General features: G+C 42.3%; 1 long non-coding RNA gene across 1 annotated transcript; it reads left to right on the top strand.

Moving 5' to 3' along the window:
• Positions 1–69,114: 69,114 nt before the first annotated feature.
• On the top strand, positions 69,115–139,882 carry LOC124719106. Its single transcript, XR_007005985.1, has 3 exons — positions 69,115–69,306; positions 70,319–70,462; positions 139,597–139,882. It is a non-coding gene; the product is annotated as an uncharacterized LOC124719106 (long non-coding RNA).
• Positions 139,883–144,179: the final 4,297 nt, after the last annotated feature.

Genomic DNA, 144,179 nt, shown 5'->3' with positions numbered 1-144,179 from the left:
CAGGAGAACCAGAACTAGAAACTGTACCTTTTCTTTTGAAAGATTCGGCCGCAGAGCGACCTGATACGTGTTGACGTTTCATCTGCGAAACGTGCGCCCTGGTACCACCCACTCCGACCAGGGGCTCTCCCCACGGGCGCCACCCAGCTTCAGCAAGGGCCACCTGGCAGGATGACTGTTGCCGGCAGTCCTGATGCCCCAAGGAGACGGGCATCTACTCCTTGGCCGACGTGGGGAGGGTGCAGCTCAGGTATCGGCAGTACAATCCCTGTGTTGTCAGGGGGCTACAACCTAGAGGGTACATGACCCCACCACAACGGGCTGGCTACCGTGCTGGATTTCTGGTGCCATGGAAAGTCCATCATGATCGCTGGTGCAGATGGGGACGCACTATGGGCGTAACTTGTACAACCCATCATCAGGCGTTTAGGTCCAATTTGAGGAATAGTGGGTATGGTTACAACGCCGGTACAATGCTGCGTGCCAAGGTCTTAGTGCACTTAGGACCAGTGGTACACCACGTAAGGTGTCCTTCCCCAAAAGGCTCGTACTTCTGTAGAATTTTGAAAAATGGAGGTCAAACCCCAAGGGGGACCATCACATGGAAGGCCGAAACGGTTGAAACTCCTTTTAGTCGCCTCTTACGACAAGCAGGAATACCTGGGGCCTTTTCTTACCCCGGACCCGCAGGGGGAAACGCTCGTCTCAAATGACACTGAAAACAATGGATTTATGCCAGCGGTAGGCTACTGGCGAGCCGCGGTCCCAGTAAGGACCGCGAAAGTTAAAAAGATGGCCCGCCAAAAATATTTAGACAATATAAATTACTTAAATTATTTTTAAAAAAATATTTTTCTACTGGCAACAGTTCGATTGAGCGCCACCCTTCTGGTTTTTTTGTACGAGTGTACAATTAACTGCTGAATAATTAGAATTCTTAATGGTTACTAATCCCTGTATTTGAATATGGGTGCCTATACGAATTTTTTTGGCGCTTTAGTGTATATGTTAACAGGCAGAATACGGTGCTGCGGTCGGCAACTCCCATATGAGACAAGTGTCTGGCGCAGTTGTTACATCGGTTACTGCTGCTGCAATGGCGGATTATCAAGATGGCAAACAGCATCTCTGAGGTAGCGATGAAATCGGCATTTTCCGTCCGACCATTTCACGAGTGTACCGTGAATATCACGAATCCGGTAAAATATCAAATCTCCGTAATCGCTGCGCCCGGAGAAAGATCGTGCAAGAACGGGACCAACGGCAAATTTCTCCAGATTTCAATGTTTGTCCATAAACAAGTGCAGCGTGCCAACCATTCAACGAAACATCGATATGAGTAAGGACCACTCGTATACCCTTGACTGCACGACACAAAGCTTTTCGTCTGGCCTGGGTCCGTCAACACAGACACTGGATTTTTGATGACTGGAAACATCTTGCCTGGTCCGACTTCTCACATTTTATCGAGCGGATGGACCTGTACGGGTATGCAGACATCCTCATGAATCCATGGACCCTGCATGTCAGGAGGGGACTGTTCAAGTTGGTGGAGGCTCTGTAACGGTGTGGGGCGTGTGCAGTTTGAATGATATGGGACCCCTGATACATCTAGATAGACTGACAGGCCACACGTAGGTAAGGATCCTGTCCGATCACCTGCAACCATTCATGTCCATTGTGCACTGTGGATTCTTGGCCAATTCCAGCTGCGCAGTGTGACATCCCAGATGTCCAGAATTGCTACAGATTGACTCTAGGAACGCTCAGTTTAAACACCCGCTGACCACAAAACTCCCCAGACGTGAAAATTATTTTATGTATCTGGGATGCCTTGCAACGTGCTCTTCAGAACATATCTCCACCCCTCGTACTCTTACGGATTAATGGACAGCCCTCCAGTACTACTTCAGGCATTAGTCGAATCCATGCCACGTCCTGTTCAGGCACCTCTGCGTGCTCGTGGGGGCCCTACACGTTATTAAGCAGGTGTACGAGTTTCTGTAGCTCTTCAATGTAGGTAGTTTAAATACGTAGTTGCTATGCTGCGCAGCGCAGGGGAGTCCGCTGAGGAGCGAGGCAAGCTGACCGGCCGACACAAACAGAAGCTCTAAACACACGAATGCAACAAGCATTTTATTTTGTGAACAAGGAATTACTGTGAATCGGTTTCATACTCTAACAACCACTGAAACCTCTATTAAAACGTAGAAGGCATAATCATTTGAACTTTTTTGTTCGCTAGGCGGCGGCGATCTTTGACAAGGAAGCGCCTCCTTTGCCGTACGGCAGCGCACACTTCAGCTCCCAGTTGTAGGATAGTTACAAGATTTTCGGGTAAAACCTCGGCCGGTGGTTACTTTAGACAGTTTTATGAAATGGAGGATTTTTCTGGGTAATTGATTATCTTTACACCAACCATTTTTGTTCATATTGTTATTGGTCTGTAACTTTTTCAAAATGTATCTGCAGACGCTGAATGATATCAGAACTGTAATTTTCTCTGCTCTTGCTTCTGCTGTTTGAATTGGTATGGGCCTGAACTCATAAGCCTACTACACAACTTTTTCTTATTTTAGTATCTCACAGTTTTACTAATTTCGGCTTTGTTAATGTGAAAATTCGAAAGACAGCGTGTTATAGTAAAATGCGACACGACTTAACGTAAAAACAAAAATTCTGCAACGACATTCTTCAAAATTATTTAGGTCATTTGAACAATGAGAACCTAAAACGTATTTCAGCTTCAAGAATCAGACCCCTAGACATCAAGAATTGGAGCCAACAGTGCAAGAAAGGGCAAGTAAAAAGTTTATTGTAAATATTACTCCTCTAGAATCTAGAGGAAAGACTATCATGATGGTCAGTAGCAACAACGAAGAAGGAGGGGGCTTGATTACAAGCGGTAGTACAGTCATTATATGATAGTGCTTTTATTTCACTAAAATTGATTAGTTGCGTATGCAAATGTTAGTGCGAAATCTATAGACAATCTGCACGCCCTACTAAATTTCCTGCCTCCCCTAATTCACACTGAAGTCCCAATTTAGAAGGTGAGCTTACTGGAAAGGACCATAACGCTACCTCTACCTGAACATCGTCCGCAGCACGTAGACTCGCGGTAGCGTTCTCGCTTCCCGAACACGGAGTCCCGGGTTCGATTCCCGGCGGGGTCAAGGATTTTCACCTGCCTCGAGATGACTGGGTGTGTTTTGTCGTCTATATCTTCATTCTTCATTCTCATTACGGTCAGAGTAAGGCAATGGCAAACCACCTCCGCTACGACCACGCCTAGTAGGCGGTGCGGGTCTCCCGCATCGTCCCTTACGCTCTGCTAAGGAGTATGGGATCATCATCATCATCATCATCATCATCATCATCATCATCATCATCATCATCATCATCATCATCATCATCATCATCAGAACATCGTATTCTTAGAATGGGGATGCAAATAAATCCAAAACAGATCTGGTTAACCGTGCCTGAGTGCACTGGTTGGCTACGTAAGAGGGACGGGCGTTACTGGCGTACAGCAAGTTATGTGGTGAGTGTTTCAACAGGCACACGAAGTCTTTCAAACATACCAAATCAAAGCTGTTGCATCTACTTCTAACTTATCTTCACTGATAAATAGCAATGCCGACGAGGTAAAATGAGCAGACATTAAATTAACAGCACTTGTCTCTGCCAATTATTTATGAATCACCGCCTTGGATATGTTGATTCTTGTGGACTGTCTTCTGAGTCAACAATCGCTCATAAGATTACTTTAAGGCGTACGAAATCTTCAAGTGTTATTAAGAATGTGTTAGGGAAGTCATCTTGAGAGTCCTATGATAAATACGACTCCGAAAATGTCAGGGGGAGACACCGGCGTTGGGATCACAGGTTCTCTTAAAACTTCGTTGCTTATAACGGCCTATTGAAAGTGCACAATGTGCAAGTAGTAAGGTGTACTACTCTGGCAATTCTGAGAAAAAGTTTTACGCGTCTATTGTGTAACATTTATCTGTGCGTACATTCTGGGTGGCAAAGAGTTCATGGTGGCCAAGCAGCTAGCGTTCGAGCTACATAGAACGAACTTTAATGAGGCGACGTTTCGACTCCCGCTCGAACTTAACTGTTCATCTATATTTTTCAGCACTGGTCGCATTATTTAATTTATATGGTATTTCAGATGTAATACAACTAAAAAACTACGTGCATTTGCATGAAGTTTTAATGAATGTCATGTTATTTGACTGCTTACTATTTTTTAATTAAAATTGATCATTAGGACAAACATATTTGTTACTATCGAGAAGTAAACGAAGAAACGCATGGAGTTATTTGTTAAAACTCATGTTTGTCGTGATTTGCGACATCTCTTATACCTGCAACCTGGTAAGATATCCGGAACTCCATGGCACCTCGACGCTACGAGCTGCATACTCAGAGGGAGGACCTATCTGGCTGTTAACCTGCGCAGCGGTGAGACGTTGCTAACATAGCGGAAGGAACAGTGTAGGTACAAATTTTTGGAGTATCACGGAATTTACACTTTTAGTAGAAAAATGAAGATTTCAGCGGGAGTCGAACCCTAACCACTTGAGCACCATGAACTGGAACTGCCCTACGCTGACTTGCTCGAAATGGGTGTAATGTTACGGGTATACAAAGCACGCATTGAACTTCAAAATCAATTTCCTCTAAAATTAAGGCCCGTGGATAAAAAAAAGTATAGCCTGGCACTCAGGGTAAGTGCCTCTACAAAATATTCGAAGCGCATCAAAATCCGTGATTTACAGTATGGAGGGTCCCCTTGTAAGACGGCAGTGTTATATGGAACGATGTCACTGGGACAGGAATGGCATCAGATTTTTTCAGATGAATCCAGGTTCTCTTTGAAAATGGTGGCCGCATTTTGGTTGGTCGCAGACAGGGAGCGGAGGGGAGGGGGGGGGGGGGGAGATAGGGACGGATGTCGGGCGGCACCACAGAATCTGCATTCGCACAAAGCATCCTCTTGCCCTGGCCCGCCGGATTTCCGAACTTCTGGCCAACGGATAATGTGTGGAATATAATGAAACGAGTGTGCAGTGCCATAACCCAGCGCTAACCACCCCATATGAACTTCGGAACCAGGTGGTTGCAGCATGGATGTTGTAACACAGGAGACCATTCGCACCTTACACTTGTCGGTGCCATCGCGCGTGGAACAATGTTCAGGGCCGACGGCGGACCCTGTGCCCACTTGGCAACAGGACACAAGCTGAAACGAGTTCACAAATGCTGATGATTTCTGCGGAATAAACTAATGTACGTGTATTGCGAATACGAGCGTCCTATCTGCAGTCGTTGAAGGTGTTCTCTTTTTCTGAACGAAGTTTAGTTTCCAGCACGTTCTCGTAGTCTTGGAAACATGTTCCATTTTCTAGTCAGTCACGGTACTCTGTTGACAACAATAATGGCCACTTTACTCTTCGTCCTCAAGCTTACATTCAGCACTGTTCAATTCTGTCTGGGGTTTGCTTTTTCAGCATCGTCGACTTTACCTTAGCGGTAATACATAATAGCACTGTCGATCGGTTTACTGATGAGAGAGATGGCCGATATGGCGGGGGGGTGGGGGGGGGGGGTGGCGAGTAATTTAAGAGCGGCATGAAGACTCCGGTGCCAACCTGTTACCGCAGCGGCATTTTCACGTACAACGGTGACTGCGGTGACAAACCGAATAAATTATAACGACAGTATTACATTCAAAAGAGCCACCAAAGACCCTGTGCTTCCAACCAAAATGCTCGGAATCATACGAAGGTGCAGCAGGACACCTATAATAAAACGTATGCGATTGTATCAGATCAGATAAAAGGTGTTCTACTATCCTATCAGAAGGAACTATTCAGCAGGAAGTGAAGAACACATCAAATGTATTCGCAGTTGCGAGTATGGACAACTGTAGCATGGAATGACTAAGATTGTGCCGGGCCGGGCCTCGAACCCGGAGTTCCCGCTCGTCGCGAGCCGTTGCCTTGCCATCTGGCTAACCGTGCACGCCTCACGACCAGACTCAAACCTAGATATGCCATCAACCATGTGTCTACAACCCGCACTCATTAATCCATTATGTGTAGTCCCGCACAGAGGAGATATTTTTTGAAAATTGATAATCGCTTCCCCGGTGTCGACGAGTAAATACGGTAATGCAGTGCCTGTGTTAGTATGAATTACGATACAAACTCCCTTAGGACATGCACTCACTCCGCATTGTAATTCAGAATAACACAGGCACTGAAATATCTGACATATCGGCAGTTTTTCAAACCTTGCCAATGTTAGTTTTAGTTCCAGTGAAACTGACAACAGAAAGGCTTTACTTATAGCAGTGAATGAAAATCGTCACAGTACAATACGAATAACTGGACACAAAATTTGCAGCACATTGAGCAAAGCTTCCACTCTGAACAACACAGCGAAATTTCCAAAACAATCTACTACGAACCGACTCACCTATACGATGACAATAAACAGACAAAACTCTGAACCCTTGCACGATATAAATAAAAAAATAAAAAATAACGACGCTACGATTTTAATACTACACAAGGGAAACATCTTAATAACGTACAAACAGAAATATCAATAAAAACTTAAATTTTGAAGAAGGAAGGAACATTACACTTTTCCAAAAATCCAACAATCCGATTTCAAGCACTGTTAATCATTAAACAACGGATTCTCTTACGCGAAAGGACTGAAAATTTACGATGTAAAATATAGCATTACACTAGTGGCCATTAAAATTGATACACCACGAAGATGACGTGCTGCAGACGCGAAATTTAACAGACAGGAAGAAGATGCTGTGATATGCAAATGAATAGCTTTCCAGAGCATTCACACGTACAACGTGCTGACATGAGAAAAGCTGCCAACCGATTTCTCATACACAAACAGCAGTTGACCGGCGTTGCCTGGTGAAACGTTTTGATGTCTCGTGTAAGGAGGAGAAATGCGTACCATCACGTTTCCGACTTTGATAAAGATCGGATTGTAGCCTATCGCGATTTCGGTTTATCGTATCGCGACACTGCTGCTCGCGTTGGTCGAGATCCAATTACTGTTAGCAGAATATGGAATCGGTGGGTTCAGGTTCACGAGGGTAATACGGAACGCCGTGCTGGATCCCAGCGGCATCGTATCACTAGCAGTCGAGATGACAGGCATCTTATACGCATGGCTGTAACGGATCGTGCAGCCACGTCTCGATCCCTGAGTCAACAGATGGGGACGTTTGCCAGACAACAACCATCTGCACGAACAGACGAACGACGTTTGCAGCAGCATGGGCTATCAGCTCGGAGAGCGTGGCTGCGGTTACCCTTGACGCTGCATCACAGACAGGAGCGCCTGCGATGGTGTACTCAACGACGAACCTGGGTGCACGAATGGCAAACGTCATTTTTTCGGATGAATCCAGGTTCTGTTTACAGCATCATGGCGGTCGCATTCGTGTTTGGCGACATCGCAGTGAACGCACATTGGAAGCGTGTATTCGTCATCGCCATACTGGCTTATCACCCGGCGTGATGGTATGCGGTGCCATTATTTACACGTCTCGATGACTCCTTGTTCGCATTGACGGCACTTTCAATAGTGGACGTTACATTTCAGATGTGTTTTGACCCGTGGCTCTACCCCTCATTCGATCCCTGCGAAACCCTACATTTCATCATCAGGATAATGCACGACCGCATGTTGCAGGTCCTGTACGGGCCTTTCTGGATACAGAAAATGTTCGACTACTGCCCTGGCCAGCACATTCTCCAGATCTCTCACCAATTGAAAAGTCTGGTCAATGGTTGCCGAGCAACTGGCTCGTCACAATACGCTAGTCACTACTGTTGTTGAACTGTGGTATCGTGTTGAAGCTGCATGGGCAGCTGTACCTGTACACGTCATCCAAGCTCTGTTTGACTCAATGCCCAGTCGTATCAAGGCCGTTATTACGGCCAGAGGTGGTTGTTCTGGGTACTGATTTCTCAGGATCTATTCACCCAAACTGGGTGAATATGTAATCACATGTCAGTTCTAGTGTAATATATTTGTCCAATGAATACCCGTTTATCATATGCATTTCTTCTTGGTGTAGCAATTTTAATGGCCGGTAGTGTAGCTCCCAAGTTACGAGCAGAACTTAAGATACGCAAAATACAGCAATCAGACATAGTGAATTGCATGAGCAGTTCTGCTTACCATGCAAGCAAGAAACAGTGACATTCTCAATAAAAATTACGTTTATTACAATATAAAATAGAAATTTTTAACGAACTATTTGGTAAAGAAATTACTTTTACATCATTTGTGAGTCAGCTTCATGATGAAGTGCCTATCATTTAGTTAATGGTCGTAGTTATGTTTTGTACTTAACACTACATGCAATTAAAATGAAATGCAATCAGAAATTAGGGTCGCTGTAATTTTGCGTTTGATGCACTTTAGACCACATATTGCTCCGTATGACATTTACCAAAGATAATTAATTTTTCTTGAAACTTGAGAGGAAATCAGTAACTCCAATCCAGAAAAAACATAGCACGTTTACTTGCGCCTGCGCACCTGCGAGAACGGAATACAACGTACCTCGTATCTCAAATCGTTCGAGATACAGAAACGAGATTTTGGCAAATGGTAGCATGCATAGAGGGGAGTATTTTCCATATGGTAAACATGCGGAATTTCCTTATGTACCGCGGGATAGGAGTAACTGCACACTTTTGCAATGGAATGATTTAATTTAGAGTTATTGACAGCTGGTTAGAAGATAATTGCTGTGGCTTTGCAACAAGATAGGTGAGTGAATGACACATTCATTTATATACCGCGAAGGTGATTTTTCAGAAGCTTTTAAGTTCCTCCTCTAGTAAGCCAGTCTCTATATTCTATCGCAATTGCAACTGCTTTAGGATATGCGTTTTCAACTTTTTGCGGCATAATGAATGGTCCATTGAATTTCAGGCATGCACCCGCGCAAATAAAATTTCTTCCGCTGAAATTTCGATCACATATCGTCCGGCATAGTTCGGTGTAGCAAAACAAATGGTGCCAGGCGCGGCCTTATTTGCTCCACCGCGGCGGTACGCGACTGGTCGTATGTGAAGTATGCTAGCGGCAAGAAACAATGCCTTCTCTGCGCGATAGGAATTGAGATACTTTCGAAACAACTGCCAACGTGAGCAAAGTAGAAGTAAATATCCTAGGAGTAGTGCAGCAACTTGAATCACTTAACAAAAGCAACTCTTCTGGTCCAGATTGTATACTGATTAGATTCCTTTCAGTGTATGCTGATGCATTAAGTCCATACTTAATCATATACAACCGTTCGCACGACGAAAGATCCGTACCCTAAGACTGGAAAGTTGCGCAGGTACACCAATATTCAAGAAAGGTAGCAGGAGTAGCCCACTTTATTACAGGAACACATCATTAACGTCGATGTACAGCAGGATTCTGGAACATGTATTCGAACGTTATGAATTACTTCGAAGAAAACTGTCTATTGACAGTCAACATGGGTTTAGAAAACATCGTTCTTGTGGAACACAACTAGCTCTTTATTCACATGAAGTGCTGACTGCTACTGACAAGGAATTTCAGATCGATTCCGTATTTATGGATTTCCGGAATGCTTGACACTGTACCATACAAGCAGCTTGTAGTGAAATTGCGTGCTTATGGAATATTGTCTCGTCCCTGGATATGTGATTCATGTCAGAGGTCACAGTTCGTAGTAATTGACGTAAAGTCATCGACTAAGACACACAGACAGACGGACGGACAGACCAACCTTGTCACGTGAACTCTTATTCGACATTCATGAATTTGACAGGTAAGGATCTGGACGAAGCTACGTTATCTGTCTGAAGTGCTAAATTTTGCCCCTACTCCAAAGACTTTGCCGATATAATCTTTCATCAATGCCATTGAAGAAGCTGTCCGACCTCTATCAGCTGAAGAAATCAGACGTGGAAAGATGTGTAAGAGTTACGAAACATCGTAAACAAAGAAGTAATGTTTCCAAGGAAGATAGTTGCGATATGAAAGCTGCGTGAGGATACTGACACAGTCGTCCTGTGTGTTGATAAAAGTAATGCCACCGTCCTTTTGTCTCAGGAAATCAAGGAGTAGATGTGGTTTACTTGGTTCTGATGTATACCGGAACATCGACAAAGATCCTACCAAGGTGACAATAAGGACTGCTGCCTTGCTGAGCGCATCATCACTACCAAAAGAAGTCTTAAGTATTTTAGAAGTGAGAGGTACAGTACCAACGAGATTTTATGGGCTTTCTGAAGTTCACAAGATGGATAAGGACAAGTGTTTGGAGGGTCTATGAGACCTACAACGAGCACTATTGGTTCACCAACGTATTTGTCTGCCAAATATTTAGCTTCCTTTTTAAAACCATTGTAGGAAAATGTAGTCACCACATTCGTAATTCTACGGATTTTATTCAGACACTCAGCAATGTCAAGCAAAATACTATGGATGTGGTCGATAGTTTTGACCTGGTACCATTACATACCAAGTTACATTTAAAGGACTTACCTCTCATCGGCCAACATTTTGAAAAGGGAATCACAGCCTTATTTTGTAAGTAGGCTGTTTATGTTTTCTGTATGTAAGTAGGCTGTTTATGTTTTCTCTATGTAAGTAGGCTGTTTATGTTTTCTTATTGGCAACGTTACGTAGCGCTCAATATGAAAATCACTGGCTGTGCTGTGTGCAGTCTGTGGCTAGTTTGCATTGTTGTCTGCCATTGTAGTGTTGGGCAGCGGCAGCTGGCTGTGAACAGCGCGTAACGTTGCGCAGTTGGAGGTGAGCCGCCAGCAGTGGTGGATGTGGGGAGAGAGATGGCGAAGTTTTGCAGTTTGTCATGAACTGATATATATATATTATGATTTGTGATGATATTAAGGTAAATACATTGTTTGCTCTCTATTAATATCTTTCATTTGCTAACTACCCCTATCAGTAGTTAGTGCCTTCAGTAGTTTGAATCTTTTATTTAGCTGGCAGTAGTGGCGCTCGCTGTATTGCAGTAGCTTGAGCAGCGAAGATTTTTGTGAGGTAAGTGATTTGTGAAAGGTATAGTTTAATGTTTGTCAGGGCCGTTCTTTAGTAGGGAGTTTTGAAAGTCAGATTGCGTTGTGCTAAAAATATTGTGTGTCAGGTTAAGCACAGTCATGTATAAAATGTTCAAAGGGGACGTTACATATGGCGACCCTTAGCCTAGGATACCTCACTGGAATCTTCTGATTTTTTCTTGTAGTTTGTGTATTTAGTGTAGATTTTGTTTATTGCTAGCGCGTAATTGTAGAGAGAATTTCCTTTGTAGTTGCAGTCTTTCATTGTTGTATAGTAAAACAGTTGTGGCACGCATGTAGATTTGCAGCAAGTATTTCGCAGCTGCGCTTGCAATTAACTAGATATTATTTTCAGTGCTATGTTAATGTGTTCTCTTATTTTTGATCTTCAAATTGTGTTTTTCTGTGTTGTCGTGTGAAATACTGTGACAATAATGGCGTGTGAAAAACGTAATACTAGGCTACAAAGTAAACTGAGAAATGACAGTGAAGACGAAGGCAGTGTGTTAGCGCCGCAGAGTAATGAATTAACTGATGTTCAAAGTAGTAATTTGGTAATTGTGAATAGGGAAATGGAGCGGGCTGCAAACAATGGTGTAGACAGTGAAACAGGTAGTGAACAGGGAAGCATTATCGATCGATCGGTCGGCAACAGCTCGCCTCAGGAATCCGAAATGACAGGACACAATTTCGCAAATACTGTAGATTCAGGTTTTGGGTTACCACCGTTTTCTCAAATAAGTCAAGACGCATTTTCTGCTTGTCAAAATGTGAATGTTGCCGGTGCAAATGCACTGCCGAAAAGCGTAGAGAAACAGATTCCAGACACTAATACATTATTATTGCAATTAATGCAACAAATGGAACAAAATCAGAGACAAACACAGCAAAAGCTTGAAAAGTTAGACACAATGGAACAACACCAGAGACAAACACAGCAACAGTTAGACACAGTGGAACAAAATCTCAAAAAGTTAGACTCATTGGAACAAACTCTCGAACAAACACGTGAGGATTTAACTGCTGAGTTACATAACATTGAATCGAAATGTCAAAAAGTCTGTAATGACGTAAAAACTCAAATTTGTGAGCATTTTCAACCTATTTTTTCGCGTCATGAAAATGCATTACAGAATCACGAAGCAGCCATAAAAGAACTGCAAACTATTGTTCATGAAAATCACAACACCTTGCAAGCTAAAATTGACTCAGTTGCATCTACCGATTCGGTTACGCAACTTGCAAAAACTCAGGATAACTTAAAGGACACAGTAGATTCGATTTCAACACAAATGGACACTCTGAAACTTGGTTCAGAAAAACACACTGAGGAAATGTGTTCATTATCAGAGAAAGTAGTTGAACTTTCGGATCAGCTAAATAATTTATCTGCGAAGGTAGATGATAATCTGAATGACGCAAAACCGGTAGTCTTTAATGACACAGAACAGAACGCACAAATTAGGAAACTGAAACAAAATCTGAATCAAATTGATACGCAACACCAAAGAGAAATCCGGGAAGTACAAGATCAGCTGACACAGGTAATACAAGAATTACGTATTTCAGAAGACACTCGCGCTCCAACACGGGAAGAGGGACTTAGAAACACGGAAAAGCCGCAAAATAATAACACAGGGCATTTCGGAAGTTATGAAAGAAATTGGCAATGTGCACCGAATTTTGAGATGGAACGGCCGACACGACCTAACAATGACCGATATGCGACTCGCCGACATGATGATTTTGACTATAAGCTGTTCATTACTACACGTAAATTCAAAACATTTAAGAATTCTGGCAACGACATTCATCCACAAGCATGGCTCCATCAATTCTCTCATTGTTTTCCTCCCAACTGGTCGTTAGAACACAGATTAGAATTTATGTGTGGCTACTTGGAGAATGAACCAGCTGTAAGAATGCGATCGGTAATTCACGATTGCCACAGTGAAGGAGAGTTTTACCATGCCTTCCTCTCAGCATATTGGTCTCAAGCTACACAAGACCGTGTAAAACATAACATCATAATGATGAAACACTTTGAACAATCTGAATTTTCCAGTCTTGTGAAATATTTTGAAGACATGTTGCACAAGAATCAATACCTGTCAAACCCATACAGCCCCTCAGAACTCATCCGCATTTGCTTAATCAAACTGCCTGAACATTTACGACATATTATTTTAGCAGGACGTTGCAAAGACGACATTGAAGCTTTTCAGGGACTGTTACAAGAATTAGAAATTGACACTGACAATTGCGGAACGCGAAACCAGGAACACAACAATTACAGGTCACATCCGTCGCAAATCCGCGATGAAAGAAGTAATAACTGGACACGACAAGGCTATTCTCACAACACAAATCGTGACCAAAATAGACACCACCCGTATGACAACCGTTGGCAGAGTAGTAATAACTACAGGGAAAGATCACCTCTCCGTGGTAATGACTATCACAGAGACAATCAGAGAAACAGACAATATGGGAACCAAAATAAATATTATCAGGGGAGACAGAATAACTTTAGACGCAACGGTCCAGCGCGCAGTTTCGATTCAGGGAGAAATTCTCCACCACGTGACCGACAAGAAAGAAACTATGGCATCTACCGACATGACGACAGACGATATGATCGTAACGATAGACCTGAACTGCATCAGAACTGGCGGGATTCAAACAGAGCAGGGCCCTCTCGTCACGGTGAATTTGTAGAAGTTAGGTCTCCAAATCCCAATAACGACGCGCGCCAACAAAGAGACAATAGGCAATGACTCACACCGATGGCAGCCACAAAACGTTCTTATGACACTAACGACGCAGCTGCCGTAGCTAGTAATTACGTAAAAATGGAAGACATTAGGGACATCTTACTCCAGGAACACGACATAAAACATAACAATATTGTATATCCTGTGATTCACATTACAGTAAATGATGTAAAATTTACGGCAGTACTTGACTCTGGCAGTCCCATTTCAGTAATTAGTGAAACAGCCTTTAGCAAATGCAACAAATCGAACGATTGCCCCACACTTCCGTTACGTAAGATTAAATTACAAGGTGCAATCTTTGGAAAAAGTGTAGATGTACGCCAACAAACCAACTTAGAATTCTTTTGTCAAAGCCATAGCTTCTCTACGAACTTTCTTATTGTTCCATTATTGTCGACGGAAATTATATTGGGAGTAGACTTTTTGAATGAATACAAAGCAATCTTAAGCTTTCACGATGCTGAAATAAGTTTAGAGAAAGAAGGTAAGTCAATAGCTTTGAAATTTGAAGACTGGCTCTCAAACCATGACGAGGAAATTAATCGGCTTTACCTTCTGTTAGACAACAGTTCGGACTTTTCTACGGAACTAGACACTAATAATCACTCTGCAAGTACTGACAGGGATGATATCGACGGCGCATTTGACATTAATAAGTTAATTCAGAATAAAATTCAAACAATTGAGAATTGTAATGACACTGATAGGCAGGACCTTTTTGAGATTTTACAAGCACATTCCACAGTTTTTACTCATAAAACAGGAACAATCAAGGGATTTCAATACCAATTTCGTGTTCGTGAGCATACTAAATTTTGTGTTAGACCATATGTAATTCCAGCACATTATAGGGACCGTGTTAGAACAGAAATACAATCTATGCTTGACGAGGGCATTATTGAGCCTGCAGTAAGCTCATACAACAATCCATTACATGTTGTTGAAAAGAAAAATGGATCGATCAGACTTGTCTTAGATTCGAGACAAATCAATACTATCATTATTCCTGAAACGGACAGGCCGCAGGCGATGGAAGAACTTCTTCAAAATTTTAATGGTGTAAAAGTGTTGTCTTCCATTGATCTCAGATCCAGCTTTTATCAGATCGAACTTCATCCAGAATGCAGAAAATACACAGCTTTCCTTTGTTTCGGCGTTTGTTATCAGTTTCGGAAACTTCCCTTTGGTTTGAACATTTCTTCAGCAGCATTTATTCGCGGGCTAAATTCCATATTACCTGAGTTCTTAAAACGTCACATCACCTTATATGTGGACGATATTCTAATAGCGGAAGCTTCATGGGAACAACATAATCGCATCCTCAACAGTCTGTTACGTATTTTTGCAGAATCTGGAATTACAGTTAACTTGGAAAAGTCTGAATTCGGTAGGTCAAAGGTGAGGTTTTTGGGACATATTATTTCTTCTGAAGGCATTCAGCCGGATCCTGAAAAGTTAGAAGCAATCAGAGCCATTCCAGTTCCATCCACAAAAAGACAAGTCCGCAGTTTTCTAGGTCTCGTAAATTTTTACCGTCGTTTTCTGAATATGCAAATTCTAGTTACACCAAAACTTTGTTCTCTCACTGGAAAAAATACTATTTGGAACTGGGACGAACAAGCACAGTTGGAATTCAATTCTTTGAAAGAAGCGTTACTTCACGCGCCAATACTAGCTCATCCTGATCTGTCACAAGATTTCTGCCTTAGTACGGATTCTTCTAAAGTCGGTCTTGGTGCCCATTTATTTCAAGAAGCCATAGAAAATGACACTACCGTTCAGAAAACCATTGCTTTTGCTAGCCGAGTGCTAACAAAATCTGAAAAAAATTATTCCGTTACTGAACTAGAAGCTTTAGCTATCGTTTGGGCATTTAACAAATTCCGTTTCTTTCTTTCTGGTAAGCACGTAAAAGTATACAGTGATCATCGTGCATTACAATTTCTTATGTCTTCAAAATTAAATCATGACAGGTTAAAACGTTGGGCATTGTTTCTGCAAGAATTCCGCTTCACAATAGTCTACATTCCCGGCAAGGAGAACATTGTTGCGGACGCACTGTCACGCGCACCGGCTGGGCTTGAGAAAAGTACCACAGAAGGCAACCTCGAGAAAAATTTCAGTATTCTTTACATTCAGAAAGTCGCCTTTGAAAACTTCATCACCACATCTTTAAAGGACATTGCTCATGAACAAGATAAAGATCCGATTTGGAAAGACATCAAGAGCAAATGGCATGTAAAGACACACACACAGATTCGGCATTATTATCTGGTTAGAAACAACATACTGTTCAAACGCTGCACTGTTGATGACAAGCTATGGGTACTTTGCATTCCTGACGATTTTGTTAATAAGCTCATTTGGTACATTCATTTCAGCTACGCACATTTTGGCCCACGAAAATGTTATCATATTCTTCGAACGACTTGTTATTTTAACAATATGGAAAAGCGAATTCGAAGAGTCTTGTCTATTTGTAAACTTTGTCAAAAGGCGAAACCATCCACTGTCTCACATCGTGCTCCGTTGTTTCCTATCATTCCTTCTAAATTAAAAGAATTTGCTGCCGTTGATCTCTTGGGACCGCTTGTCAGAACATCTAATGGATTTTCGTACGTTCTAGTCGCTGTTGAACTTACTTCAAAATTTGTTTCTTTCACACCGTTACGTAAAGCCACTGGACGGTCTGTATCCAACGCCTTTGTTAAAAATTTCTTACGTGAAGTTGGACACGTTAGTAAAGTCATTTCAGATAACGGACCGCAATTCAGATCTGCTGTTTGGTCACGCATGCTTCGCAACCATAAAATCAAACCTGTTTTTATTTCATTGTACTCACCACATTGCAACCCGTCTGAACGGATTATGAAAGAAATCAATAAGCTTTGCAGACTTTATTGTCACAGAAAGCATCAGCATTGGGACAGATATTTACACTTATTTCAAAACGTGCTGAATGAAATGCCTCACGACTCCACTGCTTTACCACCTACTCTTGTACTGAAGAATGAAGAACCATCGAACAGAATCAGAGAGCTTGTACCTTTTCCGAATACACGTAAACTTCGACACAAAGACATAATTGATTTGGCTCTTAAAAATATAAAATCTGCAGCAGACAAAAGGAGAAAACTACACGGTAAAGCAAATGCAAAGAAGTTGTATATTGGTCAGAAAGTTCTCATTAAAGCTCATTCATTGTCACATAAGAAGAAACACTTGAGTCACAAATTCTTTCTAGTTTACAATGGACCTTACAGAATCCGACGTATACCACATGATAATTGCGTTGAAGTTGAAACTCTGCGTACTAGGAAGAGTAAAGGTTTACACCACATTTCTCATGTAAAACCATTTATTGACAGATAATCTGCCTTTTAACTTTGTCTTTGCCATAAAACGTTTCACTTCACGTTACTAGTATGCTTTAGAAACTGTTACCATGCAACAATGTTTGAAGTTAAATATCCAATCAAGAACCAAGAGAACTTATTTAAACAGAAATGACGAATGCATTGTTATAGTAAACAGACGTCACAGTGTTATTGTGTGTGTACATTCTTGCTTGTTTGTTGCACGATTACGTAACGACTATAAGGCTCACATACTTAGAACATTTACCAGTACTGCTAATGAGATTTTAATGCAACATTTTGGTTTATTTGAAAATACATTCTGAATTTAAAGTGCTTTCTGAGAGATACCAGATGACACAGAGGTTAGTTTATGTGACAGCTACACGATTTTTATCACGACGCTACTAATGAGTGACAATTTACAATGTTGCTTTTGCGGTGTATCTGTTTTATATCTGCACAGTTTTCTGAATTCTTCTGGAAAGAAAAACATGTTTTAGTAGTAACTTTTGTGGTATAGCAACAATGAGACAGTCTTTTTCGTGGCACAACATTACGTTACTGTACAGTACTTTCTTCATCACGCCAATAAGCATAATAACTACGATATCTATACGCAAAGCATTTCACTTTTGTTTATCATGAGGTAAGTACATTGGCTTCTGCAGAACTTAGCTTTCAGAGGACGATAACTACGACACTTCCACAGAGATTATGTTGCAAAAAGACGCACATTTAGCGCTACAGGACACGTATTTGAGTGATTGATTTTGTACTTAAAATATTTATTTTTAAAGATATTTGGAGTACAATGATACAAAGGTTTTCCGTGATACATTTCATTCCATTGCTGTAATCGGTAACACCTGAGGGTATAATTACATTAATCCTCAGGGGGGTACACGCTTACTTTGTGTACCATGTGTGTGGCAACCACAAGGAACCCTAGCTAATATGGTATTTGCTTATACAACTTTACACATCGGTACCTTATTTCTCTAACACACAAATTACACAGCTATCTGATTATTTAACTGAGAGAGACAAACATTTATTTTACTACATCAGTGACACATGTTTACGCAATTATACAGTTGGATAACTTCACACTTATGAAACTGTATTTTGTCTGTACTTTGTAAACTGTTCATATTTTTTCGGAATCATTGTGATACTATGAGAGCTTTGAATGATGTATTTGGTATGAGATCATGATTTTTAAAGTACGTTTGAGGCAGCTGACACTTTTGACATGAGCAGAGAATTTTTTTAGGTTTTGATATTATTGCAGAAAGCTACGACGTTTTTGAGATTTGACTGAGGTGTTATGATGTTATTATTACGACGACGATGTGTATTATGCTGTTGAGGTATGTTTATGATCAATAAGATGATGATACCGTATCTGAGGAATTTGATTATGCTACATGTTTCTCAGCATGAAATATTGAAGAAGTGTCGACGAATATGTATATGTATAATAAGGTAAGGAATAATGAATAGTGGTTAGGGACTTTGATTTATGAAAAGGATGAAAGCATACTGTGGAGCTCGTAATTTATGATATTTACTGAAATGCCTAATGAAACGATGAGAAACATTTCACAGCTATTGTCTTGCTAGTTAAGAAAAATGCCATATGGCTTGCTTTATGTATTTATTTACACATTTTGTTTAATATCAAGTTTCTAGCTGCACTGCAGCAATGGTTAAAATAAAATTTAATATATGTACTAATATAAATATTTTATGCCTACAGATCCAGTAAATAATTTTATGATCCATCCAAAACAAATGAGGGAGCACAAAAAGAAATTTCCCTTCACAGGAATTGCATAAATAATTTTTTTACGATTTGGTAACTTATCTACTAGCGTAAGTTTTTGTGATGCATCACTCTAATGTTAAGATGTGACATAGGTATTAGACATGGCCATTTTAGTGTAATATTTTTTCTGCTTGCGCTATGTCATGTTTAGGTATAAGTTGCTGCTGTTTGCCAGGCATAGTGTTATTGAATTTGACTTTTGCTCATTTATGCTGCTAGCTTTGCCAATTTGCATTTTTTTTGCATTGCTGTTTGTGTTGATTTGTTATGTGATGCTGCATTGCCTCGTCCCTTAGTTTAGCATCTGAGCTCAGTAGATTTAAGTTAGCTTAAGAGGGGGTAGCCTCTAAGAGAATGAGTTGCGATGAATTGGAAGAAATGCATTGAGAAAACAGGTTTAGGTAGGATTTTCTTGGAAATAAATGATGAGGTAAGATAATGGAAAATAAAAATGAGGTAAGAAACGTGTGAACATATAAACACAGAAAGCATGCTTAGTTAGAATTTTTTTTGGTGGAAACAAAGGATGAAATAAGAGGAAAGATATATGAAGTTTTGGGTTGGACTGCAGTACCATATGTTACACTGAAAACGAACCCTGTCCTTTCCTATTGGTGTTATCCCACTATGTGTTTGTGTACCCTTGAGTATTTGTTTTCTTCCTGTCTCTGTGTACTGTTTCATAGAATTTTTTTTCTCTTCTAATACTAAGCTATATTCACTATGAGGAGGAATACTGTTATCCTCAAATATAAGTTGCATTAATAATATGTTATTTTCTTTGTAAAGTTGTTTACAATTCTGTTCTGTTTCAATGTTCATGTGTGAAATTAATGTTTCGAAAACTATTCTCATTATTTTATGTATGTACTTATGTCACTATTTTTGTAACACTGATGTATATGTTTATTTCTATTCTTTTGTAAAGCCTGTACTACAAATGTTATCTGTATTATTATGTTTTTAATGATGTATTTTGTACCTTTGTAATTGTATTCTTATGTTATAAAATTGTAATTGTCACCAGTTCATGACATTATTAACTTGTTAGTTACATTTCACTGCACACGTTTCTGTTGGTCATAGTATGTGGACAATATATGAGAAGTAGGGACTGTTAGTGTTTGCACGTGTGTTGGTAATTCAGCAAGGGACTGGATAACAGCATTGCTGGTTCTAAGGACAATTAAAAGAAAAACTTTCTGAGTGCACAAGTGGTGGTTTATGGACTTGCTATATTCTCTGCAAGAATCTTCGATGGTGATTGTGCACCTGCACAGTCGCAACGGATGGCTGCTGGCCGTCTCTACCAGGACTACAGTGGGTCTGCACCTCTGGTGGCCCACCAATACCATTATCTCTACAAGGACTACAGTGGGTCTGCATCTATGATGACCTACCAACGCCATTATTTCTACAAGGACTGCAGTGGGTCTGCACCTCTGGTGGCCCACCAATACCACAATCTCTACCAGGACTCCAGTGGGTCTGCTCTGTGATGACCTACCTAACAATATTCTTCAAAACGTCGAATGAACTCTGCTGTGGGTTTGCTCTGTTGTGGCCCATTACCTGTCAGCATGTCAAGAGTCAGCACTGTCTTTCCGTTGGAAGGACAACACTACTTCTTCAAGACTGCATGGAAATCCACTACTTCTGTGTGCATTGTCTTTTACTGCTCAGACTTTGAGAAAAGAAACGGCAGTTTCACTGTGATGAATGATCAAGACTGTCTTTATAGACTGTGAGAAAATTTTAGCTTTTGACCAACATTGTATCAATAAGTGTGTGCATTTTATATCTTTGTTACTGTAATTGTGAAAAATTTTTGTCAAATCTGTATTGGCCAGTGCCCAACACCATTTGTAAAAATTTTTTGTGGGGAGCATGGGGGCTATGTAAGTAGGCTGTTTATGTTTTCTGTATGTAAGTAGGCTGTTTATGTTTTCTCTATGTAAGTAGGCTGTTTATGTTTTCTTATTGGCAACGTTACGTAGCGCTCAATATGAAAATCACTGGCTGTGCTGTGTGCAGTCTGTGGCTAGTTTGCATTGTTGTCTGCCATTGTAGTGTTGGGCAGCGGCAGCTGGCTGTGAACAGCGCGTAACGTTGCGCAGTTGGAGGTGAGCCGCCAGCAGTGGTGGATGTGGGGAGAGAGATGGCGAAGTTTTGCAGTTTGTCATGAACTGATATATATATATTATGATTTGTGATGATATTAAGGTAAATACATTGTTTGCTCTCTATTAATATCTTTCATTTGCTAACTACCCCTATCAGTAGTTAGTGCCTTCAGTAGTTTGAATCTTTTATTTAGCTGGCAGTAGTGGCGCTCGCTGTATTGCAGTAGCTTGAGCAGCGAAGATTTTTGTGAGGTAAGTGATTTGTGAAAGGTATAGTTTAATGTTTGTCAGGGCCGTTCTTTAGTAGGGAGTTTTGAAAGTCAGATTGCGTTGCGCTAAAAATATTGTGTGTCAGGTTAAGCACAGTCATGTATAAAATGTTCAAAGGGGACGTTACAATTTGAACATGTGCTTTTGACATATTGTCAGTTTAATGGTGAATTTCATGGGCAGATTTATGGAGTTGCTACGGGAGACCTACTCTCCCCTCTGGCAGCCAATTTGTTCATGGGGGGGGGGGGGCTGGGGGGACTTCGAGGACAAGGCACTGGACTCTGCAAGTTTTGAACCAACGGTCTCCTGGAGGTACGTGGATGACATTTGTTGTATGGTCGCACGGGATGGATGAATTAAACAGATTTCTTGGGATGGATGAATTACACAGATTTCTTGAGCATCTAAATTCTATCCATGCTGGTATCAAGTTTACTATGGAAATAAAAGAAGACGGCTGCCTCCCCTTTTTAGATGTTGCCGTTCGCAGGAAAGTTTATGGCACATTAGGAAATGCCGTATATCGTAAACCTATATATACAGATCAATATCTATTACCCTTCACAGACCATATATGTCTGTAAGACCTCAGTACATAGGGCGCATGTATATCCAATAACGATAATTTGCAAGAAGAGCATTTTTAGAGCTAACAAATTCGTAGAGCGTTCAATATAAATCTCACAATGCAGGTATGTGATGGGAGAACATAGTAATTTCTTCAGATCAAGTACGCTTTTGCCCTATGCAGGTGCCCTTTCCTCGAAGATTGGCCGTATAGTCCAGAAACCTCCCACGAAGACTGCAGCTTTTTCTTGTGAAGGCCACTTCATTTCTGCGTAAGGCGGGTGTCTATCAGATTGATTGCAGAAATTGTGAGAAGTCATAATAGGTCAAACAACACGCACCGTTCATGAGAGGTGTGTGGAACATGAAGATACACACCCTTATCAGAGACAAGTCAGCTGTGGGCTAACATATTGATACAGGGCATTCCATGAACTACGATAAGATTCTAACACCCACCCTTTCTTTTGGGATTCTGTCTTAAAGGAAGGAACAGAGGTTAGGTTAGCTAATAATTTAACAAAACAGTGATAATGGTTTTAATTTCTCACTCTGAAGTTGGCCGGACGATATGCGGCCGAGACATCAGTGAAAGAAATTTTATTTGCGCGACTGCATGCTCGAAATTTAATGGACTGATTTAGGATGTTTTGCTGAAAGAAGCAAATTTTAACGTGGCGGTAAGAAATGTGTGTGGTACTTTAAATTCCGCCACAAATGATTGGTTCTGAGGTGGCTGCAAGTAAAACCTTGCTGCAAGTAAAACCTTGCTGCAAGTAAAACCTTGCTGCAAGTAAAACCTTGCTGCAAGTAAAACCTTGCTGCAAGTAAAACCTTGCTGCAAGTAAAACCTTGCTGCAAGTAAAACCTTGCTGCAAGTAAAACCTTGCTGCAAGTAAAACCTTGCTGCAAGTAAAACCTTGCTGCAAGTAAAACCTTGCTGCAAGTAAAACCTTGCTGCAAGTAAAACCTTGCTGCAAGTAAAACCTTGCTGCAAGTAAAACCTTGCTGCAAGTAAAACCTTGCTGCAAGTAAAACCTTGCTGCAAGTAAAACCTTGCTGCAAGTAAAACCTTGCTGCAAGTAAATACTGAAGGTGGTGAACCAACGACCACATAGAAAAACTTGTCTAACTATACCGTAAAATACCTTGTTTGCGGAAACTGAATCACTGCATGACGAGGATGTTAAAGACCTAGCACGTAGAAAGGTATTGTTGAAACATTTCTAGACCGTCATCAACTATAGGGCAAAGCGTTGTAAAATGGTTCAAATGGCCCTGAGCACTATGGGACTCAACTGCTGAGGTCATTAGTCCCCTAGAACTTAGAACTAGTTAAACCTAACTAACCTAAGGACATCACACACATCCTTGCCCGAGGCAGGATTCGAACCTGCGACTGTAGCAGTCATGCGGTTCCGGACTGCGCGCCTAGAACCGCTAGACCACCGCGGCCGGCAAAGCGTTGTAAGAATGAACGACAGTGCCAAAAGAGGGAATACCTCTAAACTCTGGAAACAGTGTTTCCAAATGGAGCGAAAATACATTATATATAGTAACAAATTTTTTAACGAACTCTATATCCAGAAAGCAAGCTGGTTTGCAAATGTGTTTCATTCCGGGCCACTGATGCTTTATTGTAATGTAAGTAAACGCATTTTGTGACAAAAATACGCACATTGTTGCAGTTTCAAAGACGGATTCAGAACACCTACAATAATTTCAGGGATGATCTCCGAAAGTGTCTATCTCTTATTTTAAGAGGCGTTAAAATGGAGAGGGGGGGGAGGGAGGGAGAATGCGTACACCAACATGTGAGCGCCAATAAAATGTTGCGTGTACTATGTTCATTAATGCAGGCTACTACTCAACCGTCTTCTCATTTACATGTATTACCAATTACTGTACTTTACAAGACTCAAGAACTCCATTTTCCTAGCAAACTCAATCTTGATTCTGAGGAATGCCCACAATTCTGAAGCTGATTTACCGGGAATGTTGCCTTTCAGCAATCCATTTATAGAAACCTTTCATGCGATTTTTCTTTAAATCATAGGAACAGCCAGTGACCGCCACAATTTTCTCCCTAACATCGTCTGTTCTCATTCTAAGGTGTAAATGAATGTGTGTGTTGCAGTGAAACTGGTTATTTTGAAACAACTACCAACGATACAGATTTATTTACAGTGATATAAAGTAGATACACTGAAGCGCCAAAAAAATTGGTATCGCCGTGCGTATTCAAATACAGAGGTATGTAAACAGGCACAGTACAGCGCTGCGGTCGGTAACGCCTAAATAAAACAATTGTCGGAGAAGTTTTTAGATCGGTTACTGCTGTTACGATGATAGGTTATGAAGATTTAATTGAGTTTGAACGTGGTGTTATGGTTGGAGCACGAGCGATGGGACAGCGTCTCCGAGGTAGTGATAAAGTCGTAATTTTCCCATACGACCATTTCACAAGTGTACCGTGAATATCAGGAATCCGGTAAAACATCAAATCTCCGACATCGCTGAAGTCTGAGAAAGATCCTGCAAGAGTAGGAACGACAGCTGAAGAGAATCGTTCAACGTAGCAGAAGTGCAACCCTTCCGCAAATTGGTGCAGATTTCAGTGCTGGGCCATCATAAAGTGTTAGCGTGCGAACATTTCAACGAAACACCATCGATATGAGCTTTCGGAGCTGAAGGCCACTCTTATACCCTTGATGACTGCACGACACAGAGCTTTACGCCTCGCCTGGGCCCGTCCACACCGATACTGGACTGTTGATGACTGGAAACAAATTGCCTAGTCGGACGAGTCTCTCTCTCCAAATTTTATCGAGCGGATGGACATGTACATGTCTAGAGACAACCTCATGAATCCATGGACTCTGCATGTCAGCAGGCGGATTGTTCAAGCTGGGGCGCGTGCAGTTTGAGTGATATGGGACCACTGATATGTCTAGATATGGCTGTGACAGGTGACATACGTAACCATTTTTTGTTTTGGTTTTAGGGCGCAAAACTGCTATGGTCGTTAGCGCCCGGTCCGTGACTTAGGAAACAGTAAAAAACCGAAATTGAAAACCAGCAGCAATGGGAACGAAAGTCATAAAATTGGAGAAACTAAAAGCTGAAGGAAGGCTTAAAAATCCATTACAGAAAGGTTGGTTGTACCCAAAAAAAGGTTCAAATGACTGACGTCATTTCACTGGCACTAATAAACTTGAGAACGGGGTCGGCTGAGTGCGTATCATCTGCTAAAATCGACGATATATCAGGCGAAAGCTGTAGACGGGAGCGTAACGGATTACAATAGGGGCACTCAATTAAAAAGTGTCTTACCGTCCACAGCTGAGAGCAGTGGGGACAGAGTTGGGAAGGATCGCCGCTTAAAAGATGTCGATGGCTAAAAAGACAGTGTCCTATCCGGAGTCTAGTTAAAATTACCTCCTCCCGACGACGCGTTCGGGAGGAAGAGGTCCTAGCACAAAGAAGAGCTTTCACGTCCCGCAATTTATTATGGGGAAGTGTCGACCGATGCGCGTGCCATAAATGAACACGACGACATAAAACGCTCCGTAGATCGGCGAAGGGAATCAATTGAATAGCTGGCCGAAGAAGAGAGACTGCAGCCTTGGCTGCAATATCGGCCGCCTCATTTCCACAGATACCAACGTGTCCCGGGAGCCAGAGGAACGCCACCGAGACGCCCCCCAGGTGGAGCAAGCGCAGACAGTCCTGAATCCGGTGGACCAGAGGGTGCACAGGATAAAGAGCTTGGAGACTGAGGAGAGAGCTGAGAGAATCTGAGCAGATAACGTATTGTATCCGCTGATGGCGGCGGATGTAGTGGACAGCCTGGAGAAAAGCGTAAAGTTCCGCAGTATAAACCTAACACTGGTCGGGAAGCCGAAAGTGATTTGGGGTGTCGCCAACAATATAGGCACTCCCTACACCTAACGATGTTTTCGAGCCGTCGGTGTAAATAAATGTGGCTTCCGTCATTTGTGCACATAGAGCAGCAAATGCCCGACGGTAAACAAGTGTAGGGGTACCATCCTTGGGAAATTGACATAGGTCTCTGAGCAAGTCGATCCGGGGACGGAGCCAAGGCGGTGCTGTACCCCAAGTTGTCAAGAAGGTTTTAGGAAAGCGGAAGGAAAGAGAATGGAGCAGTTGACGGAAGCGGACTCCCGGGGGTAGTAGGGAGGAGGAGCGGCCTGCATACCCGACATCAAAGGAGGCATCGAAAAAAAGGTCATGGGCTGGATTAGCAGGCATGGAAGACAGATGGCTAGCATAACGACTCAGAAGGACAGCTCGCCGATTGGACAGCGGAGGTTCAGCAGTCTCAGCATAAAGGCTTTCCACAGGGCTGGTGTAAAAAGCTCCAGACACTAAACGTAATCCACGGTGGTGGATAGAGTCGAGACGCCGAAGAATAGACGGCCGAGCAGAGGAGTAAACTATGCTTCCATAGTCCAATTTCGAGCGCACTAAGGCGCGATGGAGGCGGAGAAGGACCACTCGGTCCGCTCCCCAGGAGGTACCATTCAGGACACGGAGGGTGTTAAGGGAACGTAGACAGCGAGCCGAAAGATAGGAAACGTGGGAGGACCAGCACAGTTTTCTATCAAACATAAGACCCAAGAATTTAGCGACGTCGGAAAACGGAAGGTTGACAGGACCTAGATGTAAGGAGGGCGGAAGAAACTCCTTACGTCGCCAAAAATTAACACAAACGGTCTTACTGGGTGAGAAACGGAAGCCGGTTTCGATGCTCCACGAGTGGAGGCGATCGAGACATCCTTGAAGACGTCGTTCAATAAGGCTTGTCCGTTGAAAGCTGTAGTAGATCGCAAAATCGTCCACAAAGAGGGAGCCCGAGACATCAGCAAGGAGACAATCCATAATTGGATTAATGGCGATGGCAAACAGTACAACACTCAGCACGGAGCCCTGGGGTACCCCGTTTTCTTGGGAGAAAGTACGGGAGAGAGTAGTGTTCACCCGCACCCTAAATGTGCGCTCTGCCATAAATTCGCGAAGAAAAAGGGGCAGCCGGCCTCGAAAGCCCCAAGAGAACAGTGTGCGGAGGATGCCTGTCCTCCAACAGGTATCGTATGCTCTCTCCAGATCAAAAAATATTGATACCGTTTGGCGTTTCCGGAGAAAATTGTTCATGATATAAGTGGAGAGAGCAACAAGATGGTCAACGGCAGAACGATGCTTTCGGAATCCGCATTGGGCTGGTGTTAAAAGACTGCGGAATTCCAGCCACCACGCTAAACGTTAATTCACCATACGCTCCAAAACCTTACATACACTACTCGTGAGAGAAATGGTGCGATAGCTAGAGGGGAGATGTTTGTCCTTTCCAGGTTTCGGAACAGGAACGACGATAGCTTCCCGCCATCGTGTGGGAAAAGTACTGTCGGTCCAAATTCGATTATAAAGGCGAAGGAGGTAACGCAGGCTATGGGTTGATAAATGCAGCAACATTTGGACGTGGATACCATCCGGTCCTGGGGCGGAGGAGCGAGAAGAAGAGAGTGCATGTTGGAGTTCCCGCATGGAAGAAACAGTATTGTAGCTTTCGCGATTTTGAGAGGAGAAAGCAAGAGGTCGCACTTCCGCTGCACGTTTCTTCGGGAGAAACGCTGGCGGGTAATTTTAAGAGCTCGAAATCTCAGCAAAGTGTTTACCCAAGGAGTTAGAAATTGCGACGGGGTCCACTAATGTGTCATGCGCGACAGTGAGCCCAGAGACGGGGGAGAAACTAGGCGCGCCTGAGAACCGTCGAAGCCGACTCCAAACTTCCGAGGAGGGAGTGAAGGTGTTAAATGAGCTAATAAAGAATTTCCAGCTTGCCTTCTTGCTATCGCGGATGACGCGATGGCATCGCGCTCGGAACTGCTTATAGCGGATACAGTTGGCCAAAGTAGGATGGTGGCGGAAAACGCGGAGAGCACGTCGCCGCTCACTTATTGCATCACGGCATGCCTCGTTCCACCAAGGAACTGGTGGCCGCCGGGGCAATTCGGAGGTGCGTGGTATTGAACGTTCCGCAGCTGTAAGAATAACGTTGGTAATATGTGTGACCTCATCGTCGACGCTGGGAAAGTGACGGTCATCGAATGTCGCTAGAGACGAAAAAAGTGTCCAATCGGCTTGGGCAAACTTCCAGCGTCGGGGGCGCATGTAGGGCAGTTGAGGCTGCAGTCTAAGGACACATGGAAAGTGGTCACTCGAGTGTGTATCATCAAGGGCGAACCATTCGAAGCGCCGAGCTAGAGGAACAGTACCGACCGCAAGGTCCAAATGAGATAAATTTGTCGTGGAGGCAGACAAAAATGTAGGGACCCCAGTGTTGAGGCAAACTAGATCCGCTTGGTGGAAGACGTCTAGCAATAGTGAGCCACGGGGACAAGGATGTGGAGATCCCCAAAGTGGGTGGTGGGCATTGAAGTCCCCAACCAGCAAATACGGGGGTGGAAGCTGATCAAGAAGATGAAGGAGGTCAGCTCGTGCCATTGGTGTGAACGATGGAATGTATACAGTACAAAGAGAGAATGTGTATCCGGAAAGGGAAAGACGGACGGCGACAGCTTGGAAGGAAGTGTTTAAATGGATTGGGTGATATTATAGAGTTTCATGGAGAAGAATCATCTCCATGTGCTGGAGTGCCTTCAACAGAGGGGAGATCATATCGGACGGACTGAAAATGAGGGTGAACAAAGCGGTCATGGGGATGCAGCTTTGTTTCCTGAAGACAGAAGATGACCGGCGAGTAGGATCGTAAGAGGATCGACAATTCATTCCGATTGGCTCGAATACCGCGGATATTCCAGTGGATTATGGACATAGGGTGAACAGAAAATGGAGGAATGTGACCAAAGTTGCCGTCAACGACTGCTCAGAGCTTGCGACCGACAGCATGGAATGGCATTCAGCCGAAGGCAGAAGATCCTGATCCATAGGTTGGTCAGGAGCAGCTCCTGCCACCAGCGATCGGCCGGTTGATCGGCCGCCAGCAGTGCGCCTCGGCGACACCGAAGACAGCCGAGGGCGATTTCCGCCAGGTGGTGCTGCAGATGGGACACGCCTTGGCGGAGAAGGAGAGGAACTGAGTTTCTTTGTAGCCTTCTTGGAAGTATGATGTTTAGATGAAGGAGGAACCGATGGTTGAGGAGTTGCGATACGTAAAAACTCTTCACGAATATGCTCTTTTTTCGAAGTCTTTGTGTCTGACTTTTGGGCTCGAGATTTAGCAGAACCCGACGAAGGGTGAGTCAGAGTGGGCAGGCGAAAGTGGTGAGGTTGAACGGGCGATCTTTGCGCTGGCCGATCTGACGACCGTGGCACTGAAGGTTAGGTCGCAAGTCTGCATGGCCACCTCCTTTGTTGGCCGAGGAGAAGCAAGGACAGTGCTGTATTTTCCTGTCTGAGGCACGGTGGGCTGTCGACTGGCGAATAATTTTCGAGCAGCAAAGGTCGACACCTTTTCCTTCACTTTAATTTCCTGGATGAGCTTTTCGTCCTTAGAAACAGGGCAAACTCCAGAGGAAGCAGCGTGGTCACCCATACAGTTGATGCAGCGAGGGGATGGAGGTGGACAAGCACCCTCATGGGCATCCTTAACACACAACACATTTGGCCGGATTGGAACAGGACTGGCTGGTGTGATTGAACCGCTGACACCGATAGCAAGGCGTAGGGTTTGGGACGTAAGGGCGAACGGAAATTATCTCATAGCCTGCTTTGATTTTCGATGGGAGTTGAACTTTGTCAAATGTCAAGAAGACAGTGCGGGTTGGAATGATGTTCGTGTCAACCCTTTTCATAACTCGATGAACAGCCGTTACGCCCTGGTCAGACAGGTAGTGCTGAATTTCTTCGTCAGACAATCCATCAAGGGAGCGTGTATAAACGACTCCACGCGAGGAATTTAAAGTGCGGTGCGCTTCAACCCAGACAGGGAAGGTGTGGAGCAGAGAAGTACACAGCAATTTTTGTGCCTGGAGGGCACTGACTGTTTCTAACAACAAGGTGCCATTCCGTAATCTGGAACAAGACTTTACAGGACCTGCAATTGCGTAGACACCTTTCTGAATAATGAAAGGGTTGACCGTGGAGAAGTCGTGACCTTCGTCAGACCGAGAAACATCAATGAACTGTGGCAACGATGGAAGAACTGTCCGTGGCTGAGACTCCGTGAACTTACGCTTGTGAGTAGACGTAGTGGAAGGTGAGGAAACCATTGCGGGAGAATCCCCCATGATTACCGGCGTCTCCGATGGCGCGCTCCTCCCTTGTGGGGGCCCTCTCTGAGGGCACTCCCGCCTTAGGTGATTGTTCACACCTCAGGTCACACCTCCCGACAAACGGACGGAGGGACCAATCGGCACTTTCGGAAGGTATCAGCTCGGGTAATCACCCCTCCCTGGGCCTGGCTGTTACCAGGGGGTACGTATGTTTTTTTTTTTTTTTTTTTTTTTTTGTTTGTGGTTTTAGGGCGCAAAACTTCTATGGTCATTAGCGCCCAGCCCGTGACGTAGAAAACAGGAAAAAAACGAAATTTAAAATCAGCAGCAATGGAAACAAAGTCAGAAGATTTGAGAAACTAAAGGCAGAAGGAATGCTTAAAAGTCCACTATAGAAAGGGGTTGGTTGTCCCCAAAAAAAAAAAAAAGGTTCAGATGACTGACGTCATTTCACTGTCACTAATAAACTGTAGAACGCGGTCAGCTGAGCGCGTGTCATCTGCTAAAATCAACGATAGATCAGGCGATAGCTGTAGACGGGAGCGTAACGGATTAAAATAGGGGCACTCAATTAAAAGGTGTCTGACCGTCCACAGCTGAGAGCAGTGGGGACAGAGTGGGGGAGGATCACCGCTTAAAAGATGTCGATGACTAAAAAGACAGTGCCCTATCCGGAGTCTAGCTAAAATTACCTCCTCCCGACGACGCGTTCGGGAGGAAGAGGTCCAAGCGCAAGGAACGGCTTTCACTTCCCGCAATTTATTGTGGGGGGTACGTATGTGTCCTACATGTCTACCCGGGGCGGGGAATTACGCGTTACCCCGTCACCGGCTACGCACAAAAATTCGTGGGTTGGCCTTCTCAAACGCCGCAGCGGAGAAAAGGGTAAAGAGAAGAGGTAAGAAAAAGAGAAAGACAAGGGAAGGATGAAGACATACAAGCAGAGAAGGCGAATAATGCGGTACATTTACGAGCGTCCATCTCCGGACGTAGGCACAAACCATACTCCCAGAGGGGGAGAAAGGGAAGGGAAGAGCGAGAGGTGAGGGGGGGGGCGAAGATGGGGGATGGGGAAGGATGCGGAAAAAGAAGGTATGCAGCCCGGAAAGGAAGGAGGGCCACATTAGCTCGGGGTCCCGTGCTCGCTACGCACGCATCCACGATAGAGTTGTGGACCCCCTGGGGGGCTTAACCATCTTGTCTGATCACCTGCATCCATCTCCATTGTGCATTCCGACGGAGTGGCAGTTCGAGCAGGGCAATGCGGCACCCCACCCGTCCAGAATGGCTACAGACCGGCCCCAGGAAAACTCTGTTTTAACACTTCCGCTGGTCACCAAACTCCGCAGACATGAACGTTACTGAGCATATCTGGGATGCCTTGCGTCGTGCTGTTCAGTAAAGATCTCCACTCCCTCGTACTCTTTCGGATTTGTAGAGAGCCCTGCAGGAATTATGGTACCAATTCCCTCCAGTACTACTCGAGACATTGGTCGAGTCCACGCCACGTCGTGTTGCGGAAATTCTGTATGCTCGCAGGGGCCCTACACGCAAGTGTAGAAGTTTCTTTGGTTCTTCAGTGTATTATCGAACTGTACAACCACTGCGCCATCTGAGCAGTTTCTGTATGCCCATGTCATACCAGCTCGCCGCCATGCTGTTCAGAAAGTTATGAACCTCTTCTTTCACCTCGTCGTCGGAACTGAATGGCTTTCTGGCCAAATGTTCCTTTAACCTAGGGAACAGGTGATCGTCACTGGGCGCCAAGTCAGGACTATAGGGTGGGTGGGTGATTATGTTCCACTGAAACTGTTGCAGGAGAGCAACGGTTCGCCGAGCGATGTGTGGGCGAGCGTTGTCATGGAGAATGTACGCCCTTGCTCAACATTCCTCTTCTCCGGTTCTGAATTGCCCGTTTGAATTTTTTCAGAGTCTCTCAGTACCTGTCAGCGATAATTGTGGTCCCAGTGGGCATGAAGTCGACCAACAATATCCCTTTCCGATCACAAAAAAACGGTTGTCATGACTTTACCGGTAGACTGAGTTTGAATTTCCGCGATTTGGCGAAGAAGGATGCCGTCACCGGCGTGATTGTTGCTTGGTCTCAGGTGTAAAGTGGTATGCCCAGGTTTCGTCACCCGTGACGATCTAGTCCAGAAAGTTGTCCTGTTCGGCTGCAAGGCGATGAAGAAATGCGCGGGAAGCATCAACTCGTTGCCGCATGTGGTCCTCAGTCAGCATGCGTGGCACCCATCTTGCGCACACCTTCCGGTAGTTCAATGTTTCCGTTCAAATTCTGTGGGCGGTGCTTCGGGAAACCTCAGGAACCAACGGGCAGAGATCGTCCAGGGTGAGCCGCCAATCTCCACGCATGCTTTGCTCGACCTTCAACACTGTCTCCTCAAATCTACGGTCTCCCGCTCCTTTGTTCGTCGTCAATTTCCGTCCGGCCAGCTGCTAACTCTCTACACCACTTACGAACATTTTCGACACCCATGCACGACCCACCACACACTTCCGTCAATTGGCGATGGCTTTCAATCGGCGCAGTGCTCTTTGCGTTCAAAAACCGGATAACTGCGCGCAATTCGCATTTGGCGGTAACATCCAACGGAACCTCCGTTCTCAACGGCTGCCAAGCCAAGACTGAGCGCCTCAGAGCGGCGTGCGCATGTTTACACACACCGCGTGAAGCACTATTCGTAACAGTGTGACCAACTGCCACACAAAAAGAGTTCTGTACTTATAAAAAAAAAAGACCTTACTGTCTGGATTACCCTCTTAGGTTCCGCGAATTTCTTTCCTATTTCCAACACACTAATACATCCAAAACTAAACACGATTTTCACAATCTTTGACATTACCTTCTGTTTATTCTTACTGAAAGATCGGTTGGTCCCATCTTTTGCTTCCATACCTTGCATGTACCTATGAAGTATCTTTCCCAGCTGCAACATTTAGTTCTCTAGTCTAGCATGTCCGTCTCCGACGCTTTCTTCACAGGCGTATCCTCAGCTATCATGTCCCATTGCGTTTAGCACAGAACGCAATTCCTATTCACTTTCAGCTACCATCATCACTGAGTCGTATTGTGCTCGTTTGCCATCTTTGACAAACTTCAGTGCTTTAATTCTACATTTTGTTTTTCGACCTCTTTACAAGTTCTACAGATTAATTGCCGTCTTTTGCAAATGTAATAAGTCTTGTTAAGACCACATGTGTTTCGCTTTATTCTAAAGCTTTTTCTGTAGTCCATACAGCAATTATTTCTGATTTCTGCTACCAGTCACTTTTTTATTTTATGTTTAATCTAACATAATACCACGCGTTTCGAACATGTTCTGTTAATCTTCAAGCGTTTGTACATAGATACAAATAAATGTTACTTAAAAATAAAGTCTTAAACTAGATGAATCTAGAACTCATTGTCCATTGTTACTGTAGCGGCTGGTGTGGCTTTCGGGAGGATGGAGAGGGGCAGTGAATGGTTAGAAATGTAAATCAGTGATGTCTTCTGTTGGTGGAGAGCCCACGTAATTGACGTTGAATTACGTTGGCAATCAGTGACAAAATAAAATGTGCAATAGTGTATGTTAATCAACAGCTCCGCCATTACACCAGTGAGGCAAGTGAAGCAGAAAGTGATGAAATCTTAAGTGATCAACTGTCAAAAGCCTTTCACACTATTTTCGTAACACATAACTGATGCAAATCTATCTGCATCCTATACAGGCTCTGATATATCTAGTCAACCACAAGGATGAAAACTAGCAGAAGACATCACTGATTTCGATTTCTAACCATTCACTGCCCCCTCCATCCCCCCAAATGTCAAACCAGCAGCTACAGTAACAATGGACAAAGAGTTCTAGGTTAGTTTAAGACTATTTTTGAGTAACATTTATCTGTATCTATGAATAAACGCCTGAAGATAAACAGAACATGTTCGGAACGCCTTGTATTATGTTAGATTAAACAAAGCAAAAGAGTGACAGGTAGCAGAAATTAGCAATAATTATCCCACACAGTCACGGTTCACAAACATAACCATTATGGCCGAGAATAATTACAATACAGCAATATTTCTCTTACGATTTTGTTATGATCACGAATAGTTCGCATGCTGTACGTACACCATAAACGGGTTTTTTATTGTTCACTACATTCTTCCTCTTCCACGTACACGTGTTGAGTTTTTGCACAGAGCTTTTTCACTGCACTAAATACAGTATTACACATGTCTGCATCGCTGTCCTTTCGTCATTTCGTATGTTTGGTTTGGTTGTTGTGAAGGAGTCCGCTTTCGCTCCGAGAAAGAGGAATAGGAAGAGGGGCGGAAGGGAGGAGGGGGGGGGGGGGAAGGAGGGAAAGAGCGCTCAACTATTGAAAAGTTTTGTACCTGAACAAAAGAAATGATTTGGTATGTTCATGTCTAACTACTAGAAATAAAAACGAACGACACTGATGACGCCAAAAAATAAAAATTGGCTAACAGTCTCCGCTATAGTGGATTTTGGCGTGTATGAAATTCATAGTTTGTCGAATCTGAGATGTTAATCTACATATTTTTCCTGACTAAAGCTGTGAAAACAACTTTTGTTATACAATAAAATATAAACAACACATCAAAGTTAATTACCCATTACACAACGACGACTAACATCACGTAAATATTTCTCAGTATCAGAAATAATGGCTGAAATGATTGTTTTGAAATATGAAATGAAGTCCAAATTGGTGTATGTATATCCCTTAACTACTATGGTCATTCACAGGAACACAATTACTATGAAGGGGTCTTACAGACCGCATTTTTCTATTTTATACATCAAACCAGAATTTTGCTGAATATATATAGTTTCTTCTCTTCCAGTCATTCATTACACTTCTTAGAGGTGGCTTTTGTAGAAATTTGATTTTTTTAAACACTGCGGTATTTTACACACTTCGACAATTAAAACAAAGCGTAATTTGGAGTGTATTTTTATTTTATGAGTTACGAAAATAACAGCAAATAGTTAGCTCTCTACTCACACATAGATTTTCATCGGAGGGATTATATTACACATTGGCAATATAACTAGGTGGAAAAATCAGACATGACTGACGATAAATTGTGTGCGACGTCAGCTTTCAGTTTACGACTCACTTTGCAAGGTAGAGCGAATATTTCAGTCCATAAGTCTATGAATGGAGAAACTTTGCCACCATTTTACTTCTAAAATTACAAGTAAAAACTAAATACTTTCTCATGTGCCACTGAATCATATTTTAGTCAATTTCCACCTGCAAACACTTCACACAGACCTTCCTGGAACACTCCAAACAAATCTGAACACCACACTGTTGACATGGATACCTTTTTTCCCTCTTCAGACGAGGAGGGCAAAAGCTGCATGTTTTTCGATTTTCGAATTATTCTTTCAGTGTCTGAGGCTCATCTTGCAAGTGAAGACATATGTCTCACATAACACGTTGCACAGAAGGCCCAGCTTTCCCCGCCATGGAGAAACAGTAGCATGCAATAAAAACGCGGCATGCAAACACTATGGTACGTCTGTAAGACCGCTCAAGGCTAATAATTACGAAACAAAGAGCAGCAACAATGCAAGAATGCTGGCACGTGTAGCTTGACAGCCAATAGGAAGGTACATGGAAGAGTCCATTTGGCTTTGCAGGGGTGTGAGAAATATTAGTAGCGGTCGATAGTTAAGATTGTTTTGAAATGTGAAATGAATAGTCCAAACTGGTGTATGTATATATGCCGGTTACTAGTTGACGGAATGTTATTTCCAGCCTTATCGGTGCAGTTTACCAAGCAGAAAATCTAAAATCTAGCTGTGACCACCTCCTTTAACTTGCAAACACAACTGTCACATTGTATTTCTCATACCTTTGTTAGATACATTTTTATCTTCGCGTTTTTTTTTCCGTCGCCTTCTCGTGACAAACGCAGCACAAGATGCCAAGCAAAGAGCGAGATTCATAGCAAACTGCTTGCGCAATGAGGCAATGCGTGGATATGACATCGCCCATTAGTACATGCGTTCCTTCCGGAAGTTTTTGTGCTCGCCTTTTTATTCCTGCGCGTCTTTTTTTGCGATTGCTACAAAACGCCTTTCCGTATTTACAGTGCCACAATAAGCTCGAAAATACGGCCTCGTTTGCGTTCTGAATGTGCTTGGCCACACACAAAGGTTTCACATTGTGTTTATACATGGCAGCCATTTGCAGCAAACAAAAGAGGATCGCTTTTTTTTCATCAAATCTAAATGACCCGTATACGACCAGACAGTTTGGTATGTTTGGCGTGCGTTTGCGTGTTTGCCAAAATGCTGTTTGGTGTGTTTGTCAAGCATAGATCGTGTTTATGCGTTGGCCAGAAATTACGATTGACGGAAATTTTACGAGATTGCGGACATAATTTGTGATGTTTCGCTGCATATGTTTAGTGAAAAACACTTTCATTACAATTTACCTCCCTGCACCGTTAGTTCCCGCAATTATGGAGATTATGATCAACACACAAACAAAATTGCACTTGCAGTTATTAAAATCGTAGTGGCGTCTTTTTGTCGCCGTATATTACGAAGGATGAGATTAAGAAGAAAATCAATGTTCTACGCGTAACAGTCATGGGGAAGTGCTATGAAACTTAAAAAGAATTACAGCTCTCCGATTCTCCCAAGGACGATGTGGTCTACAAGTTCCGACCTGTGGTATTTAAATGAAACTCCATTACGAGAGCGAAGTATCTAAGCCAGTTTCTAGCATCTTTTCAGTTTGTTTCACTGCACATCTGCAGTAATCACCAGATTCCGAATGCAACACTTCGTTTAATAGGTTGTCGCGTGCAAATTTCTCATTTTACACCATTTCCTGGTCCAATGGCTTTTCCCCTCTCTTGAAAAACGGTGCCAGAGTCAAGGGTAGAAATGACTTACCTGCATTTGCAGCCATTCCCAGCAGCGTCAAAATACAGCATATACGAAAAACTGTCTCCTTCAAAACTAAGGTCAAATTGACATTATGGTATATTGATAAAGTAAACTTTATGGACCGTCTGACTACAACTGAATGAAAATTCAGTGCCATACACGTTCGCCTCTATTTTCTGCAAGGCATCTTCAGTGGCCTGGAGTATATACGTATATTTGCCAGGCCACTGAAGATGCGTTGCAGAAAAAGGCGAAACGCGTATGGCACGAAAATTGTGTTTCATTCAGTTGTAGTCAGACAGTCCATAAAGTAAAAATTATCAGTATACCGCATATCACACGCAACTGAGAAAGACAGGACTACAAAAGTTGATGTTCAAATTGACGTGTTGGAACGCGTACGGGATTGTTTGACACCCATGTGCCTACTAAGAGCGAATTTGACAAACAAGTTCGTTTTTACGAGGTCTTTAAGAAGTTTTAATTGTTTCATTGCCTACTGGAAAAAGCTGATGGAAGAATGGAGTTTTGGGAGTAACATTCCCTTTAGCAGATTTGTCACCCCCTGAATCGGCGTCGTCGTCCTAACAATGCCGAAGTCAACGCTCCAAAACTGACAAACGAGCTTGTTTTACAAATCCGCGTCTAGGTAAGAGCGAATTTGACAAGCATTTGCCCATTTGCGAGGGGGTCTGAACGTAAGAAGGTGGTGGTTGTTGTCTTCAGTCCTGAGGGTGGTTTGATGCAGCTCTCCATGCTACTCTATCCTGTGCAAGCTTCATCTCCCAGTACGTACTGCAGCCTACATGCTTCTGAATCTGTTTAGTCTATTCGTCTCTGTCTCCCTCAACGATTTTTACCCTCCATCCTGCCCTCCATTACTAAATTGGTGATCCCTTGATGCCTCAGAACATGTCCGACCAACCGATCCCTTCTTCTAGTCAAGTTGTGCCACAAACTTGACGTCTCCCCAATTCTATTCAATACCTTCTCGTTAGTTATATCATCTACCAATCTGATCTTCAGCATTCTTCTGTAGCACTACATTTCGAAAGCTTCTATTCTCTTCTTGTCTAAACTATTTATCGTCCACGTTTCACTTCCATACATGGCTACACTCCATACAAATACTTTCAGAAACGACTTCCTGACACTTCAATCTATACTCGAGGTTAACAAATTTCTGTTCTTCAGAACCGCTTTCCTTGCCATTGCCAGTCTACATTTTATATCCTCTCTACTTCGACCATTATCAGTTATTTTGCTGCCCAAATAGCAAACCTTTACTCCTTTATGTGTCTCATATCCTAATCTAATTCCCTCAGCATCACCCGACTTAATTCGACTACATTCCATTAGCCCCGTTTTGCTTTTGTTGATGTTCATCTTATACCCTCCTTTCAAGACACTGTCCATTCCGTTCAACTGCTGTTCCAAGTCCTTTGTCTCTGACAGAATTACAATGTCATCGGCGAACCTCAAGGTTTTTATTTCTTCTCCATGGATTTTCATACCTACTCCGAATTATTGTTCTGTTTCCTTTACTGCTTGCTCAATATACAGATCGAATAACATCGAGGAAAGGCTACAACCACTGCTTCCCTTTCATGCCTCTCGACTCCTAACTGCTATCTGGTTTCTGTGCAAATTGTAAATAGTCTTTCGCTCCCTGTATTTTACCCCTGCCGCCTTCAGAGTTTGAAAGGGAGTATTTCAGTCAACATTGTCAAAATCTTTCTCTAAATCTACAAATTCTAGAAACGTAGGTTTGCCTTTCCTTAATCTAGCTTCTAAGATTAGTCGTAGGGTCAGTATTGCCTCACGTGTATCAGCATTTCTACGGAATCCAAACTGATCTTTCCCAATGTCGGCTTCTACCAGTTTTTCCATTCGTCTGTAAAGAATTCGCGTTAGTATTTTGCAGCCGTGACTTATTAAACTGATAGTTCGGTAATTTTCACATCTGTCAACACCTACTTTCTTTGGGATTGGAATTATTGTATTTTTCTTGAAGTCTGAGGGTATTTCGCCTGTCTCATTTTGCTCACCAGATGGAAGAGTTGTCAGGGCTGGCTCTCCCAAGGCTATCAGTAGTTCTAATGGAATGTTGCCTACTCCCGGGGCCTTGTTTCGACTTAGGTCTTGCAGTGCTCTGAGGTATATTTCATAAATTAAATTTGACGAAAGACAGTGTTTGAATGAAGTTGCCTATTACAATACCTCAAATACATCTGAGACAACTTTGTCAATAAAAATTGATAGTGCAGTACACTTCAAAGGGAGCCCGCCGCAAATACTCGCTTACCAGCAATGCGACTGCATCGGAAGTGACGCACGCAGAGTCGCTGATAGTGTAGTTGGTGCGATGCAGCGCCCGTGCAGACTGCAGTGCCATCTGTTGGCGAGCAGCTGCAACAGGCGACCCCGCTAGACGCCGACCGGCGCCGACGTACGGGATGGGACAGGATAGGGTGGCGTGGGATGATGCACGCCGCGTGGGCCGATAACAGCTGTTTTCTGACACGAGGCGACCGTCTTACATAGCACGGCCTAGGCTGTGCCGACACTGAGTCATGCCAGGAAGTCCCACAGCTGTTACGCTTGGCGCGACCTTTGCTTCTAATGACGCTCTCGCGTGTGGATGTAGCAGGGTTCAAACCAACTGGAGGATGGGCTGAGCATGACTGCCTCGCACCCCCCCCCCAATATTTAATAACTTTTCACATGGTATATTTGTAATTTTTACTTAATGGCCCGCCTGACTACAACTGAATGAAACAATTCACGTGGCATACGCGCTTCGCCTTTATTTGCAAGGCATCTTCAGTGGTCTGCAACACGTACATATTTTTGCTATTTAGTTTGCATTTAGGTCAAGGTACCGATAGGTTACGAACAATTGTGGTGGTTGGTTTTTGGTGTTACGTAGTAATATTTTGAACTGTTCTTACAGGTTGCATGGACGATTTTCTACGTATTACGCTCCTGTTGCATTTGTGTTGTTCCTCTTCTTATAAATGCCAATTTGTGGTTTTTTCCCACATTTCACAACGCTAGGAGCTGAACACTTGTTTTGACGCAGTGCTTTGGTTTGTGTTGCCGACTGTCAGATGTTAGTGCCAAGGATCGAATGTTATTGCCAACTTTCGAGAGTAATTATTGAAGTATCTGATCTGTTTGTGTATGCACTTGCGCGTGCGCCTGTGTGTGTGCATAAGGCGAAAGGCGGGGAGATTTTTTTTTCCTTGTTGAGAGAGAGTGTCCATAAACCCAAAAACTATCAATATACCGTAATATTACGGACAAATGAGAAAGAAAACTACGAAACTTAAGATTTCACCTTTTATTATTTTATTAATGTTGTATAATTAAATGTCTAAGAATTAATTCAGTCTAAATTAGAGAAGAATAGTCTAAACACGATGTAGAAACGCTGGCCTTGTCACAGAAGTTTCCTAATGTATAGAGTGAAAGAAAACGTTTGAAGTATTATTGTCGCTGGCAGCACAGGCGCCGAGTCTGACAGAAGTAGTCGGCATAGAGGACTTTCTAGACCGCTATAGGCGGCCCGTTGCCTTGATCGAATAGACAGGTCAACATCGAAGTTTCACCACCACCACCACCACCACCACTGCACTGGTAGGAAATGCCCTTCTAGGTAGACCCAACGCTCCAGATAGACTTGGGCTACCCAACGCCCAGTCCAGAAGAAATGAGGCCGCGCGCTAGCGACCAGTGGTCAAGTGCAGACGGGGTGCGCCGAAATGAAACTAATAAACTGCAATCATTTTAATATATGACCAGGCATTGTAAATGGGCATCGTCATCTACAGAATTTCATTTTTAAGGGGAGTACTGTGGGCCCAAACTTGTTACATGCAGCGACGATAAAGAAAAGCCTGTTGCCACACATTGTCGACGAATAATGCCTTACATTGCATCAACAGCGACTCTTCGAAGGAAGATACAGTTTCAATGCACAAGGCTAGTAGTTTCTTACTTGAATGACAAAGTGTTTAGCGTAACAACTGTTTTAGTGTAAATAAACGTTACCTCGCTCATTTATCTAACAGGGTCGTATCTTGTCACCATTACTGACTCCGAGAATACCAACAGTGAAAGAATACGAAAATATTAAAAGCGATCAGGGTATTTAATTTCGGTGTGTAAGATGAAGTGCAGTTCACAAAACTGAGAACTATCCAAAACTGCTATTTAACAGCAGAAGAACAACCAGTTGAAGAATAATGCCTTAAAAACAAAAGGGCAAAGGCATAATTAAAATGAATATTGACAAAGTCTTCACTGAGAATAACATTTTACATTTTTATGTGCACTGCAAACTCCGCCCATATTCCAAGTTACGTAACAGTGTAGTGTAAAATTACTTATTCTTCGCTAAACTAAACATTAGGAAATTTACAGAAATAACTTAGTATCACAGGAAACGTTTATGTACGAATATTTTTATTTCTAAAATCAGTAACAGCATTACAGTGAGTAACACAAGCCTATTAATAACTCCCAATAGTTTTGAGAACAACTTCTACGTGGAAGTGTTCAGTGCAAATTATTTTGCTGGTTTTCTGATTATTCAACTGTGCTTTTACATATGAGCTGGAGTCAGCGGCTTTGGTTCCGTTCTCGCCTGACTGCAATCCAGTTATCAGCTCGTAATTGCAGCTTTTGAACAGTTAGTAATCACAGTAATTTTTGCTCACACTAAGTGTACCTGCACTTATCCGGATTTTCATTACTCTTGGAAACATATGTCTTTCCCCAACAGCAGGGAATAATATTAGGGGAACGTGTGATTTAAAAATCTCAATTAACCGTAAGCGCAGGTCTGTTATACGTGCCCTAACGGTCGGCGTTTGAACAGGTGCGATGCCACTATTCGACAATGTTGGCAAGTACGGGTGAACAATGGCCGAAGACAGCGTCAAGAAGGAAGCGATAGATCTAGAGATGACAGAATGTGAGGGCAGAGCAATCGTCAGAGAGGCACTCAAGAGCCCCACTTTGATCCTTATCATGGACTGGACGTGCAGCTGGTGCTTCAGTGACCACAACGACCATTAATAGGCGGCTCACAGAAAGTGAGCTGAGTTACGGTTCCCTTGTGCCGACTGCCTTGACCTCTGCACACCAACAAGCCCGTTTGCAATGGCATTGGACACATTCGGCCTGGAAGCCCACTGACTTGAGTAGAGCTGTCTACCGTGGTGATTCCGCTTCGAAATCATGGTACAGAAAGGTCTTTATACGAGTTAACTGGATGCTACAGGACTACTGCATTCAGTTAATTCCTGTGTCTGTAATACTTAAGTTATATTTGATTGCACATAGCTGTGACTATTGGTGGGCGTATTATATCTCACGGCGTTTTCTATTTATACTCAACCTCATAAATTAAGGACAACTGCGGAATGTGGTGCCACACAACGTGGCACTACGCAAAACTGGCGCTATAGGCAACACACACGACACAGATCTCCAAGTTCACGGTAGTGGTGATAAGTTGTGATAAGTTGAGAAAAGCGACCTGAAACATGTGCTACAAAACTACACTGTTTCCTGCGCATGTACCCCGACATCAATCTGGGATATGATCACTATGCACACATTCACAGGCCGCACAACGGGTTGGCATACTCTGGATCAGGTGGTCGAGCAGCTGCTGGGTTATAACCTCCCATTCTTGCACCAGTGCCTGTCTAAGCTCCTGAAGCGTCCTACGGGTTTGAAGACGTGCAGCGATAAGTCGACCGAGAGCATCCCAGAAATGCTCGATGGGGTTTAGGTCTGGAGAACAGGCAGGCCACTCCATTCTCCGATTCTTCTGTTTCAAGGTACTCCTCCACAATGGCAGCTCGGTGGGGCCGCGCGTTATCAACCATCAGGAGGAATGTGGGACGCACTGCACCCCTGAAAGGCGGACATACTGGTGCAAAATGACGTCACGATACACCTGACCTGTTACAGTTCCCCTGTCAAAGACATGCAGGGGTGTACGTGCACCAATCATAATCCCACCCCACACCATCAAACCACGACCTCCATACAGGTCCCTTTCAAGAACATTAAGGTGCTGGTATCTGGTTCCTGGTTCACACCAGATGAAAACCAGGCGAGAATCACTGTTCTCATTATACCTGGACTCGTCCGTGAACATAACCTGGGACCACTGTTCCAGTGTCCGTGTACTCTGTTCTTGACACCAGCCTTTATGGGCTCTCCTGGGACCAGGGGTCAGTGGAATGAACTTTGAAGGTCTCCAGGCGAATAAACAATGTCTGTTCACTCGTCTGTAGACTGTGTGTCTGGAGACAACTGTTCCAGTGGCTGCGGTAAGGTCCCGAGCAAGGCTACCCGCAGTACTCCGTGGCCGTCTGCGGGCACTGATGGTGAGATATCGGTCTTCTTGTGGTGTTGTACACTGTGGACGTCCCGTACTGTAGCGCCTGGACACGTTTCCTGTCTGCTGGAATCGTTGCCATAATCTTGAAATTACACTTTGTGGCACACACAAGGCCCGTGCTACGAGCTGCTGTGTTTGACCAGCCTCCAGTCGCCCTAGTATTCTACCCCTCATAACGTCATCAATATGTTTTCTTTGAGCCATTTTCAACACACTCACCAGTAGCACGTCTGAAAACGTCTGCACACTTACTCGCTGCATCGTACTCTGGCATGCAGCAACACACCTGTGCGTACGTGGACTGCTGCCAGCGCCACCGTGAGACGACCGCAGGTCAAATGCACCGCATGGTCATACCCCGAGGTGATTTAAACCCACAAACCGCCCACCAGAGCAATGTTTCACCATGTATCAGCATTTTGCATTATCCTTAATTTATGGCCTGAGTGTAGTTTGAACATTGGTCATTGGTCGTTAACCTATGTTAATGAACTCTGGAGAGTTAAAATTTAATGCATACAGTTTTTAAAACCCTCTATTGATGAAAGGGCTATCAGAAGAAAGTAACAAACACGACTAAAAGGAGGAACTGCAACCAGCGATTAACGAACTGTATTAACATCGTGAGATTTCGTTAGTTTCAGAAAAATAATTGCTTCTACCAACGACCGGAGTTAAGAATTCTGCGTCCAAAATATTCTCGGTATTAGTTCAAAGCGGAAAGGATCTGCCAGTTAAGAGACCGACTTAACAGAAGAAGAATCAGTTACATTAAGATTAATGGACTTTCGATTTGTTCCTGTTTAGACAATTTTTCACTTGCGGCGTGGCAACTCACGGTCACATCTCCTACAGAATAAATTTAAAGTCCTAATCCAATAATTAATTTCGACGTAGAAAACCTGTAGTTGATACCAGGAACGCGGGAGATCATCACCGTAATGAGAACCCAATGGCTTGCACGAGCAGGTCACATCGCTCGGATGGACAAACGTCGATACTATTTGGGATCTATGGTGGTTGTTCCTCTTTGACGATTTAGATAAAAAAGAGAATAACTACATTTTCACCAGACTGCGTATATTTTTCATACTATCGGTTCCCTGCATTGCACATTCCCATCTGTGTCTGAAAACATATCAACACACCGTAGCGAGCAACAGCTAAACAAATGATTTATCTAATTGGACGTACTATTACACAAAGGTCATATTTACCTCTAATGACGTATGTTGCTACATCTTAGCAATTAATCTAAAAATCGTGTGCCACGCATAATTGTACACAGCGCAATCATCCAGCCAGAAGTACTAATAAATCAAATCTTGCAATATTTCCTCTGAAACACATCGTTTATACTGAACGAACTGTCACATTTGCGTGGGAAATTTTGAGCTGTCAGAACAAAAATACACGGATCTTACAGCTATGAACACGATAAGATCTCTCTCCGACTCTTAGTAAAAGTTATGTGAAAAACATATACAGGGTGTTCAAAAAGTCTCCCCGCAGTGCCGTATGCAGCAGTGAATATACCGAAATGAAACTCAGTGAAATACAAATTATTAATGTATTGAATATTCGTTTTTACTTACGAATTTTCACATTAAATGTTGAAAGTGCCCCCCTGTTGTTGAATACACAATTCAATTCGTCTAATCATGTTTCCAAACACAAGCTGCAATATTTCTTCTGTATCAGACGCAGTGAAAGTGGATATTGCAATGTTCAAGTCATTGATGAATTTCGGACGGTTTTTGTAGACAGTTGCTTTCGCTGCTGCACCCCAGAAGATCATCATCATCATCATCATCATCATCATCATCATCATCATCATCATCATCATCATCATCATCATCATCATCATCATCATCATCCGTTTATTGTTTCGTTGAAAAATATGGGACCCAGAATACGACGTCTAGAAATTGTAATCCAAACTCCTATTTTCACAGAATGAAGGGGTTCCTCATGAATACACAATGGATTTGCAGTACTCCACATACGAGAATTTTGCGAGTTCATGTACTCAGATAAATGAAACCACGCCTCATCAGTGAATAACGTTTCATTCAGAATATCCCTTCCACTTTGTTGAACGAAATTTTTGAACCATTGACAATAATGCAGTCTCTTGCCATGATCAGTATTTTTCAGTTCTTGCACAACTGCCACTTTTTATGGGAAAAGTTCTAATTTTTTCCTTATAGCTGTGTGGGCCGTTCCCACACTAACATCGATTTCCTGAGCGAGTTTTCTTACTCACTTGTTCGGACTCGTGGACATTTTATCGTAAATATCGATTAGTTTATCCTCAGACAAAATGCTAGGACGATCACTTCTCGGCGCATGTCACTGAACCCGTACTTGGAAATTTGTTAATCAAATCCCGCACAGTACCGCTATGTTGTATTTACCGCCAGCTTTTAAGACTTGTTCGACTAAAAAACACATTCTTTAATGGTTAGCATTTTAACAGTGACAAAAACGAAACGACCAAAGGAACTTAAACGTTCACGTCAACAAGGGACGACACACACCAACGACGCTACTGACGCTGGCTGAGAAACGAAACTGTGTAATGTTGGGAGAGTCCACTTGAAGGGAAGTAACCCAGGCAGGCGAACAATCATACGGCACTGAGGAGAGACTTTTTGAACACCCCGTATAAATAAATCGGGGTCGCACGGAAGCACCATTATAGTATCTGTACAACATACAATTTATGTTGGGACATTTCATAATGTCTAACACGTTTCTCACATAACTGCTACTACGAGACATTTTTAAAATCTTAATAGTTTTAAGATTCTAGTATTTTTATTCTGACAGACACCTCAAAAATGTCCCACGCTAATTGCACATATGACAGTGTTGAGTATGTAGTGTATTTCGTAGAACATATTGCAAGGTTTATTTTCTTAGTGTTTATGGCAGAATTTGACATTTAAATAACGCGGTAATACTTTTGTTCTCAGAAGAGCTTTCATATCATGTACCTTTATATTTCAGATGAGGACCTTTGACGACTGTGCTTTGAACAATTAAGTATGGCACTGCATTTTTAAATTAATGGCGACCATGTAACCACAGGTTGTGTAATGGTGCGGACAATTAGTAACACTATTCGTGTTTAGCTCTTTTTTACTATGGTGTGTTGCTATGTTTTCAGACACACTTCAGATGGGCAGTGCCAGAAACCGTTAGTACGGAAAATAAGTTTTCTACACAAGTCAATGGAAAAATGTCCTTCCTAAAATTTACTGTGGCTATGGGGCCCACGCAGAAGAAAATTAAAAGAAAAGGAGAGGTGGAAACCATGTCGTCTCGCTGTAGATCAGCTCTGAGGGTGAATGGCGACAGGAAACAGAAAATTAGAAATACAGTGGAAGAGGAGCCTTTTAGCTTCGCGGTGCTCCGGGCCTGATTGCATAATTTATACCTCAGGTCACAAACCGTTTCACTAATGTGGAGCACACTGTTTCAATGCTGCCCCCTGCGACGTAGCCACGCTTGGGGGCCACCTCTATTCGCCAGCTCGCAGGAGCACCTGGTATAGGTTACCCGCAACGCGGCCGTATGGTTCTTTGGGAACGCTGCTTGCACGCGTTCACACGCGGCACTATGGCACAGGCTTTAGGGGACGTCCGTCAACAAAGGTCAAAATGGGGGAAGGGAGGGTTGGGGTCCGGTAAAATATCCCCAAATCTTATTAGCGACGACTTTTTAGTTCAGGGAATATGTATTATCATAATGGATAAGATTTCGTTCTATAAAGCAAATCTGTAGTATGGACAATATTAAAATGCCCAGCAATCCTTAAGCTCTCTCTCGTAACTGAACGCTTTAGACGGGAATATCCAGAATTCCCCATTTCAAGTAAGTGCCGCACAATTGTCAGATTTCATTCAGGGAGTTCTCTGCCATGCTGGTCAAAATCACTGTAGGTCAGAGTGTCGTGATATTCAGCATATGAAGATGTTATGTTGTGTAAACTGAGGCGAAGGCGAAGGACTGATGTCAGCTCCATCAGGACTTTATGCAGAATCAGTGGCAATGAGTTAAAGTGTGTGCCCGACCAAGATTCGAACACAGGTTGTCCCGCTTACTATGCAGATGCGTCACCCGGACACAGTGTGTGTCACAACTGCGCGGACTGTACCAGCAAGCCTCCCAGCCGACCCTCCCACCTAGCGCCACCTATCTGCACTCACTGTCTACGTCCTACATGCTCCCTAATTTGAGATTGCCGCAGGAGGACCAAAGCAATTGTCCATCAGAGGTGGGGGATTCATTTCCCGTCGAAGTGAATCAATTATATGAACGTGTGATGTCTGTTCTTTCTGACATGTCCAAAATGACACCACGCACTCTTGTTATACGATATGTTCAACATGGATTCGCATCAAAACTTTTATAAGCGTCTAAACAGACGTGCGAGTTACAAGTTAATGGTTTGTGGAAGGAAGGTATGGCGAAGTTCACTGACAATCTTTGTTGTGTAGAATATGCAGACTGAAAATTTGCACGAAGGCTTGGATTCGAACCGAGGTCTCCTGCTCACAAGGCAGACGCGCTGACCACTAAACCGCCCTGGCACAGTGGCTTCGCACAACTGCAGGGACTACCCTAGCACAGCTCCCTCCTCACTCCCAATTCCCTTTCATGCCTCAGCCCACTTTGTGTTTGGAATCTGGATTAAGGATGGAGGCGTGCTTGGGCAATCCGAGCAGCCTTGCAGAGACTGTGCCTGGGTGGCGTAGTGACTGGTTACTGCATCTGTCTTGCGCGCAGGAGACCTGGGTTCGAATTCCTGTCTTGGTAAAAAAATGCTCATTCGTTGCTTCAGTTTGGATACCTACACTGTCGATGTCAGGCTTGAGAAGGTCTTTTTTTGTCATCAGTCTGACTTGTTTGATGCGGCCCGCCACGAACCTGTGCTAACCTTTTCATCTCAGAGTAGCACTTGCAACCTACGTCCACAATTATTTGCTTGACGTATTCCAATCTCTGTATTCCTCTACAGTTTTTGCCCTCTACAGCTCCCTCTAGTACCATGGAAGTCATTCCCTCATGTCTTAGCAGATGTCCTATCATCCTGTCCCTTCTCCTTATCAGTGTTTTCCACATATTCCTTTCCTCTCCGATTCTACGTAGAACCTCCTCATTCCTTACCTTATCAGTCCACCTAATTTTCAACATTCGTCTATAGCACCACATTTCAAATGCTTCGATTCTCTTCTGTTCCTGTTTTCCCACAGTCCATGTTTCACTACCACACAATGCTGTACTCCAGACGTACATCCTCAAATGTCTTCCTCAAGTTAAGGCCGGTATTTGATATTAGTAGACTTCTCTTCGCCAGAAATGCCTTTTTTGCCATAGCGAGTCTGCTTTTGATGTCCTCCTTGCTCCGTCCGTGATTGTTTTTTTTTTTTTGAACTGTATAACCAAACTATGTTGTCCATCTGCAATGTAAGTTCAGCGACATTTAACGTATATGGTATAGCAATAAAAGGTCGTTTTAGGGGTCCATGAAGAAGGTTAATACTATGTTCGTGGAGTCATTTTGTTTGAGTGTGCTTCTCTGGGTTGGTCTGTTACGAACTGTTTTTCATCGCGTTTTTAAAACGCTGTTTAATATACTTTGTAAATAAAGCAAGGTTTTATTGAAGTGTTAATGTTTAAAACAAATTAAAATTTTCCTTCTTACGGATTTCTAGCTGACTACGGAATGAACCTCACGTGAGGGGGACGGGGAACTCCTATCTTACCGGATCTCACCAACTGGGGAGGGGGGTCCAAATTTTAAAGAAAATTATTAATTTAACGGACGTCTCTTTAACAGCTTAGACTTATTACCAAGTACAGGCGATCGCATTGGCGGTTGGGTTTTATTACCACCACGCACAGGCGTCCGCACTGGGTTTGGGGGTGAGGCGGAACGGAATAGCGGGTAAGTGCCCTCGCCTGTAATCTGGAACAAAGACTTTTCAGTCATTACACAGTTCTCTCATTTCTAGCGATGAGGCTGCGATTCTACAGATGCGTTTAACTATATTGACTTGCAGAGCACTTTATGGTAATCTGACATCAGTTGCGCGCTATCCTCGCGTTGTTGAAATATTGCAGTGTAAAAGGAATCAGAGGTTTAGGGGAAGGGGTGTCATGGGTTAGGAAACAAGCCAGAACAAAAGAAGAGTTGGATTTTGCAGAGGAAAGGGGTTAAGTGCAAGACTTGGGAACAAGACTGGAAGTGGGTGGGTGTAAGAAAGTCTCTACTGCATATTTAGGCCAGCTGAATGGGGGGGGGGGGGGGGCTTCAATACGTAATTCAATTTCTTTTTCGATCTACTAATTTCGGTTCAAGACGTGCGGAACGTTTTGTGAGACATCGTGGAATATTCCTGCTTCAATGCCTATCGTTTCAAGAGTTGCGAGAAGTAGCGGCGCTATACGCAGTCTTCAAAATGGCGACTGTAACGCAGTTGCGTTCCTAGCAGACAGCTATCGTGGAGTTTCTTTTGGCGGAAAAAGAGAGCATCACAGATATTTAGAGGCGCTTGCAGTATGTCTACGGAGACGTGTCAGTGAACAAGAGCACGGTGAGTCGTTGGGCGGGGCGTCCGACATCATCACATCAAGGTCGCGCAACCCTGTCGCATCTCTCGCGTGCCGGCCGGCCGCACACACGTGTGACTCCTGCAATGATGGAACGTGCGGACACTCTCATTCGAGATTATCGACGCGTCACAAATACATCGCTGCGTAACGTCTTTGTTGGTGGTGCTGGCACACCCGTCAAGCAATTGTGATACTCGAAGGTGTGTGCGTGTTGGATTCCTCACTGCATAACAGGAGACCATAAGCAGCAACGAAGGACCATGAGTACGGAATTGCTTGCGCGTTGCAAGCTTGATCGTCAGTTTTTTTGACAAGCATCACAGAATGGTTCATCACTCAAATGGAAACAAAACGGTAATCCATGGAGAGGCGGTTCACCACCTCTCCTCCCCTTCTAACAGCCGTGTACCGCAAGTCTAGAGGAGCGGACGGCTCCAAATGATTGGAAACGATCACAGGTAGTTCCAGTTTTCAAGAAGGGTCGTCGAGCAGATGCGCAAAACTATAGGCCTGTATCTCTGACATCGATCTGTTGTGGAATTTTAGAACATGATTTTTGTTCGCGTATCATGTCATTTCTGGAAACTCAGAATCTACTCTGTAGGAATCAACATGGATTCCGGAAACAGTCGCTTTATTTGTTCATGAGACCCAGAAAATATTAGATACAGGCTCACAGGTAGATGCCATTTTCCTTGACTTCCGGAAGGCGTTCGATACAGTTCCGCACTGTCGCCTGATAAAGTAAGTGCCTACGGAATATCAGACCAGCTGTGTGACTGGATTGAACAGTTTTTAGCAAACAAAACAGAGCATGTTGTTCTCGATGGAGAGACGTCTACAGACAAAGTAACCTCTGGCGTGCCACAGGGGAGTATTATGGGACCATTGCTTTTCAAAATATATACAAATGACCTAGTAGATAGTGTCGGAAGTTCCGTGCGGATTTTCGCGGATGATGCTGTAGCATACAGAGAAGTTGCAGCATTAGAAAATTGCAGCGAAATGCAGGAAGATCTGCAGCGGATAGGCACTTGGTGCAGGGAGTGGCAACTGTCCCTTAACATAGACAAATGAAATGTATTGCGAATACATAGAAAGAAGGATCCTTTATTGTACGATTATATGATAGCGGAACAAACACTGGTAGCAGTTACTTCTTTAAAATATCTGGGAGTATGCGTACGGAACGATTTGAAGTGGAATGGTCATATAAAATTGTTGGTAAGGCGGGTACCAGGTTGAGATTCATTGGGAGAGTCCTTAGAAAATGTAGTCCATGAACAAAGGAGGTGGCTTACAAAACACTCGTTCGACCTATACTTGAGTATTGATCATCAGTGTGGGATCCGTACCAGGTCGGGTTGACAGAAGGGAGAGAGAAGATCCAAAGAAGAGCGGCGCGTTTCGTCACAGGGTTATTTGGTAAGCGTGATAGCATTACGGAAATGTTTAGCAAACTCGAGTGGCAGAGTCTGCAAGAGGCGCTCTGCATCGCGGTGTAGCTTGCTGTCCAGGTTTCTAGAGGGTGCGTTTCTGAATGAGGTATCGAATATATTGCTTCCCCCTACTTATACCTCCCGAGGAGATCACGAATGTAAAATTAGAGAGATTCGAGCGCGCACGGAGGCTTTCCGGCAGTCGTTCTTCCCGCGAACCATACGCGACTGGAACAGGAAAGGGAGGTAATGACTGGCACGTAAAGTGCCCTCCGCCAGACACCCTTGGGTGACTGAGTATAAATGTAGATGATTAAACAATTTAACTTTTTTTACCCCTCAGAAAATTTTAATGTATCTCTAAGGGTAATTATCCCCAAGTTGTGAACCACGTTTTCCGACGGTGGGCAGTCGTACTGCGGGCGGAAGTGAAAGAAGAGGCAACTACGTGTAACAGACGGCAGGTAGGAGGCTGAGGTATTAGATGGCATCGTCATACGGTCACAGGGATGAAAGGGGGGGGGGGGCAAACGAAAACCGACGGAGTAGGAAAGCAATTAAAGTTGGCTATTACACAGTAAACAGTGTGGGGGTGGGCGTGGGAATCGGGGGGGGGGGGGGGGGGGAGAGAGGAGGACTGGTCGGCGATGTGGAGAAGCAAGCAGGAGGCTCTCACGGAGCAGCTACTGTGCATTTCCACAGTTTTGTCACTTCTTTGCGCATCTGATTCGTGGATATTTCTTATGGATGGGAGCAGCATGGAATATGTATACGGGGAAGCAACTTTTGTATTTTGAAGTTATCAGCAATAAAATACAGGGAGGCCAGACTCATTTATTTATCCATTTATATCGTTTCAGGACAACTAAGAACCACGTCAAAATACAATACTGGCCATTAAAATTGCTACACCACGAAGATGACTTGCTAGAGACGCGAAATTTAACAGACAGGAAGATGATGCTGTGATATGCAAATTATTATCTTTTCAGAGCATTCGCACAAGGTTGGCGCCGGGGATCACACCTACAACGTGCTGACATGAGGAAAGTTTCCAACCGATTTCTCGTACACAAACAGAAGTTGACCGGCGTTGCCTGGTGAAACGTTGTTGTGATGCCTCGTATAAGGAGCAGAAATGCGTGCCATCACGTTTCCGACTTTGATGAAGGTCGGATTGTAGCCTATCGCGATTGCGGTTTATCGTATCGCCACATTGCTGCTCGCGTTGGACAAGATCCAATGACTGTTAGCAGAATATGGAATCGGTGGGTTCAGGAGGGTAATACGGAACGCCGTGCTGGATCACAACGGCCTTGTATCACTTGCAGTCGAGATGACAGGCATCTTATTAGCATGGCTGTAACGAATCGTGCAGCCATGTCTAGATCCCCGAGTCAAAAGATGGGGACGTTTGCAAGACAAAGACCATCCGCACGAACAGTTCGACGACGTTTGCAGCAGCATGGACCATCAGTTTGGAGATCGTGGCTGTGGTTATCCTTGACGCTGCATCAGGGACAGGAGCGCCTGCGATGGTGTACTCAACGACGAACCTGGCTGCACGAATGGCAAAACGTGATTTTTTCGGATGAATCCTGGTTCTGTTTACAGCATCATGATGGTCGCATCCGTGTATGGCGACATCGCGGTGAACGCACATTGGAAACGTGTATTCGTCATCGCCATACTGGCGTACACCCGGCGTGATGGTATGGGGTGCCATTGGTTACACGTCATGGTCACCTCTTGTTCGCACTGACGGCACTTCGAACAGTGGACGTTACATTTCAGATGTGTTATGACCCGTGGCTCTACCCTTCATTCGATCCCTGCGAAACCCTACATTTCAGCAGGATAATGCACGACCGCATGTTGCAGGTCCTGTACGGGCCTTTCTGGATACAGAAAATGTTCGACTGCTGCCCTGGCCAGCACATTCTCCAGATCTCTCACCAATTGAGAACGTCTGGTCAATGGTTGCCGAGCAACTGGCTCGTCACAATACGCTAGTCACTACTGTTGATGAACTGTGGTATCGTGTTGAAGCTGCATGGGCAGCTGTACCTGTACACGTCATCCAAGCTGTGTGACTCAATGCCCAGGCGTATCAAGGCCGTTATAACTGGCAGAGGTGGTTGTACTGGGTACTGATTTCTCAGGATCTACGCACCCAAATTGCGTGAAAATGTAATCACATGTCAGTTCTAGTATAATATATTTGTCCAATGAATACCCTTTTATCATCTCTATTTTAATGGCCAGTAGTGTATATTTGAATATGCATGCCTACACCAGCTTCTTTGGCGCTTCAGTATGAATCTAATAGAATGATCTCCATACCATCAAGAATGGATTCCGGAAACATCTATTATGCAAAATTGAACTTGTGCTTTTCTCACCTCACATTCTGGAAGCCATGGATAATGGAAATGAGACATATGCAGTATTTCTTGACTCCCGTTGTATTATGTAGGGTTCAAAATCAAATTTCAGTGTGGATCGAGGATTTCTTGCTAGTTAAGACCCAGCGCGTTTTCTTTTATGGATTCGTCATCAAACGCACACATTTCAGTGGTGCCCCAGGGAAGTGTGGTCTGACACTTCTTGTCTGATGAGGACGACATGCTAGAGACGTAACAGCAACCTCGGATTGTGCAGATAATGCTGTTGTCTATAATGCAGCACCGATGGGAAGAAGATGCACGAGTAGTCATATTTTGAGATTTCAAAGCGGTGCAAAGACTGGCAAGTTGCTTTGAACGTACATAAATGTAAAATTATGCACTTTAGGAAACGAAAAATCGTAACGTATGACTACAGTATAGAACAGTCACAATTAGAACCACGCAATTCTTAGAAATACATGGGTCTAAGAATTTGTGGCGATAGGCAGCAGAATGATCACACGTGTTCAGTAATAGGTAAGGCAGATGGCAATGTTTGATTCAGTCGTAGGATACCGGAAAAAATTTATTCAACAGAGGAGACAGTTACTTTTACCGTCGTATAATACTGGAGAAGTCTGAGGCCAGCAACCGAACAGCTTTCTTCTTACCCACTGGTATCACGGAAATGGAAAGCCTGGATTGGCCATCTCTTCTCGTGAATTTTAAGAACAATTATTGAGTGAAGAGTTAGAGGTAGCCATCAGCCCTATAATATCACTCCCGCAGAGAATGAACACATGACCACACACGCACAGAGTCATTAACACAGTCATTCCTCGTGCAATCCATACGCGACTAGAACAGGAAACCGCCATAACATGTGGCAGAGTACGAAGTATCCTGTGCCTTGCACTACACAGTAGTTTGCGCATCATGTACGAGGGCGTGTTACAACGTAATGCCTCTTAATTTCCCTACGTGCAAAATTTTAAAGCTCTTTACATCTTCATTCTTCATGTTTATACGCTAAGGTGACAGTCATCGAATACCTCCTAATATCGAGCTGGATCACTTTTTGCCCGCCGTACTGCAGCAACTCTGCATGGCATGGACTCGAGAAGTCGTTGGACATCCCCTGTGGAAATATTTAACTATCCTGCCTCTATGGCCGTTCATGATTTCGAAAGTGTTGCCGGTGCTATATTTTGAGCACGAACTGACCCCTCTATTATGTCCCATAGATGTTCGATAGAATTTATGACTGACTATGAGGGTACACAAATCATTCGCTCGAGTTGTCCAGAATGTTCATCACACGAATTGTGACCCAGTGACACGGCGCAATATCACCAATAAAAAATCTATCGGTGTTTGGGAACATTAGGTCGATGGCTGCAAATAGTCTTCGAGTAGTCGAAAATAACCATTTCAAATGATCATTTCAGTTGGACCAGATTACCCAGCCCAGTCCATGCAAACACAGCCCACACCACTATGGAGCCACCACCAGCTGACACAGTGTGCCGTTGACAACTTGGATCCACGGCTTCGTAGGTTCTGCACCACACACGAACCCTGCCATCAGCCCTTACCTGCTGAAATCGGGACACATCTGACCCGGCCGCGGTTTTCCAGTCGTCTACGGCCCAACCGACACGCTCACGATCCCAGGAGAGGCACTGCAGGCGATCTCGTGCTGTTAGCAAAGGTACCAGCGACGGTCGTCTGCTGCCATAGTCAGCCAGCGCCATATTTCGCAGCAGTGTGTGAAATCTTATCGCACTTAACTGCTAAGGTCATCAGTCCCTAAGCTTACACAGTAATTATCCTAAGAACACACACACACACACACACACACACACACACACACACAATTCCCGAGGAGGACTCGAACCTCCTCTGGCACCAGCCGCACAGTCCATGACTGCAGGGCCAATTAGACCGCTCGGCTAATCCCGCGCGGCATATTTCGGGGCAGTGTCCTAACGGTCAAGTTCGTCGTTTGTCCCACATTTATTTCTGCGGTAATTTCAAGCAGTGTTGCTTGTCTGTTAGCACTGACGACTATACGTAAACGCCAATGCACTCGGTCGCAAAGTGAAGGCCGTCAGACACTGCGTTGTCCTTGGTGAGATGGGTTGGGTTGATTTGGGGGAGACCTAACTGCGACGTCATCGGTCTCGTCGGGTTAGGGAAGGATGGGGAAGGAAGTCTGCCGTGCCCTTTCAAAGGAACCATCCCGACATTTGTAGAACGATTCTACTGCCGCCAACGTAAATTCTGAGGAGATTAGAGCTAGTAAGGTGGCATATTGCTCTATTTGCTAGGAAATGACTAATGGTGGTTCAAGGTACCCTCCACTACGCACCATACGCCGGCTTTCGGTGTATGTAGCTGCAGAAGACATCCGCTGGGCGAAAACACGAAGAGTGGAAATTTAACTTTATATGTAATGCAATGTATTGAATAATGTTCTTCAACGGAGGAAAGTTATTACTCATTTGTAGTAACATAATTACCATTCCACCGGGCCTGCTGTGTGGAGAAGGGGGGAGGCCACAAAGAAACCAACATATACGAGGATAAGTCGATCATCATCCGCAATTTAGTTATATTTTATTAATTTTGGTAGTACTGTCGTTTTACGTTGGCGACGCATATATTGTTTATTTGTTATATCTTTGTAATTTTAAAGCTGCTAGGTTAGTTTCGTTTTCGCTGCCGTGCTGTTAATCATGGCTGCTCCGCTATTTGCACCAAAGAAAAGCAACGTTCAGTGATCCATTTTTTGTGGTCGGAAGGCGTACCAGGCGCCGAAATTCATCGAAGACTTTCGGTACAGTACGGGAACGGTGTTTTGCCACAACGGAGTGTCTACGAAGGGATTGAAAAATTCCGAAATCGTAGCACAAATGTTACGCATGATTAAGGAGCCGGACGACCGTTTATCGCCACAAATGAAGAAACCATTGAGCGTTCACGTGAAATGATTCTCTTAGACGATGAAATATTGAAGTGGCACATCGTCTGTAAGTAAGTCACGGATCTGCCTTCGAAATCATCCAGAACAGACTTGGGTTTCGTAAAGTTTGTGTATAATGGGTACCAAAACAATTCACACAGTTGCATAAACAAACGCGCTTGGATATCTGCAAAAAACATTTGGATCGCTGTGTTAACGAAGGGGACAGCTTCTGAGACTGGATTAATACTTGTGATGAAACATGGATCCATCATTACGAGCCGGAGAGTAAACGGTAGTGTGTGGAATGGAAACATTCAAATTCGCCATGCAAGAAAAAGTTCAAGACCCAACCGGCCGCTTATTGTTTTTTCGGACGCACAAGGTCCAGTACTGAAACATTATGGGGAAAGGGGCACAACAATGAACAGTGTATGTTACAGTTAGATGCAATTCGAGGCAAACGTCGAGGATTGTTGTCAAAAGGTGCTGTGTTGTTGCACGACAATGCTCGTCCGCATACTGCTGACCACTCTGCTGTAAGAGTCCAGAAATTCCATCCTCCATATACACCCGATCTTGCCCCCTTCTGACTCACTTGTTTGGTCCACTCAAACAGGCAATAAGGGGCCGTCGATTTGCCTCGGGGGAAGTAGTGAAAGAAGTGGTGGATTACTGGCTCGCAGCTCAACCGAGAACCTTCTTTTATGAGAGCATCAGGAAGTTTGTACGATGGACCAAGTGCGTTGAAACGCATGTCGAAAAAAATGGTGTTCCTGTAAGTTTCGTATTTGATTACAATAAAATTTTATAACTACTTTGCGGATAATAACTGACTTACCCTCGTAGTTTTGTATACCTGAATACAGGAGTTTAACTTTGCTTTCTATTCATATTTCATTTTGGTAACAGTTCCAAAGGACTACCGACCGTTCCATGATATGCCTTATCTACAAATTATGCCTTGAAAAGAAAAAAAATATGATCATCCGGAAAACAGGGCTTCAGTCAGGGGAGTGCAGTAGGTGGTATAGCACTTAGCAGGCCCATCAGTCAAACCAGTAACAGCTTTCCATCGTCGTGCAAAACGATTGTCAGGTCCTGCAGGAAGAATCACTTCTGTCTATGCTGTTCATTTTTGGAACACTACCTACGACATGACTTAAGCCCACGCGAGTTCAACTCGATTTCTAAAGCGAAGGAAAAACTTCACGGCATTCGCTTCAGAACTGCTACAAATTCGTCGGGCAATAGACCGCGCAGCTCGAGCTGTCAACAACTGGCACTGCTGAGAGTATCCTACGACTCCCACATCGCTGGCAACGAGTTATACACAATGCTGGTGACTACTCTGAAGATCAGTAAAACTTTGAAACACGTACCTATTTTGTACGAGCTGTAAATAAATAGTTGCCACTATTAAAGTACCAACCCTCGTAGCTTATTCAGTGGGAAATCTCCCGCAGTGCTGACATTTGCAGTTCGCCTTACGATCTGGTCATTTGCCGTTACGGAAACGACCTAACGACGTTAACAATGTTTCGTGAAAGAACGATACAGCTGTGTTCATGTTCACGCGTGGTACTTATTTGATGAAATGGAATTAATGACAGTTCAATGAAAAATAAAACGGTTGTATGGCACTTACTGGCCGGGATATCCCCTTCTGGGTTCTGCCGCCGTACAGGGTTATTACAAATGATTGAAGCGATTTCACAGCTCTACAATAACTTTATTATTTGAGATATTTTCACAATGCTTTGCACACACATACAAAAACTCAAAAAGTTTTTTTAGGCATTCACAAATGTTCGATATGTGCCCCTTTAGTGATTCGGCAGACATCAAGCCGATAATAAAGTTCCTCCCACACTCGGCGCAGCATGTCCCCATCAATGAGTTCGAAAGCATCGCTGATGCGAGCTCGCAGTTCTGGCACGTTTCTTGGTAGAGGAGGTTTAAGCACTGAATCTTTCACATAACCCCACAGAAAGAAATCGCATGGGGTTACGTCGGGAGGCCACGACATGAATTGCTGTATCATGATCTCCACCACGACCGATCCATCGGTTTTCCAATCTCCTGTTTAAGAAATTGGAAACATCATGATGAAAGTGCGGTGGAGCACCATCCTGTTGAAAGATGAAGTCGGCGCTGTCAGTCTCCAGTTGTGGCATGAGCTAATTTTCCAGCATGTCCAGATACACGTGTCCTGTAACGTTTTTTTGCAGAAGAAAAAGGGGCCGTAAACTTTAAACCGTGAGATTGCACAAAACACGTTAACTTTTAGTGAATTGTGAATTTGCTGCACGAATGCGTGAGGATTCTCTACCGCCCAGATTCGCACAGTGTGTGTGTTCAGTTCACCATTAAGAAAAAATGTTGCTTCATCACTGAAAACAAGTTTCGTACTGAACGCATCGCATCCTCTTCCATGAGCTGTTACAACCTCGCCGAAAATTCAAAGCGTTTGACTTTGTCATCCGGTGTCGGGGTTTGTAGCAATTGTAAACGGTAAGGCTTCTGCTGTAGCCTTTTCCGTAAGATTTTCCAAACCGTCGGCTGTGGTACGTTTAGCTCCCTGCTTGCTTTATTCGTCGACTTCCGCGGGCTACGCGTGAAACTTGCCCGCACGCGATCAACCGTTTCTTCGCTCACTGCAAGCCGACCCATTGATTTCCCCTTACAGAGGCATCCAGAAGCTTTAAACTGCGCATGCCATCGCCGAATGGAGTTAGCAGTTGGTGGATCTTTGTTGAACTTCGTCTTGAAGTGTCGTTGCGCTGTTATGACTGACTGATGTGAGTGCATTTCAAGCACAACATACGCTTTCTCGGCTCCTGTCGCCATTTTGTCTCACTGCGCTCTCGAGCGCTCTGGCGGCAGAAACCTGAAGTGCGGCTTCAGCCGAACAAAACTTTATGAGTTTTTCTACGTACCTGTAGTGTGTCGTGACCATATGTCAACGAATGGAGCTACAGTGAATTTATGAAATCGCTTCAATCATTTGTAATAGCCCTGTATTTAGAGTCTTTTAGTTGAAGCCGCTTAGGCTACTTGCGTGCCAATGACCGTGAAAATGAACTGCCGGAATCGAACCCACGCCCCCTTGTGCGGTAGGCGGTAACGCTACAGCTGCGCTACGGAGGTAGACAGTTCATTGTCAAGTAGTTCGCTATGTAATGGCTATTGCAGCACCTCCCAGTGTCCGCTCTTGTACATTGGCTAGCACGGTCGCTAGAGTCACGAAAACTTGCGAATTCTATTGAATTCCGAGCAGTATAGGGCGGCATTGCCTGAAGAAAATTTGGGTAAGCTGTATAGTCACGTTACGCCCAAGCGTGCACAGTAAGAAACTGCAAGGTCACATCACGTACGATGTGATACTGCTTGCATCGCCGCTACGAGAGTGTGGAAGAAAATATAATAGTATTTATATGTCTACTTTCATGTGAACAGGGAAACTTTATCAATAAAGGCAGTAACCTGTCATCGCCAAGCCCACAACCCCTTAACACAAACTTGAAGTTTGGAGAAGATGTTGATTAACTGTTGGCGTCGTTTAATAATGGTCTTTTCAGAGTTCAAACCCTATACGGGAGAAATACGGGATGAAGGTTTTTTAAAGGTCACTATCATTCTTGGAAAATTAACCCTATGGGAGTGAAACAGGTGAAAGTTTTTGAAAACTTATCAAATAACTACTGAAGTATTTTTTAAAAGCTACATCTATGTACATTCGTATCTGATTCTCTGACGCAAAAAAATACGTGTTTCTGTCTTTTTGGAAATTTAACTCCTAAATGGGTGAAATAGGGAACGAGATTTTCATGAAAATATATCATTAGAAAAGCATTTTTAAAGTTAAATCTCAGAAAATTTAAATCTAATTTGGCTTCAGTTATAAATAAAAATACGTGTTTCATTGTTTTTGGAAATTCAACGCCTTTGGGGTTAAATGGGGGATAAAAGTTTATGGAACTATTTCATTGCATTTTCTGACGCTAAATCTGTGAAAATTTGTAACTGACTCCTTTGTTAGGTGGTGATGTGATCTTCAGTCAAAAGACTGGTTTGATGCAGTTCTCTATGGTGCTCTATCCTGTGCAAGCTGCAACCTACATCCTTCTGAATTTGCGTATTGTACTCATATCGTTGTCTCCCTCAACGATTTTTACCCTCCACTCTTCCCTCCAATACAAAACTGGTGATCGTTGATGCCTCAAAACATGTTCTACCAACCGATCCCTTCTTTTAATCAGGTTGGCCAACAAATTCCTCTTCTCCCCAACTTTATCCAATATCTGCTCATTACTTACGTGATCTCCCCATCTAATTTTCAGCATTCTTCTGTAGCGCCACATTTCGGAAGCTTCTGTTCTCTTCTTGTCAAAACTATTTATCGTCCAGGTTTCACTTCCATACATGATTACACTCCATAGAAATACTTTCTGAAAACTTCCTGACAAACCTATTTTCTATGTTAAATTTCTCCTCTTCGGACATGCTGTCCTTGCTATAGCCAGTCTACATTTTGTATTGTCCCTACTTTGACCATCAGTTACTTTGCTTCCCAAATAGCAAAAGCCGTCTACTACTTTGTCATTCCCTAATCTAATTCCTTCAGCAACACCTGATTCAATTTGACTACATTCCACTATCCTTGTTTTGCTTTTGTTGTTGTTCATCTTATATCCTCCTTTCAAGACACCATCCATTCTGTTCAACTGCTCTTCCAGATCATTTCCTCTGTCTGACAAAATTACAATGTCATCGACAAACCTCAAACATTTTCTCCTCCAAGGGATTTAATTCGTATTCCAAACTATTCTTTTGTTTCCTTTACTTCTTGCTCAATATACAGATTGAATAACGTCGGGAATAGGATACAACCCTGTCTCACTCCCCTCCCAACCACATTTTCCCTTTCGTGCCCCCTGGACTCAAAACTGCCATCTGGTTTTTGTAAAAACTGTAAATAGCCTCAAACTCCCTGTATTTTACCCCTGCCACCTTCGTAATTTAAAAGAGTATTCCAGTCAACATTGTCAAAAGCTTTCTCTAAGTCAACAAATGCCAGAAACATAGGCTTGCCTTTATTTTCTAAAATAAATTGTAGGGTCAGTATTGCCTCGGGCGTTCTAACATTTCCTGAGTAGTCTTGCCCAGAGATGCGAATGAGGGACTACTTTACCTCCGGAATATTTTACCCAAGAGGACGCCATCATCTAACCAAACGGTAAAGCTGCATGCGCTCGGGAAAAATTACGGCTGTAGTTTCACTCCGCAAGCCACCTGACGGTGTGTGGCAGAGGGTACTTTGAGTACCTCTATCGGTTCTGCCTTCTATTCCAGTCTCTTATTGTTCGCAGTTCCAGCACAGCAAGGCCGTTTTGGTTAATATTACAAGGCCAGATCAGTCAGTCATCATGACTGTTGCCCTTGCAACTACTGAAAAGGCTGCTGCCTCTCTTCAGGAACCACACGTTTGTCTGGCCTCTCAACAGATACCCCTCCGTTGTGGTTGCACCTACGATACGGCTATCTGTATCGCTGAGGCACGCAGGCCTCCCCACCAACGGCGAGGTCCATGGTTCATGTTGGACTGTGTTAGATATAAGGAAGTATTTGACAGAGGATGAAAGTTGTTATGGAAATATCTCCACAAGAACGCAAAAGGCATGGTCCCAACGAGAATCGCTTTTTGGCCGGAAGTAGATTTGGAAAAGACATGGCCTTCATTAGCGTGAAAAGCTCAATAGCTGATGCAATTTATGAACATAAAAATTCGATGAAATAATTCTCTGCGGGCCATACAGTTACGCGAGCGAAGCGCGCTACGGTAGTGTATATATATGTATGCGGGTGACGTCCATTACGATCATTTCTGTGCGGATGCGCGCTCCCATCTCTCGTCTCCCTCCCGAACTCTTGCAGGACTCCGCCGTGATACTGCGAGCAATGGCTACGGTGGATAGGGGGAGCTACGTAAGTACTGTGCGACAAGGCGGGTATTTGGGTCGAGGGGAAGGCTGTCACTCGCGCAGAAGGGGAAACCTGGGTTCGAGTCCCGGGCTGGCACAAATTGTTTCTCGCCTTTGGGTTCATTTCAGCGGCTCAGTTGCGGCCGATACCAATTTCTTTTCAAAATTATTTTCGGGCCGGACCCAGAAAATATTAGATACAGGCTCCCAGGTGGATACTATTTTTCTTGACTTCCGGAAGGCGTTCGATACAGTTCCGCACTGTCGCCTGATAAAGTAAGAGCCTACGGAATATCAGACCAGCTGTGTGGCTGGATTGAAGAGTTTTTAGCAAACAGAACACAGCATGTTGTTATCAATGGAGAGACGTCTACAGACGTTAAAGTAACCTCTGGCGTGCCACAGGGGAGTGTTATGGGACCATTGCTTTTCGCAATATATATAAATGACCTAGTAGATAGTGTCTGAAGTTCCATGCGGCTTTTCGCGGATGATGCTGTAGTATACAGAGAAGTTGCAGCATTAGAAAATTGTAGCGAAATGCAGGAAGATCTGCAGCGGATAGGCACTTGGTGCAGGGAGTGGCAACTGTCCCTTAACATAGACAAATGTAATGTATTGCGAATACATAGAAGGATCCTTTATTCTATGATTATATGATAGCGGAACAAACACTGGTAGCAGTTACTTCTGTAAAATATCTGCGAGTATGCGTGCGGAACGATTTGAAGTGGAATGATCATATAAAATTAATTGTTGGTAAGGCGGGTACCAGGTTGAGATTCATTGGGAGAGCGCTTAGAAAATGTAGTCCATCAACAAAGGAGGTGCCTTACAAAACACTCGTTCGACCTATACTTGAGTATCGCTCATCAGTGTGGGATCCGTACCAGATCGGTTTGACGGAGGAGATAGAGAAGATCCAAACAAGAGCGGCGCGTTTCGTCACAGGGTTATTTGGTAACCGTGATAGCGTTACGGAGATGTTTAATAAACTCAAGTGGCAGACTCTGCAAGAGAGGCGCTCTGCATCGCGGTGTAGCTTGCTCGCCAGGTTTCGAGAGGGTGCGTTTCTGCATGAGGTATCGAAAATATTGCTTCCCCCTACTTATACCTCCCGAGGAGATCACGAATGTAAAATTAGAGAGATTAGAGTGCGCACGGAGGCTTTCAGACAGTCGTTCTTCCCGCGAACCATACGCGACTGGAACAGGAAAGGGAGGTAATGACAGTGACACGTAAAGTGCCCTCCGCCACACACCGTTGGGTGGCTTGCCGAGTATAAATGTAGATGTAGATGAAGTGTTTGCAAGGGGTCACACCATCGCCACAAAACGGATGGAGTGAGTTGGGCTACACAGCCTTTACATAACAAGGAATGAAGATAGAATATGAGGAAGTGGGCTTTGTAAATGCGTTCTTTTTCAGTTAAGTGGAATACCCGCTAAAATTTATTTAGTAGAGTTATGTACTGGGTACAAACCTACCCAGAATTTTTCCAGAATGTCTGAACATTATTTCTAATACGTCGTACAAGGAGCTGGTCCGATAACTGCTACAACCAATACAAATATTAGAGAATGCATACCACTTATGACCCGACTGGCGATTACTCTTCAGGTTTTGGCTTCTGGTGATTCGCAGAAGTTTGATGCATCTCTTAAGCTCATTAGTTATGAATATACCTCATGGCACCAGAACTATCAGTGCTTTGGCAGGAGGACTGAAAGATTTCGTTAAGAAAGAATTTTTATTTACCAGCATTAACAATTTTTGCTTCCGTGTCACTATGTCTACAGACAGTATGAAACTCAAATCATGCGTGATTTCGACCTCAGCAACAGTTTTCCTCCATGACAGATCTTTGTATACATTACGTTCGACATGCCACAGATGTAGCCGTATATGAATCTCACTTATAAAATACGTAGTTCTCTTGTTTGTTCACTTTTCCATTGCTGTACACAACAAACTCTCAACAACAACTATAAAAACCACGTGGCTGTAGGTACGGGCACAGACTTCCGAAACAAAGCATACTGACATTGTTTTTTCTCTGACACGTGACTGCAGCGGTGTCTGGAAAAAAGTGCGAGCAAGAGGGAAGCATTTACAGACAAGGACAGAGCGATTGCCTTGGAATTCGAAACATTCACCCTTAGTGAAGAACACAGGCAGCACCTTGGCAATACGCCGGCAACTAACTGCAACATCAGTAATTTTTCCTGGCCATACCAAAAATTACCGCCTATTGCAGCAGTGTTTACGGCTACTGTGGCCCAATACTGCCGTAAAATATAAAATACATCTTACTATGCACCATGGTTTGCATGTAAGAATGTTTGTGTGTGTGTGGTATGTATCCTAAAAATGATACAGATCTCCGTGATACACAGGTTGTGTGTACTATCATAGCTGTCAAACGCTAGGGGCCACTCTTCTTTGTCTTAAGTGGACATGCACCAATTTATCGGCCGAACGACCAACCAATCTCGTGTCAAGCCTACACGCGTCCCGAACGACTGCTCTCAGTCATTATGACGCTGCGCTGTTGTGATACGTTTATCTTAAGTTCACCAAGTTATGTTCAACGAGATACCGCTTGGTTTTACGCAAAGATAAAGCGGGGTTTGCCTTAGTTATTTTAGAGATAAGGCCAAAAAAGCAGAGATGTAACTGACGCTGCTGATGCAAGGAAAGATTTTCACCTATGTGCAATTAGTTGCTGAAGCAGCTGGAAGCCGACGATTTTCGTAATTACCTAAGAAAGTACGAATCGTCAATTTCTGAACTGCTGATCATCAAATCATTCTCAACGAAAAAGAATACAACCATGAGAGGCTGTTAGTTGCATTTCAGTTTCTAGTCACTGGCAGAAGTTAACTGGACCTCAAATTCAGTGCTGTTGTGTCCTATATTATTAACTAAAATGATCCCAGAAAACTGCGACGTTATTTGCAGTTGACTGAGTAAATACACCACAGAAAAGCAACAGAAATAAAAATTATGTTCATGTAAACTTTATCAGTCTATATATGCAGTATAAAAGTTGACCTGCAAGTTTAAGAAACGCATTTTAAATTCGAAGAAGAAACACTACACATGACGGTGGTGCACATCTAGTAACTATAAGAAACACGTAAGAAATTAAGCCTTTAGAAACTGAACTGTAGAACATTCCACACTTTGCTCTTCATAGGAGAGGGCTTGCATATAAAACTTCCTGGTAGATTAAAACTGTGTCGGACCGAGACTCGAAATCGGGACCTTTGCCTTTCGCGGGCAAGTGCTCTACCAACTGAACCACCCAAGCACGACTCACGCCCCGTACTCACAGCTTTACTTCTGACAATACCTCGTCTCCTACCTTCCAGTTTACAGAAGCTCTCCTGCGAACCTCGCAGAACTAGCACTCCTGAAAAAGGATATTGCGGAGACATGGCTCAGCCACAGCCTCCCGAAGGAGATTTTTCACTCTGCAGCGGATTGTGCGCTGATATGAAACTTCCTGGAAGATTAGACCTGCTTGCGGGATCGAGACTCGAACTCGGGACCTGTGCCTTTCGTGGGCAAGTGCTCTTAATTACTTAATGGTATACTACCACCCCCTACATATCGCTCACATAGACATCGTGAAAATATTAGAATTACTACACACACACACACACACACACACACACACACACACACACACACACACACACGCATTCAGACAATCCCACGCTACATGTGTGAATGGAACAGGAAGAAACCCAATAACTGGTAAATGGGACGTACCTTCTGCGATGCACCCGACTGTGGTTTGCATAGTATGCATTTAGACAAAGGCATGAAAGAGCCCATTTTGTACGTTATTTGGTATGTAACATACCATTAAAGATCTAAATTGTAAATTAGGGCTTCCTTTGAATGTATGGAATAGTAAACTTCACGATGGTTTAGTAGAAATGAACAGTTTCCACTTTTAGTGTTCCAGGGTTAAACCTGCTCTGACAAGCTGTTTTATCGGTAAGACTCGATGGGAAACAAGTGACAATTACCGATTGTAATTTTCAGTTTTCCCTGTTTTCCGTTTCCATCTTATTTGTGCAATGTTAAAAATAACAGACCTTTCTCCCATTGTTCATATTTTAATGAATATTTGGAATTTTATTCAGTTTTGACAGTAATTTGATGTTGGCTTTATTGTTCGAAAGCACTAAACTTCACTATGGATAAATAAAACTAGAGGTTCTCTCAATATAGCACCACTTAAAATTAAATCGATGAAGGTATGGCATCAGTAAACCGTTCAGAAATGCCTAACAGTCTATTGAATACGAAAAAATATATTGCTACGAACAAATGGGACTTTTCCGCAGCTATTGGAAACTACAAAGTCTGACAACGAATCTGAACGCCAGTACACAATCATTTTCAAGTACGCACAGCCTATTTCTCATGTGGCGACCAAGCCCACTGCAATGCAATGCCGGGGATAAGCTACTCGTATGCCGGCGAGCGGGCTGTATTTTGTTTGCGGAGCCCGCACGGCCCCAGATTACTGGCGGATCCCCGGGGGTAGCTGGAGCGCGTTTCGCGTGCAGGGATGAAGGTTACTACGATTTCCCTCCCCAAAGCCTCTCCCCTCTCCACGGCTTCGCCACGGCCGTGACGCAACAGGTTAAACCCCGAGAGGGCGTACGCCGGTCTGGCAAAGATCGATCCGCTAGCCGGCAAGTTGTGTGTGTGTGTGTGTGTGTGTGTGTGTGAAGCCAATCTCAGCCACGTGCTCCACCTGTGTCTCTAACCTGACTTCCAAGCACACGTTTCAACCTATAACGTAACTTCAATACTCCTTAAACATTGCGCCATCAGTCTACTATTCCTCCATTAGTTTACGTAGAACAGATACTGACCAGCTTAACAAGCCTGGCATCTTACACTGTAGAATGTTAAACGCGTTATACGAGATTATCAATATGAATCTCAACATGGTCCGCGGCGTTAACTGGAAAGATTAGGAAACAGGGGCGAAAGTACTTAAAGAGCCAAAAATTTCGCCTAGTTTTGACAGCACCTCCGTAACCAACATAACGCTTCAAGCATCGTTGTCTGCTAATGCCAAATACAAACTATAAACAAACGTGTCCATGATCCAAAAAGTTACCGCTCTGTTTATAGCTGGAAAAACGCCCTGTTTCTTTAAACTGTTACGGAAATCTTAGTCTTGGCGAATCGAGAAGTTAAAAGGGGAAAGGCAAAGACGTAACAGTCGAGGTCTACTGCTCTTATCGACTTTTACCACCAAGCCACATGTGGGCGTAGCTCCGTCATGCCACTGTGACAGTTGCGCAGCGTGGAGTAATGGATGCTAAAACTAAAAAATTACATTCCAGCGAAGCAGCACGAAGGACACATTGGGAATTGCGATAAGTGAGTTACACTCTGTACATCTCTTGTTGATACAAGCCAGCATTACGATTTAAGACTACTGCAAACATACTGCGTATTATTGACACATGTTGTCTTACCTGTTGCAATTCCAGCATCTTGTTTTCCTTCAGCGCTGTTCTTTCCTCGCCGATATGGGTGCAATTCAATTATTCGACGTTCGCCAGTGCGAAAAGATCACACGTGCGAACTCCGGCGACACTGGTGACAGAACGCGCACGGTTGTCACTTTTTTTTGCACGTACCAAACAAAAATGGCAACTAAAATAGGTTGTCACACGGTGTGATAACCCATCAGACCTCGTTCCGCGAAACTTTGTTTCTGTGGCGAGAAGCGCCGTGCCCGGCCGCAGGCCTGCTATATAACGTGGGCTGTGTCTTCCTTTCACGTTCAGTGCTCGGGATGATACACTTCGGTGACTGACTGCTCATTCTCCTCGCTTCCTACACTACGCCACAGCCGGCATACGGCTTACGCGAGTCTCAGCTGTGCGTGACGTCACGGGAGGCCCATTGGCCCAATGACAAAAGCGCAACGCCCACCGAGGAAACAATCGAGAGTGCTCGCCATGCGCATTGGCTACTTTTGACTGTGGCTGTCAACTGTTCAAATGTTCTGTAGCTAGGAGTTGTATACATTAGAAAAATCGAGAGTATGGATTTCTGTGCGGCTGTCTTAGTACTTCCGAAGAGACTGAAAGTTTTTCTTAGATTTGGGAGTGTCAGATATCAAAATCTGCTTATGATATTGTCACCACGATTGTCATGCGCTGAACTGATGTGTTTGTTTAGATTTCGTGAATGGTAAGTACAATTGCTAAGACTGTAACTTTTTTGTGCTCAATTTGTTATAAAACATCCTTTTTAAAAACGAAATAATGCTTTGCATGTGTTCCTTTCGTAAAACCTGTTACAGTTCGTCTTAGCTGAAGAAAGTGTGCGTATTTATCTTTGTTGAAGAAAGCGTGCAGTGCAATCGGTACGTCTTGCATATCATGAATGTTCTGTCAGATGTCTTTCAACCGTTAATACGTTAGTAGAAAATGAATCAAATTGAAAGAGGAATGAATCTGTAATTTCCAAGATCATTTTAGCATATTCTTGACAATTTCTTTTATTGGTTGCAATATAGATTTGCAGGTACTCTGACAACAATTACGCGAAATTTCAATTGCAACCAATAAAATTTTCAGTCACAAGAGGAAATTAACATGCTCTGAAACTATATAAAGTTTGTGGGTCTAAAGCTGAACAAATTATTTAATAATTATCACTGCATCGTAACGAGGTGTGTCGCAAAAAATGTGTACGGTAGAATGCTTTCAGCTGAACTCCGTTGCTTTGGTTGTGCTTGCATATTTGATTTGTAGTGCAGCCTAAGGTCTAAGATGAGTTGAAAAGTGATCATTTGGTTGAATGTTGGCGAAACCAATTAACTTGAATGCCAAATAAAAGCTGTGGTAAGTGATTGACCTCAGCGTAGGCTAATGTTTACGTTCGCGCCTTATTTTATCGGTAGATTTCAGCCTAACACTAGTTAGGCCATACTTATTTTAGTTACTCGTCTTAGGGAGATTATTATACTGTATAGCTACCTGTACTTTGTAAAGCCCTATTTCCCATTTCTCTCGTGCGCGACTCCTGCTTGCAGTCTATGGAATGTCCAGTAGGTAGGTGGAACGAAGTAAATGAGCAGCGCAGTTCATGTATGTGTGCATGCGGTGACATTTAGAATAATCATAACGGAGTGCGTTTCCAAGGAATTGTTCTAAATTTCTCCTCGTTTTTTTTTTTTTTTTTTTTTTTTTTTTTTCAGGCAAATGAAGGCGCCGATGATACGATGAGCAGGATTGGCTGACGATCGATTTTCCGAATTCACAAAATCGGAACATTCCCCAGCAAGCATGTTTAAATGGTGAATTAACAGGTGGTGACTTGCACCGAGAAGGACCATAGACCCGTAAGTATATAGAAAGATCAAATCTTGTTTCGTGGCTCAAGAGAGAATTTGGGTGTTGTAGGCCTATATTAATAGATTGACCAGGTACACTGAAACGAGGACTAGAGTTCTGGATCACACTACGATATTTTCTGTAGTGCAAGAGGATACCGAGTTTATTAATCAACAATATAGATTTCTTGCGATTCTCTTCATTATACAATAATGGTTCAGGTATTATTAGCATCAGAAAATACGCTAATTGTGTAATATCGGCCGGAAAGGGGGAGAAGGGCACTCAAAGAACTTAAATTTCAGAACATTAAACGTAACAACATTCAAAACCTGGTGCAGTGTGAAGAGAGAGTGCGAGATTAGTCGGGGATCGAAACGGGGAAATAAGAATGATTAAGACGGCGAAATGCGATCAAAAGCTCGGCAGTGAAAGTGAGCAAGGTCTTTTTTTCGCAATGGATCTAGCGAAAACCCACCAAGCAGTGGGATCTAATACTTCAGAAAAAAAAAGGAAAAAGATTCCGATCCGTTATGTTGAGTGCTACCATTCAACATGGCGACTATGACGTCATACTTTCGCGCGTTCTGAAAAACAAATATTGTAGTTTAATCGCCGTGCGGTGTATTTGTTGAAGTACATTGCAATGGCCCCATCTCGGCTACTGTTGACAAGTATTTGCTTAAAGTTCACTCGACTGGCCAATTTCGGCTTCAGATACCCAAGCGTTGTCGGAGACATGAGCATAGTTTCTATGATCACTGTTACCACTGTATTCAGTAATATTCTTTTAAGTTTGGCGATTGCACTTATATGTACCATATCCGCTGCACAATAATCTGATTTATTGATTATCGTGAGTAGAACAATACAAAATGCGTGAAACTAAATTACACCTTTAATTTCCTTGGCAGTCTGTACAGTTCTAGGCTAGTGTATAGCACTTTTTTGTGGGTTTTTGACTTGTTTTCCAGTTTAGGTGGAAGTAATGACTGGATGTAGTTTCATGGTCATGTATTGAGCTGTTTGCAGACAGCAGACGAATATTTTTGTATATGTTTAGAGTCTAGAAAATGTATTCAGATGGATGGTCAGAATTTCCGGCTTTTTGTAAAAGTCAGTACAATGGGCCCTATTGCTACTATTGTTTTCTGTGTGTTATTTTCTGTATTTTGAAGACACTTGGCAAGTTTGCATCACTTCTTCCCCAGAATATGATTCCATAAATGAGGATTGGATGCATATGTCCAAAGTCACTCACTTTGAGACATGGTGCAAGTATTCACAAAGTGTAACATGCTGTGAATAGATTGTCAATTTTTTGACATGTTCTACCCTTATCAGCTGAACCTACATTCAACCCCAAGACTGTGGTGTCAGTTACATATTCTGATGCGTTATCATTAATTTTTAATTTAGCTTCATTGTTTTTTATTCTACTGAAGTACACACGGTTAAAGTTACTTTTTTTCAATGACCAGTTATGAACATCGTGGAAGGCTGCATAAACTTTTACTGTCAGGTGTTTGGAGTTATAGCTCTGCTCACTATGTTGCTGTCATCAGCAAACAGTATTTTTTCTCCACATCTGACTCACTGTGGGCAATTGGTAATATAAGTAAGAAAAAGATAGGGCGTAATACACTCCCCAGTAGGGCACCTGTGTTGATATATTTTGGATCTGATAGGTGTTTTAGTAGAAATCCTTCCAAAGTATGATAGATCTCAACTCGTGGCACCAAGTTTTCTAGGCATGACTTAAACCAGTTTTTAACCACACCCCTTATTTCTAATAACTCTAATTTATGCAAAGAAATTCTGTGCTTAGCTGTTTCGAATGCTTTCACATATGTCAATACATAACCCCTACCTTTCATGAAGAGTGTGCTGTAGAAACAAGTAAGTTAATATGAGATAAAAGCTAAGCACAAAACTCCATTCACTTGATCATCTAATGCTTCAAGAATGACTTTTGTAAACTGTGCAATAGTGTGTTATGTACCTCTCCTAGTCCTGGAATCATATTATTCATTGAAAAGGTTAAATTTATTTAAATATTGCATTAATGTATTTTCATTAGTTTTTCAACAATTTTGGAAATGGACAGTAAAGAGATTGGTGTGTAGTTTTCTAAATTTTCCATTCCACCAATTTTAAGTATGGGTATTACTTTTTCTTGCATTAGGTACTAGGGAAAACAGATTGAATGATCTGTTGACTGTTTGTCAGTGTGGCTCTTATGGTATTTGCACATTCTTTAAGGACACAGCTTGTGATTTCATCTGGACCAATTGAGATTTTATTTGTTACTTGTACAATTTTTAAGAAAATGCTGTTTAAGTAAACATTCAAAAAGTTTGATTTCTTTTAGGTGCCTTATTTGAATGCCTTTGTTTTCAATTTGTGAATTAGTGTTTTTGCACAATGTTGCTGTCTTCTGTTTGATAATGGTCTAGGCTGCTTTTCTTTTGTTCTGTGCCTGTGATAGTATGTTATGGTTTGTAAGTCTTTTATCAGCTACCAGGACCTTTCTCTAAATTCTCCTGTAGTATTTCTAAAATTGCAGAAAGGCTGGGTCAATCTATTTTTGATAAGAGTGAGATACCTAAGAGTTTCAGATGCATTTTTAATCTCAGGTTGCCTATACAGGGTTAACAATAATGAAACTGACCAACTGCAGGGACAGATTTCTGACTGGAAGTTGAGGAAAAAAGATCATATGAACAAGTTTACAGAAATGCGTTTTTGCCGTGGTACATGGTGCTGGTGAATGACAGTTCCTCTCACCACATGCTGTGTGTTCCTTGTGTATTGTAGGCTGTGTGATTGACACTGCATACTGTAAGCAGCAGAATGGTCTGATATTCATGTTGGCAACAAGCCGAGATGGTGTTTGTGTATGGCCAAGCATAGGGAAATGGTTGAGAGGCAGCACAGCTATACCAAAACAAGCACCCTCATAGGCAACGACGACATAACCCATCATTTCAAGCCCTTTTTGGGTGTTTATTTGATCATGAGTCCTTTCAGAGTGACTTAACATGCAGGAAAGTGGTGGACTGCGTACACCAGATTTAGAACACTGGGTTCTACAGGATATTGAGACGAACATTTGGTCAGCCAGCATAGTGTAAACCAAAGTACAATTGTGTGCATCCTGCATGACAACTGGTACTATCCCTATCATCTCAATCTCATGGAGACCACTTTGGACATCCAAAATTCTTGAGAAAGTAATGTATTGTGCAGTAGCTTCACACCTTTGTGAAAATAAAGTTTTAACAAAATGTCAGTTTGGTTTCCAGAAACGTTTTTAACGGAAAATGCTGTGTATACTTTCACTAATGAAATATTAAATGCTCTGAGTAACCGGAAGTCACCCGTTGGGATTTTTTGTGATCTCTCAAAGGCTTTTGATAGTGGAATACTTCTAGATAAGCTCAAGTACTGTGGTATGAATGGGACAGCGCTCAAATGGTTTAAATCTTACCTAACTGGAAGAGTGAAGAAAGTTGAAATAAGCAATTCACATAATATGCAAAAAAACACTGGCGATTTCTCAATCTGGGGAACAATCAAGAATGGGGTGCCGCAAGGTTCGGTCTAAAATCCTCTGCTGTTCTTAATATATATTAATGACTTCCCATTCTATAGTCACGAAGATGCAAAGGTGGTACTTTTTGCCGATGATAAAAGTATAGCTATCACACCCAACAGACAAGAATTAACTGATGAAATTGTAAATGATGTTTTTCAGAAAATCATTAAGTGGTTCTCTGCAAATGGGCTCTCATTAAACTTGGGCAAAACACAGTATATACAGTTCCACACAGTAAATGAAATGACACCATCAATAAATATAGATTTTGATCAGAAATTGGTAGCTAAGGTAGAATATTCAAAATTTCTAGGTGTATGCATTGATGAGGGGTTGAACTGGAAAAAAAAAAACACTGAAGATCAGCTGAAAAGTTTTGAGTTCAGCTACTTATGCTATCTGGGTCATTGCAAATTTTGGTGATATACACATCAGTAAATTAGCTTACCACATCTATTTTCATTCTCTGCTTTTGTATGGAATCATATTCTGGGGTAACTCATCATTGAGTTAAAGAGTGTTCATTGCACAAAAGCGTGTAATCAGAATAATTGCTGGAGTACATCCAAGATCATCCTGCAGTCACTTATTTAAAGAGCTTGGGATCTTCACTGTAGTCTCACAATATTTATATATATTCACTTATGAAATTTGTTATTAACAATCCAAACGAATTCAAAAGTAATAGCAGTGTACATGGCTACAAAACTAGGAGAAAGGATGATCTTCACTACTCAAGGTTAAATCTAACTTTTACTCAGAAGGGGATAAATTACGCTGCCACAAAAGTCTTTGGCCACTTACCTAATAGCATCAAAAGTCTGACAGATAGCCACATAGCATTTAAAAGGAAATCAAAAGAATTTCTGAATGGCAACTCCTCCTACTCATTAGATGAATTTTTGGATATAGTAAGTGGGTAATTTTCCAACCCACACCCCCCAAAAAATTAATATCGAGTGTCATGTAATATTTTGTGTAATGTAATATCTTGGATAGACCCCTTTTATTAACCTGACATGTTCCACATCATTACGAAGTGTCGTATTCATGATCTATGGGACAAGTACTAATCTAATCTGTGATGCAGATGTGATGCAGCTCTGTGCTGTGTCCTTGGATCTCCCCCCCCCCCCCCCCTCCTCTCCCCACCACCACATCCCTTTCCATAGTGCACACTGTCCATTTCTGGACCCATGTTCAATGGACATCTTTTTCTGCATTTGCAATCAGGAAACCATACCTGCAGTTTGTTGGTTTTATTATTGTCACCCTGTATATTTATTTCTGAAGTCGCGATAGAGCACAATGATGCAGGGGAATACTTCTTCTAATTGTTTAAATATGGACATGAAAGCTAAACATTTTGTTTGCGTTTGCTTCAGCACACACATCCACAAACTCTTCATATTGTAACTGGGGTGAAAATTCATGCAGGTTTAACTTTGAGAACACCCTTCTGTATACTTTTAATTTAGATGGCTTTTCTACATAGTTATTAACTTTTAATATATGAAACATGATCTGATGGGCCTAGATTTTGAACATGGCTGTATCTGTTGTTACATGATCTATAAATGTAGTTTGTTTGATACTCTAGTGGAAGAATGTACTAGTGAAGACATGCCATAAGTGTACAGAATATTTGGGTAGGCATTTCTATCATCTGACTCCATTATACTGATATTTAAATCCCTTACCTGGTGTGTGGTTTATATTTGAGGGGGGAAAAGTACCCATGGTATCACTGGGGCATTGGCACAAACAAAATACAATTCTTTGCAACATGCTGTGTTCTTGTATTTCAGTAGCTGACGGTTCAACATGTTGATCAACAGTAGATGCAAAACATTATTTCTGACTCTAAATGAAATATCAGTACCTCTTTTCACATAAATACATTGAACTACCTTTCATAGTGTCTACTATAGAAACAAGGAAGTTCTTATGAGCTGTGTAGTGTTTACAAATTAACTTCTAGTTGCTGAAATTTTTTTAATCATTTGTATATTTTGGTGGAAGGCTGTTAAACATTTAGTTATACTTATTGTGGTGGCCTCCTCCACCTCCTCCTGTTCAAAATTAAAAAGTCATTCAAATGGGGGATTTCGGTTGCTGTTGTTTCCTCTTCTGGTGATGTTTCTCCTGTGTTATCTATTGCTGCTGCTGTTATTGGTGTGGATGTACATGCTGTGGCCATTTACTTTCTATCTTCAGATATTGTTTCTAGGTCTTTTATTGCTGCAGCTGCAGCTGTTGTTTTTCTGTGAGCACTTAGTTCTGTAACTGGTGTTTGTGCATGTTCTATTATCGGTGCTTGATTTGTTAGTAGGGAAGAGTTTTTCAGGACCTTAATGGCTTTGGTTGTACGAGATACTTTGCAGATCTCCTTTGCTGTTGGTAACATTTTCATATTTCCCACTTCTAGAAAAAACACAACAAACATTTTGATCGTGTGCCTGAATAATGATATGCATTCCTTGTATTGTAAAGTGCTTTCTTTCCAGATCTAAAGTGAGAAAAAACCACTTTTAAAGTGGACTGCTGGATCTTTTAGTAAGTCCTGGTGGCTTTGTGGATCTCTTTCTTTACACAGGAAGATTTGATAAGGTCATACATGTGTGGTATGCCTACCACAATCAGTTTCTGATCACCTAATATACACAATGTCTCTTAATACTCTGCTTGCTACTTTGATTTCATTTTTATATATGGCATTTGTGCTGTCTACTATCACAATACATTGATTCTGTGTGACAGTTTCTGTTTATATCGTTGTTAGGAATTTCTTGCACATCTGCTCCAGGTTCACAGCACAAGCAGTATTGAGATCTTGAAAAATTCCTATTGATCCTCAGCCGTGGATGTCAGAAGGAAAAACTGTACTAACACTTTTTGATGATCCTTTGTTTACATTATTGCATGGTTTGTTTACCTTTGATTCACAACAGTCAGTTTCTACAAGTGTTCTATGTCATAACAGGTTCAGTAAGACATTTTGGCACTGGCACCAACAGAAATTCAGAATTACCTGTTAGGTTGTAATTGGCCAGTCTTGTGAAACTAAATTAGGTAAATATGTATGAACAATAACTGACATGGAGACATTCAGCATCGTTCAACACTTTATTTTAGTTGTGGTGGGAAGGTACACTCCCTTCACTTATAGTTGATAAAAGTACAACAAAAATGAAAATGCTGATTGCATTCTACACCTTTGAGCTATATAGCTAAGCTAAAGGTAATATATGAAAAAAAGCATTACTTTACTAAATTACCTGAGACATACTAATGCAGTATCATGCTGAATTTCTCCCTTCCCTTCCATAAGCTTTCCCTCTTGCCCAGTTAAGGAGGGATGTGATCAGAACACTTCATCCATGTTCAACTGAACTGCTTAAAATTTCTACTACAGTTCTAAGTTTCCCAGTTTCCATGTTGGGAACATTGTCTTGAAGAAATCACATGCCCCATCCTTGCCCAGTTGGTACTTGCGCTGCGTCACTATGCTAGTTAAACATGAAAATTTAAACTCTAGTTTTATTCACTCATTCATTCATTCATTCATTCATTCATTCCGGGATCATCCCACAATTTTATTGGGTTGGATCATAAGTTCATAGCATGTTCCCATAATTTAAACAAACACAACAGATACACATAACAGACTTGTTACCAATAATATATTCTCCTTCTCTATTTACAACAGTCTGCCAATATTGGGAAACTTTTTCTTTCTGCGACAGTGGAAGCCACATTGTTTTGAGGTGAAGCACTTGTCAAGCAATGTTTGGAGTGCATTTTTCTCTGGAAAGGAAGTTCCTTGAAGGTTGTTCGATAGAGGGGTAAAGGTGAAAATCTAATGGGGCAAGAGCAGGTGAGTTAGGTAGGTGGGGAATGACATCTCAGTCCAACTCTTGTATAGTGTATTGTCAGTATAGCAGAATGTGGGCAAGCGTTATTGTGTAGTACATTGCTTCATGCACTATTCCTGGTCATTGTTCTTGGATTGCATCTGAAAGTAGTCTCAGCTGTTGACATTAAATGTCAGCAGTGGTGATTACACATTGGGGAAGCAAGTCGAATTATACCACATTGTTGCTGTTCCACCAGATGTGTAATGTTATGTTTTGTGGGTGCACGCTGGTCTTTATACGTGGAGTTGCTACTTTGTTTGGGGTCACCCTTGCTTTTCCTTATGTTTGCATAAAGATACCATTTCTTGTCACCAGTAGTGATAAAGACAGAAATGGTGTCAAACAGAAGAATAAGTAGGAAATGTTCAGATTTCTCCACTTGGTACTCGATTTTGTCATGTCCACAGCTCCACTCAGTGTCTCGAAACAACAAAATGACAATATGTAAACTCATATAGCAACAGTGAACTACAAATGAAAAAATTGCAACCAATAAATAAACCCCTAGCTACAGGAATTCCAATATGGGGGAAAAAATGGTACAAACTTATGCAGCAACTAATGTAGAGAATTTGTCATCATAATACAATGAAAATATACTGTAAAGTGGGGCAACTTTGCCCCTAGAGGGTGGCAGGTTTGATTGGGGGTGAGGGTGGGGGGGGGGGGGGGGGGAGGAGGTAGCTTTACTCCAACCCAGTAAAAAGTTTAAATTCTGCCCAACATCTGTTGTTATGAAAATTTTGGAACAGTTCCGATTCTGTCCAACAATTGACAATTTCTACTACCTCACATGTTTGAGTTAATCTGCCACTCACTATGTTGGGTATTTTCTGGTATAACAAAATCTGTACTATTGTATTTTTGTGGAATTTTTTGTCAAGAAAAAGGGGTATTTTGCTGTCAGAAAACTACCTAAACAGAAGTAAAAAGACATTCATTTATATGTGCAAATTATTGTCTGAATAGGGTAGTCAGTCTCCTTTCTTTTACGTCCCATCTACTATTGTATATCTGTAGGTAGTAAAATTTTCTAACTGCTCTCTGGTTCCACAGTAATGATGATTTATAAAGTAGGAAGAAACTTTATAAAGTAAAGTTTATAAAGCAACGTTACAGCAAGTTAAAGTATGTTAATAATTTGTCAAAATTTATGAAAACCTAATGAAAATTTTTTAAAACTTCTACCACCCACTGCCCATTGTGAAAGAAGGAATACTCAGCAGTGGGTGGTAGGGACCAGGTTGACTACCGCTGGTCTAAATCATCCCTACAAACTTATAATCAACATATTATCATTGTGTGATTGAAAGCAGCTATGATGGTTATTTTCTGGGGAAAACGGGACAACTTTGCACCGTCTACGAAGTGGACCAGAGTAGTTTCACAGTAGTTTCATTACTTTGTTTTAGACCTGATTCAGCTTGGGATGAATCTTGTTACATTGTAAATGATTACTTCTACAGGATTTAGGTTGCTATAGTAAAGGATAAACGGGAGCTAGAACCTTACCAATATGCAGTTTATAGCACTGAAAATCTGAAAGTGTGCCTGGAATCCATACAAAATGAAACACTTGCTTGACATGTCACAAAAGTGCTTCTTAACCAGTGACAGCCACTAGTAAACAGTGCTCGATTAATGTAGTGATGAAGATCTACAGCAGAACAAATTCCTGATGAAAGTGTGGACAAATATTGTAAATCATACAGGAGAAATCAAACTGAAGTGCTAAGAGCATCTGCAGCGAATGAAGAGAGCCTGTCAGAACCACAGGAAAAACCGAAACCAATCGGCAAGGAAACTGGTGTGTTTGTGGTTACATGTACGAAAATAAACACTACACTGGTATTCCTGGCATCGGTAGTCTTATTGAAGATGGAGCAAGCATAAATACCATGATCCCATCTCTTAATAACTGGTCATGGCCCGTAGATAAAGATCTACTTTCTCGCAAATGGGATGATACAGTTGAAAAGCAAAAGAGTAATTTTGTCAGTCCTGGAGTTGCTCGATACTGATAAATGTGTGCAAAATATTTTGCTAGTATCGTCACATTTTGACACAATAACACACCTAATAAAAACATTGGCCTTTTCTTTAATAGCAAAATGACATTAAATTTTATTCGTGTTTCATACTTTTTTACATCTTGCTTAAAAAAGTTCTCTTTAATGCTAAAAAGTACACAAATATTGTTTTACGATAGTCATATGAGGCAGTTCGATAAATTTTAAAGGGGGAGTATTGCGTCAAGCTGTCACTCTCTCATAAGGTAGTGTTTAAGTTTAGTAGAGCAAAGCTACCTGCTCCAGGGGCTACTTTGCTCCAATTTTTAAAACATTATAAAATTTCAAAAATTGTATACTACTAGCTGGTTTTCACATTGTTTTAAAACAGACCACACTGATCAACTAAAACATTATGACGACTGACCTACTATTGATATAAACCCGTCCCGGTGATAGGAGCTTCACCTGGCAAGGAATGACTTCTGATCAGACAAGTGCATGGTGCATGTAGTATCAGTGAGCGTGCTGTGTGTAGAACGGGGAAGGCATGTGATCTGAGATTGACTGAGAACAGACTGTGATGGCCTGGAGATTCAGGACAAGCATTTGGGAAACTGCACATCTTGTCAGGTGTTCAAGGAGTACTTGGGTGAGTGTCTTCAACGCATGGTGAAACCAAGGTGAAGCCACATCCAGACATCGTGAGGTTAGGTAGCGACCCCTCGTTACAGGTGTTAGACCTGGTAGGCTGGACAGACTGGTAAAACAGGACAGGCAGCGAACTGTGGCAGAACTAAAGTCAGACTTTAATGCTGGACTGATTACAAGTGCACTGAACACTCCTAACATGGGCCTCCACAGCTGATGACCCATGCATGTGCCAATGTTAGAACCATGACATTGGCAACTATGACTGAAATGGGCACCTGACCATCAGCACTGGACTTCGGTGCAATGGCAGAGTGTCGCATGGGCTGATGAATCTTGATACCTTCTTCATCATGTTGATGGGAGGGCACGAATCCATCATCTTCCAGGGGAACAGCTCCTTGGCACCTATACTGCAGGATGGAGACAAGATGACAGCAGCTCCATTAAAAGCTCTGGGGAACATTCACATGGGCATCGTGCAAGGCATCACATTATCTTAGGAGTATCGTACACTGGTTGGGTCATGGCGATCGTATTTCCCGATTGTAGTGGCATTTTTCAGCAAGATAATGCAGCATGTCACAAGGCTAGGAGTGTGATGGAGTGGTTCAAGGAACACGGTGGCGAGTTCCAATTGATGTGCTGGCCTCCTAACTTGCCGGATCTGAACCCGATTGAACACGTCTGGGATGTGATTGAATGTGGCATCAGAGCTCAGTGCCTCCCTCCCTGGAATTTACGGGAGCAGATGTGATGCCGGCTCCCTCCAGTGACCTACCAAGGCCTCACTGCTTCCATGCCATAATGCATTGCTTCTGTTATCTGTGCCAAAAGTGAACATACTTGCTATTAGGAAGGTGTTAATAATGTTCTGGCTGATCAGGGTAGCACCATTTTCAAAAGTCATCTTAGAAAACTGCTGTGTATTACATTATTTTGTGTGGAAAACTGTCCAAAAGTCAGCAAAGTAACCCTGCTCTATGGTAGCTCAAAATATACATACACGCTGAATTTATAAATGTATGAAATGTGCTCAGCATTTGCCTGAAATAATCTAGAAAAATCTGTCAGGGTGGCCAGACAGAGCAAACTTCATTCTACTGAATATCAGGTCAGTGCCGTAAATGCTGTGCTACCTCATTATTATTTTGATAATATACAGTTTGCACCAGGTAACAAATAATATAAAAGTAGTTTCACTTACGCACTATGGACACCCACTGTTGAACCCTGGACCATAAACATGCTTCCCCTTGCACTCCTGCCAGACAGTTCAGAAAACTGTGACCCCAGCTTGTAAAGATGCTACTGTGCTCCTTGCTGCATGTCTTCATGTTCTCCTTTGTCTATCTGAAAAAAACAAAGTGAGCATCATTCTCTAGTGAGTGAACTGCTGAGTTCGGGAGAACAATAAGGCACTACTATTGCCCACTGTAAAGTTTGACACATTATTTTCTAATAAAAGCATTACATTGTTATGTATTGTAATGTGACATGTTGTTGACACTTTACATTATTAATCTCTGCTGAGTCCTCTAAGTCTTTAACTGTGTAGTGTATGTTCCTTATGAAATATTTTTAGCTGTTTTTAACATATCCTTGCATAGTTCATTATGCAGTTTTACTCCCCAATGGGAAACGCTGTTTTTAGTTTTTTCTTTGGTAAATGTAAATCCAAACTGTTTTGTTCTGCATTTATGTATAGAACTTTTATTGAATGACATAATTAGTAATGTTTTCCCTGGCGTGCACAACAGATTGTTTGGCACATTCTCTTAGTGATTCCCCCTGCGGGTTCGGGGGTAAGAATAGGCCCGCGGTATTCCTGCCTGTCGTAAGAGGCGACTAAAAGGAGTCTCAAACGTTTCGGCCTTCTGTGATGGTCCCCTCTTGGGTTTGACCTCCTTTTTTCTTCCAAATTTCCGTCGTCAGTGCGTGCCATTTGGGGAAGGACACCTTACGTGGTGTTTTTGTATTGGTCCATCATGCTCCACCATCTTGCATGTTACCTATTGTCGTGTGGGGGGGACTACGCCCAACATCTTCTGGGTGGTCTCCTTCTCGCCTTGTGCGCACTCTTCTTCTTAGCGCCTACGACAACTGTGGACCCTTTAAACACCTAAAATCCAGCACGGTAGCCAGTCCGTTGTGGTGGGGTCGTCATGTACCCTCTTGGTGGTAGCCCCCTGACCACGCAGGGATCGCACTACAGATGCCTGAGCTGTTTCCTCCCCATGCATGCCAAGGAGTATGTGCCCATCTTGTCTGGGGCACGGGGACTCCGGGCAACGGGATATCGGCCAGGTACCCGTTGCTTTGGCTGGGTGGCGCCCTTGGGGAGAGCCCTCGTTCGGAGTAGGTGGCATCTGGGCGGATGTGGCGCAATGAAGCGCAATAAATCACATCAAGCTGGTGGTCGCACGGCCACCAGCGTCTCTAAGCGAGGTAGAGTCGACTTCGATGCTGCGCAGTATGACCCTCAGACGTTCCCCTCGTTGGCTGCGCCATGGGAGGGACGCCGATCTAGTGCCAAGCGGGAGCCTTACGTGCCACAATACCTTGTCTGCAGCAGGACTGATGGTGACTCCTTTCTTCCGACGAAGCCTATGTTTTTTGTGGAACACCTGGAGGATAAGTTTGGGGAAGTGGCAGGGTTGTCAAAAATGAGGAATGGGTCCATCCTCCTCAAGACGTCCTCCCCAGCCCAGTCACGAGCGTTGCTCTTGTGTGATAAGCTGGGTGACGTCCCTGTTACCGTCACTCCCCACAGTAGCTTAAATATGGTCCAGGGGATTATTTACCATCGTGACCTCTTGTTGCAATCCGATGACGAGCTGAGAGCCGACTTGGAACGACGTGGTGTGCATTTTGTCCGTCGTGTCCATCGAGGACCCAAGACAAACAGGGTGGCTACCGGTGCCTTTATCTTGGCCTTCGAGGGTGATGTCTTGCCCGAGAAGGTCAAGGTAATGGTTTACCGTTGCGACGTGAAGCCATACGTCCCTCCCCCGATGCGGTGCTTCCAGTGCTGGAAGTTTGGGCATATGTCCTCCCGTTGCCCATCCAGCGCTACATGTCGAGATTGCGGACGCCCGTCTCATCCCGATTCTCCATGTGCGCCCCCGCCTGTATGTGTCAACTGTGGGGAGCACCACTCTCCATGCTCGCCGGATTGCCCCGTTCTTCATAAGGAGCGGAAGATCATGGAATTTAAGACCCTGGACCGGCTTACTTATCGAGAGGCTAAACAGAAATATGAAAGGTTGTATCCTGCTTCCCTTCGAACATCTTATGCTGCAGCCACGTTATCGTCGCCCGCACGAGCGACGGTTGTCGCTTCATCTGTGCCGCCTTCAGTGGGCCCTCGGGGCCATGTATCCCTGTCTGCCCCCCTCGTGCCTGGGGGCAAGCCTTCCTCTCTTGCCCCCTTAGCAGTTGGGGGCAAACCCTCTTCTGTCGCTCCCCCCAAGCTTACTTCGGGAGTGACATCTGCTCCACAACCGGGAGGCTCGATTCCTCCCCCTCCTTCTCCGGCGGCGTTGCCTCCGCCGGTTCCTCTCTCGCGGAAGGGGTCCCTCGGGGCTCTCCCTTCCTCCGTTTCTTCTCCTTCCCAGCCAGATGTCAGCCAGTGGCTGAAGGTTCCGCCACCTGCTGGTCGTAGGGCTTCTGCGTCGTCGTCAGCCTCCGACGCTCCTTCAGAGAAGCTCTCCCAGCCCTCTCACCCTAAGGGCAGACGCGAGAAGAAGGAACGGAATGTGTCCAAGAAGAAGGACGTTCCGGCGGTTTCAGCACCGCCTGCTGTACATAGTCCTGGCTCCGGGGATGAGGTGGAGATCCTCGCCTCTGCCGCGGATCTCGCCCTCACGGAACCCTTGGGGGCCTCTCCTATGGACTCAGCTGACTCTCCCCCAGTGGCGGCGGTTGGCTCTGAAGCGCTGTCTGCCTCTTAGTCGCATTCACGCCCTCCCAGTCCCTTCCTGCTTCCATTCTCCAATGGAACTGCGGCGGTTATTTCCGCCACCTGCCAGAGCTCCGGATGCTTCTGAGTGATTCCCCTGTTCTCTGCATTGCTCTGCAGGAAACTTGGTTTCCTGCACTGCGGACCCCCGCCCTTCGCGGTTATCGGGGATACTATAAGAACCGTGCTGCCTGTCAACGAGCGTCAGGTGGGGTTTGCCTCTTTGTTCACCACTCTGTCTGTAGCTCGCCAGTACACCTTCAGACGCCTTTAGAGGCAGTTGCTGCCAGGGTTGAGCTCTCGCCGGCTATTACTGTATGCTCTGTTTACATTCCTCCGGATGGGGAGCTCCCCCGCCATGTCTTGGCTGCGCTGCTGGCTCAACTCCCGCCACCATTGCTGCTTCTGGGCGATTTCAATGCCCACAATCCTCTCTGGGGTGGGACTGTCTCCGATGATCGCGGTCGGGCCGTGGAGCATGTGTTGGCTCAGCTCGACCTTAGCCTCTTGAACACCGGTGCTCCCACACATTTCAGTGTGGCCCATGGCTCGTTCTCGGCCATCGATCTCTCTATTTGCAGTCCTGGACTTGTCCCATCCCTCCACTGGAGGGTACATCCTGACCTGTGTGGCAGTGACCATTTTCCCATCTATTTGTCACTGCCACAGTGTCATTCTTCTGGGCGCTTGCCCCGCTGGGCTCTCCACAGGGCTGACTGGCCAGCTTTTACTTCCGCTGTAACCATTGCGTCTCCCCCACAGGGTGACGTTGACGAGGTGGTCCGTGTTTTCACCACGTCCATCATTTCGGCGGCCGAGGCTGCCATCCCCCGTTCCTCTGGCCTCCCTCGGCGGAAGGCTGTCCCCTGGTGGTCGCCGGAGATTGCTGAGGCTATTCGCGACCGTAGGCGGGCTCTCCAGCGTCATAGGCGGCACCCGTCTCTGGAGACCCTCATCGCCTTTAAGAGGCTCCGTGCCTTCGCCCGTCGTCTTATTGCACGGCGTAAGCAAGAGTGCTGGGAGAGGTACGTCTCCTCCCTGGGCTCCCGTGTCTCGTCCTCGCACGTGTGGTCCCGGATCCGGCGGATTTATGGCTCCCAGACCCCTATGGGTGTCCCTGGGCTCTCCTTGGACGGCGCTGTCTGCACGGACGCTGCCGCCATTGCTGAACGGCTAGCCGCGCACTTTGCTCAGAGCTCTGCGACTGCCTCCTATCCCCCCGCCTTTCGCTCTCTAAAGGAGCGAGCCGAGCGGACGCCGTTCTCATTCCACACGCGTCGTTCTGAAACATACAATGCTCCTTTCAGCGAGAGGGAATTCCTCGCCGCCCTCGCCGATTGCCCTGATACAGCACCAGGCCCAGACAGCATCCACGCGCAGATGCTGAAGCATCTCTCCAGGGACTGCCAGAGACACATTCTCGCGATATTTAATCGCATTTGGAGCGAAGGCGTGTTCCCGTCGCAATGGCGGGAGGGCGTTATTGTCCCCATCTTGAAACCCGGTGCGGACCCACTGGCGGTGGACAGCTATCGTCCCATTACCCTCACCAACGTTTTGTGCAAATTGCTCGAACGTATGGTGGGGCGGCGTTTGTGTTGGGTCCTTGAGTCGCGCGGTCTCCTCGCTCCATCCCAGGGTGGCTTCCGTCGGGGCCGGTCTGCAGTGGACAATTTGGTGCGGCTGGAATCTGCTGTCCGTACGGCTTTTGCCCGACGTCAGCACCTTGTTGCTGTATTTTTCGATCTGCGGAAGGCGTATGACACCACATGGAGGCATCACATCCTCGCCACGTTGCATGGGTGGGGTCTTCGTGGTCGGCTCCCGGCTTTTCTTCAAAACTTTTTATTGCGCCGCTCTTTCCGGGTGCAAGTCGGTGCCACCTCTAGTTCATCTTATATACAGGAAAATGGGGTCCCGCAGGGCTCGGTGTTGAGCGTCTCCTTATTTTTAGTTGCCATTAATGGTCTGGCAGCAGCAGTGGGGTCGTCGGTGTCTCCTTCTTTGTATGCCGACGACTTCTGCATCTCATTTAGCTCCACGACTACGGGAGTCGCCGAACGCAGGCTGCAAGTCGCCGTTCGCAAGGCCGCATCATGGGCACTGACTCATGGCTTTCAGTTCTCTGCTGCCAAGACTCGAGTAATGCACTTCTGCAGGCGTCGGACGGTCCACCCTCATCCTGCACTTTACCTCGACGGCCACCTGCTTGAAGTGGTGGACACTTGCCGCTTCTTGGGACTCGTGTTTGATGCCCGGCTCACATGGGTTCCTCATGTTACTCAGCTGAAGCAAAAATGCTGGCGGCACCTCAACGCCCTCCGCTGCCTTAGCCACACGTCTTGGGGTGCAGATCGCTGCACGCTGCTGCGGTTGTACCGAGCCCTTGTGCAGTCCCGGCTTGATTATGGGAGCCTGGCCTATGGGTCTGCGTCCCCCTCAGTGTTAAAGTTGTTAGACCCCATACACCACTGTGGGGTTAGGCTTGCCACTGGCGCTTTTCGCACCAGCCCCGTGGATAGTCTACTGGTGGAGGCCGGGGTTCCCCCACTGCGGATCCGCCGCCATCGTCTGCTTGTCGACTATGCTGTCCACGTTCATTGCTCGCCAGATCATCCCAATCGTCGCCTGCTTTTCCCTGCTATGGTCCTCCATCTGCCCGAACGGCGCCCTAGGTCTGGGCTTTCCATAGCTGTCCGTGTCCAGTCCCTGCTGTCAGAACTGGGGTCATTCCCTCTTCTGCCTCCCTTCCGGGTCCGTACACCTACGCCTCCCTGGTGTTTGTCCCGGCCGTCCGTCCGTCTGGACTTGGCACAGGGACCCAAGGACTCGGTTCCGCCTGTGGCCCTCCGTCGCCGTTTTCTTGCTCTCCTCGCCTCATTTTCGGACTGTGAGACTGTCTACACTGATGGTTCCCTGGTTGATGGTTGCACTGCCTACTCTTTTGCTCATGCTGCTCATGTTGAGCAGCGCTCCTTGCCGGCTGGCAGCAGTATTTTTACTGCAGAGCTGGTGGCCATATTGCGCGCTCTTGACCATATGCGTTTCTGCTCAGGTAGGTCCGTCGTGATCTGCAGTGACTCCCTGAGCAGCCTTCAGGCCATCGACCGCTGCTATCCCTCCTCTCCTCTGGTGTCCTCCATTCAGGAGACTGTTTCCGCCATTGCCCGTTCTGGTCGTTCGGTGGTCCTGGTTTGGACGCCCGGTCATGTTGGCATCCCAGGGAACGAACGTGTAGACAGGCTGGCCAAAGGGGCGATCGACGCCCCGGCTTTGGAGATCGGCCTTACGGCTCGCGACCAGCAGATGGTGTTGCGCCGTAAGCTGATTGGGATGTGGGCTACTGAGTGGCGTGGCATGACAGCCCCGAATAAACTGCGGGCTGTCAAGGAGACGACCGCCGTGTGGCGTTCCTCCCTGCGGGCTTCTCGCAGGGACTCGGTAGTCCTGTGTCGGCTACGCATCGGCCATACGTACCTGACGCATGGCCATCTGTTGCGTCAGGAGGATCCCCCCCTGTGTCAGTGTGGGTCCCGGCTGACGGTCGGCCACATTTTGCTGGAGTGTCCTCGACTGCGCACACTCCGGCAATCTTTTAATCTCCCGGGCACTTTGGCTTTGGTTTTATCTGACGATGCCTCCAGGGCTGATGACGTTTTAAATTTTATCCGTGGTAGTCCGTTTTATGGTTCGATTTAGGGAGGTCCTGCACCTTTCCCTTTCTGTGTCTTTTGTCCTTGTGTCTGTTGCTGTTCTGGTGTGCCGTGAGATGGTTGACTCTTTCCCATTTTTGTTCTCGTGGTCAGTCAACCAGTCTCCGGCCATCTTCCTTTCTTCTGTTTCTTTCTGTCTGGTGTGCCTCTGTCCTGTTCTTGTTTGTAGTGTTTGTTGCTGCATTTGTGTTCTTTTAGCGCCTGGGGGGACGTCTCCTCCCCCTTTGGTTTTTACCTGCTCTGTTGCTTTTCGGCTTGCCTGATTTTGGAATGGGGGACTGATGACCTTCGCTGTTTAGTCCCCCTTAAACATCCCAATAACCACCATCTCTTAGTGAAGTAAGGATATCCAGTACTTCAAATAGTTCTTTACAGGGAGGCTGCCTATTACATCTAGTTTTTATTCATGTGACCTTTTTCTGCTATTTGGAAACTGTGCCCATGTTTCATACCTTTTATCTCTAGGAAAGAATCACGTATCTAAAAATTATATGTATTTAGGAACAGTATATCACTGCAAGACATTGTCTGTTACGAACTGATGATAGAATTCTGAGAGCATAACCAGTCTTCCCTGGAAAAGAAGGTGCATAAGGTACATAGTTTGCATGTGTGCTGATGATAAATTCTTAGTAAAACAATTGTCAAATATGAAGCATATAAATATAGGTTTGCTTTAGAGTAGTGTATTGAACCCAATTCGGCTTTCTAGGTAGTATAACACATGAAGTAAAGTTTCCCTCTGCTGATGACAGCAATGTTATAGTTGCTGATAAAACGCCAGGGCTCTTAGTACAGAAAGATTACAGATTACTAATGACATTCTTTTTGCCAGTGTCTGTGTGTGTTCATTCCATGTTAATTGGCAGTCCCATATTCATCCACAAAAACTGTGTTTTTTATGCAGTATGTAGATTTTTCAACAGTCCTTGATGTGACAGTGTAGTTTTCCATTTTTATGCTGAAGTGCGTGCTGTTTGTTTCCTTTAAGTTCAATGTCAATTTATTACATGCTGCCTAATTGTAAATTCACCATTGAGGGTTTCATTTGCTTTCTGTAATAATAGGAGTCCTGGTATTTTATTCAGCAACTATAACATTGTCATCAGCAAAGGGAAATTTTACTCCATGCTTTATACTACCTGGAGAGTCATTGATATATATATTAATCACAGAATTGGGTTCAATACACCACTCTAAGGCACACCTATATTTATTTCATATATGACAATTGTTTTACTAAAAATTTGTCATCAGCACACATGTGAACTCTGTGTACCTTATGCACCTTTTTTAGGTAAGACTGGAACCACCTGTTTGCTGTTACTCTTAAACTTAGTGCTTCTAGTTGGTTTAGTAGTATTTTGCGGTCAACAGTGTCAAAAGCCTTGGACAAGTCTAATAATATGCCTGTAACATAGTCATCCTTGTCAAGAGTCTTAAGTACCACTTTTGTGAACTCCTTGATTCCTAATATTGTACTTCTCCCACTTCAGAAAGCAAACTTTAGAAAGGTTGTATTTATTCAGGTAACTCACTAGGTTATCGTTCACGATGATTCGGTTATTGTTGGAGCACTCTCATTAGTGAAGCTGGGGGTGGGGTAGTTTACTGTACTCTCCACATGCTCTTACTTTAAGAGTACAACTAACAGATGCTTTAGGTACTCTGGAAAAATAGTGAACAAAAGAACTCCTTTATTATATTTGTTAGTGGGGTCTCTATGGTGCCTATGAATGCCATCAGACCAGACACTGGAACTTCATCTATATTTGCTGACTTCCCATTTTATTTTATTTCATGTCCATACTGTCTTCCTGGCTTCAAGCTCTGTCATGGGAAACAATGGTGTGCATGCTGTGTAATTCATTGTGGATACTATATGTGTTTCAGGAAGATTTTGTTGTAATTTCTCCTCAATGCCAGAGAAATAGTCATTTATAAAACGTCAGTTCCTGAGGATTTTTTGTTACTGTACTCCCATCTTTGATTTGTATGTTTGACATTTGTCTGTATTTTCCAGTGTTATATTTTCACGTGCCGTACTACTTTCTTTTATTTTTTAAATTCATATTATTTTATAATTGATGAATATTTTTTTACGGCACACAGCATTTTTTCATTCCTCTGATAGTAATCGAGGAAGTGTGGGTTTATATAGTGCTCTTGTAAACATTTGAGAAATTTAAGTATTTGTGAGAACTTTCTAATGACTACAGCTATCCATCTTTTTTTCTTACCTGCTCCTGTTGAAATGGCTACTTTTGAAAATCTCTCTTCTACACAATATGCAGTATTTAGAGAAATTGTCATTTATATTCTTTTCCATACACATTGCATCCTGGGTTTGATTGGCCAGCGTCATATTATGTAGATTTTGCATTCTGAGATCATCTTCCTGTAGGCCTGCACTTCTGTGAGTTTCATCAAGCCTGTCTGTGGCTTTATTATATGGCAGCAATGATCAGAAAGACCAAAATCTGTCATAAATGCTTAATTATTTTCCCTGTCGATATCTGTAAGAATGTGACCTAAGGCTGATGCTCAACTTCTTGATTTGTCACACCAGAAGTGTTCAAAGTGTTTACAAAGTTATTACTTAATTCACCCTCAACACCTGTTAGTACTATTGTCTCCACATATTCTTACATTAATTTTGGGGGCTGTGACTCTCTAGCACATATTTTAATTTGTTGAACAATATGTCCTCATTACCACTATGTGAGTGGCACATGCACAAAATGATTATGTTGGATGTCTAGCTTTGCCAATTCAGTGGCACCTATTCAAATTGTTTATTACACTAATTATGATCAGATTTTCTCTACTTTTAAAATGTGTGCCACCTCTGATATAAATACATGACCCCCCACCCTTTGAGGTAATTCTACAGTGGTATCCTGCACACTTATATGATGACAGCACCATAATATGGTGTATTTCAATATCTCTATGCCAGTGCTCCATGCTTCCTTATTCTCCTGACTTGCCTCCCTCCTTCCTCTAACTTTCTCCAACACTGCCTTATTCTGTTTTAGTGATGGGCTAGTCTTTGTTGTGACATTTTGTGTCTACTAGCTATCTAGTTTGCTGTTGAGATAATTTGACCTACCATGTTCCATCAGTACAGTCATTAGTACATGGACTCAAGATAACATCTTTACAGTGGGTTTCTGTGCCATGAATACTGTGATTGTGCAGGGGATTGCTGCAGTAAATTATGTGACATAAATGAATGAATGGAAGTGTACTGTGTAAGCTAATTTCCTGATGCCAAAATCAGCAGTTACACATAAAGCAGATGTTGCTATACTCAAACATTGGAAAAGATCTATATCTTGAATTCAAATTGTGATTTTTGTTTCGCACGCGTGTGCGTTTTTCCACCCCCACCCCCCCCCCCCCCACCCCCACCCCCCGCCCCACCCGCCCCTGTTCTTCTGACGAAAGCTGTGTGTGAGTCTTTTAACCTTTTCCTATCTGTAACTTTATATGTATTTTTTATGGTTGTAGCAATCTGTCTTCATGTTTCTACATAGTTGAAAGTCCTACCTGGAGTTTCCATTGTTTGACACATTTATGCAACATATTTTCATACTCGCAAACTCACTCATCAAAACCTACAGGGTACATCCTGTTGACCTAGAATCATGAAATGTGGGAAGAAGGAAGGTTTCACACAAACAAAAGAAAAATCCAAAAGTGTTAATTTGTGATTATACCATAAAGAATTTTGTCATTTGTAATCAGACTTGAAACATGGAGCAAAAAAACATTCTTGAAAGTCTTGAAATTCCATGGGGGTGATACGTTACCAGTACCAGTGTCGATAATAGGTAGAAATAAAGATGGATAAACTGTCTATATACATGAATGAGATTTTCACTCTGCAGCGGAGTGTGCACTGATATGAAACTTCCTGGCAGATTAAAACTGTGTGCCCGACCGAGACTCGAACTCGGGACCTTTGCCTTTCGTGGGCAAGTGCTCTACCAACTGAGCTACCGAAGCAAGAGTCGTGCTTGGGTAGCACCTTTGCCTTTCGTGGGCAAGTGCTCTACCAACTGAGCTACCGAAGCACGAGTCGTGCTTGGGTAGCTCAGTTGGTAGAGCACTTGCCCGCGAAAGGCAAAGGTCCCGAGTTCGAGTCTCGGTCCGGCACACAGTTTTAATCTGCCAGGAAGTGTCTATATACATAATTTTGTATGGATCTCTCAGTATGTGAGTCCTACTCACTCCTGGCCAATTTTTTTCTGAGTTAAGATCATGCTCCGAAGACCAATCAGTAACACTTTTAATACCTCACTTACTATTGCTCCTTTAATTGCAGCCCTGCTGCACTTGATTGATAGTTGAATCATCAGCGAAGAACATTATTTCCATTTTATTAGTGTAAGAATGTGTAGCAAGATGTTTGTGTGCCTTCTTTAACGCTCTATTATTGACGTTTGTCTGCACGGCACTTTGAGGTCAGTTTATTTGCACAATAGTTGTTCACAGGGATGTCATTAGTCCACTCAAGTTTCGTTTCCATTATGGGAGCATGAGCCAAGTTCGGAAGCTGAACATTTTGTTCCTGGTAGCATTTATTATAGCACGTCATTCTTTACCAGTTACAATGTAGGGAAAAATGTATTCAGATCAACTTTCCCACTTACATATGGTACATAATTTACCAGTACACTACAGTGGGCAGACATAGTGTGTGGTCATTACCATGTAGGTGATAGAAAGATTAACATAGTTTTATTAATGAAATTATAAACAGCCGACCAGTTGCAATGGATAAAGAATTCTTTACCTAGGTTTCAACAAATTTAAATTTGTCTTCTTCAGAAGGTGGCAATTTTACATTAGTATGGACTGATGTATCATCATGTATCATCAGTCCATACTAATGTAAAATTGCCACCTTCTGAAGAAGGCAAATTTAAATTTGTTGAAACCTAGGTAAAGAATTCTTTATCCATTGCAACTGGTCGGCTGTTTATAATTTTATTACGTGGAACCGTTGCTGTTGTGCAGCTATGTTTAAAACAGTTTTATTAAATTTGTTTACAGTTATGGAATCTTTCTGATGTTAGCCGTATTGGCCATGATTGGGGGTGACACGAAAATCTGCACCGACCCAGGACTCGAACCAGGATTTCCTGTTTGTTTGCAAGTGGTCGCCTTAATCACTCTGGCTATCAGAGCACGCTTTTAGGACTGACCTAAACTTTCATGTGTCATACCATTTACAATCCATTGCTCGCAACATTATTTATATTATTACCACAGGGTTTTACAGTGAATACATTTCTACCCTTAAGTATTAAGATCTTCATTTTGCCCATCGAGGTTTGCAGTACTTGCTTTTAACAGTGTATGCAGAAACAGACATTAGTGACAATCTTGCAGCTGTACTAAATTTATGAAATCTATCCATAATTGCAGAATGACACTAGCTGCAGTAGGTATGAAGATACCAAGTATTGGTGACACAGGTAACAGAAGTTTGGGATGGTCCAGAAGTGCACTCAGATAGTCAAAGTTGTTAAGGCAACTGCTTGCAACAAGCAGGAAATCTTGGTTTGGATCCCAGTCTGGTACAAATTTTCGTGTCACCAGTAGGTAATATCTTCATAATGTACACAGGTAATATCGGAAAGATTCTAAAACTGTGAATAAATTTCATATTTTGTACCGCTGCAAGATCATCACCAATGTCTGTATTGTTAGACACTGTTAAAAATAACATATCTTTGCTTTCACAGAATATTCCATTGGTATGTGGAGGAAGACACACTTCAAAAGCTGAAATAAACAATATTGATGTTGCACAATAATTACACTATCGGACGGGCCCCCATGTTATGTGCGGGCAGGAAATCACAGGTACTTCCAACAAAAAATCCAAGAAATACACACCAGCACTCTGTAGTAGCGATACTGTTGTTCAGATTCCGTTAAAAAGTAAATACAATAGTCCACCCTTACAACAGAGTCGAATATAGGGTTTCCCGCAATTTGTGTGGCAAATTACACTTAAACTAATTGCATAGGGCTGTAACCACTAGATTGACTTTATTTATTTCAAGTTACTGCTACCAGTCACTTTTTATTTTATGTTTGATCTAACATAATGCAATGCATTTCGAACATGTTCTGTTCATTTTCAAGTGTTAATAAATAAATAAATACATACATACATACATAGAGAAATGTTACTTAAAAATAGTCTTAAACTATATTAGTCTAGAACACTTTACCATTGTTTAATTTTTTAATGTAGCTGCTGGTGTGGCATTTGGGGGGAAAGGGGGGGGGGCAGTGTATATCTAGAAATCGAAATAAGTGATGTCTTCTGCTGGTTTTCTTCTTTGTTGTTGACTATGTGTATTACAGCCTGTATTGGATGTAGATAGATTTGCTTCAGTTATGTGTTACGAAAATAGTGTGAAAGACGATGAAATTTAAGTGATCAACTGTCATATAAAAACCTTTCACACTATTTTCGTAACACTAAAGCAAATCTATCTACATCCAATACAGACTGTAATACACATGGTCAACAACAAAGAAGAAAACCAGCAGAAGACATCACGGATTTCGATTTCTAGATATACACTTTTCCCCCCCCCCCCTCCCCCCCTCCCAAATGCCCCACCAGCAGCTATATTAAAAAATTAAAAAACAATGGACAAAGTGTTTTAGACGAATCTAGTTCGACTGTTTATTTTTAAGTAACATTTCTTGTATGTATGTATGTATGTATTAACGCTTGAAAATAACAGAACATGTTCGAAATGCGTTGCATTAAGTTAGATTAAGCATAAAATAAAGTGACTGGTAGCAGAAACTTGAAATAATTGTCCCACACAGTCACAGTCCTCAAACAAAGCTATTATGGCTGAAAATAAGACTGACTTAGTTTGAGAGGGGTTTGTGACTGAAAAAAAATACTCCACATTTGCTGAACGTGTTCTGAATTAATGTCATTCTTACGGTATTAAATGTGATGTTCTCCAAAGAGGAAATAAAGGCAAAAACTAACATTACTTGAAATTCTGACTCTCGGTAAATTCCAATCACAGAATCCTGACTCAATTTTTTAATGATCAAATACTTTTCAATTATTCACACTTGCTAAAGTAGCATCAGCAGGTAATATTTTTCTCACAGTAATATTACAAGCTTGTAGTAAATAGTATTGCTGTGCCCCTCTCACATTTCACTCACTGTTAGCTTCCTCCTTTCCTTACATTACTTGCTTGCAGTTTGATCAAATACGTCAAATGAAGAATTTACATAACTTTAAATGGAGCACTGCAAGTACTTTGTACACTGGCAGACGCCAGATCCGTTTAACAGAAAATATTAGACTTAACGCAGAATTTACATGTGTGAGATCAAATACATTGATGAACTGTAGAGAGTGGCTAACAAGGAGCTTTTATTAAGTATTTGGGGATTTTAAGTTCACTATGTGATGTCTGCTGGGCTGATAGGCTTTCACACCAGAATATAAATATCTTGTGTATGAAAGTGCTCTGAAAGATCAGTTCTTAAATCTCTCGTGTAGCTGTAACCTATTCCCTCATGTACATGAGCCTTATAGAAAATAAATTTTCAAATCTAGCACTTGCTGAAATAAAAGGTACAAATACGATTTGGGACTGTCAGATGACAAAGCTTTTGTCCTCAAAATTCCCTCAATGCCATTGAAAGAAACAAAACTGCACTTCATGTGTGAATGAAATTTCTGTAGAGAAGTTTTGCAAAACTTATGCAGTTGCCCTATTCAAAAATTGGTTTTGTATTGCTGGAGACATGATATGCCAGATGCTAACAGAGTGAACAGTTAAGTTCATTACTGCCATAAAAATAGTTGAGTGAAACATTAGTTTTTAGAAAGGTTTAAATGTTGCTGTATATGAAAATGGAAAACCAAATCTATTCGTGAAAATAAGCTGTTTAAATGTTAGTTCTGTTTTTCCTCTCCCCAGTCAGCAAGGACCATTAAGAAAAGGTCTAGTGGCATCATAAAAGATAAATAAATATCAGCCAGTGTCACTCCTCCTGGCACTCTCCAAACTATTAGAATAATTAACAAAGCACTGAATCAACAAATATGTAACTGACCAAAACTTACAAAACAGTAACAAGTGCGGTTTTCAGGCAGATAAAAACACTTGAACAGCCGTAATGGGTTACACTAAAGAAATAATCAGAAATCTAGAAAAAATAATATAGTTGGAGTCATTGTAAATGGACAGATAAAAAATCTACTCACAAAATGCCAGCAAAAGGAGACATATGAAGGTATTGAAATTTGCAAGCTTTTGGAGCCAGTGGATCCTCCTCCTAGCAGAAGCTTTGAAGGGAAAGGAAAAGGAGTGAAGTCACGGCATCCTTTCAGAAAATTTAGAGCACTGGGTATTCAAGGGACTGGCAAAAAGTGGTTGCAGTCATGTCTGACACAATATGCAGATTATAGGATTGATGTCAGCTTACTCCAATCACAAAACAGTTTATTATCAGATGCAAAAAAAGTGGAAATTGAAATACCTTAAGGCAGTATCATGGGTCCCATATACTGCAAGTTCTTAGCCATATAAATCACTTAAGAGTGCAACAAAACAGTTGATGCGTGTGGCTACTGATGAAGTCTTATAAAGTATGTCCATGCTTGGTTCAATGCAGATGGGTTGATGTTAAATGGCAGTTTTTGAAAATAAGTCAGACTGACTCTAGATCTGTTGCTGGCTGACAAAGCCGTAGACAGTTTCTAGAAAATTGCTGTGGATTCACATTGATCAAAACTTCGTTTGATGATAAAGTAGAACAAACATGTAAAGAAACTTTACTTCCTTTTGCTCATAAAATTATTGCAAATGTTTGCACCACAAAAGGTGCTATTTTCTGTCTCTTGCAAAATATGGAATAATATGTTGGAGATTTACTACTTGCTATCGAAAACATTGTTTTTTTTTTTATTTCCCCGTGACAGAACACGGCTGTCCGAATAACATACATTCCTCCACAGATACTGGATCACTTGTAGAGGTGGTCATAATGGTCTAAAAGATGTAGATGTTCGAGATGGGTGGTCAACCATGTTGAATTCTCTTTAGCCACTTTTGTGTCGTCTTGTTGTGTCTGTAGAGCTGTTCCATGGGAAGCAAGGAGAGGAGTGTGGTTGGTGGCCGGTATCGTTGTTCTATAACACAAAGTGCTTGCAATTAATAACTGGATTGTTTACTTATAAACAAAGAGCTACTTGACTTTGTTTCCATGTGCTGTACAAGCTCTCTTCTGTATTGTACACATAGTTTCAGTGCTGTTGAAGTAGAAGTCTGTCATGTTCACTATGAGGTTGCTACGAGCTGCCTGTCTTTGTGCTAGAAGCTAAGTCTGTAGCTCCGTCTCAGACACACTGGATCACTCATGGTGTACAGACTCTGTCTAAACTGGCCCTCCAGCCCGTGGTGGCGAACCTCAATACTAGCAGCCCAAAGTGCGTTGGCGATACTCCCGTAACCTGTATGGTGCATGGTGTGCTGGCTCCAGTGTATGCCAGTGCAGATCAATGTTCCATTATCTGAAGATGTGGTGTGGGATATGGAGCTGTCAGGCATGCTTGGGTTCTTCCTTAAAGCTGGCCAGATAGCCACTGAGGCCAGATGTGCGCAACACACTGAGCCAGACAGACTTGATGCTAGTATTACCTTGTCAAGTATGCACGCTATGGGAGTTGTGTTCAAAGCCCTACGTTATAGGTGACACACAATGTTAAAGGCTGCTTCACACACACACACACACACACACACACACACACACACACACACACACACACCTGCAGATTTTAGACAAATGTTGACTTTCGTAGTTGCAATACCTGAAATACCACAACACACCTTGCACAGCAAACAAAAAACTGTCAAAGGCATGCGAGCCATATTGGTGTTACACTTTACTACAGACTGCCGGTCTACATCGGAAAGTTAAGACAAAAATAAATTTAAAAAGTTTCTATTTGAACAATGTTTTACTCATCAAGCGGCTATGATGATTAAAAACATTTTCTGATGGTATTTTTGGCTTTGGCTTAATAAAATGATGTCCACACCTTGACTTTCGTTGTGTTTACATCTCAAATGGACAGCTGTTGCCTAGTGTAAAGCCTTACTGAATTACTATTGCATATAAAAGGATTTATTAGTTAGGGAGGATAAAAATAAAGGCCTATGAAGAACAGATTGTGATTTATGGTAATAGAAGTATGTATGTATGTAAATACATTTGTAATGACTGTCATTTCATAAGTCTTGGCAACTAAGGCATACATTACGATAATGTGACAGCATGGGAATTCTACGCTGTGCATGCAACCGGAAAGGTAATGTGTATCCGAATGCCAACATAAAATGGGGTTAAAGTACAGGAGATCACTGCAAATGTTGAAATGAAAGACACACATTGGAACTGCGCATAAAGTTTATTGTGGATGAGCATAAATGGAACAAAAATGATTCAGAATCAACTACTGTCCTTCAAAATAGTGCCCCAGTACATCCACACAGCATTGCCAATAATGGGCAAGGCCTGAATTGGCCATTTCATCCATGTGTGCCACTTGTCACTGAAATGCCGTGAGGACATCAGCCCTGTTCGCAAAGCACCTCCCAAACAATGATTCCTCAGTTGTGTAATGAGGTCGAAGTTGTGTGGACTGTGGTCTGGTGATAGGTGAGTGAGGGTGGATTTCCCACACCCACTGCTGCACACAAATATTGGTGATGCCTGCGGTGTGGGCTGTAGCACTTTCATGGAGCATGCTTGCATTATCCACCAGTGGCAGACATTTCCACCACAGTGTACATTGCAGATGGTACAGCAGCAAGTTGAGTTAGTACTGGGATAGACAGTGTTGCCGTCCCTAACCGGGTGGCACTCCAGAATACTGTGGCTGTAATACTCCAGAATGAGCACGGCCTTCGTGTGTGATGTCCTGTCACCCTTGTAGCTCCATATGACGCTTAGTAGCATTTCTGCCAGCGAGAGGCAATTTTTATATATGCTCATTGTTCCACTCTGCTTACTTACATCCATCTTGTATCGCTGCCAATCTTGCACTGAATGTCAGGTGCAGGTACCGAGCCATCCTCGAGTGCAGTTGCAGTTTGTCGGTTGATACTGGTGCTGTTTGGTGCAGGATTTTGAGTATATATACTGCAATTACAGCAATGTCCCATGTTTGCATGATATGCTATTGTTGCCATGAATTATGGAATGGCCCTTGTATCTTTTGCATCATTTTTTATTATTTTGTGTGTTGCACTGTCTGCTGAAAAATAGTGAAGCACCTAGATGTTGTTGAGTGCCAATGTAACTGTGTAGACATACGCACTATTGGCAGGTATGTAAATGATAAGAGTTGCAGTCCCCTATGACAGGTAGATGACCACAGTGTTGTTTGTGTTTAGTGTTATCAGGCCTGGTAAGTTACATAAGGTGGTGTGACATGTCAGATGTCAAATGGTTGCTGTGAAGGACACAGAGATGCCAAATACTCTTGTGGGGAAACATTATCGGCAACTGACAGTGTTTGAATGGAACCTCATTGTGTGTCACCGTATGCCGGCTGGTCAGATTGTGCAGTATTCAGATTGGTGAGGCATTTGGATGTGACAGTGACCCAGTATTGGTCTGCACGGGAATGTGAGGGCAAGCACTCGTTCTCAAGATTCTGGTCAGCCATATCTGACCACCTCGAGGGAAATCATCGTATTGTGAACCGAGCAGATCATAACCGCCTCAGATTTACACAAGCCTTCTAAGAATAAGTAATGGACTCCTTGCAACATTCTGTGTCATCTCTCACTATTTGTCGGAGACTAACAGCAGCCAGACTAGTGAATTACCATCCCGTGTGTAGACTGCCATTAATAAAACACAAATGGCTGTGTTTTAGAGTGATGCTGTTACCATGAAATATAGAATGCTGATGAATGACATCCCTTTGTGCTCAGTGACAAATTACGATTCTGCACTATTGTGTACGGTCTTTGTTGGCGAATATGGTGATGAGTTTGGGAGGAGATCCATCCTTCCACGGTTTTGAAGAGGCACAGCCATATTACTCGTGGCATCGTGGTGTGGAGAACCACTGAGTATGACTTGGGATCACAATTGGTAGTGATTGTGGGAGCTCTGATGGTGTGACATTACTTTCTGTGTTACCACGCGTTGCTTCTCGTGCGACAGTATAGTGGTGCCATTCTTCAACAGCAAAATTGTTCATCCACACGTGGCACCTCTCTTTGGTCTGCCTGTGTGATGCTGAGGTACTCCTGTGGCCAACAAGATGCCTAGATATGTGTCCAATAGAACCTATGTGGCAGCAGCTCAGATGTCAACCCCGCCACAGTGACAGTATCTGGAATATTGAGGACCAAGTACGACAGTTGAGGGCCAGTTTGTCTCTGGAGAGGATACAGTGGCTTCATGACACCCTTTCTGACCAAATCGGTGTGTGCATCCGAGCCAGAGGGGATGAAACATCATACTGACCAATGGGTGTGGACTGCTGAGTTCTTTTCACATTTGACTCAATTTTGTAATCACTGAAATAGCATCTTATAGCTTCTCACTTCATAATGTTTCGTTCAGTTTCCTCATTCATATCTGATTGCTTGACTTCTTTTGTCAGGCTGTGTTTTGTTGTTGTTGTTAAATTTATTGGCCAAATTGGACCACTTGAGTTACCCCACATTCAGTTTTTCTTTGAAAGTTGTACTGTTCGGTTCTTGTGAGCCACCCACTGCTTTATGCACAAAACAAGTCAGAACACCATTGCAGAAGCACTGAAAAAGCATACCAAATTTGAAAGAATGCAAAATCCCCAAGGTTGGCAAAGTTTTACCAAAGCTTGAAATTTAGCATGAACTTCGATGTGAGATGATTTTAATAGTTCCCACAATGAAACTCTGCCTCAACTTTTCAGAAAATCCAGACACATTTTGGTTGTATGTGAAGTCTGCCAGTGGCAGTGTTGTCAATGACAGTGCCACTGATTTGGAATTAATAAATATGGTTTTCTGAAATTCCTTCACCAAAGATGATGTAAATAGTCAATAATTCGAAACAAGAACTGCGACCAATGTGAGGAACTTAGAAATAGATATCCTTGGTGTAGCGAAACAGCTTAAATAACATAAGGCAAGACTCCTGCTACAGATTGTGTACCTGTTCCTTTAAGAGTTTGCTGATAAAATAGCTTCAAACTTAACAATTATATACTGCCACTTGTTTGACTAGAGATCCCTGTCTAAAGGCTAGAAAGTTCCATTGGTCACACCGATACTCCAGCAAGGAATTACAGACCCGTATCACTGATGTTGATTTGCAGTAGGATTTTGGAACATATAATGCATTTGAATGTTATGAATTACGAAGTTCCTGCATGTTGGAGTAGCTGCGGGTCAGCAACTTCTGTTAGGTACAATGAAAAACCAGTCCAGAGTTGCAAATTTTACTTTTTTTTTCACTCGATGACTGGTTTTGGGCAGAGATCCATTTTCAAATCATCATAACATAGTAAAAAATGGGGTTTCTAAGAATGTGAAAACCATGTCAAAAAGTGTGCAGTGAACAGTTATTGCACATATTGGTAACTGTTACCAATGACAGTACCATCTATATATGTTGTAACTTTTTTTTGACACGGTAATCACATCCTTGGAAATAAGTTTTGACAATGTTACAATGATATGAAAAGGGATCTTGGTCTGAAACTAGTCATTTAGTGAAAAAAAGAAGTAAATATTGCAACTTTGGACTGGTTTTTTATTGTATTGTGAATTACCTTGAGGAAAGTGATTTGTTTACATAGTCAGTACAGATTCAGAGCATATCTTTCTCGTGAAAGACAACTAGCTCCTTATTCTCCCGAAGCAATAAGTGCTACTGACAGGGGATCACAGACTGATTCCATATTTCTAGTATTCCAAAAAGTTTTTAATGCCATTTCTTAATCAAATTGCACGTCTATGGAGTATCATCTCAGCTGTGGGACTGTATACAAGGTTTCCTGTCAGAAAGGTCACACCTTTTAGTAACTGATGAAAATTCATTGAGTAAACCAGAAGTGATACCTGGTATTCCCCCAGGAAACTCTTGTAGGCCCTCTGCTGCTCCTAATCTGTATGAAAGATTTAGGAGACTATCTGAGCAGTCATCTTGGATTGTTTGCAGATGATGGTGGCATTTACTGCCTGTTAAAGTCATCAGAAGATAGAATATCAAAAACAATTTCAAAATGATTTAGACAAGATACCTGTATGGTATAAAAAGTGGCAGTTCACTGTTAATAATGGGAGTGTGGGGTCATCCATGTGAGTACTAGGAGGGTGAGTAAAATGAAGACCTTAAATATTTTTTTAAATATTATTTATTGTGCAGAAGTGGTACAAAGCTGTATCGCTTTTAAACATAATCTCCGCCACGCTCAGTGCAAGTCCTCCAGTGCTTACAAAGTGCATAAATTCCTTTGGAAAAAAAATTCTTTTGGTAGTCTGCACAACCATTCATGTACCGCTTGGCGTACCTCTTCATCAGAACGGAACGTCTTTCCTCCCATTGCGTCTGAGTGGTACAAACATATGGAAATCACTTGGGGGCAAGGTCTGGTGAGTATAGTGGATGAGGAAGACACTCAAAATGTGGGTCTGTGATTGTTGTATAGGCAGTGTGGGGCCTTGCATTGTCATGTTGCAAAAGGACACCTGCTGACAGCAATCCACGTCAGTTTGATTTGATTGCAGGCCGCAGATGATTTTTTAGGAGACCTATATATGATGCACCGGTGACAGTGTGGTCCCTCTAGGCATGTAATGCTCCAAAATGATGCCTTTTTTGTCCCAAAAGAGTCAACATAATCTTCCCTACTGATAGTTCTGTCCGAAAGTTCTTTGGTCTTGGTGATGAGGAATGGCGCCATTCCTTGCTCGCTCTCTTCGTCGCTGGTTGCTCAAAGTGAACCCAGGTTTCGTCCCCAGTAACGGTTCTTGGAAGCAAGCCATCACCTTCTCGTTCAAAGTGCCAAAGAATTTCTTAACAAGCATCAACACATCGTTCTCTCAGGAGTCAGCTGCTGTGGCACCCATCTTTCAGGCACTTTGTGAAACTGGAGCAATGCGGTGTGCTGATCCATGACTAATCCGTAAACATGCTGCAGTGTAATTCAGTGTCACTTGCAGTTTTCCTTCACTATGGCTTCAACTGCTGCAATGTTCTGTGGAGTCACAACTCTTGCCTGACCTGGAAGAGGAGCATCTTCCACTGAAGTCATACCATCTGTGAACTTCCTACTCCATTCGTAGACTTGCTGCTGTGACAAACATGCATCACCGTACTGAATCTTCAGTCATCGATCCATTTAAATAGGTTTCACACCCTCACTACACAAAAACCGAATAACAGAATGCTGTTCTTCCTTCGTCCAAGCTGCAAGTGGGGCGGTCATCTTTATACCGATGTTGTGGCGGTATATGTGCATATGCACTATGCTGCCACCTACAGGCCATTCTGCACGCTGTTTGTAGCACGCTTACTGACTTGCAGGATGATGGCGCGAAATTGTTTTGTTATTAAGTTTGTTTTCATTTGATTCACCCTCGTAAAAGGAAAATTTTAGTTACATGATAAAATGCACAAATCTAAAGGCTGTAAACTCATCTAAATACCAAGGAATTAAAATTATGAACAACTTAAATTGCAATGTTCACATAGATAATGTTGTGGGGAAAGCTAACCAGACACTGTGTTTTGTTGGCCAAACACATAGAAAATGCAACGCATCCACTAAAGACTGCCTACATTGTGCTTGTCCACCCACTTTTGGAGTACTGCTTTGTGGTGTGGGATCCGCATCATGTATGATTGATGGAGTATGTCAAAAAAAGTTCAGAGAAGGGCAGCTCATTTCGTATTATCACAAAGCAGGGGAGTGTGTGTCACACATATGATAAGAGTTTGAGTGGCAGTCATTAAAAGAAATGCATTTTTGTTGCAGCAAGGTGTATTCATGATATTTCTCCCATGTTCTCCTCAGAGTGTAAAAATATTTTGTTGATACCCACCTACGTAGAGAGAAAATATCATTGTAATAAAATAAGAACTTAGAGCTCGTACAGAAAATTGAAGTGTTTGTTTTTTCCTGTGCAGTGTTAGAGCATGGAACAGTAGGAAAATAGTGTAAAAGGGATCATGAACCCTCTGCCGGGTACATAAGTGTGAACTGCAGAGTAGTCGTGTAACTGTAGATTCTTTTGAACCATAATTTTCTCAATTGGCTTAAAATCTCTATAGACTTCCTGTTGAAAATTTGTGAATCTTAAGAAGAGTAATATTTTTATCTTTGTTCTTTGCAACTGTTACCTCGAGTCCATTGTCGCCACAGGTTGTTATAAAATCTCGTTTCCTTGCATTTGCAAGATGTGAAAGAAATGATTCTTCTCTTTTTAGTTTTTGAGGAGGTCATGAGCTCTTGTATTTTTAGGTTGGAACAGACTTTTTGCAAGAACAAGTGGATTCCTGGATGGTTAAGATTTAATAGTTTTATATCTTAGCATATGTTGACAAGCATTCATTATTATGCATGGAAAAAATGAAAATGGAATGTTTTTCGTTTTGTTGGTTCTCGTTAACCATGTTTCTGTCTCTCTTAAGCTGTACTTGATTATTTCTCAAAGATACTTAATCCATAGAACATGTTAACTTTTGTTTGTTTATGAATACTGAACTTATACCCAGAGATTCCATAGGTGAGATCGTGGTTTTCTTGGAGGATACTTGTAATCCTATTTTTATGGTAATTTTTAGACTGGTGACCTGGGCATGAACTTCATCCATATCGAGAACTAAGAGAGCTAAATCATTCATGACCCCAGGCAGTTTTTTTATATTGGGATTTTGCCACAATTTTGATTTTGGGTTCTGTTTTTTTTTTCCTTCAGATCTTTGTGGTACAATTGAGGGCTGTACTGGAAAGCAATGGGGATAATCCATCACCTTGTCTAAGGTAGGAATTAATTGTGAAAGCTTTGTATACTTCTTCACTGAATTTTATCTAGGAATTCGTGTAGGTTAAAGTTTATTATGATTTTTATTACTCTGAGATAAGATGAAGACCTTATGATCTAAGGATGTTTTAGAAGTGTGTGGTTCTGTGGATAGTATCGTGCTTGTTTTGAAATCTCCCTATGAAATAGAGCTGTTCATTTCTGCACTTGTAATACTCCAGTCTTAGTTTCAGGCTGACAGTTTGATTTTGTCAACTTGTGTGTGGGGAAAATCTTCATTGGCATTCTCATGTGTGTTTTCGATCGTGTTATAAATTATACGGGAAAAATTTATAGGTGCAGTCCAGAATGGCAATTATCTGGGACGGTTTTATCTCCATTTTTAATAGTGGATGGATTATTCCTGTGGTCCAGTGCTTCAGAATTTTCTGAGGGATCCACACTCTGACTAGGTGTTGGAGATTTGTGATTGCAACCTCATTGACAGTTGGTCATCAAATGAGGGGTGGTTAAAATGAATGTCTTGTCTTTAAGAGGGTGATTGAAATTACTTGTAGAAGCTTGTTGAATATCTCTGTAAGGAACTCTGCATTTTCGTGGTTAATATGTGCTAACTTTCCTTTTTTTTCTCAGAATTAACGCTGGGAATCACATTTTGTAAGATATCTGCCAAAAGCTTTGTAATCTCATGATTGCTTTATCTTGAAAGTTTTACCATCGCTTGTACGGTGTTTTTAAGATGTGTACATTTTGTGTGATGATTTTATGGGGGGGGGACATACTTTGTTTTATTAATTCTAAATTTGATTCTGCTGGCTTTTGAGCTTGACGGTTTGTCGAAGGTTGTTGTCTTCCCTCTGCTGGCTCATCACATTCTTTATTCCACCAATAATATTTCCTCTTTAGATTTACTCTTTCCCAAATTTCCTGTGGTTCTCTCGGGTCAAATTTTCTCCTATTTTTATACGGCCATTTCATTGCTACCGTACGGTTAAATCTTACTTTGTTCTTCACATTGTAGTAATCAGTGTGTCTACTGGCCTTAGAAATTTAATGTTGCAGATTTCTCGATGGTGCAATTTATACGTGCATACATAGTCCAGCTGCCATTAACCTTTTCTGAAGTCAGTGTGTTTCCAGGTTTTTAATATGAATGTTTTGATTTTGAGATAAGTAGTGGTTCCTGCAAATGCTAATCAGCCTTCGGGCATTTTTGTCAGTTTGCTTAAGAGTTGGCCATTTTCCAATATCATCTCGATATTTTTTTTCTTGCCACAGTTGTATTAGTATTTAAGTGCTCAACCAATGTATTGCTTCCTCCTGCATATATCTTGTGAAAATGCCACAAAGATAAAATTTGAGAGATTAAAGCCCACTCGAAGGCTTACCAGCAATTCTTCTTTTTGTGAATCATTCGCGACAGGAACAGGAAAAGGGGAAGAGACAGTGTCAGACAGAGTATCGTTTGCCACACACTGTAAGGTGGCTTGCGGAATATAGTTGAAGATAAATATTATTTTTTCCCCAGCTTGATAGGTATATGAGCTATTTATCAGTTCATTTTAAAAATAGCATTTTATATTGCAGGAATGACCACCTGTCTTAAACATAAAGTTATCAGCTGAATATGAGCAACAGCCATAGAAGAGCCCCTTTTAAACTAATGGATAGTAGCTCTCCTGTTGATAGACAGAAGTTGAAGATTTGCTCTGGTAAATTACAAAATAAAGTTGTCTAATGCTGAAGAAATTTGCAGAAAGTGGCTCATTTATTCCATTTCAAAAAAATTGACTTTTTGTTTGTATTGCGTACTTCTCAGTGCTGGAAAAAATATGTTCACCAAATAAAAAAATCCTCAAATCATATAAAAGCATAAGTCATGAAAAGAATTAAACTTGTGTTTACACCTAGGTAAAAAGCTTGATGAAGAAAATCAGAGCCTCATTCAGTCTGAGATTGAACATTGGTGTGAGCTATCAAAAAGATTACTTAGCATATCACAGTTCCTGGGGACACGGGAATTGAGACTTTGAGGAATGACAGATCTTCTGTCTTTTCATTGTGGCTTTCTTTAACTCAACATGTCATCTTCACAGTGACCAGCAATATATCCTTTTCTTAATATTGTTGATATTCCAGTAGACTGCTTATCTGTACTCCAGGTGTGAGTCCTAAAGATCAAATGGTAGTGATTCTTCCTGTTGTTGTTGTTGTTGTTGTTGTTGTTGTTGTTGTGGTCCTCAGTCCTGAGACTGGTTTGATGCAGTTCTCCATGCTACTCTATCCTGTGCAAGCTTCATCTCCCAGTACCTACTGCAACCTACATCCTTCTGAATCTGCTTAGTGTATTCATCTCTTGGTCTCCCTCTACGATTTTTACCCCCCACGCTGCCCTCCAATGCTAAATGTGAGATTCCTTGATGCCTCAGAACATGTCCTACCAACTGGTCCCTTCTTCTTGTCAAGTTGTGCCACATCTCTTCTTCCCAATTCTATTCCGTACCCCTCATTCGTTATGTGATCTACCCATCTAATCTTCAGCATTCTTCTGTAGCACCACATTCTTCCTACAGATTTTTATTTTTATTTATTTACAAAATAATCATCCAGCTGAGTGAGGTGGTGCATTGTTTAGCACACTGAACTCGCATTCAGGAGGGCGATGGTTCAATCCCGCATCTGGTCTTCCTGATGTAGGTTTTCCGTGATTTCCCTAAATCAATTCAGGCAAATGCCGGGATAGTTCCTGTGAAAGGGCACAGCCTTCCCTAATCCGATGAGACTGATGGCCTCGCTGTTTGGTTTCTTCCACCAAATCAACCCAACCCAATAACCATCAATCCCTAGCTTTATTCCAGTCATGACATTACTGTGGGGTGTCTGACAACCACTCTCTTAAGATGGCAGATGCCTTTGAAAAATGTGCAAGACTAAATATATCATAATGGTTTGAATAATTTTTTGTCCCCCGTGGGGGCTCATTTGTTAAAACTTGTTGTGAACAAAGCAGCGTAGTCATGTCCTTTTGCTGTCAACTTTTTCAGTGCAGTTTAAGAAGTCTTAAGTTTCTTTGTTGCACCTAGCTATCGACAGGGCTTGTTGGAGAAGAAAGTACTGGATCTGACTGTAAAGTCCTATTCATTTTTTGTCTAGAATAATTTCTGCATTGTAGGGGATGGAAAAATTGCAGATTATTAAAAATAGTATTTTGATGGTATAGAATGGAATACAAATATTAAATGTGTTTTCCACATGTAAGAGCAATAGATCTGCATTCAGTGATAAACTGCACTCTGGAGGTGTAACAGTGTGGAGGGGACGGGAATGGAGGGTAGAAGGTCATCAGATTGTTATTATGCACTTCCTTCTTTCATAAGTCTGCAGACCGTGTCACAAGATGCGACTATAGAAGGTTTCACAAAGGTACAGTCTCTACACCATGCCTCATGAATGACTGGCGACGCAGTCCGCAGCAGACATGCTGGGGGGGTATTTATTTTCTTCAGAGTGCATTAACATTACATGGAATAAAAGTCTGAGTTACTGACAACACTAATGCAAGAAACACACATTGTCAGTCTACATAAATCTCTGCACACTGACCTACACTGCTAGAGGGGAAATTGATTCTTAGTTATCGTGTGTGGCAGCTGTGGTGTTGTTTCAGCAAAGGCATCTCCCACTTTTTGTTTCGTGGACAGATGTTTTCTCCCCAGAATTTTCTGTCCCGTTCGCATATGAGGGTCGTTTGAAAAGTTTGCTGAAGGTCAGTGTTACCACAGAGTTGGTCATGTGTTATTCATTGGACTATTGCCTGTAAACACGTGCCACGTCAGTGCTCATAGAAGAGAGCTGTGGTGGTGACGTGGCTCTGTTGTTCCCATGTAGTGATTTGCGAAAATCGAAAAATTGAGATTCGAGCAGTGATTAAGTACTTTGTAAAGAAAGGTATGAAAGCAAAGGACATTCATGCCTATTTCCGGAATACATTGGGGACTCTGCTCGTTTGTATTAAACTGTTGCCAAGCACACAAATGAATTTAAATTTGGTCGGGAGAGCTTAGTTGATGATCTGCGCAGTGGTGGGCCAAGATGTCACTAATCCAGAAATGATTGCAAAAGTGCACGAAATGGTAATGGAGGATCGCCGGTTGAAAGTGCATGAAGTTGCTCACGCTTGCCAGATGTCATCTGAAAGTGTATGTCACATATAAACTGAAGAATTAGAAATGAAAAAATTATCTGGAAGATGGGTGCCGCAACTCTTTATGCTGGATCGCGCACATGTGCTGTCGCCATGGCAGAATTACATGAACTGAGATATTAATTGCTGCCACACCCACCTTATTCACCTGATATGGCTCCACCAGACTGCCATCTCTTCCAAAATCTGAAAATTTTTCTTGGTGGACGAAAATACACTTCAAATGAAGAATAGATAGCCGGAGTTGACAACTGTTTTTCAGGCCTGGAGTAACTAGTTTTCGAGATGGGATCAAGGCACTAGAATGTTGTTGGACCATGTGCATTAATCTACAAGGAGACTACATTGAAAAATAAAAAGAATTCAGTGATGTAAGTACGTTTTTCTATTCCGTTCCACGAACTTCTCAAACCCCTGTCATATGTGAATAGACAAAATATCTGAGCTTCTGTTTATAGAGTGAAGTTATTTTCAGTTTATTAAATAATTACTTACTTGCAGTTGTCAAGTAAGTATTTATGTAACATAGGTTACTGCAAACAGTGGCTGAGGAGTACAGTTGTGTGATGTTATTCATCTCTGTAGTGCAGGATTGGTAAATAAGGCATCTCGCTGCTTTCTGTTGTTGACAGTGTATTGTAAAACTGTAATTATGTTGGAGTCACTTGGCTGTGAATTAATGGATGACCAAAAAGTTAGTACACTTCTGTCACCATTAAATGTGTTACTGGTAGGTTGCATAAATCTCTCCCATTCAGGAACTGCTGCCACCAGTGGACCCACTTACCTCACAGCCACAGTATATGTTCCAACATGGGTGTGTGTATGACTGATGGTATGAGACTGATTGTGTTGACGTCTACCTGCTGTAATGCAATGCTTGACTTGCATTGAAATATCTGAAGTTTCATGACACCTTGGTGAACTACTTCTTTTGCAGAGGGTGAGTTCAAGGCTCTGGGCCTCTTCAGAAGCTGGGACAGCTCAGAAGCTGGGGTGACGCATTTGATACCCCTCGTGTCGTGAAAAGTATTCCGACCACTGATAATCGAGGCAATGAAATCGGTATTGCCAAATACATACTGACAACATACTACACCTGGGAGAGGATCTTTAGGGTGGTAGACAGTTGACGGCTCCAACTCTGGACCCTTTTTACGTAATACACGTAGCACACTTAACTGTGAATACTGTACTTTATGGACTATAAGACACTATGAGCTATGAGACACATCATAATTTTAATGCAGTTTCTTTAAAAAATAAGTTTCACCATTCTTATTAGTAGATTGCAAAGACAGACTAAAAAAATTTTTAGTTTATAAAACTAGACTGACATTTAAAATCCCAGAAAATCATCTTCTAGTGTTCACCATTTTGCATTCTGTCCTCTATTTGGACATTTAGTCTTCCTCATTTTTTCAGTTCTTCCTTAATAACCCACCAATTGCGAACAGTTTTTTTTTCTGTTTGTGGAGGACCGAAATGCCTCTCAGCTGCCCCTGTTTCTATGTTCTTCTGCATATGCTATCACTTTCACGTTATAGCACGCATCCCTTACAAAACTAGCTACTAACAAAAATATTGTACTGTTAAAGATAACAAAAATCACTTACAATTCAAGTAGAATGCAGTGTTTCACATAGGCTATAGAGAGTTCTGGGTTTGTGACGGTGGGTTGGGAGTGTGTGTTAGCAAGCTTGTGAATCCCTGCAACTCATGTTGATTACATTGGTGCACTGCTGCTGCCAGCTGAATCCAATGTTAGCAGATAGAGGTTTCCCTCAGCATCGAATATACGGCCATTTTTAAGGATGGTGGGAATTTTAATTCAAACAATGGACATTTCTATATTAATTTCAAGTATAAGATGCACCAGAATTTTTGAGGCAATTTTTGGAAGAAAAAGATGTCTTATAATTCTGAAATATGATAAACACTAAGTTAATAAACTAAAAATACCTCCATTATATAAACACAACCACACTGAGTTTCTTTTGTCTATCCACATATCAGAGCTGGACAGGAAATGCTGGAGAGGTATAGTCTGTCTGCAAAATGAAAAGCAAGCAGCACTCACAGTAGCAGAAGTTGCCTTTGCTGGAAGAACACCATACAGCATGACTTAAAATTGAGTTCCTCTCTATCACTGTAGAACAGTGTAAAGAGATTTACATAAATTCTCTCCATATTTGTTTCTTGCGATAGTATTATTAGTAACTCAAATCTGTATTTCAGCTAGTATTAACTCACTTCGAGGAAAATAACCACCCACTCACCAAAAATGTCTGCTGTGCACTGCATCACCAGTGATTCGTGAGGTATGCAGTGGAGTGCTGGTGTGACTTTGTGAATCATCCTGTGCTTGCTTCTTGTGATGTAGTGGGGTAGATACAGTGGGGAGGGACCTGCTTGCTCTTCAGTTTGTGGGCCTATGAAGGAGGGAAAGTGCATGACCAGAATCCAGTGACCTACATTCCGTCCCACTTCTACCCTCTACCCCTCCACCTCCAGCCTGTTACACCCCTAAAACACAATTTATCCATTATATACTGTGCTTGGATGTTGAATACACATTTAATATTTATCATACTTAATTTCATATCATTAATACATCATTTTTAATAATCTGTGACTATAAAACTAATTGTGTTGGAGTCACTGGGCGATGAATTAATGGATGACCTAAAAGTTAGTACACTGTTAATCCTAGAGAAAAATGAATATGACATTTTTTGTAGCAAATTTAGTGCAGGTTTATTTTGCACTGGTAAACATTTTTGCTAGAAGCTGTGGTTATAGAGCTATCCAAGAAAAAATAAGTGACCTTTAAATGCCACTCCACCCCTATGCTCACACGCTACTGGTGGGGATTTTTAGTATGTTGTTCATGACACCCTCTCTTATTGCTGAAGAAAAAAAAATTGCAACTACAAAAATTTTTCCCCTATTTGACTTTTTTTGGTCTTTGTTGACTGGACTATAAAAGCCTTTTAAAGTTCTCGGGAATAACCTAAAATGAATATAAATTTTTTCCTTTTTAATATTTAGCAGTGGAGTAAGGTCGGGAAATTTGTGTTGCATAGGAATGTGTATGTAGTACTTTTTTTAAAAGAAGAAAAACCAGCCCATTTCCATAACTGTCAGATTTACATTTATTTTTAAAGGTGTTACCAAGAGCTCAAGAAAAGGAATTTTACGTCTGGAGGCTGGTAGTTGGGTGGGGCACTGTGGTTGCAGGATGGAGGGAGGGGAGGGGGGGGAAAGGGGACTGCCAAATGTGGTATGTCAGTTGTGTAAAAATCAATTGAAAATCCAGGATGGAATGTAACAATAGTGTGAAAAGGGAAGTTGGTACTCACCATATAGCAGAGATGCTGAGTCGCAGATAGGCACAGCAAAAAGATTGTCACAAATATAGCTTTTTGCCAGTAAGGCCTTCGTCAGAATTACACACACACACACACACACACACACACACACAATGGCCACTCACGCAAACATAACTTTATATCTCTCTCTCTCTCTCTCTCTCTCTCTCTCTCTCTGTCTCTCTCACACACACACACACACACACACACACACACACACACACACACACACACCCATCCGTACATATACAGACACAAGCAGACATATGTAAAGGCAAGGAGTTTGGGCAGAGATGTCAGTCGAGGCAGAAGTAAAGAGGCAAAGATGATGTTGAATGACAGGTGAGGTATGAGCGGTGGCAACTTGAAATTAGCGGAGGTTGAGGTGTGATGGGTAACGGGGAGAAAGGATATACTGAAGGGCAAGTTCCCATCTCCAGAGTTCTGACAGGTTGGTGTTAGTGGGAAGTATCCAGATAACCCGGACAGTGTAACGCTGTGCCAAGATGTGCTGGCTGTGTACCAAGGCATGTTTCACCACAGGGCGATCCTCATTACCAACAAACATTGTCTGCCTGTGTCCATTCATGCGAATGGACAGTTTGTTGCTGGTCTTTCCCACATAGAAAGCTTCACAGTGTAGGCAGGTCAGTTGGTAAATCACATGGGTGCTTCCATACGTGGCTCTGACTTTGATTGTGTACACCTTCCGGGTTACAGGACTGGAGTAGGTGGTGGTGGGCGGGTGCATTGGACAGGTTTTACACAGGGGGCGGTTACAAGGGTAGGAGCTAGAGGGTAGGGAAGGTGGTTTGGGGATTTCATAGGGATGAACTAAGAGGTTACGAAGGTTAGGTGGATGGCGGAAAGACACTCTTGGTGGAGTGGGGAGGATTTCATGAAGGATGGATCTCATTTCAGGGCAGGATTTGAGGAAGTTGTATCCCTGCTGGAGAGCCACATTCAGAGTCAGGTCCAGTTCCGGAAAGTATCCTGTCACAAGTGGGGCACTTTTGTGGTGGTTCTGTGGGAGGTTCTGGGTTTGAGGGGATGAGGAAGTGGCTCTGGTTATTTGCTTCTGTACCAGGTCGGGAGGGTAGTTGCGGGATGCGAAAGTTGTTTTCAGGTTGTTGGTGTAATGGTTCATGGATTCCGGACTGGAGCAGATTTGTTTGCCACAAAGACCTAGGCTGTAGGGAAGGGACTGTTTGATGTGGAATGGGTGGCAACTGTCATAATGGAGGTACTGTTGCTTGTTGGTGGGTTTGATGTGGACAGATGTGTGAAGCTGGCCATTGGGCAGATGGAGGTCAACGTCAAGGAAAGTGGCATGGGATTTGGAATAGGACCAGGTGAATAGGATGGAACCAAAGGAGTTGGGGTTGGAGAGGAAATTCTGGAGTAGTTCTTCACTGTGAGTCCAGATCATGAAGATGTCATCAATAAATCTGTACCAAACTTTGGGTTGGCAGGCCTTGGTAACCAAGAAGGCTTCCTCTAAGCAACCCGTAAATAGGTTGGCTTACGAGGGGGCCATCCTGGTACCCATGGCTGTTCCCTTTAATTGTTGGTATGTCTGGCCTTCGAAAGTGAAGAAATTGTGTCAGGATGAAGCTGGCTAAGGTAATGAGGAAAGAGGTTTTAGGTATGGTGGCAGGTGATCGGCGTGAAAGGAAGTGCTCCATCGCAGCAAGGCCCTGGACGTGCGGAATATTTGTGTATAAGGAAGTGGCATCAATGGTTAAAAGGATGGTTTCTGGGGGTAACAGATTGGGTAAGGATACCAGGCGTTCGAGAAAGTGGTTGGTGTTTTTGAAGGATGGGAGACTGCATGTAATGGGTTGAAGGTGTTGATTTACGTAGGCAGAGATACGTTCTGTGGGGGCTTGGTAACAAGCTACAATGGGGTGGCCAGGTTGATTGGGTTTGTGAATTTCAGGAAGTAGGTAGAAGGTACGGGTTGCGGGGTGTCGGTGGGGTCAGGAGGTTGATGGTCAGGTGAAAGGTTGTTGTAGGGGGCCTAAGGTTCTGAGCATTCCTTGAAGCTCCGCCTGGACATCAGGAATGAGATTACCTTGGCAAACTTTGTATGTAGTGTTGTCTGAAAGCTGACACAGTCCCTCAGCCACATACTCCTGACGATAAAGTACCACGGTCGTGGAACCCTTGTACGCCGGAAGAATGACGATGGACCGGTCAGCCTTCAGATCACGGATAGCCTGGGCTTCAGCAGTGGTGATGTTGGGAGTAGGATTAAGGTTTTTTGAGGAGGATTGAGAGGCAAGGCTGGAAGTCAGAAATTCCTGGAAGGTTTGGAGAGGGTGATTTTGAGGAAGAGGAGGTGGGTCATGCTGTGACGGAGGACGGAAATGTTCCAGGCAGGGTTCAATTTGGATAGTGTCTTGGGGAGTTGGATCATTAGGAGTAGAATTAGGATTACTTCTCTTCGTGGCAAAGTGATATTTCCAGCAGAGAGTACGGGTGTAGGACAGTAAATCTTTGACAAGGGCTGTTTGGTTGAATCTGGGAGTGGGGCTGAAGGTGAGGCCTTTGGATAGGACAGAGGTTTCGGATTGGGAGAAAGGTTTGGAGGAAAGGTTAACTACTGAATTAGGGTGTTGTGGTTCCAGATTGTGTTGATCAGAATTTTGAGGTTTTGGGGGGAGTGGAGCTGGAAGTGGGAGATTGAGTAGATGGGAGAGACTGGGTCTGTGTGCAATGAGAGGAGGTTGAGGTTTGCTGGAAAGGTTGTGGAGGGTGAGTGAGTTGACTTTCCGGAGGTGGGAAACCAGGAGATTGGATAGTTTTTTGAGGTGGAGTGTGGCATGCTGTTCTAATTTGCTGTTGGCCTGTAGGAGGATGCTCTGAACAGCCGATGTGGATGTGAGAGAGGAAAGATTGAGGACTTTTATTAAGGATAGGAGTTGACGGGTGTGTTCATTGGTTGGGTTGATGTGTAGGTGAAGGATTAGGTGGGTGAGGGCAATGGATTGTTCAGTTTGGAACTGGTATAGGGACTGATGGAAAGAAGGGCTACAGCCAGACATGGGAACTTTGAGTGCGAGGCCTTTGGGGGTAATGCCAAATGTCAGACAAGCCTGAGTAAATATACACGCACAAGCAGGCATGCATCACATGTACATGTCTGCTATCTCTGGCCACTTCGGTTAGACTGAAACTGTTGCATTGAACAAAATCAGCAGTCTGGAATGGGCCAGAAGGGGGGGGGGGGGATCAGGGTATGGGTTGAGACATAAAATTTGTCTGATAGAGCATGCAAGGTCCAGAAGCTAGGATGATGAGGCTGCAAGGTGCAGTATCGGGTGGTTGGGGGGGGGGGGGGGGTGGGTATTGGGAGCAGGAAAGGACAGGAACAAAGAAGGAGAGAAGACTGGTTGATGAATTGGCAGAGGGCAGTGCAGACTGAGGGTGGGAGGACATGAATTTGAGCAGATGTGGGACAGGAGGAGGGGAGGGGATGGAAACTTGGTAGTTGGAGGATGTGGGGACCACAGATTACCATATATTGAAGCCAGGGTAATGCTGGAAATGGAGAAAATTTGGAAGGGTAACTACCATCTGTGCAGTTCAGAAAAGCTGGCGGTAGAGGGGAGGACCCAGGTGGTCCGATTTGTGAAAATGCCATTGAAATCAAGCGTGGCGTGTTCAGCTACATTGTACACCAGTCAATATTAGATAGACGGTGTCAGTGGTACAAGGTTAAGACTACACAAGCATTATAATACAAGACCAAATTAGCAGAAGCATCCATAATAATAAAAGAACAAATTTGCGCATGTGTAGCATAACACTTAATGACATAGTGAGAACATGTTATATAGTAGTGCATAGTTTAGGCAATCCAGTTTTCTGTTTCACTGTGAAAGAACTCATTTAAACCGTATAGTGCTTCTTGGCATAGGTTTTGCCACATCTTTCTTCGAAATTTCACCATTTCCAAGGATTGGGTTTAGTTCTTGGTGGTTGAACATTTTAATTGCTACTTTTGGAAAGCTGTCCATTGTCACGGCGAGCGACAGCTTGGGATGTCTGTTTTCCTTACTGCATGCATTAAGATTGTGGACATCACTCCTATTGGTGAATGTTTTCACATACATGAAACAGGTGAAGACACATTCACTGAGAATTGTCATCACTCAGAGAAATACGAACAACAGTATTCAATAGTCCAATTTTCTACTTGATGTTACGATAATTGATGTTTTTTCCTTCTGTTTTTCCCCCTTCATTAGTAGTAGTAGTAGTAGTAGTAGTAGTAGTAGTAGTAGTAGTTAGCAGCAGTTAGCAGCAGCAGCAGCAGAATTATTTTCTTCAGCCTGTAGTGACCCCATAGTCACAGGCCATAGCTGATATGGGTGTGGAGCAGTAAATAATATACTATCAGTGTATACTTATCAGTTATCACATGCTTCAGTTTCCTCAGGAGGTATGTCTCATGATGGTCTGTCACACATGTGTGGTGTGTTCCTGCCAAGTGAGTTTACTATCCACTGTTAAGTTATCCTTTGTCACTGAGGCTGCATACCAATGTTTCCATTCTTTCTTCATTTATTTTCATTTTGTTTGTAACAAACCGTTCCTTGTAGTGTCAAACAAAGCATCTACTACTTCTTGAGCATTGCTGGCATCAATGCCTTTTGAGTACAGAGTTTTCATCTGCTAATTCCAAGTACTACCCATGAGAGCTTGTCATTTACAAAACTAGGAAGAGGAGGGGGCCCATTGCCAAACCCTGTGGCACACCGTATTCTGACTTCCTTCACGTGATACTTCTCCTTGGATGGAAACAATATGCCATCTGTTTTCCAAATAAGTTTTGAGGGTTGCCAGAACAGTGCCTCCAATTTCATATTTGCTGAACTTGTTCAGGAATACATTGTGAGGAATGCAGTCAAATGCATTACCTTACTAGTGTAACAAAGTGTCAATGCTACAGATTATTTTTCTCAAAACTGTGCTTTTCTCTAGTAACTAGACCTAATGCTGCTACTGTTATAGAATTGCCTTTCCGGAAACCATGCTGTGCATCTGTGGAGAGTTCATTAACTGCAAAATAATTTGGTATTAGGCTGTTCATTGCAGTCTCAACGGTTTTAATGAAGATTGGAGTTAGTGGGATTGATCTGAAGCTTGCTGCCATGGCTGTGTCACCCTTCCCATAAACTGACACTGTCCGTGTAAGTTTTGGCAGTCTGGAAGCAATGAAGCACATCTTACTGCTCAGCAATTTCATGGATAATTTTCTTGGGTACATTAACACACATCCCATATACATGCAGACTATCAGAAGATTCATAATATTTTACAATCTTTATTATTTCATTTTTTGTTATTCCTTCCATTTCATCATGGTGCTCATTTTGTAATTTATTTCAAAATATATATTGAAGTCTGAGATTGTACTTACAGTGTTTTCCACAATGCCAATAAAACAACTTATGAAGTCATCTGGACTACACAACTTCATGGAGAGGTGGGTTTTTCCTGTGTTAACTTATCACGACCTAGGCTGCATTGCGTGGGTTGTGAGCTCCTTCACTGAACCTATTGGTGCTTTTCTTTTTGGCTTCATACACCTTTTTATAATGTCTTTTTGCTTGCAAATATCTGCTGTAGAACACTTCATGTGCACTGGGATCTGTTGTTGTTTTGTTAATAGCAGTACTATGCATTTTAAGTTTTTCAGTTCATCAGTGTACCATGTTTATTCTTTCACTCTGTGGTCATGTTGTGACATGATAGCAGCACCTTTGTTTGTCTTTTGTGGATACATGTAGTGAAATTTTGCTTTGATCTGGGAGAACTCTTTAAATGGTTCAGTTGCTGCAATTTCCTGCTCTTGGCCACAGTTTGAAGGTGGCCATTCATCCTGGTGGACAGCTGGTTGGTAGTTGTACCAATATACGCATAAAAAGCTGTGCAATGATTGTAACACAGCTGCTATATGCAGTTTCCTTGGTTGTTTGCCTACCCCAACGAAACTGAAAGAAGAAATTTAAAAGGAACCATTTTGGCATTTGTGTGGAGCCATTTAGGAAAACATTTTTAGTATAAACATAGGACTCATAAACTATAAAGTCTGCTAAGAGCAACACAAGTCTATTTACTTTAAATACCAATTGCTTTAATATCCAGCGGATACACAAGTACCAATTCCAACCTAAGAAATGGTGAGAAATGAAAGTTCCCATGGTTATGGATTGTGGCACATTGCTTAACTGAGAGTTATGTTAACAAGATAGACAACTGATTCAGGGCTCATGTTATTGGCAGCTCCAAATGTCTTCAGTGCCTTTATCTCTACATCAACATGATACTCTGCAAACCACCGTACAGAACATGGAAGAGGGTGCCCCTTACCGCTACTAGTCAATTCCTTTCCTGTTGCACTTGCAAATAGAGCAAGGGGAAAATGTCTACATGCTTCCATAGGAGCCCCAGTTTCACAGATCTTATCTTTATGGTCCTTATGTGCAGTGTATGTTGTTGACGCTAGAATCATTGGGCAGTCAGCTTTTGATGCTGGTTCTCTAAATTTTCTCAATAGTGTTTCTCAAAAAGAATATCACCTTCCCTCCAGGGATTCCCATTTGAGTTCCCAAAACATCTCCTTAACACTTGTTAGTTGTTTGAATCTACCAGTAACAAATCTAGCAGCCCGCCTCAGAATTGCTTCGATGTCCTCCTCCAATCTGACCTGGTATGGATCCCAAAAACTCGAACAACACTCAAGAATAGTTTGCACCAGCATCATATACGTGGCCTCCTTTAAAGGTGAACCACTTTTTCCCAAAATTCTCCCAATAGACCAAAGTTGACCATTCACCTTCTGTACCATACTTCTCACATGCTCGTTCCATTTCATATCGCTTTGCAACATTATGCCCAGACTTTTAAATGAATTGACTGTTTCGAAAAGGACACTAATTATACTGTAAGCAAACATCACAGATTTATTCTTCCTACTCAATCACATTAAGTACATTTCAGTATAACACTGATGCTGCCTTCTCACTTGCTCCATGACAACTGTCATGTGCTGATGAGAGGAGCTGGCAACATTGTTGCAGCTCTGAGCTGGTGCACACTTGATAACCAACTATTTACACAGCCTGCTGTAACTAGATGGATCTTGCTGTGGAACTCAGGTGAGGTCAACTACCCACTGCAACCAGCGCACCACTTCCCATTGTTGATCATCCACAACTGAAACCGTAGTCTACATAGCAGTGTTGAGTCAAAATTACGTCAAGACACAAAAGAATCATAGACATAAGCTGTCAATAGACACTGATTTATATCAGTGGGGTGAGTTGAAAATTTGTGCCATACTGGGACTTTAACGTGGGTCTTTCGCTTATTAGGCAGATGTGCTGACCACTATGCCATCCAGACAAAGTGGTCACTGAAACAGCAAGGACTATCCTAGCACACCTAACACAACTTGCCCCAGTGATATAAATCACTGCCCACTGGGTGCCAAAGTCTTGAATTCCTTTGTGTCCAGATTCATAGTGACCGCAGAATCAAAATGGTGTCTTTTCTTTTGGACATGTCCATGTAATTTTGGTCATCATTGTGTCCAGATGATGTAGTGTTCAGCACATCTGCCTAGTAAGCAGGAGACACAGGTTCGAATTCTGGACTGGCACAAATTTCAACTTGCCCCATTGATATAAATGTCTTTAATTCCTTTGTGTCTCGATTTATAGTGGCTGCAGGATCAAAGTGGTGTCGGTTCTTTAGGTCATGTCCAAAAGAACAGACACCACTGATATCAAAATTATATTATTCATTCACCATCACCTGCAACATTAAGAAATGGAGCCTATGTTGCATTGTCAAATCAGAATTTTGCAATACATTCACCCCCATCCACACTATGAAGATGTCTTGCTGCATAGCAGTGTGTCAAGTAAACATTTTTAATACATCAACCAACCACAAGAATACCTTGAATCAACTTTGCAGTGGAAAAAGGAAAAGATTATTGAAAACTTGGGTCTCAAATTCTATTTGTAACATTAGATACATCAGTCATAGTCAGTTTCAAATGAAAATCAAATTACTAATAATCTTTTGTGATGCCTTGTATGAATGATTAATGAAAAGGGATCAACTAGGCTAACTACTCTTGGCATTTGTTTATATGAATAATTGGAATTTGTTTAAGCATGTCAGTCAGAGTAATAGTAAGATACGATACTAATCTACCTGCATAAAATCGTATAGGGTTCTTTCTTGCAGCTATTTCCTGAGTTCTCATTGATGTAAACAAGTAGGATAGTTCTCACATTTGATGTTATATCCTGTAATATAAAATTAACATTCTGATAGTCTTCCAACAAACAAAATGTTGCACAAGTGTGATTGAAGCCTTGAAATGTATTCACTTTGTAGAATATTTCAAGCCCTTTTAGGGGACAATGAGATGTTTCGTGCTGGCAACCTTTCCTTCTTCAATTACATATATAAAAATTTTTGTTCAGGTCAACATTACAAAACAGACGTCCTATGAAAAATACCAGTGACCTGTGTTTCAAATCAGAATTTTCTAGTCACTCTGAGACCAGCACCATTCTTTTGGTAAAACAAGAAAATGTAAATAGACTTTCACTGTTTTGTGAGTGATAGCTAACTTCTCTCTTGTATTCCACCTTCTGTGCTGCAGAGTTGAGTTATTCTGTAAGTTTCTCTCTGTGTACATATTTTTTGCTGGCTTTAAGTACATAAGATTAAACTTGCATATGTAGCACATACTATTGTCATCATTTAAAGAATATTTACCTTTTGTCAAATTGTGGCACGTGTATGTATTTATTCACAATTTTTTGGAATATTCAAAAGCTGGAACAGTGAAGTCAGTAACAAACTGTTGGGAGGCATAATTACTGAACATGTATCATGTTCATTTGTCTTTCAACAAAATACAGAGTGGCCCTGGGATGGATAGCCAGTTATTTAAAATAGCTTGCAGTAATTTTTGTGCAAGCTGTGATGAGAATAATTTGGTCATTGGTCTACATACAAGGATGTTATCAATCTTCATTACTAGTGTCACAGGCCTTTGTATACTATTTTAATTTTTTGGTGGTAGAAAACAGGTCTAGCATTCTCATACAGCACTTTATGCTGGGCATAAAGGTGTGATAAAAAAGTAATGGGAATTTTTGGTTTTCTTAAGGAATCTGTAATCATCATCAACTACTTTTTCCCGTTTGGAGTAATCCCCCTCAGATTTAATACAATTTTGCCAGCATTTTTCCCATGTTGGAAGTACTTCTGGAACCCATTTTTCGTTATAGTGTTTAGCTCCTTCAGCAATTCTGTTTCTCATCGGTGGTGGCAAAGTGACGTCCTTTCGTAGTTCTCTTCAGCCCCAGGAATAGAAAGAAATCACGGGGGCCATGTCCAGTGAATATGGTAGCTGAGACAACAGAATAGTTTATTTGGTGGCAAAAATCATGGACAGGCATTGAGAGGTGAGAGGGAGCATTATTGTAATGCAGTTTCCACAACTGATTTTTCCACAATTCTGGTCATTTTCTTAGGTTGCTACACACAAATGGTGCATATGTTTTTGGTAGTATTCCTTATTGAGCATACAACCATCAGGCAGGTGATGCACTATCCCACTGTGGTCTAAGAAAATGGTGAGAACCGCCTTCACATGTGATCAAACTTGTCATCTCTCTTCTTTTTTGTCTTGGCTCTCCAGGCAGTTTTCATTGGGATGATTGGACCTTGGTTTTGATTCATACCCATGTTTCATTAACTGTGATAACCTCCTTTAGAAGTTGTGGTTAATTGTTGATTTAATTCAGCAATTCTGGAGGGATGTCTGTGTGACCTTGTGTTTGGTCAGAATTCAACAATTTCAGAACAGACTTTGCTGCTGCCTCTTTCACACTCAAAACATTCGAGAAAATTGCTTGACATGAGCCAGAGGATATGCTGAAATCATAAGCAAGGTCTTTGGTGATGATTTAGCGATTTTCCAAAATCATTTTCTTTACTTCTTCCACATTTTCATGTCCAGAGCAGTCATCGTTTTCAATGTCTTGTCGGCCCTCTTTGAAACGTTTATACTACTTGTAAAATTTGGCTTGCTCATAGTAGAATTGCCAAAATCCACAGTCAACATTTTGAATCCAGTGCTGTACTTCATTCTATTCTATTTTTCATGGAAAATTTAGTGCAAATTCTTTGATTCATCTTTTTTGATACTAAAAATTATAGATTTTTAACATACATGCAACATTTTCGATGTTAACAATAAACTAAATATTCAAAATAACTAGAAATGTAGACATATACCAGGAACATGGATACCAAAAGAAAAAAAGAAATTGAAAATAATACGTATACAGCTTACGAAGCTAATTTCTTGTTACTTCTTGATCACACTTAATAAGAACTTTTTTAAAAGCACGAATTCCGTGCAATTGTAGAATCACTTACAGTCTTCAGATGAAGTGTTGCCCTCTTGTGGTGATTGTTGTCTGGATCTATTACATACATGTCATTTAATTTAATTTGATTGAATCGCTTGTCTCAAAAATTTCACAACTTCAGAGAAAGGGGAGGAAGGAAACCCTTCACTGAGTAAAGTAATTTAATCTTTTGTTAGAAATGTAAAGGTACAGTGTCTCTACGTGTTCAGATCATTCATAAAATCATAATCCAGTATTTATTTGTTCATCCATGGATCATCTCCAATGCTATAGGATACAGTGAAAATAGATAGAGCAAATATCATACTATCTATCTATAATATATATGTCTGCTTGTGTCTGTATATCTGTGGATGGATATGTGTGTGTGCGCGCGAGTGTATACCCGTCCTTTTTTTCCCCCCTAAGGTAAGTCTTTCCGCTCCCGGGATTGGAATGGCTCCTTACCCTCTCCCTTAAAACCCACTTCCTTTCGTCTTCCCCTCTCCTTCCCTCTTTCCTGATGAGCCAACAGTTTGTTTCGAAAGCTTGAATTTTGTGTGTATGTGTGTGTTTGTTTTTCTATCGACCTGCCAGCGCTTTCGTATGGTAAGTCACATCATCTTTGTTTTTAAATACATTTTTCCCGCGTGGAATGTTTCCCTATATATATATATATAAAGATGATGTGACATGTGACTTACCATACGAAAGCGCTGGCAGGTCGAAACAAACACATACATACACACAAAATTGTAGCTTTCGCAACCAATGGTTGCTTCGTCAGGAAAGAGGGAAGGAGAGAGAAAGATGAAAGGTAAAAGGATGTGGGTTTTAAGGGAGAGGGTAAGGAGTCATTCCAATCCCAGGAGCGGAAAGACTTACCTTAGGGGGGGGAAAAAAAAGACAGGTATACACTCGCGCGCGCGCACACACACATATCCATCTGTGTGTGTGTGTGTGTGTGTGTGTGTGTGTGTGTGTGTGCGCGCGCGCGCGCGCGCGCCTTCAGCCCCACTCCCAGATTGAACCAAACAGCCCTCGTCAAAGATTTACTGTCCTACTCTCGTACTCTCTGCTGGAAATATCACTTTGCCACGAAGAAAAATGATCCTGACCCTACTCCTAATGATCCAACTCCCCAGGACACTATCCAAATTGAACCCTGCCTGGAACAGTTCCGTCCTCCGTCGCAGCGGGACCCACCTCCTCTTCCTCAAAATCACCCTCTCCAAACCTTCCAGGAATTTCTGACTTCCAGCCTTGCATCTCAATCCTTCTTAAAAAACCTTAATCCTACTCCCAACATCACCACTGCTGAAGCCCAGGCTATCCGTGATCTGAAGGCTGACCGATCCATCGTCATTCTTCCGGCGGACAAGGGTTCCACGACCGTGGTACTTGATCGTCGGGAGTATGTGGCTGAGGGACTGCGTCAGCTTTCAGACAACACTACATACAAAGTTTGCCAAGGTAATCTCATTCCTGATGTCCAGGCGGAGCTTCAAGGAATCCTCAGAACCTTAGGCCCCCTACAAAACCTTTCACCTGACCATCAACCTCCTGACCCCACCGACACCCCGCACCCCTACCTTCTACCTACTTCCTAAAATTCACAAACCCAATCAACCCGGCCACCCCATTGTAGCTTGTTACCAAGCCCCCACAGAACATATCTCTGCCTACGTAAATCAACACCTTCAACCCATTACATGCAGTCTCCCATCCTTCAAAGACACCAACCACTTTTTCGAACGCCTGGAATCCTTACCCAATCTGTTACCCCCAGAAACCATTCTTGTAACCATTGATGCCACTTCCTTACACACAAATATTCCGCACGTCCAGGGCCTCCCTGCGATGGAGCACTTCCTTTCACGCCAATCACCTGCCACCCTACCTAAAACCTGTTTCCTCATTACCTCAGCCAGCTTCATCCTGACCCACAACTTCTTCACTTTTGAAGGCCAGACATACCAACAATTAAAGGGAACAGCCATGGGTACCAGGATGGCCCCCTCGTATGCCAACCTATTCATGGGTCGCCTAGAGACCACCTTCTTGGTTACCCAGGCCTGCCAACCCAAAGTTTGGTACAGATTTATTGATGACATCTTCATGATCTGGACTTACAGTGAAGAAGAACTCCAGAATTTCCTCTCCAACCTCAACTCCTTTGGTTCCATCAAATTCACCTGGTCCTACTCCAAATCATACGCCACTTTCCTTGACCTTGACCTCCATCTGTCCAATGGCCAGCTTCACACATCCGTCCACATCAAACCCACCAACAAGCAACAGTACCTCCATTATGACAGCTGCCACCCATTCCACATCAAACGTTCCCTTCCCTACAGCCTAGGTCTTCGTGGCAAAAGAATCTGCTCCAGTCCGGAATCCCTGAACCATTTCACCAACAACCTGACAACAGCTTTCGCATCCCGTAACTACCCTCCCGACCTGGTACGGAAACAAATTACCAGAGCCACTTCCTCATGCCCTCAAACCCAGAACCTCCCACAGAACCACCACAAAAGTGCCCCACTTGTGACAGGATGTTTTCCGGGACTGGACCAGACTCTGAATGTGGCTCTCCAGCAGGGATGCGACTACCTCAAATCCTGCCCTGAAATGAGATCCATCCTTCATGAAATCCTCCCCACTCCACCAAGAGTGTCTTTCCGTCATCCACCTAACCTTCGTAACCTGTTAGTTCATCCCTATGAAATCCCCAAACCACCTTCCCTACCCTCTGGCTCCTATCCTTGTAACTGCCCCCTGTGTAAAACCTGTCCCATGCACCCTCCCACCACCACCTACTCCAGTCCTGTAACCCGGAAGGTGTACACGATCAAAGGCAGAGCCACGTGTGAAAGCACCCACGTGATTTACCAACTGACTTGCCTACACTGTGATGCATTCTGTGTGGGAATGACCACCAACAAACTGTCCATTCGCATGAATGGACACAGGCAGACAGTGTTTGTTGGTAATGAGGATCACCCTGTGGCTAAACATGCCTTGGTGCACGGCCAGCACACCTTGGCACAGTGTTACACTGTCCGGGTTATCTGGATACTTCCCACCAACACCAACCTATCCGAACTCCGGAGATGGGAACTTGCTCTTCAATATATCCTCTCTTCCCGTTACCCACCAGGCCTCAATCTCCGCTAATTTCAAGTTGCTGCCACTCATACCTCACCTGTCATTCAACAACATCTTTGCCTCTGCACTTCCGCCTCTACTGATGTCTCTGCCCAAACTCTTTGTCTTTAAATATGTCTACTTGTGTCTGTATATGTGTGGATGGATGTGTGTGTGTGTGTGTGTGTGTGTACACCCGTCCTTTTTTCCCCCTAAGGTAAGTCTTTCCGCTCCCGGGATTGGAATGACTCCTTACCCTCTCCCTTAAAACCCTTTCGTCTTTCCCTCTCCTTCCCTCTTTCCTGATGAGGCAACAGTTTGTTGCGAAAGCTTGAATTTTGTGTGTATGTTTGTGTTTGTGTGTGTATCGACCTGCCAGTGCTTTCGTTTGGTAAGTCACGTTATCTTTGTTAACTTGATGAAGGGACCATCTGGCACTTTCCTGTTACCAACCTCCAGAATATAAGGTCAGTGTCAAAACAACTGCACTGCCTTCTAAAGTTGGTCCCTATTATACATTATTCTTTTGATCACACAGTTTTTTCCAGCAAACATAAACATAGTTCTGCACTGCTTCACTGCATGCACTATTGATGTATGCTGGACTGTGGAGATGATGCTGTGTCCTTTGTAGTCTGTTCAATCTATTCAGGAAACTGGCCATAGGACCATACTCTTGCTATGCTCTCTCAAAGGGACCTCCATTCCCTTCCTTCAGCCCTAATGAACAACTGAGTTAGGCACCACCGTGATGAGTGAGACGTTCAGCTCAGGAGAATGAAGAGACATTGCTGCTGTATGCTGTAGATCTTGGCAAATGATTCTCTTCTAGAAGCACTACATTGTGATCATGTATTGTAATGGGACATGACATTGTAGTTGTCCCTTTCCTTTATTAATTACTGCTCCATGTTATCTAAGTAATCTTTAATTTTTTGAATGATTTGTGGTGCCTTCAGCTGCCAATCTCTTCATTAGTACATCAAATAAGGAGAATGGCAGCTGAAGGCATGAGTCTATTTTGACATACATTTACAAAGAAAAATAATCAAAAACTAAATGAACATTTTCTGTCAGGGATAGGGTCTGCAATGAAGTTCATATAATCCTTAATCATGCTGTGTGCATTACTTGCTAAGTATGTCCTTGCTACCTTGTTAAATAGACATATATATTAGTAGACTTTGTCATGTCGTTGGGCAATTTATAATATCGTTTCATCCCCTAATAGAAAATTTTCATTTAGTTTTTTGTTTTTTCCTTTGTGAATGTATGTCGAAATACTCTTATTCCATGATTATGTACAGAACTTGTTAGTAAAATATTTACTAATGTTTATTCTGATGTGCAGAACAAATTGGCAGATGACTAGTAGGTGTAGTAAACTTACTAAATTTATCAATATTTCTTTGACGAGCTCAGCTACTACTTTTATCTGTTGTTGTTATAGTCCTTTTTGGTATTTTTGAGAATTATCCATATTGTGTGTTTTGATTGTCAGAAGTGTGTCCTAGGGCTAAGAATTGACAATAGGTAGGAGCAGTACGTCACCATAAAATGTTTGTAACAAACTGCTGACAGAACTCTTAAGAGCATACCAACCTGATCACATTATTTTTGCTAATATCTATGTATATTCTTTCCATGTTACTTGAAAGTTGATATTGTTGTGATCTTCAGTCTTGAGTGGTTTGATGCAGCTCTCCATGCTACTCTATCCTGTGCAAGCTTCATCTCCCAGTACCTACTGCAACCTACATCCTTCTGAATCTGCTTAGTGTATTCATCTCTTAGTCTTCCTTTAAGATTTTTACCCTCCACACTGCCCTCCAATACTAAACTGGTGATCCCTTGATGCTTCAGAACATGTCCTACCAACCGATCCCTTCTTCTAGTCAAGTTATGCCACAAACTTCTCTTCTCCCCAATCCTATTCAGTACTTCCTCATTAGTTATGTGATATACCCATCTAATCTTCAGCATTCTTTTGTAGCACCACATTTCGAAAGCTTCTATTCTCTTCTTGTCCAAACTATTTATTGTCTGTTTCACTTCCATACATGGCTACACTCCATACAAATACTTTCAGAAACGACTTCCTGACACTTAAATCTATACTTGATGTTAACAAATTTCTCTTCTTCAGAAAGGCTTTCCTTGCCATTGCCAGTCTACATTTTATATCCTCTCTACTTCGACCATCATCAGTTATTTTGCTCCCCAAATAGCAAAACTCCTTTACTACTTTAAGTGTCTCATTTCCTTATCTAATTCCCTCAGCATCACCCGAGTTTACTCTACTACATTCCATTATCCTCTTTTTGCTTTTGTTGATGTTCATCTTATATCCTCCTTTCAAGACACTGTCCATTCCGTTCAACTCCTCTTCCAGGTCCTTTGCTGTCTCTGACAGAATTACAATGTCATCGGCGAACCACAAAGTTTTTATTTCTTCTCCATGGATTTTAATTCCTACTCCGAACTTTTCTTTTGTTTCCTTCACTGCTTGCTCAATATACAGATTGAATAACATCGGGGACAGGCTACAACCCTGTCTCACTCCCTTCCCAACCACTGCTTCCCTTTCATGCCCCTCGACTCATAACTGCCATCTGGTTCCTGTACAAATTGTACATAGCCATTCGCCCCCTATATTTTACTCCTGCTACCTTCAGAATTTGAAAGAGAGTATTCCAGTCAATATTGTCAAAAGCATTTCTCTAAGTCTACAAATGCTAGGGACGTAGGTTTGCCTTTCCTTAATCTAGCTTCTAAGATAAGTCGTAGGGCCAGTATTGCCTCATGTGTTCCAATATTTATACGGAATCCAAACTGATCTTCCCCGAGGTCGGCTTCTAGTTTTTCCATTCGTCTGTAAAGAATTCGTGTTAGTATTTTGCAGCCGTGACTTATTAAACTGATAGTTCAGTAATTTTCATATCTGTCAACACCTGCTTTCTTTGGGATTGGAATTATTATATTCTTCTTAGTCTGAGGGTATTTCGCCTGTCTCATACATCTTGCTCACCAGATGGTAGAGTTTTGTCAGTACTGGCTCTCCCAAGGCTATCAGTAGTTCTAATTGAATGTTCTGTACTCCCGGAGCTTCGTTGCGATTCAGGTCTTTCAGTGCTCTGTCAAACTCTTCACGCATTATCATATCTCCCATTTCATCTACATTCTATTCCATTTCCATAATACTGTCTTCAAGAACATCGCCCTTGTATAGACCCTCTATATATTCCTTCCACCTTTCTGCTTTCCCTTCTTTGCTTAGAACTGGGTTTCCATCTGAGCTCTTGATATTCATGCAAGTTGTTCTCTTTCCTCCAAAGGTCTCTTTAATTTTCCTGTAGGCAGTACCTATCTTTCCCCTAGTGAGATAAATATCTACATCCTTAAATTTGTCCTCTAACCATCCCAGCTTAGCCTTTCTGCACTTCCTGTCGATATCATTTTTGAGATGTTTGTATTCCTTTTTGCCTGCTTCGTTCACTGCATTTTTATGTTTTCTCCTTTCATCAATTAAATTCAGTATTTCTTCTGTTACCCAAGGATTTCTACTAGCACTCATGTTTTTACCTACTACTTGACCCTCTGCTGCCTTCACCACTTCATCCCTCAAAGCTACCCATTCTTCTTCTACTGTATTTCTTTCCCCCATTCTTGTCAATTGTTCCCTTATGCTGTCCCTGAAACTCTGTACAACCTCTGGTTCTTTCAGTTTATCCAGGTCCCATCTCCTTAAATTCCCACCTTTTTGCAGTTTCTTCAGTTTTAATCTACAGTTCATAACCAATAGATTGTGGTCAGTCCACATCTGCCCCTGGAAATGTCTTACAATTTAAAACCTGGTTCCGAAATCTGTGTTACCATTATATAATCTATCTGAAACCTGTCAGTATCTCCAGGCTTCTTCCATGTATTCAATCTTCTTTTATGATTCTTGAACCAAGTGTTAGCTTGTTTTGGAGGATCATGCATTCAAGTAGAGGACTCACTAAACTTTGAAATCAAACTTTTAATTGCTTGAATGAAGAGCTATTATTTGAAAGCTGCTGAACTGAAGTTCTGGAGTACGGCATAGTAATTACTAGAATCTATCATATCTCTGACTAGTCAGCTACACGTTCATTTCTAGACAAATTTGAAACCTTGCTGAGTGGGTTGCAGGTAGAAAGTTAAGTAACATATGAGTAAGAGCTGATGACAGGTTGGCAAAGTATCTGTAGAACTTGCTATCTACAAGTGGCCTAATATTAAACTTTAGCAAGTACACTAGAGTGACAGTATCTTCTGTAACATGTATAGATAATATAGTGAGCAGTATGAACTATGGTGCTAGAGAAAAGTTCATGTTGTGCTTAAGGATATCTGACCATTCAACTATTTTTATGTCATTGCCAAATGCAGTTAAAACTGTAACAGTGAAACAAGTCAGGAATTTCGGTCAAAGAAATGCGAATACATCTGTCTCAAGACTAAATGCAACTTCCTGGTCATTCAGCAACCAGTGATCAGTAAACACAAACTACACTGCTTTTTTATAAGAATTCACGAGTATCTTCAATGAATTTTACCCTTTATAACAGCACATGACAAAAACTGTAAACACTCTTAGATAGCTGAAGGCATCAGGGCTTCTTGTATTAGAAAGAGGAAACTGCAGATGGAAGCAAAGAACAACTGTGATGCAGAGTTTGTGAGCAAAAGTTTCCTATCTCTTTTGTCTCCTCCTTTTGTAAATAGGTCAAACTTCTGCATATTTCTGCCTGTCCAGAAAGCAGCCCTCATCAAATGATTGAGTTGTTATGTGACAGAGTTGGGGTGCAATATTATCACATTTTGGCTTTGTTATTTTTGCTGGAATGTCATCCCATCGCACAGACTTTAGGTTTTTTAGGAATTTTTAATGTTGACCACATCATAGCAGGATACATAAGAAATTTGAATTGTCCTGAACTGAATTACATAATATTGGGATGCGTGTGTGTTGGAGGGAGATCACCAGTTTTGTTTGAAGCTATAAAATAAATGATGAATTCTTCACATGTATATCAGAGTTTATTTCAAATTTAGGATTAAAACTTTTTGATTTTCCAATACCTCTTTCTGTCTTAATCTGCCCTACAGCTTTTGATTTATTTGACATATATTTACTGTTTGTCTTTTGTTTTGCCTGTTTGACTATTCTGCCAAATATTCTTCGGTTTTGTTTACATACCTCACAAACTCTGCATCACAGTTGTTCTTTGCTTCCATCTGCAGTTTCCTCTTTCTAATACAAGAAGCCCTGATGCCTTCAGCTATCTGAGAGTGTTTACAGTTTTTGTCATGTGCTGTTATAAAGGGTAAAAATTCATTGAAGATACTCGTGAATTCTTATAAAAAAGCAGTGTAGTTTGTGTTTACTGATCACTGGTTGCTGAATGACCAGGAAGTTGCATTTTAGTCTTAAGACAGATGTATTCGCATTTCTTTGACCGAAATTCCTGACTTGTTTCACTGTTACAGTTTTAACTGCATTTGGCAATGACATAAAAATAGTTGAATGGTCAGATATCCTTAAGCACAACATGAACTTTCTCTAGTGCCATAGTTCATACTGCTCACTATATTATCTATACATGTTACAGAAGATACTGTCACTCTAGTGTACTTGCTAAAGTTTAATATTAGGCCACTTGTAGATAGCAAGTTCTACAGAGACTTTGCCAACCTGTCATCAGCTCTTACTCCTATGTTACTTAACTTTCTACCTGCAACCCGCTCAGCAAGGTTTCAAATTTGTCTAGAAATGAACGTGTAGCTGACTAGTCAGAGATATGATAGATTCTAATAATTACTATGCCGTACTCCAGAACTTCAGTTCAGCAGCTTTCAAATAATAGCTCTTCATTCAAGCAATTAAAAGTTTGATTTCAAAGTTTAGTGAGTCCTCTACTTGAATGCATGATCCTCCAAAACTGTTCTCCCCCCCCCCCCCCCCTCCCCTGAAAAGCTCATTGCTAAATTATAACCTGAAAGTGAATATAATTTATCAAGTTTGTATTTCAACTTTTAAGATTTCATCTTTCTTACTGATGGACTGCCTCAAACAGTGTGTCATTTAATTATTCATTAAATGTGGCACCTGCATAGGTGCCCTTCCTGTTCTTTTGTTTCTTGTGAACCAAAATCCAAGGGAATTGTTTCACTCACTTTCCGTGAGAGCACCCAGCACAGTAAGACTTATCTCTACTTTCATTGACGGGAGAGATCTCTTCTAGAGCATTACTTATGTTCGAAGCTAGCATCTTTTTACCATATTAGTTTGGGTGTATTCTATTGTGTGTGAAACAGTTTCTTTCATAGTAGTAATGTCTGTCACCATAACATTCACAAACTTGGTGCAGTATCTTGACAGCTTCAAATTAGTCGGTGTTACTTCTGTTTTAACGCATGACCAGTCTGGTAGGTCATACCTTAGTGGCCAACTTGTTAAGATTACATTGGTGAAATCCGAGAACCACAGTACTGTAAACAGCTTCTTAATAAAGGCACTGACTTCATATTTCTGTAGATGTTATTAGAACCCCCTATGAAGACAACACAATCAGTCCTTGGGAGATCAGAACATTCTTTGTTAATACTCATCGTTATACTGTCAAAATTTGCTCTGTTTTTTGAAGCCAGAAACTTGAACACTATCATTCATTGTTCATCAATAATTTAAGAATTTTGTGTGCATGACTATTGCCAAATAGTATAACTTTCTTCTTCTGTAACCATTTTTCCACTGCGGAGCTGTTGTTAGATGTAAATTTCGTGTATGCCTTTGAAAAAAACCATTATTACACGAAGCTGAGATGTCCACACTTTCCTGGTATTTACGGCTGTCTTCTTTTGATCAAGTATACTTTGTGAGGTGAATCAACATGTCTGTCTTGTTTACATTACATTCTTTGCTATGATCATCTAGTGATGGAGAGTGGTGTATTTTCTCTTCCCTAAATACACTCTTATTTTCCAGAGCAGTATACTTTTTGTTTAGAGTAAACATATCACTTTGAAGTGCTCCTTTCTTCTGATTGTTTCTAAATTAGCATTCATATGCATCAGAAACGCACATAAGAGAGGACAGTAAATGATCGTCAGTTACAAATTTTATGCTTACTTTGGAACATTTCTCATGAAACCAGTGTTGACAATTAATTATTGATAATGTTTTTCATTGGATAGATAAAAAATCTACTCACAAAGTGGCAGCAGAGAACACATGTAAGACTGTTGTGCTTGGTAAGCTTTCAGAGCCAGTGGCTACTTCTTCAGGCAGAAGTTTTAAGGGGAAAGGTGAAGGAAAAGGACTGTTGAGGTCTACGAAAAGGGGTAGATTTTGGGAAAGTCATCCAGAACCATGGGTCAGGGGAGACTTAACGTATGGGATGAGAAAGAAAGACAGATTGTTGGGAACTGCATCGGACAAGATATGAAAAATCAGAGAGCTTACAGGTGGAAGATAGGGTGGTATGGAAGACAGAGATTACTACTAAAACATCGTACATGAGTTAATAAGAGTGAGAAGGTAAGTGCATTGTATGTAATGGAAGTGGGATGGGGCAGTGAAGAATAGATGGGAAAGACAGTGAAAGATGTAGAAAACTAAAACGGAGTGAAGTAAAGAGTAATTAGTGAAGAGAAGCTGAGGCAGAAGAAATTAACGTAAATTAAGGCCAGGTAGGTGGTGAGAACCAGGGACATGCTGTAGTGCTAGTTCCCACCTGCAGAGTTCTGAGGAACTGGCATCTGGGGAAGAATCCATATGGCACATGTGGTGAAACAGGTGTAGAGGTTACGAATGTCATGTTGTAGGGCATGCTCTGCAACAGGATATTGTGAGTTGCCTGTATATACCCTCTACCTATGCCCATTCATCCTAATTGATAATTTGGTAGTAGTCATGCCAATGTAGAAGGCTGAACAGTGTTTACGTAATAGCTGGTATATGCGTTGTTTTCCATGTGGCTCTCCCTTTGATAGAATATGTTTTGCCTGGTACAGGGCTATTATAGGTTGTGGTTGGATGGTGCATATGGCAAGGTTTGCAGTGGGGACGGTCACAGGGGTAGGAGCCATAGGGTAGGGGAATGGGTCCATAAGGAGCACAGGGTCTGACAAGAATATTGCAGAGATTGGGAGGGCAACAGAAAGCTATTGCAGGTGTGATGGGCAAAATTTCAGAAAGAATGCGTCTCATTTCAGGGTAAGGTTTTAGGAAATCATGGCCGGGTCAAAGTAGTTGATTAACACATTCCAGACCAGGATAATACTGAGTTATCAATGGCATGCTCTGAAGCTGTTTTGTGGAGGTATCAGCAGTACCAGGACCGGAAGAGATGGCCCAGAAAATCTGCTTTTTAACTAGGCTGGTGGGGTAATTGGGTGTGAAAGCTGAGGTGAGAATGGTGGTGTATTGCTGTAGAGTGTCTGGATCCGAACAAATACGTTTGCCTCGGATGCCAATGCTGTAAGGGAGGGGAACATTTGACATGTGAAGGATGGCAGCTGTCAAAATGTAAATGCTGTTGCTTGTTGGTAGGTTTAATGTGGAGGGAAGTGTGTAGCTGGCCTTCGGGGTGGATGAGATCACCATCAAGAAAAGTGGCATGGGATTCGGAATAGTACCATGTGAAATTTAATTGGGAGAAGGTATTAAGAGATTCCAGGAATTTTAGTAGGTCAGCCTCACCATGCATCCATATGGTAAGATGCCATCAATGTATCCAAACCAAACCAGGGGCTGAAGACATATGGATCCCGGGAAAGCCCCTTGCAAGTGACCCATGAAAAGGTTGGTGTAGGAAGGTGCCATTCTGGTTCCCATGGCTGTACTCTTAATCTGTTCATGTGTCTGCCCCTCAAAGGTGAAGTAGCTGTTGGTTTACATGGTCTGTCTACTGCAAGAAATTTCTCTTGTCAGAGCCCACCTAATCCCTAACCTATGACATCCTTCCTACTCACCTTATTCAACTTTACTTACCAAAAACTATTTCACATTTGAGGGGCAGATACACGAACAGATCAGGGGTACGGCCATGGAAACCAGGATGGCACCTGCCTATGCCAACCTTTCCATGGGTCGCTTGCAAGGAGCTTTCCTGGGACCCGTAAGTCTTTAGTCCTGGTTTGGTTTAGATACATTGATGTCTTTACTGTATGGACTCATGGTGAGGCTGACCTGCTAAAATTCCTGGGATCTCTGAAACCCTTTGCCCAATTAAATTTCACATGGTCCTGTTCTGAATCCCATGCCACTTCCCTTGATGTTGAACTCGTCCTCACCGAAGGACAGCTGCACACTGCTGTCCACAATAAACCTACCAACAAACAACAACACTTACATTTTGAAAGTGCCATCCTTTACATGTCAAGCATTCCCTCCCATGTAGCCTTGGCATCAGAGGCCCACATGCTTGTTCAGATGCAGACTCTTTACAGCAATACACCACCATTCGCACCTCAGCTTTCACTGCAAGTAATTACCCTGCCAGCCTAGTTAAGTAGCAGATTTCCCAGGCCATCACATCCAATCCTGGTATTGATTCCTTCACAAAACTGCTTCGAAGCACACCATTGGTAACTCAGTAATATATTGGTCTGGAATGTGTTAATCAGCTACTTCAACAGGGCCATGATTTCATAAAATCATGCCCTGAAATGAGATCCATTCTGTCTGAAATTTTGCCCACTACACCTAGAATAGCTTTGTCGCCCTCCCAATCTCTGCAGTATTCTTGTCAGACCCTATGCTCCTTCTGCATCCATCTTCCTACCCTATGGCTCCTACCCCTGTGACTGTCCCCACTATAAGACTTGCCATATTCACCCTCCTACCACCATCTACAATAGACCTGTACCTGGCAAAGCATGTACTATTTAATGGAGAGTCAACTGTGAAATGACACGTAATATACCAGCCTTCCACAGCGCCATGACTACCACCAAATTATCAATTAGGATGAATGGGCATAGGCAGAGGGCATATACTGGCAACTCGCAATATCCTGTTGCAAAGCATCCCCTACAACATGACATTCGTAACCCCGGCACCTGTTTCACCACATGTCATCTGGATTCTTCCCCCAGTCACCAGTTTCCCAGAGCTCTGCAGGTGGGAAGTAGCACTACATGTCCTTGGTTCTCACCACCCACCTGGCCTCAATTTACATTAATTTCTTCAGTCTCAGCTTTTCTTCACTGTAACTAATCTTTGCTTCACTCCATTTTAGTTTTCTACATCTTTCATTGTCTTTCCCATCTATTTTTAACTGTTCCGTTATGTACAAAGCAGTTAGCTTCTCACTCTTATTAACTAACGCATGATGTTTCAGTAGTAATCTCTGCCTTGCATATTGCCCTCTCTTCCACCTTTAAGCTCTCAAGTTTTCAAATCTCGTCGAATGCAGTCCCCAATGGTCTCTTTCCTTCTCATATCATACAGTAAATCTCCCCGACTTGCAGTTCTGGACGACTTTTCCAAAGTCTACCCCTTTTTCTTCGACATCTCCAGTCCTTTTCCTTCAACCTGCTTCCTTCCCCTTCAAACCATCTGGATGAAGGAGCTGCTGGCTCTGAAAGCTCACCAATCACAACTGTTCTCTCTCTCTCTCTCTCTCTCTCTCTCTCTCTCTCTCTCTCTCTCTGTGTGTGTGTGTGTGTGTGTGTGTGTGTGTGTGTGTGTGTGTGTGTGTGTGTGTTTGTTTTTGCCTATCGAATTAAAAAAAACAGTTGCTACACTGGATGCATTTTAACACTTTCTTATCACAAATCTTGTAGTTGTTAGCACTTTAAAGTTCATTTTGACTGGATTTTTGGATCACCCTGAACACATCAAAATCAAAATGAATAAACCTAAGCAACTGAAGAACTATTATGAAACAAAGTTAATGGTTTTCACTTCACAGATTACTCATGCCAGTTACATTGAAGAATGGTATACCTTCAACTTTACTGTATTTTAATAGTATCAGCTTTAAAATCCAGAGGGAATGACACAGGATGATGATATTGATAATGAAACAGCATTGTGCTACTGTATTTTAAGTACTACAAGATGCTGCAGACTGTTGGATAAGTCTTAATTTTTAAACACCTTTTTAAAAAATTACATTCTCCTATTTATTAGATTGCAAAGCCAGACTATAAATTCTTAGTTTATGAAACTGAACTGACTATTAAAATGAGTGGAAACCATCATCTGAACTTAGGAAAGGTTCTTCTTCTCCCTCTTCATCATCGTTATCCTCTTCGTACATACGATCATCTTCACTGCCATAGATAGTGTTACTTATATCACACTTCTTGAAAGATTTAACATTGTCTACCCTCCGTCAAGATTACGACTGTTTCATCCATGTACACGCATTTAATTGTGGGTAGTCTTAAACCTCCCTTCAATGTGAATACATGTTGGGTTTCATGGATCATCCATTTGTTCCATTCCTCTCTCGTGCACACTTTAAATGATTTACTTACCATGTCATCAAGAGGTTGCAATTGTGATGCTGTTCTCCCAGAATAACAGCGAGCTCTGTATTTTTGTCTCATTTTTCTCTTTCACAGAATTTTTCAAATGACTACTAAACTAATACATCACAAGAAGAAAACTCTTATTCAATAAAGCACCTTTCCTTCTCTCCCACTCACTGTTACTCCATAATCTCATACCATCCTCATCCACCCTCCCTTGTCATGTACTGTTCTAACAAAAGTATTGTACTTTTACTGATAACACAAATCACTTTCAGTTAGAGTCCACTGGCACTGCAGATGACAATGCTGTGTTACAGGCTAGACAGTGTTCTGGGTTTGTGATGGTTGGGCAGGAAGTACAGTGTTAGCAAGCTTGTGAATCCACGCAACTTATGGTCATTGCGTCGGTGCACTGCTGCTGCCAGTTGACTCCAGTGTTCATAGATGGGTTTCCTGTGGCATTGAATATATGACCATTTTCAAGACTGGAGGTAATTTTAAATCTAACACTAGGCATTTTTATATTAATTTAGAGTATATATTCACCTGAATTAGAGGCAATTTTTCAAAGGAAAAATTGCTTATTATAGTCCCTACAGTATGGTACCTCTTTAATGGCAGACTAATTCATTCCATTCATTTACACTGCATTTATGAATCACAACATAAAAATGTTCAAAACAGAGATCTCTGGCACCAGGTACAGTGCACACTTTGCCTTGTTGATCAAAACATATTGCTGATGTCAGAATGGTATTGTACAAAGTTCTTCCTCATTCCATTGTATAGAACTTCACACTCGGGTATTAGGCACCTGCAGTGGGTGGACCAAGTGACAAGTGGCATGTGCACGTGTCTTTAAAAGCTGTCTGTTCAGGAGGTCATTGTTGAGTACCATCAGAATTATGGCCCAAATTTTTGCATGGGACCAATTGTTGGGACTGATGCCTTGCAAGTGTGCTCTCATATCTTTAAAATATGAGGTCAGGTTGGTGATGATCCCTAGTGAGAGGATTAGTGGGTTTCAGTGATGGTAAGCCCACATAGAACATGCCACATAAGTGAGAATGTTCTTTGTGTACTAGTGTTCCAGCTCACATGCTAGAGGGCTGTGAACTGGATAACAGTTATTCAGTAGCTGCATCACTCTCTGTATCCCATCAGAGAAAAATCTTCTAGCAGCAGAGGCACGGTGTGATGGCTTCGTATGCCCTCCTATTTCATGTGTTAAGATATATGCAAAATTCTTACTAATTTTCTTCTCAAAATTTTGATATGTAAGTTCCTACATTAAGCATATGTTGTGCCAATTACCAAAATTGCAGAAACAAATCCCCTCCACACACATTATTATTCTGATCATTCAGTTTGTTGTTCTGGTTGCAATGAGATAATTAGTTTCATTAAAAATGTTGGAATCAAAAGTTATTGCAATTACAAAATTTCATACGTTATGCATAGGGAGCATCTTATGAGCTTATATGTAAATTCAAAAGATGAAACTACTTTGAAACTGAAGAGTTCTTTTTTCTCTTTTCAGTGGGACCCATACCAGATAGGACTGAGAGAGTATATTGAACGTATACAGAGAAGGGCAGCACAATGGTTACAGGTTTGTTTAACCCATGGGAGTGTCTCACAAAGATACTGAAGGTACTGATGTGGAAGACTCGTCAAGATAGATGTAAACTCTACTGAGAAAGTCTACTGACGAAGTTTAAAGAAGCAGCTTTAAGGGGCGGATATAATAGAAAATGTAAACATTTATTTAAAAAATAATTTCAGCCACATTTATTATTGTACAAATATAAAATTTTGCATGTGTAAAGCAAGAGCTGTGTTTTAATGGAAAAATATAATAAAAATATGCAGGATTAATATTTTGCCAGAAATTTGACTTTTTAATTTGTTTTTTTTTTTTTTTTCATAAAAAAGCCATAACTCAAATTCTAATCATGCAATCAATCTGAAAATTTTATTGTTGTGTCCTGAGAAGGGCATGAGACCATTGACGTACAGTTATTAATGTATGGTACAAACTGTGTCATTAACAGTTTTTAATTTTGCAAATCCAAAATAAACTTTTTTCTACATACAGTCATTTAAAAATCAGAATATAATTGCAGGATCTCATACTTCTCAATTCCAGGGAGACAGCTACAAGTTGTGAACAGTTCTGGAAAATTTCACAACATTAGCACAATACTTTTTGAGAAAAGTCTTCTAATAATGTAAAACAAAGAAAATGAGGTTCAAAGACTCATACATCTAAAAGTAATAAGCTCACCTCGATTTTGAAATCCTCTATACTGATACTCATTCTCCAGGTTTCTCTTCTCTCCTCCTCAAATCTGCCTGGCCTGTATTTGCAAGTAAGACTCTGATCTGTTAACTTCCTTGACCTTGCTCTCGTCGATGGTGTAAAATGCTTTGGTTGTAAACACACCAGGATCTATACCAACTGTCCTCAACACTTCAATTCTGACATTATTTCCATTATTGTAACATAAAACTGCATTATAGACACCTATTTTGAGAACTTAAAAGTCCACAGAATGTACTTTCTGACCATCTAATCAAAGTTCAATTATTGAGGCTTTCATTTGCATTTTGTCTCTTTTTTTCGTGAAGACACTTGCTCAATAAATCAGGGTTTGCAAGAAACTGGAATGTGGGCATAATTGCATTCATAACAGGTTCTGGTAATGAAGGTTTATGTGAATATGTCTCATTTCTGTTGCTGAACTTACACCAATTATCTTTTGGACACAGATTGTGCATTGGTGTTTGGTCAGTAGATTGTTTTTGGCAAAAAAAAATTGCCCGCACAGCACACCTCATTGCTTCTAAATTGTGTCTCTTTCCTGATAGCTCTGCCACAAAACAACAGAAGAGAATCAGTTTCTTTCAGAGTAAGCCATCCGTTTCCACCTAGTGGTTTTCCATCAAGTACTTTACCTTTCTTCTCTTCCAGCAAGTGGCGAAGCCTACAACCAAGCCTCTTTTGGATGTGGCCACACGTTCCAACTTTTACATTGTTGTATTGTACAGATTTTTGTCTGTTACAGCTTCAAACGAAGAGGAGTCCCCATAACCAAGGTATTTAGTGTATCATCAGATATGGAGAACATCCTCACAACTGCAGCAGCCTCCATGCCCTCACTTGAGCCACTATAATTTTTGGTGCATACTACTACATGCTTTTCTTGCCACAGTTTCTCACTGTCTTCATTGTTGCACATTTTCCTTGTTGCACACTGGTGGCAGTATTTAGATATAATTTCTACATCTAAAACTTTACCTGAGTCAATACCAATAACAGCTGCAACTCTCCACAGAGATGTGTGACCCCTTTTCATCCAGGTCCCATCTACAGACACACACAGGTCAGTAATATTTGTAGGAGATACACTGTCATGAATATCTACCCCAGGATCTATTTGTCTTTTGTTTCTTCGTAGAAACTTTGGCAGTATCGCATACAGCATCAGACATTCATTTTTTTCAAACCTTGCGCAAGGTGGAGGCATGATGAGAAAACCGCACAATAAATTACCTCCTTCCCTGCCCTGCCCAAGACATCTTGGAGCATATGCTAATCTAAGATTGCTTTCATAGGTACCAGTGTCAATTTTTTTGTAGGAGAAAAATGAAAATTCATAGCCACACAAATTACAAATTTAAAATCACAAGCTATACCCACTCTTCTTTTTTCAACAACAATCTTGCATTCTGTATTTGTACAACTAACATGTGAACTTGAAAGCTTTGTAGCCTGGCAGAGGAGCTGTAAATCAATACGTCTGAATCCAGTGAAATCCATATCATCATCATTCACGCACATGCCCAATTATCCTGTCCCAAGTTTCATTGCTGAAGATTTCCATGAAACCTCCATTTCCTAAACACAGTTTTTCCACCACCCTTAATGCATGAATCTTGACTTCCACGTAAGGGTTTGCAAATTCAACCTTCTACCTACTAATATGTGTTAGTATTGTCAAAACATAAACCACGTGCAAGAAAGTTTTAAGCCAAAGATATAGATGTCAGCCAAAGATATTGAAAGAAAATAGCCTTCACACTGACACAAATTCCAGAAGCAAGCAGTTTCTCAAACATCGGAAAAGGTGATAGTGGCCGCCAGTGCAGAGTTAATCAGTTTAACAATTTAAAGGCATTTCTAAAGCTGCTATCATGATAACATTCACACACAACATAGATTAAACTGTGTAGATCAAGAAAATATTTTCAAAAAATCGAATTTTTTTGGGGTAAGGGAGGGGGTGTAAGATTGACATGATAAGCTAATGTTTATACTTGATTATGCTGAGAACCATGAATTACAGTTGAAAGGTAATAGATAAATGCACATAGACAACACAAAGAAACAGTGGCTGTGTGAATCATGAGAATGTCACTACACATTTCAAAACCTACTTTATGCAGTTAGTGGATTCCCCTACTTTCCCAGCTGCCCGCAATTGTTGGTCTCTGGATGCAAACAACCACCTTGAGCAGTGAGCTCATCATCTTGAATTTCTCCGTTCACAAGATGAATGTCCACAAGCTCTGCAAATTGTACTGATAGGACTGTGCCATGTGGACAAACTGTACCTGATTAACATCTCGATTCCTATTATGATCTGCTCCATAAACAAAGAATATCTTATGGACAAAGTGTGAAACAAAATGCCAGCATGGAAACAAAAAAGGTAATTAGTCACTGATGAAGGCCATTGACATACACATCACTTGGAAACAAGATTCATAGGAGAGTGGATGAAACAAAAATGCAGCTGTAAGAATGCTATGTGCATTACTTCTTGACAGTTATGTGAAAAGATAGTTTACAGCTGATACAATCTTTATTTCACTTTCCTGCCTATCCATATATCAAAATGTTTTGTGGATCATCTCCTTTGTTTTGTGTGTGTGTGTGTGTGTGTGTGTGTGTGTGTGTGTGTGTGTGAAACTGCATTATATATTAAATGTCAACAAAACCGAACAGGAGAACTATTTATACTTATAATATTTACTAAGGTAAGTCTTTCCGCTCCCGGGATTGGAATGACTCCTTACCCTCTCCCTTAAAACCCACATCCTTTTGTCTTTCCCTCTCCTTCCCTCTTTCCTGATGAAGCAACCGTTTGTTGTGAAAGCTTGAATTTTGTGTGTATGTTTGTGTTTGTTTGTGTGTGTATCGACCTGCCAGCACTTTCGTTTGGTAAGTCACATCATCTTGGTTTTTAGATATATTTACTTCACCATTGTGTAGAAATAGTGATATATCACATACTTTTGGATATAAATTTAAGTGCTTTCTTCTTGTACAATACTTTCATTATTCATAGTAGTTTTGAACGTTTCATTTTGTTGTGTTCCTTGTCTGCATATAATATTGCAAATATTTGCATTTATGTTTATTTTTTTTTTTAATTGACATTTAGTATGTAGTGACTTATTTCATGACAGAATATGATAGTGAACCATTCAGTGTGTGATGCAGGGGTAAGAGGGAGCTTGTGAAAACTTGAACAGCACGGTACTGAACTTTGCCCAGGGCTTAAGTCAGGCCATCAAGTCTGAGGATTATGTGGTTGGGAACACAAGTCATCGAAAAGTAATTTCATTGTTCACTGTCTACACTGCTGAACTGTAGATATATTCATGTGTTGGTGTAAGATAATCAGAATCTGACCCAATTGTATTCCACAGGCCTCATAAAGAAAAAGGACCATCACAGGTAAGGAACAAATGACAATAATTGGTGGCATACCTTTAGAACAGAAATAACACATGAGTAATTCTAAAACTCTAAAGGTTGACTGGAGATAAAACAATGTTGATTCCAGGTTTGCAGTGGGATTACATCATTAGGAAAGTGTGAAGTCATCCAAAGGGTGAGGTGCCAAAGCAAGGTTAGTACCATACAACACAACCAAAAGAAAGGACAGTCACTGCAAGCAACATCAACAAATGAGCAACACTGGCAGGAAAGTTTCACTGTGCCACCACAACAGATCTTCTACTTAAAGGTCAAACACAGTATTGCCAGCTCCGTTTATGATCCTTACAACAGCATTGTCTTCCAGTAGTCAAGTTGTGTGATCAATGTATTAG

Source organism: Schistocerca piceifrons, chromosome 10 (assembly GCF_021461385.2).
Source record: "Schistocerca piceifrons isolate TAMUIC-IGC-003096 chromosome 10, iqSchPice1.1, whole genome shotgun sequence".
NCBI classification, from domain to species: domain Eukaryota; kingdom Metazoa; phylum Arthropoda; class Insecta; order Orthoptera; family Acrididae; genus Schistocerca; species Schistocerca piceifrons.
This window is presented reverse-complemented; position numbering and strand designations above follow the sequence as displayed.